A 144,179-nucleotide genomic window follows, 5' to 3' on the forward strand; every position below is an offset into this window, starting at 1 on the left:
ATTCTACCTAACAAAGCATGAATTCACCAAGGATGACTTAGAATAGCAGATAGAGAGACTTTACATAACAAAAAAAATGAAGCTTCAAAAGTCATTTACAGCCTCAAGGTCAAACATCACTCATGCTTGATCCTCTTGCATTTGAACATTTTAAGACGCAGCTAGGTCTCTATAAATCCAGCGGGACCTTTTTAACCACTCCACTTTCCACTTTTTCATGCCGCATGTCAACATGCATAAGCCCTCATGGTAGATTCCACCATGGGCTGTTACGCAATCGTTAGTCAGCCTAGTCTGATTATTATCCCGTCATTTTGTTTTTTCACACGGACGCCACTGACTCTCTCGCTTGCTATGGCGACACTGGCGGGTTAAAAAAAACCTGAGGATGTTTTGCCACCAGCGGTGGCTTCACTAACACGGCCGGTGGACAATGGAGGTTGAGAACGAGAGGAAAGAGAAAGGCCAGATGGGACTGAGGCAAAGGCTTCGATGAGCCATCTACTGTTGAAACCGGGGGGGGGGGGGGGGGGCGACGACAACACATCAGCGCGATGATTCGCATCAAGTCTACATCTTTAAAAAGTAATTTCACCAAGAGGGTGCTGAGGAATCGCTCATGATTTCCCCTTGCTTGTTAGTCTCTGTGTGAGCGCCCATCCCCCTTTAGTCCCTGCAGCGAGAGCAGGCAGGCTGGTGAAGTTGGGGGCAGGGCGACTCGCTTTCTTTCAGCCTCCAGAGCCTGCTGACAGCTGCTCGGGGAGGCCCGGGGCCCGCTGCTTACCGCCGGGCAGAACCACAGCCACATCCTGGAGGATTCAGCCAGGGAATCTGGCGGGTCCAGCCACAAACTGGAGCGACCTGAAATAAAAGCGGCCTTGACAAAGACTTGGGGCCTGGTGTTTACTCAATCTGTCCACTTGTGTTAATATTTGAGGAATACCTCGTGGTGGCTGCGCGGGCTGGGAGAGGGACAGGACACACAAACGCGCCGTTTAAAGGTTTAAAGTCCATCAAGACCGGCGGCTGCTTCCTGTCAGGGGGCCCCAAGCTGTAATTACTCGGGGTTACACGGCCTGACCTGCAGACTGTCATGTCAAAAGTGTTAACCGCACCCAAATCCTTGAGAAATGTATCTAGTCTCTTCCTGGAATTGCGTGGGGTGAGTTTGGGAGAGGCTGCATGTTTGGCAATGATAAGAGAAGAGAAAAACAGATAATGAGTAATGTGGCTATTGTTAACGAACACCTTATTGGTGAAATACCCTGAATCAGAGTTATGATGGCGAACACAGAGCTTCTTTTTCACTTTCAAGCTAACATATTTAAATTAATGAAAGACAATGGCACATGTTTAAAGTGTTTACTATCCTTATTACATTCTAAATGGCAGAGATCAAGAGGGGCAGCTATAGCTGCTACCGGATGTAAATGAGACACTGAAGTGTTCAAACCCCAGATGATTAACTGAAATCAATGAAACGACCCCTATTTAAAAAAAGAAGAAAGAAAGAAGCCTGGCCAGCTAACTTAGGCTGTCAATACAGATGACCGGAGTGAGAAATGTCTCTGAGGCATCGAGGACAAAGGAGGAAACAACCCTCTCATGCACGGCTCTGGACTCGCGCCAAGGCCTCGCTTTTGAAGCTAACGGCATGTTAGCCGAGCGTCTCCGGGGTGGAACGCGTCAAACAAACAAGAACACGTCAGGCTGGATGGTGCTCATTTTCCTCATGACTGTAAAGCTTAGAGGAGCACATTTCCACACACTAAGAGCAAAGGCATTCTCTGTGGTATTCAAGTGGAAGCCACATCCATGTGTGTGTGTGTGTGTTTGTAATACAGGTTTCTATGAGTTTAAGTAAAGAGTATATTGTGCAAAATTATTATTTATGTATGTCTCTTTCCTATGGAAGCCAATTTACACCAAATAAAGAGTTGAGTGAAAGGTTAAAGGTTCTCTATACGGCATTCAGAGCATTAGTGTAGCAGCAAACAACTATTTGCTGTATAAAGATATAGTGGAGGGATGTCTATCTGAGCAGACAATAAAGTCACTCTCCCTAATAAATAAAAATGCTCATGCAAGGTCCACATTTTGACTGACTGATTCAAAATGACCAAAATGTTGGCTGACTAAGAGAATTGACTCATTATCTCATGATTTTGACTCAGCATGTAGAGATGTTGTCTGACCACGAGTACTTAGTATATTGTTACGATGACTAACTTGGACACATTTTTTCTCCCTTTCCTGGCAGAATTTGACTTCCACACATCCAGTTACCCGGTAACTTGCTGACCTCCAGTTCAACCAGTCTGCTTCGCTACACCTCCTCTAGCAAACCCAAGTTCCACCTAAGTTCTGGAGGATGATTGCATTAACATTCGCATCGTGTTACTCCAAACACGGGACCACCCAAAGCGCCTAATCCGGGGTACACAGCAGACATGTCGTCTGAACAACGTCAAAGCAGGTTTTGCTTTCTTAGCCTTGGCTCTCTTCCTGCGAGCATCCCCTCACACAGACAGGCCAGGCATCCTCCACAGTTAATTACGGCCACAGCTTGCATGGAGGCATATCATTAGCAGTAATTGCACACGGCATCCCATTGCCATGTGCCTCCCTTCTTTTTTTTTTCTCCCTGTCCCAGATTTACGCTGCACTGATCCATGAAGGAGCAGTGCACCCCTCCGCATGCTCAGAATGGTAACGTGGTTGATGGAGGGGAAGGAGCGACGCAACTCCTTCTGTGCGCGAGCATGTGCTCAAATCTACCCACGCAAGTCTGGGACTGGGGTTTCAGAGAGGGCTGGGTTAAAAAAAAATAAAAAATAAAAAAAGTGTATGGATGGCGCAGTCGGCTGCAGGAAATACAGGGATTACTGAGAGGCAGAGCATGTTTGTTGTGTAAGCACGTGAAAAAGGTGTATGTGTTTTCGTATCAACAGTGGGGACCGGGTGTGGAACTGGTCGGTACACGTTGAACCATAAACTGTACGTTTTCAAATCCAAATGCAATTAGCCTGTTTCATCTCTGCAGCCTGTGCAGATGGCAGAGAGATCAGCTGGTAAAGTGGACTGCTGCAGTACGCCACCACACACACTACCTGTATGGAGAAAGGGCTACTGCGCTTATGCAACATCTAGCGGGTTGAGTACTTACAGAGGGATGAATGACAACTCCCGTGCAGCATTTAGTAAAAATAAATAAAAATAGGAGCAAATTTAGAAACACAAGCTTGTGTTAGCAGTGAATATCAACATATCAACATGTTAATGAACAAAATGTCTTAGAATCGCAGGTAATGTCGGGATATGAACGCAAACATGCCCGTTGTGATTAAATCTGAGCAGACATTTTCTCCCTTCGTGACTGAGGGGAAGCCACAGTGGGAGGCTCCACCTCAGTAAAAGCTGCCCCCCAGCATGATAAAGCTGCCTCTGCTGCGGTCACTGCCGGCCTGCCTGCTAGGTTCAGAAAAATACGGTGTGCCTATCCCCACCCCCTCCCCAACCACCGGGCCTCACCTGCCTGCTCAGTGTATTGGATCGACGCACAGCAACAGCCAAAGAGCCAAACACGGACTCGAATGGCGAGGACTTGCCTGCAGTAGAAAAAAAGACAACACAGCTGTAATAAACACAGAGACAGACGGGTTTATCTAAACTGTAAATCAGGGTTCTGTTTGCACTGGGAAGACGCTGACCTTTTATACATGAACACCAGAGAATTGTGTTGCATATGATAATCCGAATGCTGTCTCAAGCCGCCTTTGATCACCAACAATCCTATCAATGGTTTGCAGTTCGACAATATTGAAATCATATTTACTCAAAGCATAGATTCACTGTTTTTTTGTTTTTTTAAAGCACACTGTAGGCTTTGAAATGGTGTTTCATATTATTCTTAACTGTCCACAGTACAGCCTCACTGATAACTTCACATTAGCTCATTCTGAGCTTGAGCAGCTCCTCGCTAAAAACGGGGGCAGCATATGTATGAAATTTGGTAGGCAGGTGTAACATGTGGAGATATGCAACAAAAAAACAAACAAACAAAAAAGCCTCTTGGAGGTAAATCGTAAACCCAACAGAAAGTCAGCCATTTTGAATTGAATTTGCTGTTTTAGAGCTTTTATTTTTGCCATTTCCAAGCGCTGAACTTTAACAAAGTCCTAGAGATTTCACCAGATGGACTTCAAATGTGGTCGGTACAATCCTAAGACCTTTGCGATGCTGAATTGCAAAGCTTTTTCAGTTTTTGGTGGAACTATTTATGCCGTGGTAGCAAAAGAAAACGCTTTTTCTCCATGAAACAGGAAGTTGCTGTCCAGGGCCAGCTGCCCCGCCTGAGGCATGTCTGGCAACGTGCTAGTATTGAACTCTTCATACCAGTAGCTATTTTAGTAGCACTGGCCTTTAACACCCAAACTGGTCTATTTCTAGTGTTTGTGTTATTTCACACACAATTTTTCTTCCTGTTGAATCAACGCATTTGCTTTGGGGGAGCTTTGGTCCAAAGGGGAAACAGAGTGCAGTTATGAAACGTCTGACAATAAACACAGTCAGGTCAGTGGTGTGAAATGAGAGCAGGCGAGGGGGGACACCTACAGTTGAGCCTCTAAGGCATAATGATCTGACCCGGAGATGGCCAGGGGAGGGTCACCTCACCTTGACCGGCCTGTCCACTGAGCCGCACACACTAGTTATGCAACAGGCACACTTACCCGCTCCCATTTATCACACAGAGGCTGCAAATCAACACGGCATGGCCGCATCCAACACAATGGATGTTTTTGTGAGGCTTTGTGTGCCAATAACCGTGCTAGATTTAGCTCCAATTCTTGTATTTTTAAAAATGTTATTTTTTTTTTGCGTTTTTACTTTTATTGGATAGACAGATATTATAGAAAAAGGGGGGGGGGGGGGGGGGGGAGTATGATATGCAGATCTTAATGTGCGATTCAAGCCTCTATGCATTCCTAGGGTTTAAATTGCTTTTCCATGGTTCCCTACATCAAATAAAAACAGTAAGGACCAGAAGAAGCGGCACCTTTTTGAGCGGTACGTACTCCCAAAGTCCCAGTTTGTTAACCTGAACCTGAGCATATGCAACAGGACGATAGTGATTGAGGCTCGAAAAGATTAAAGCAATAGTTCAACATTTAAGGAGCCATTTGCTTTGTCGCAGACTTCGATAAGATCGATACCACTCTCACACCTGTCCGATAAGACAGTTAATGAGGCTCCTAGGATATTACTAGATAAAAGTAATACATTCCTCAATCGCCTTTTAACTACATGTTTTTTTTTATCTTTACCGTATTAAAAAGGACCCTTCTATCAATTTTGTACATCACTTCCTGGAAAGTTGGGCGATTTGTGAGAGACGGATATATTAAAGAATAGTCAAAAGTAAATCAACAGAGGCCGAGACATCCTGACTTTTAGAGTCTAGTATGGCGCAAAAACCCCCACTGGATCCTACATTTCCCATAATGCAACTGGAATATTTCTGGGATCTTTCATTGGACCACTCCTTGGTTTATGGTCACTTCTTTAAAACTCTACACCAACAGCTTTCAGTGAAAAATTTTAAAAGGCACAAGTTCATATCTAAATAACCCTAATGGCATCGCTATGACATCATTGGGGGAATTTCTTTCTTATATTGGAACGCCCCTCCAAAATCACAGAAGACATTATATAACCGTTTTAACATGAGTAAACTGGTGAAATGCTACTTCACCTCGACAAAAAGGTCTTCAGCAATTCAATCATTAAAATATGGGCACTAACGACCCGAGCTACCATAACTGCTCACCAACTCTACTTATCTGCCATGACAAAAAGGGACCCATCCACAACAGCACAGGTATTGCTTTATATTTTATTTTATGTACAGTACATGTAAAAAAGAAGAAAAAAAAAGTAGGCAATAACATTGACCAACGTGGGCAACAGTAGACAGCCATGTTGCTCATACACCTGGAAAATCCTGACGGCCGTTTCCCCGCTCAGGCATACATACAAACATACATACATCAAGGCTCTCCTACACCTCGATGTGTAAAGGCTGCCTGGAAACTAGCCGGACTCGACAGCAAACAGTCGAAAACCGTAGATTATCGAAACGGGAGGAGTGCGTTACCTGCCCCTGCCCCCCCGACAAACACACTTCTCTCATTGACAATCAATGGGCTAGTTTCCAGCCTCGATTGGAACAAAGTGCTCCCAGACAGGCGGAAGGGAGACGGGCTGGTCGGCCGAGCGTGACTGTGTGCGATCGTCGGTACGTTTTGTTTTTTAATAGAGACTGGGGCTGTGCTCCACGCCCCCCCCAAATCCAACAGTGCTGCTTTCAACACAAAAGGTCACTAAAGGTCAGTCTGCTTTTGCCAGATGACTCAATAACTGCAGCCTTTAACGAGTAGCAAGCTTTTCTTCAGCAACACTCAGCAAGTTGAATTCACAGTATTCTTACAGCATGTTATTATTTTATTTTTCTCCCAACATCACTCATAAAGCTTTAACTGATAATGCATAGGGGGCACATTTGTTCACCCATGTTTCTCCAGTGGAAATGTTCAACGTGGATTTTTGTAGTGAGTGCGAGTGTGTGTGTGTGTGTGTGTGTCAGATAAACTGAGAGAGAAACGCACCCCTAGTCGAATGCGAGAATACAGTGTACACAACCATCCGTGTCTGGTGTCCCCAAATTCAATAAAATAAAATGTAAAAAAAAAAAAAAAAAAAAAAATGTTTTTGTTTTTTTGTTTTTTGTATCTCCAAGGCCATGGATAGTCGACCACAAAGACTTCTGAGCTCCCCTGCTGCCTATCAAGGCCGTAATCTCGCAATATTGTCTAAGACAGTGAGCTTACAGCAGGCCACAAAAGGTACAGATAAAGTGCTTTTTTTTTTCTTCTTAAACGTGAAGCTTTAAATAATTAAAGTGATGTAAAAAAGAAAAATGGTTCTCAGGAAAAAATAAAGAGATGGCGAGGTTACGTTTGCGGACGTGAAGTTAAAAAATGAAAATGGAAGAGAGATGCAACATGACTGTGGAGAGGAATAGAGTTCAGTATAAATACATCTACAGATCCAACTAATGTCACCGAAGGATACGAGGATGGAACGCTGATCGCTAAGGGGAGCTGGAACAGTCACTACTGTCTCTGGATGGAGCCGTTCACATTCTCAGAAGTAAGAGGATTCGGGGTAAGACTTTTTAAACCGCGGTCAAACGGCTCATGTCCAAGTGTGAGAAAGGGGGGGGGGGGGATTCCTTTGAAGATGCCACCTGCTTCCTCTGGCCGGACGAGGGCCTGGACTTCGCACCAGCGGCGAGGACCGTGGTGGTGACAGCAGCAGACTGGGAGGATTAGCGAGTGTTGGTAGTAGAAGGGTGGATCATAATAAAACGTTACAGATAATAAATACATTTTGGGTCCTTGTAGTGTCATTATTCGGCTCTATTGAAATATGATTAGATCTAGAAAAAAAAAGCAAAAAAAAAAAAAAAAAAGCAGGAATAGTTACGTTCATAGTAGACCTGGCTGTTTTTTTCCTTTTTTTTTCTATTTTGCTCCCTTATCCAGTCTTAACAACACTCCACCTTGGCGGCCATTTTTCAACCAGCCTTGTGAAGAAAAAAAATATATAGTAGCCGTGGCAACCGCACGTACTCCCTCCTGGGTCTTGATGATACAGTCTGAGAATTCAGAAAAAAAACAGAAACCTTGGAGACCTCTCTTCGGTCCTCAGCCTCTACACAAGAGAAAGATAGGAGGAACAAGTAAATGAGACAATGAGCAAACAAGGCAGGTCATACATCATGCAGAGAAACTCTTAACACTGTGAACAAGGCCCAGCACCGGGAGAGATAGTTAGTTTTTAACGTGTCATGTGAAGTCATCCGGGTCAGAACCATCAGAAGATTGCGGAGCGCTCTGAAGAGAACATCAGCTGCTTTCCAGCTTGCTGAAACCTTCGTGTGGCTGACGGAGCAAAGAAAAACACACTTCCTTTATGAGCTCTGGGGGAAAAAAAGTGCCAAATAAAGGCTCGTCTAAACTCCTCACTGTGTATATTCTCAACTCCTCTTGGCTACTGAGCTCAAAACAGAGTAAACAGAAGGGTTGGGAGCAGCCCGTCTGTCTCTCATATCACTCAAAAGGCAATATTTAACCTTAAGAGTGTGTGTTGAGGACCTGCTGCTTGGCTACACAGGGAAAAAATGCACTAGGAAACCAGGGGGACAAGCTCGGCAAAGCCACAGTGTGCCGTTGAGACATTACGGAAAGCCTATTTTTATGCACTTGCAGTGCCTAATACCTTTGAATTACTTTCATTGTGCTAAAGAGGTGCTGTCTATTTACAAGCTACTCCAGCTGACAGTAAGCAGCACAGCCTGTGCCTGCGTTAAAGGTGGAAAGAGTAATAAGACACGCCTGGCCGCATTACCATCACAGCACAAGCCTCGTCTCTCTTCTCTGTAGACTTCAAATTAAGTTGTTAAATTTGACTCATGTAGCGGCTGAGCAATTGGCTAGCTAGCTTCCTAATTCCACCATGCTTTCAGGACTTCATTCTCAGCTCAGGTAGACTTTACTCCACTATATCTTTACGCAATAATAGGCTTTACAATAGGCTTTTCGTTAGCTATAATCGCAGATGCTAATCACGAGCGCTGATGGGCCGCAGCGGGTCTAACTGTTCCTCTGCCACACTCCTCACCACTACTTCGACGGGAGCGCCGGATACTAGCTAGCTAGTGAGCTCTGGCAACGAACAAGCTAACTAGCCGGCCGTCCTCTCTGGAGCGCCCATCTGCTCTCCTCCCGTCAAAGCAGTCTGCCAGCAGCCTAGGGCTCGGCTAATATGGTCCTGTTGGTTAACGTTAACTTTCTCAAGTAACACCTGCGGTCCCGGAGAGTGAGAAACTGTACATAATGAGAGAAACTATTATTTTCTTCAGTCGTTATACAAAAAAAGACAAGCCAACAAAACGTGCTAGCCAGCGTTAACCAACGCATTCACAGAATTATTCTGCCTCCACCTGGGGTGTTCCGCCCACAAATATACGTTACCATGTTTACTAACAGAAAAGGGGTCGAAAGCAAAATGCAAATGCATAATTATAACACAATATGTAGAATTCAAACACTTTGCTCTTAGATGTCAAGATTTTGGACCTGATTCCATCAACAACGCTACTAAATACTCGTACACATTGGCCTTTAGCTGAAAAAAGTGGTTTGGGGGTTTGGTTCCTCTTTGTTGGTTTTGCTGCTTTTAACACAGTAACTCCTTCATGACATAAATGTAGCTGGTGTCCTCTGGCCTAGCACTAAATATTTGTTTAAATAAACAGGTTGGTGCAGAATCATGTTCACTGTGCTCACATCCCCCCCAAAGTTTAGAATGAACGTCATCAAATTAGCTATTTAAAATAATAAAAGGATAGGGCTGGGCAATCTGAAATGTATTCACAATTCAAAGCCGCGATAATGACACCTTCACAAATACACTTGTGCACCTTCGTCCTTGCAGTGAACAGCTTGCTAATTCTATGCACTGAAAATTAGGACTCTTTGCGTCTACTAAAGTGAGGTGCATTTTGAATAGATGAGCTTAACACCTTCATGGTGTCTCATTCAATCTGCAGGATATTCTAGGGCATGGAATGCCATTAGCATACCAGGGCTCTACGGTGCGAACATTTCCAGAATATGCAACTCTGATTTCTGACACATGAGCTGGCAAAATACAGATGTGTGAACCTCAGACGTGAAACCTTTTTTTAGCTGGCGTGTTCATTTTTTTTCACCGATTACAATAATGGCAGCTGGTCATATCAGTTGCTGCTTATTAATGTTAGTCAGTAACTTGATAATAGAACAAAACTTAACTTGTCTATAGTCTGGTTAGAGGGCTCTCTGCAGGCTGGTGATCTTACTCAGCCAAAGATCATCCGTGAGGGAGGAAACTCCACCCATGAGTGTTTTTGTAGTTCTAACAACAGTGATGTATTTTCTCCAGGTGTCCAACCAGTTTCAGGAGTCTTCTACTTTCATTCACATCACATTAATAATTGAAGCCGATCAACATCTTAGTTTGGACTCAGTAGCTTCATATTTGGATCAAGTGGCTCGTGAAAATTTGTTATTTCAATGTGTCAGATAAATATTAAATAAAAATGTCCGATTCTCTGCTGCAATACATTTATTTGCTTTATGTATTCTGATTTTTTTAGGGGATAAATGAATTAAACTCTTTCTGGCTTCTCAGCCTTGAGATTTCAACTAATTAAGTCCTGAGACTTTAAGTTACTTTCAAAATTTGACTGCTAAATCGAAGAAAAGAGATTTGAAGAAGATTCTGACTCAAAATTTGAAATGGAGTTCAGATTGGATAACTGCAAAGCTTAAAAAGAATTAGCAGCTTGTCCTTTATGTGGTTTAAAGTACAGCTGAAGTTTCATAACTATTTTTTTTATCTCTTAGTTAAGTCAGTTTGCCATGTTGCTTAATGATTAAAAAAAGAGAGATATGTGATGTTAAGTATAGAAAGCCAATGCTTGTGTAATAGACATAACACATTGTACTTCTTGTTGCAATTCTTCCTACAATTGGTTAGTGTTTTTTGAGTTAGCCTGAACATTTTTGTTGCTGTTGATGTACTTTCAGGTGCGGTGATGGGGTCGGCTACAGCCTGTCAGAGGGAGCTAATGAATCAAACATATCGACATCACTTAAATTAGGCCAGTCAGAGATCAATAACGTTGGTTTTGGTCACTTTCCTATTCATTACCCAGCCCTATTTTAACATTACAGTCTTATTTTAAGTCTTGGAAAGCACAGGGACACATTTATCCAAAACAGATGTGATGTGATACAACCACATGTAACGTCTAACTGCTGTGAACTGACCTACGTGTCACCGTGGGATAGCAGCGACGTAATCTCTGGGCCTATGTGGCCCACAGCCTTGGCCGCCTCCAGTATGGCTCTCCGGTACATCCCTTTCTTCTTGCGGTTGAAGCGGGACCTGAAGAGCTCCCTGAAGGGCGACAGTTTGGCAACGGAGAGCTGGGAGGTGGTGGGTGAGCCGAACCACGCCACCTTGGCCTGGGGCCACTGGGCCTCGCAGCTGGCTGTCTCCTGCTTGCGGGTGCCGCTGATGCTGAGGACGCGTGCTGGCCACCAGGGGAAGCCGTGGATCTTCCCCCACACAATGTCGCCCACCGCTACGGCGTGACCCTCCTCTGTCACACACTTCGTCATGCTGCGGGTGTGGAGCCGCACTGTGAGCGGCGGCACCGTTTTGCAGTCTTCCCGTGCCGGTACAGAAGATGAGGTCACGGACAGGTCTTCGCCTGGGGCCAGGTCGCACAGCTCCGGCGAGGTGCCGTCGGAGCTGAAGGACTTGGACTCGTCTAGGCTGTCGCTGCTGCAGACTGACAGGCTCGACGAATCCGCTTTGCGCTTACGGAAATTGATGAGGAGGGTGAGGTCGCTGTGGCCGCGCTCCGCCTCCTCTCCCGAACTCCCCGACCACAACTCCAGAGAGTTTTTACCTTCCCCTGAGTCTTCAGAGTGGGGGAGGCACGGACCGGGCACCCTGGGGCTCTGTCTCCTGGTGCCTCCTACAAGTTCTGCCTCGTACTCGACCACACTCTCCTCACCCTCCCTCTGAGGGGGTCTCAAGTGGATCTTTGGAGAGGGCAAGTCCTGACCCACGGTTGTAAAAGGCCTGGTTAGTTTGAGTTTGGGAATGGACACGGTGAGGCCTGACCTTGTGGCATCTAAAATGTGCCTTTGCTCCTTGGTGGGATCGGAAGGCATCTTGTCGTTTTCTCCCACTCCGTTCTGCACCAGTTGTTTGGGGCAGAATGGCTTGACTGAACCGTGGACTCTCGCGGGGATCTTCATGACCTCCCCCTTCCCCTGTGGAGTGCTGTAAGAGATTTTTATGACAGGACTGTGGGGGATGACGTCACCTCCGGGGAACTTCTCCCCTTCAGCGTCCCCCCTTTTGTCCTTCCTGAGTCGCTTACTGTCAAGGCTGTTGCCATTTTCACGTCTCTTTGCGTCCTTGGCTGCGACTACATCCTCTTTTCTCGACAGCTTGGAGGGGGCATCCTTGTCCTCGCCATCTTCATCGCTCTGTAGTGCATTCTCTTTTCTAGAGGTCTTAGAAGTGTTGCTCATGCCATCTTTGCTGTCCTCGTCACTGTTCAGCGTGTTCTTGCACTTTTCACATAGTACCTGCCGCGGCCGCAGGCGGATAGTACTCATGGTCATGCGGCCGGGCTCTCGCGTCCGCCTCTTCTTCCTCTTGATTGGTCGTGGAGGGGGCTGAGGTACCCATTGGCTGTAGCTGTGGCGCACCCATAAGGGTGGAGGGAACGGGGCTCCTTCAAAATAAGGAGGGTAAGGAGTCTCTCCAGCTGGCACTGGTGTGGGTAGAGGGCAGGGAAGAGGCGCAGCAGGTGGGCCGTTTTCTGGGATAGTGTTTTCATCCTTTGGTCTGTGCGAAGCCTGGCTGGGAGATTTGGAAACCGGCTCCTCACTCAGAACTTCTGGGACTTCCTGACAAACCGGTGCGGATATCGGGCAGTCCCCGGGTTTTGCTGTGAATTCTGGTAGACAGAATAGCCCAGTCCTAAGATGAAGAAGGAAAAAAAAAAAAAAAAAAGCAACAATAAATGAATAACTGCGTGTCTCATTGAGCTTCATCAGATTGCTTCAGTGAAGTTGGTGCAAGCCAACGCAAACATTCTCGTTACACATGACAAACATTTCTCAAATTTTTTAGTTAAGCAATCTCCTCCACAAGAGAGATACTGTGATGCCGTGCTTACATTTTACTGTCAGATAATCTAAGGCCAGTCGGACAGCACAAATCAAATACCTTGCTGTTTCAATTAAGCCAAAAAGAAGGAAAAAGAGAGCACCCAGATCTGTTCAAAGCCTTCCCTACAGTCAAAACCTATTTTACCATTTTGATTTGCTTCAGCTGGACACACTGGCACCACTCTCCCTGTCACCTGTATGCTGAAAATTCTTGAGGTGTGGGGGTTGGGGTCCGCAAGCAGCCAGGCGATTATCTGTCCTGCAGCCTAAGGCAGCAAAAATGTAGCAATAGTATCACTGACTCTCTGAGTGATTTTATGCTCCCCCCCCCCCCCAATTCTCTGGGCCCAGCAAACATGTCCAAAGAAGGCCCAACTGCCGAGTCTTTGAGAGGTAGCTGGCAGGCAACAGTAACATGGCTGTGCTGTTTTAGTCAGGAGACAGCAGACAAAGAGACTACAGGATGCCCAGGAACACCCCCCCCCCCCCCCCCCCCCAAACATCTGACTGAACAAAAACAATCCCATGAATCACTCGGGATTCAGAGATGTAGGGGAAGGAGCCAGGAGATTTCAGTTTGTTTTTGCATCCGTGTCTATTCGGGGCCAGATTATTAATTAGCGCACATTTGGGGAGCCTGTGTCCCTCCCCAGGAGGAGGAACTGGCAGGCACCTCCGAATTATAGTCTCTCGGCGCAGCTTGTTCCTCTCACCTTTTCCTATGCGCCCCCCCCCCCCCCAAAGCACCCAAACATTGGCCTTCGAAGTGATTGACACGGCACGAGCAGGGCTGCCTGTGACAGGGAACAGGCCGTTCTAGTGAAGCACAGTACAAGGACGCAGCATATGACCAGCCATGATTCACCACGCTGTTGCCATCTCACGTTGTGTACAGTCTAACTAGATGCAGAGATCTGCCTGAATGATAGGCCTTAGACCATGACATTAAAAAGAAATATCATGTGGGAGACAATGACAGGAAATGTGTTGCCATGAGCTGAAAGGGAAGAAGAAGTCACATTTTTGTCAGTGACAAGGCCTGAAATATAAGCCTATTTTAAGTTATTCTAAGGCCTGCCTTTTCCCATTTGGGTGAGTTATTTTCAGGACTGCTTGAGCTCTCACATGAAAAACCATCTAAGCATACTACGGGGCAAAGCTGGTCCGATTCTGATTCTGCTTGTCTATAAATAGTCCAAAGCCAGTGGCTTTTAAGGTGCACAGCACCAGGAGCAACACCAGGCTTATATACATGTGACACACACACACACACACACACACACACACACACACACACACACACACACACACACACACACACACACACACCCCAACAGAGTCATTAGCCATGACACTGATTCATGTCAATTTTTTACTTTTAAGGTTTTCTCATTTAAACAGCATTGTGTTTTCTTGTTAACTGGCAAGATTTGGGCCTTTTCTTTATTGTCAAGCACAGGGTCTAATATGGTCGCTGAATCTCATCAGAACCAGGTTTCAAGGAAAGGCATTACAGTTGAGATCGATCCGATCCCATGTGTCTTTATTGCCATTTTCCATTGTTTCTGCAGATCAGAAGTGACTGGCTGTGTGAAGAGCCATTTGTCACATCAGCAACTGTGTTTCAGATTGAAACATCACTCGAGAAAACTAGTACACAATGCAATGGCATCTGAGTGTATAAACGCATCAAAACATGATTTACAGGAGTAGTGTTCAGCCACGGCTTTTACTCAATACCTTTTAGCTGCTCTGTACTTGATGAGGCTAACAATAAGCTATATGTGAACCCAGTGACATTAGTTATTGTTCAAAAGAAGTCATTTACAAACTCAGTACACAGGGGCACTATATTGGCATTTCGTATCTCACCGTAGTAAAATAACGCATTTGACCATCTCAATGTGAGCTAAAATCAAGTCAGTTTGCCGTTAGCCGATTAGCTAGCTGATAGCTGGCCTGTCAGCTACAATAACCTTCGAGTCTTTTGTATGGAGGCCCAGTTAGCTAGCAGCTAGCTAAGAGCTAAACAGCTAGCCCAGACTCGTTAGCATCAAAGGTACATTAGCCGTTACCTGAGTTTAGCAAATTAATTTCAAAGATAAATGTAGACGGAGAATAGAGGAAATAACACTCACTTTTTGTTGCAATCAAGTAGTATCCCCGTATAGCTCCTTTCTCGGTAGGTCAGCGTCACCACCAGTGTATCGTTAACTATTTGATCGATAGTGACAGGCACCCGAGAGCCGGCCCGCAGCTCCTCGGCCACAGCCTCCATGTTTCCCGGCGTCAAGTGTCCGGCTCGGCGGTGCTCGATCCCGGCCAAGGGAGCCACGGTCGCGTCGGCTAAAGATCCGTCTCCCCTTCGATATTGGAGCAGGAGGCTACACCAGGGCATAAAATGACGCCATCACCCCCACCAAGTCAATTACAACAGCACTGCCACCGCTGACATCACGCTCCCTGTGCTGGAGGAGCAGAAATCTCTCAAGACAAGGCCTACCCTCTCCCCGTCTCACTTTGACTTGTTTGATGCCATTCACAAATGCTGGGATGCCTCCGTTTTCCATAGCGAGAGGCTAATGGCGTTTTGCTCCAAACTTGTACCGCCAATATACTGGGAATGTTATAACATATGGATGCATTTTGTAATATGTTGTAAGCGTCGTGAAATTGAACAAATTAGAGATAAATATGACCTTTTTAAATATTTGTCATAACACACAGTACAGCAAATACTTTCACGACAGCATTACAGGTGCTATTTGCTAAAATGCCCTGTAGGTCCTTCATTTGGAAGCCATACTTGAAATGTACCCTGCTGCAAATACCCACTATTAATGTCAGCCGTATTATTTATGTCTAAAAAGCCTAAAAGGGTGGGTAGGTTCAAATGTGACAATAAATGATTGCTCAGGTTTATCTTTTTATTCAGGTATACCATGTTTTAATTTGTTACCCTTATATTTTAAGCCTTGTTTAATTAGCATTGTGTGGTGGTATTTCAGATAGTTGACAGTGGGAATATGAGGCTTATGCTGTTAAGTCTTATAGCCTGTAACTGAATAGCTTCATTTCACACCATGAAGAAGTGACTGTATCATACTTACTGTGTACATAGTTGAGGTACTGCATGATAAAGAGCTAATGTAAATAAGAAACATGAGTAGTTTGTGTAATGGGGAGGGTGTCTTGCATAAGAAAATTTCAAAACACTCACTTGCACAGTAACAGCATGTGATTTTTTTTTTTTTTTTTAATGATATAAACATTGCAATGGTCATTCACATAGATAGTAGTCTTTAAATTGAATTTTGAGTTTAAATCTAATACCTCATAGCTCAAAGAGACACTACAATCCCGGCTACTTGTCACTGAAACTGCGCCAGGTGTCTCCAGTGGAGATAGTGAAACACCTTCCAAGATTCCCCTTCCTCTCCAGGAGCCGAGCCTGCAGCTTCCTCATCTGTCGTTCCAAGTAGGTAGGGAAACAAACAAATCAGATCAATAACCTCTATATATTCAATATAGATGAGTTGTGTGAATAATGAAGCGAAGGGTCTGACCTCCTCTATGTCTCTCTCTGCCGCTGCCATCTGCTCGGTGGCGGTGCCCCTGGGATTCCTGCGTCTCTCCTGCATCTCGTCGACGCGGGCGCGGATTCGCCTCTCCAGCTCGCGGCCTGATCTGGAAAGGGCCAGGGTCAAAGGTCATAATATCATACAGGAAATACTGAATATTTAGTTGCCTAAGTACGGCTGGTGGTATCATAGCCTTTATGTCTGGTAGCTGATTAGATATGCAAGACTCTGAAGCAACCGTTTTCTTCTTATTTCAGATTCATCCTATCAGTGAAAACAGACAAGTCTGAGGCGGACTAGCTGATCTGGTTTGTCTGTGTTTTTGGGGCATAACGTTGCTCATGGAGAACAAAAGAACCTGCTGATGTTACTTGGTGGGGTGTACAGTCTCTCTTTGTCCACTAGGTGCCTCTAGATTTCCACCTTCATCTGCATCGCTCACTATGGGAGACAATGCCAAATGCCATGTGGTGGATACTTACAGACCTGTTGCCCCAGGATGCTCTGTATCACTTTTCTATAAACCAAATGTCCAACATATCATGGAAAAATGGGCTCAGTAGTCTGACATTGGTAGAAACAAAATGGTGCCTCATCTATTTCCCTTTTTAAATATAACAAAGAAACAAAGCGAAACATTCCTGGCCAAAGCAGCAGATCTGCGTCTGCTTCTTGTACTGGCTCAGGTTTCAGGTCTGTGTGAGCTCCTTCTGTCTGGAGTTAGACAGTGTTTTTGGTCGCCCATTTACCTGATCTCCTCACACGAGGCGGACGCCTGACCCACACCAGGTTTTGGATCCGTTTCTGCTTCCTGTAACAGAGGAAGAGGTGGTGTTCATCATCATGTATGTTGTTCTACAGAACAGCCTTGTTGGGTCAAATTTTTTAAATACCATATACCAAAGTTTTTTATACCATATTTTATCTAGGGAATATTTACACTGGTGTAACTGGTTACTGGCAAACATTTTACGCAACGCTTCCGAGCTGCATGTGTGGAAATGCAGCTGATGATCAAATTACTCAAAACCATCCATCTGCATCATCTGCAGTTTATGCACGTGTCAAGCTTAGAGGGCTATATGTTGCTGCACCGACGCGGCGCTCTCCATCGCAAGCACTGCTATATGCTGCTGCTTTCAACAGCGCCACCCTCAAGGATCACTGACACCGACTCCGGCAGCGCTGCTACCTGAAAACCTCATTTACCAGCATCTAAATGTCATGTACCATTATCATCATTACAGTGCTCCAATCAGTGTGACAGAGGTGGCGCTCTACTGCCCCCTTGTGGTTGGCAGGTTGACAGGCGGACATGTAGGTGGTTGTATTCCACAAATACCTCTTGGTTTCTCTGTTGTGCATGCTTCTTCTTCTCCTGGGTGATCTTGGCTTCAGTACGCCACTTCTGAAGAGCCTCTTGGCTCCTATGGGAGAAAAATAAAGGTTCCTGGGCTATTGTTTCGAAGTGGTTGAGCATTGATTATTCTTTCTTTACATTGTGAACATAGGGTGGTTCTCAAAGTCAAGGATGCCTCCTTGGTAGGACGCGTACTTCCAAATCCTACAGAGGCCAGGCTACACTCCTTCCTAGCACTCAGAGAGCCGGAGGAAACGGACATGTTTTTTTCTTTTAACTTTACGTTGTCTATTCTACGTTACAATTTTTACCAGGAATATGGATTTTGCACTCCTCAAAACAATAAAATGATTGAACATATGTAACACATTTGACAAATAAATTAAATTAGCAATGATTTTTACAATGTACAAAACATGCAGTTAAGCCACCAGGCTTACTTGACATAAATATAAATTTAAAGTCGCAGTTTGAAAAACTCGATTCATTAAAAATCGACAGAAGAAAAAACAAAACTCATATAAAACAGTCTCGGTTAGCTCTTTCCACTGTTCCAACAATCACCAAACTCTGAAATGGTTAGAAATAAAGCCTTTTATAGAAGAAGTAAGAATTGAAAATATGCTGGCTCTACCCGCGCTGTTTCTTTTAAATTACTTCCTGCAGATCTAACGTGAGTGAAGATTCAACAACTGGATTGGCAATTTCTCGCCTCAAATCTGTTTGGGAACAGATTTTGGTGGACTGCTGAGGGGAAATAACTTAACGTTGACAAGCATAATTTATTTCTCCACCCCCCCCCCCCCCCCCCCCCCCCCCTCGTTTCCAAATCGGGGGACAGGAAATGCATCCTGCGCAATAGGACAGTGGGTGTTTTAGGAGCGCGGAGCACACACACATGTATGCATCCTTGAGGAGAATTGGAAGGATCCTCGACATTCCTCCGGTGTCATCCTTGAGGAGAATTCAGCCGCCGAAGGATCCTTCCTTGACTTTGAGAAAACACTGTTACTCTGGATTCCCTACTGGGCAAAATGTCAATTAGACACAACAAAGCCCCGCTTTATGAAACTTTGTCTACTCTTTGGTTTTACCTGGCCTCAATATTCTGTGATCAAATGTAATTAAATGGTCAGAATGTAGTGCTGTGGGACAGTAGAGAGGGTATGTTATCATTCTGAACTCAAGATTCTTATAATAGAACTGAACTCACTTTCTTCTCTGCTCGAGAATAGCCTGTTTCTCAGTCAGCTCCTTCATTGCAGCCTGTCTCCTTTCCTCTGGCCTCTTCCACTGCCGAGTGTCAAACAGGGGTAGCTGGGGAATCATGCCGGCCTTGGTGGTTGCCTTTTTTCTGATGGATAAATTGAACCAAAAATGCTTTATTTTGCATTGCTCTCCTGAGTTCCGAGGCCCCGGCGGAGACAGCCTGGGATTTTTTTTTATTTTTGATAATTTGTTCTCTGCAGAGAATGCCATTAAAAAGTGTTCTGCTCTCCTTTTCCGAGGCACCGTGCCACACGCAGCTCCGAACCTCGGCACAAAAGTTTATCTACTGAAACCAAACAAATACATCCCCTCTGTCCTGCTATCAGGTAGAACAATAACACTTTCAAATTTCGTTGCGCAGTATATCTGAACAGGTGCAACACATTTTATTACAGATATTTGCTGCCTGGAAACACTGTAAACAACGGCAGGAGCAATTAATCAAGTAGTTGTTTTGTTCTCTGTGAGACCAATACAAAATATTTTACTGTGTATTCTTCTTTCTTTTTTATAAAGAAATGGTTTGACATTTTGGGAAATATGCTTATCTGCTTTCTGACAGAGAGACGAGATACCACTCTCAGATGTGTCTCTATTAAATATGAAGCTAAAGCCAGCAGTCGGTTAGCTTAGCTTAGCATAAAGACCAGAAACAGCTAGCCTAGCGATGTCCAAAGGTATCACCTCTTGAGCTAACTTATTAACATTTTATATCTCATTTGTTCAATCTGCTCGAAAACCAAAGTGTAGAATTTGTTGCTTTTTAACAGCAGGTTATATGTGACTATTTGTTGGCTACACTCCCAGCTGGTCCCAGACAAGAAACCGACACGTAACCACCCCAAAAAAAACCCAGTGCCTTTTTTACACTTCTGTTTTTATATGAAATTAAAACATGTATAACTGATAAATCAGTGAGCTTTAGAGATGCTGGTTCCTCTTGTTTCAGGTATTTATGTTTGGCTGAACTAAGCTAAATTAAGCTAAGCTAAGCTAAGCATCTTCTGGCTTTAATGCACAGATACAAGAGTGGCATCAACCTCCTCTTCTAACTCTCGGATTAAAAGCCAACATATTCCTGAAAATGTCCAATTATAACGGCGTAAAAAGCAATCTCACGTCAAACAAACCAAATAACTCTACTTACTTTTTGATGGTGGGAAGAAGGCGTGACCTGGGGTCTCCTTCTGTCCGCGGTACCGAGCCCAGCTCAGCCTCGTCCAGCAGGATCATCTTGTGTCTGAGCTCCCTGAACCTCTGCAGCTCATCCTCATCCTCCTGCTCCTCCACGCTGGACCCCGTCAGCTCCGACAGCTGGAGCTTCTCCACCAGCGGCAGCTCTGAGCGATGAAACGACAATGGCGGCTACAAGTCTGATGCTGGGGCAGCCAACACTGGCAACGACCAGTGCAGGCTGCAGCTGGTAGTAGCAAGAATTACTGATAGAATACAGAGTTATTTTCCAACTGCAGCATAGATATATATGCCAGAATTTCACTAAGTTAGCTAATAATAGCAGGTAAAACCTTCCCTTCTTACTGCAGAGCAGAAAATGCAGCAAGCAAGATTTTACTAAATTTATAGAAATAAGGGTCTGAATGTAACGTGTAGGATAATTGGACGCTAAATATTCCATGTTATAGCAGCTGAAAGAAGGTTGATGATAATGCACAATCGGTTTATAGTAAAAAATCTAAACTTATACTCTGAAAGCAGATTGTCCCCCTGGAGCCCTGTCTTCACTGATAACCTTGTGGGCAGAGACACAGATGGTTGGATTGAGAGGTCTGGCTCTGCTCCTGTGGAGGGCCGTCTCGGTCTTCTCACAGCGATCACCTACAGACACACTGCTCGGTGACACGGAGCTCCAGTCTAGAGCCCACAGGTTATCGATCATTTTCATCTGGCTAAAAATATTACAGGAGCTGGAACAAGAATGGGGAAGAGTCAGCCGACTGGCACGAGCCGTCTCCAAGGGAACAGAAGTCAGGCCAGTGAAGTGGTACCAGGGCATGGAGCTATTTTTGTGGGCAGCCGCCCTATCTTAGACAACAAAAAAAGAGCAAATGGCTAGAATGCGCATGTTCAAAGTTAAGGTGCCTTTGAGTCACCTGGGGGGCTCCTCCTCGCCATGGCGCTCCTCAGGTACTGGAGGATGCTCCGGTACCCCAGGTCCACAATGTGTGGCGGAGGGAAACGGATGGGGCAGTTCCTCAGGTTCAGGCCTGTGAGGGTGATCACATTGCCTGGGGGGGGGGGGGGGGGGAGTAGACAAATAAAGAACAGCAGTTTTAGTGACAAAGAGCAAAGAGAAGCAAAACATGTAAATACCCAATCGTGTATTGTTTCTATTAATGACTAGTAGTCATTCATTGCATGTGATCTGACATCGCTGGACGGTAAAGGTTACCGAACGCAACTCACCCAACTCCGGTGGAAGTTCTGAGACAGGGTTTCCTTCCAGAAGCAGTGTTTTCAGAGACCTACATGAACGACATCACAGGTTGTTAGATGATTGTTTAGTCCTCAGCTGAACATGAGGAACTTGTACTAAATAGTCAGAGGGTATCTCATTTCGCTACACTGTGGATTTGATTACTGAATCTGCTGCTAAACAGAACTGTTACTCCATAAGTAACCTACCTGTGCAAGCCAATGTCGGCAGGGAGGGATGTAATGTGGTTATTCCTGAGGTCCAGCCAGAGAAGGTTTGGCAAGCGGATGAATATTGAACCTGGGATACCGGATATCCAGTTGCCTTCCAGATATAAATACTGAAGATGATGCAACAAGCAGTTACAATCAATACATTACACAGGTGTGGACTTGTTGGCCTACTGTATTACTGTATGCATGACTGTACACCGCTGCAGCAGATGTAGCTATGCGGGTAGAGGTCCAAGCTGACCTTGAGTGGGCTGTGATTCAAAACACTCTCTGGAACATGGTTCAGCTGAGTTCTGCTTAGATGTAAGGACTCTGCTGAGTAACATTTAGGGAGCTCCTGTTGCTGCTCAGCGTCCTCCGGCAGGATGCGGGGGGGCTGTGGTTGGACAACGCTGCTCCCAAAGACGAAGCTTTGCTGCAGGTCAGGAACCTCCTCCTCCTCCTCCTCTTTCTCTGGGGAGGACACCGCAGAGGTGATGCCGAGATGTCTAGCGTCCATTGTTCAGGTGTATTTTTGCATTTTGCGGCCTGTGTCTGAAGATGAGAATCCATGTAAATACCACATGGTTTCGGTCTGTCTGCCCCCCTCACGTGAGAGTTCAACTTGCTTTCAAGCAGGTGCTAGCTACTCATTCGTTGCTGCTCCGCCTAGCGTTAACATAAGCAAATAGTTAAAGCAACGCTACTGTACGACCGCCGTATTAGCTTACCTGGAATCTGAATAAACATACTCGTAGCCTGTGGACGCGACTCGGTGTCTTCTTAACTTAAACACACAACAAATATTAAATACTGTAGGGAAATGTAACGTTAACTTGGAGATACCGGCTCACGAGTGTGACATCATTACCATGGCAACGACGTCAACACAAACTACGACACCCATCCACGTGCTCCGTGGTCAAAGCAGTCGGCCACAGCGTTGGAGGCGGGGCCCAGTTCATCCCTATGAACGTTTCTCATTGAAAAAAAGTTCGACTTAAAAAAGCAGATGATACGGATGGTACCCAGAGCTCTTCCGCATTCATGGGCCCATCGAGCATGCGCACTAGTATTTCCTTTAACCTCGCCGGTTTCAGGTCCTGTGCCCTGACCAATGCGCTATACTTGACTGAATTCGAGGTCAATGCCTACACTTGAATCATCTGGTCAATACTGACACAATAGAGAATGTTACATTATTTATATATAAATTATGAGGCTTTAACTGCTGATAGGGGTAAAACAAACAATATATGTTGTATGTATAAATACTTTACAATCAAATGAACGCATCTACCTTTTTCCTAGCCTAGATGAGTATATTTGACTCTAAATACAATGTAACCTTTAAGTTGTAATGTCTGCAGGACAATTTAAAACGTCTATCTTAGTTTGAGCAGTTTACAATTAAATGTGTCTATGCATAGGCCCATGGAACCATTTGTACTGTGCGAGATCCACGACGAACTAAACGGCGTTGCACGTGGTCAGTCAGGGCAGCTGGTTTTAATCAGCATTGATGAAGGCCCAATCCCAATGTCCCCCCCTCAAGTCCTGAACCCTCATGGACTTCACTGATCAGCTGATAAATGACAGTGAGGCAGTAAGGGCCTTGAAATGGTATATATAGGAAAGGGACAGACTTTTGCAGCAACATATTGTGTCACCTTGATGACACCAAAACTTGCTTTTTGCCTTATTATACAATAAGTAATTGTGGAAAATCAAAGCCCTACAGCGTCAGAGTCAGAGTCCGCAAGTCCGTAGACGTTGGACTGGGCCATAGACTCGCTGTTGGAGGGTTTTGTAACCCACTTCAACGCCACGCTAATTGGATGCTGACACTCCATGGGAAGTGGGTAAGGAGAGGGTGTAACGGCCCGACTTGAATTGATGATGTTGACCAGGCTAGTGAGCAGCGGGGCAGAGACCTAAGCCTCCACTTCTGCCTCTCCATTTTCCACTGTCTTCTGCTTTCTTTTGTCTCCTCCTCCTGCTCCTCCTCCTCCTCCTCCTCCTCCTCCTCAACTGGACGCTTCACATGCTCAGTCACCTCAGCAGGGGGCGCCTCCTCTGCATCCCTCATTGCCACGCTTGTGTCCTCTTCCACGCACAGATTGAACTGCACAAACCCAAACAAGGCTCCTTTAAATATCAAAAGGATTTCCCCCCAATCAATGGCTACTTCACGATCCCCTTCCCGTGACAAGTAATCGCTCCTTAGAGTACTTTTAACGCCTTTGAAAGAAAACGATAAAGATTATATTTAATTCATACACAAACTGGAATCGCCAACTGCCTCAGTCCCCTTGTATTTAGCTGTTCTCCCTCTGAAATGGCACAAGAGTTATGACTCAGCAGCACGTCGGGGAACATGTAAAGTTAAGCCGATGTAGGCCCTAAAAATACATTTGAACATAATGGATGCCTTAGCCTAACGTATTAACAATAAGGATAAACTAAGGATGACCCCGTAAATCACAAGATAAAACCCTAAGCTGAGCACAAGAAAACAGAAGATAACGACACAGTACAAGCGTGGAACTCCAAGTGACGATGCACTCTGAGCTATAAAGGTCAGCCTCTGGAGGAAAAATAATACACGATGGGTGAAGTAAATCTTGTGGTTTCCCGATATTGAGGACAACAAAAAACATTTGCTTTGCTTTGTCAGCGACTAAAGAGGCACTACATTTAAATTGAATAATGACAACAATTTACATAGTTTTTTGGGGAAAACAGCCAATTTTTTGTTTAAATTTTTTTTAATTTAGTTTATATTCACAGAATTCAGGTATACAGACAACATACCAGTTTTCAGTTCTATGTCTGCAGATATTGGAGGTCTACCTTCAGGTGCAGTCACACTTTACCAGTGGGTTTGAAGCCCCCAAAAATGGCACATGGATCAGCCTTAGTTTTGGAAGACTGTTAAAAACTCTGTGTCAAAAACGAGGTGCATTGTGTCGGTGCCAAGGATGGGTGGTTCAAGGCTATAGCACCTTTCATGATAAGCGCGGGGACAATAACATCTTCCACTGGAGTTTCATCAGCGGCTAATTTGAAAGTGATGTTGACCCAGCCGATACTTTGTCCAGTTTTTGCAGTGATGTTTATAGTTTTGCTTGCTATTTCCCTATATGCTCAGATAGCGTCTGTGTAAATACACACACCCACAAATTAATAAAAACGACTATATATTTAATGTGTATTTTAATTTTATTATGGTGACAATTAAGCATTAAATGATTTTATTTTATTTATTCAAGCATTTAATAATGTAATTAGCTATGTATTTTAAAACCCTCCATAGCATGTGTCTCATATATGACATTTTAAAGGGGGATTGGACTTTGGAAATGTTTTCTTCATTTTACAGTTTGACTTATTTACACAATTCAAATTCATTTTTGTTCTCTCTAAAATACAATTTGCTATTATATATATTATAATATTATTATTATTATTAGTTATTATTTTGATTATCATTCATTTAATGTATTATTTAACATTTAATCATTTTCTTTTACTTATTTATGTATTTTCATTGTTGTTTTTGTTGACAGGCTGACTGACTTAATGAATTCACCAGAACGTAGCTCTTATTTTGAAGTCAGTTCTTACACGTTCTTGAGGTAAATGCCTGCTCCATAAATGAACAACGCATTCAAACAACGTGCGGTCTGGCTTGACGGATGGTTTTTTGTTTTTTTTTTAGAAGTGGAGGCTGGCTCGACCGCAGTCCACGTGCAGACAAGGTGAACTGCAAATAAACCTACTGTGCATATTAAAGACTAAGTGTTAAAATCCCTTTTCCCCGTCAGTGATCCGGAACCACCCATCCATTTCCTAATGAGATTGTGGAATATTTCACCGAGGCTGGAGGAAAGCACCAGTTGTCTGCTGGTAACAGGCGATGGAAGACCCCCCCCCCCCCCCCCCACCGTTAGCTCGGAGCCATCCTGGCTTCACCTCCAGAGAGGCTGGTCCTCATGCGTTCATATGCATGACAGTCTGTGATACGGGGGCTACGTCGACTCCAGTCACTGGCCAGCAACTGTCACACTACTCTCACGAGTGTCAAGTTACACAGACAACTAGCATGCAGCTTCGGGTTGTACATTTCACAATAAAGGTCTCATTGGCAATTCGTTTACAGTGAAAGGAGATGAACACAGAATAAACTACACAGGAGGATTTTTGGAGGATGTACATCTTTTTTTCGGAGGCTTTTACTTACATGTTCTACATGCCAGAGTCCATAGAGGACATCTTACTCATTCTCTCACATGTATTGTCTATAAAAAGACTACATTCAATCACTGCATTTAGTGTACCTGCGTGCTTTTGTGTTAAATGAATTGATGCAAATCATAAAATGTATTTATCAATTAAATTAGTCTAAATAGCCACATTGCACTAATGACTTAACTCTGAGCTTTTATTCTTAAGGCAACACTGCACAACTTCCTATTTAGTTTGAGCTAACTGTGGCTAGCTTGAGGCAGCTCTTACTCTCAGCCCCGACAAAACACAAGTCTCTCGGTTTGGCTGGCAGGCTACGGAAGACAGCTGAATACGACCAGTACCGAGTGATGATACTAACTGACCGACTGTAACAAACCGAACAGTGTTTCTTTGAAAATATTTTACGCTGCGTCGGTACTTGCAACACTTGCTCTCGCTCTGGTTTAGCGCATAGGTTTGGTGAGACTTTAAGTGGTGGCGTGCACATTTGCGGCAGGGTAGATATCGTTAATTAAAGCGAAATAACGGACTCGGGTTTTTTTTTTTTGTTGGGTGAAATGTACGGTTAGTACTACGGTCCTTTTGAGGAGGGTGTCCAACAGAGCTGCAGCCTTCTCCTCAAGAGGCGAGGAATGCAAGCTGAGCATCAATGTTTCACTGGGGCAAGTGGAAGAAGAGGATGGGAGCCAATAGTTCTTCAAAGAGACCCGTTTTCGATGAAAAGGAAGATGGTAAGTGACGGAAAATCCCTACCGAATACAACACCACTATTTAATTAAGAGTTACAGTTGTGTTTAACAACATTTCATGTATTTCGTGTGCTTATTTTGCGCTATCTTTAAAGTTAGCGCTAGCTTGTAATATTGGCATGTGTCGCGACACCGACGCTAAGTTGTCAAAGTTTCCTGCTGTGAATTTAAATGTCGATAGAAGAAGACTGTTGCTGTTTCGACTACTGGAGTTAATCCTAAACGACGAAGAAGAAGAAGTGTGTCGCGTGCATTTAAACAAAGGCTGCTTCTGTGTGAAGGAAATGTCGTCGAGTCAAACTTCGGCACCAACAGACGACTATACTGTCTGTCCAGTGTTGTTTATCCAGAGGCTAAAATATGCTAAGTGACGCCCACGCAGCGTCCACTGACGAGCATGCAAAACAAGTTTCCACTTCAAATTGGCTCACGTGCGGATAAAACGAGAGAAAAGTGCAACGTTACCGCTCGGTCACAGCGGAAGATATCTGCTGCCCACAACTGTGGGGGAAATGTCTGACTGAACTCTTTGAAATGTGGACTATTTGAAGACAGATAGTTAATTGCATAATTAAGACAAGATTAGTGTCACGCATGGAAGTAATGCTAATTCATGATATCTTGTCAGTGTCCGGAGTTATAAGCTTCTTTTGAAGTGCACTCACTGAATCTCCATGATGGACTACAAAAAAAATGTATCTATGTGCTGGCCAAGTTACAGGCAAGAAACAAACTTTGAGTTTCAAAAAAAAGGAAGATATAGGTCATTTCACTGCAGGGATGTGGTCATATTGCCCCTCTCTCTCTCTGTGTGTGTGTGTGTGTGTGTGTGTGTGTGTGTGTGTGTGTGTGTGTGTGTGTGTGTGTGTGTGTGTGTGTGGTACACACTCCTACATGCAAGGATAACCTCATTAAGATTGTAGCTGTTAGTCAATGGCCTTCAAGAAGTGTCCAGCTCTAGTTCACAGGACTATCAAAGGGAGTGTGTGTTGAATAGAACAGGGGTGGCCCTCTCACCCTTTAACAGCGGCTGATTAAAGCCCACGTCATTTAATGAATTGAGGCTTATTATGAGAGTTTCTGTTGCCATGGCTGTTCATGTTTGATTAATGTGGGAGAAACCTTGAGGTGCTGGGGGGGGGGGGTCGAACCTCTCCAGGCTGAGATGGTGCGCTTCTCCGCTTTGTTCGTGCTGAATGTGGAGAGAGGAAGAGAGGAGATACGTACCATCTTTATTATCAGACAGAAGTCAATTTCCACACCCTCCTATCATCGATACGGGGCAGGTGCCACTTACGTATGACCTGCAAAAAAAACCCCAACCACCTAATTACAGCTGCCCTGCTTCAATTTCCGCCGGCTGTGTCAAGAGTCTGGTGCATCATCATCTTTGCTGTCATACCTGTTTCCCCCCCCATCATGCTGCATAGGTGCATAGCTCGAGGTCCGCCGTGCTCTTTGCTGCAAAGGTGTGATTGACGTGACAAGAGGAGGCGTGGAGTGAAGTGTCCGTCTTTCAAAGGCCCCGGTGCGCTACGTCGTCTAGATGTCTCCCACTCGCCCTCCCCCCACCCCCCGCCAGGTCTCTCGGAAACAGTATCTCTCTCGGCTTCTTGGAAAACCGGCGTGTGGCCTACATTAGGCGGTAATATTAGAGCAGCGTTTGGCTCAAAGGGCCGCAAACATAATCAAGCGGTCAGGTTGATGTGCAAGCGTAGCTGCCATAAGGGCTTTTTTGGCAGATAGTTTGATTAGCAAGGGGAAGGCTGTGGAATTGATTGAGGTGCACATCCTGCTAGTCTCTGCCTTTTCTTTTGTTTTTGTTCCTGAAAACTCTGACAACAGTAGTCTGTTGTCACCAATAGTCTGGTCTATTAGATGCTTCAGCATTTCTGTTATCATTTGAGAGAAGTCTCTTTTGCTTCTGTTTTGGCTGCTAAATTACTGAACAAAGCTTGTGTGATTTCAAATGTGCTGGACTATTTCTGGGCCCGGCAGGCAACCAGCAGAGACTGTACGAAGCCACCGCGTTCAGCCATGAAAATAATTCAGCACAAAACCCCAATAAAACCATAACATGCTGCTCAAAGGTTGGTGTTGTTCCCTGAGTTCGGACGGCCAGCAGCTCCTCCCTGTTTTGAATGTTTGCTCTGTTTAGCTATAAACTATATGGCTGTAGCCTTATATTTACCATTCATATTGAATTATTCCTTTAAAATGAAGCAGTGCATACTTGGGCCCCTTCGTTGCTGGTTATTGTTGAACACAAAGACTTAAAAGTGAAGATTCTACATTTCCAGTTTGTTAAATTTGTAGGATTTTTTTTAAAAATTAGGAAAAAATAAACTTTATCTTGTGCTGTTCTTTTCTTTTCTTGTCATATGACCCCCTCAGATTTATCTTGTGACCCTTAAGGGGGGTGGGGGGGTCCACTGTTAATGCCATGTCCTTAGGGAACAATGATGAGCCGTGAGCAGCTGTGTGTCCGGAAGACAACTGCGACACACAAGATTAGTCAACAAATTGCTTGTTCAAGACATTTTTCGATTTGCCCCCAGCCTCTTCAATGTAATATTTGGATTCTTGACTGCTGGTCAGAGTACAAGCACAAGTGAGCCTGAGACGTCACACGTGGGCCTAAATAACATGTTGGGGGATATTGTCAATATTTTTTTAGAATCTTTGCAGACAATCACTTGTGGAAATGATCAGTAAATAAAGCAATCATTAATGAACATGAATGAGATTAACTCAACAAAGTTTGTAACTCGTTCTGAGCTGAATGCCTGAGTGTAGGGACCGTTCAGTTTAACTATTAACCAGCCTCCGCACAAAGGAGCGCTTCATCTTCTCCCCGAGTCCTCATCTGAACTTGGAACGGCGCTAATTCGTCGCTCTCTGAAAGAGGCCACTTGTTGTGTACAGCGTTCTTGGAGGGAGTGCAGAATTGACAAATCCCTGCTTTAATTGAGCATGGGCACAGATTTTTTGGTGTACTTGTTATTTTTTGCTCCAAAGGACTTTACGAAGTGTGGGCGATTGTGCGCGACGGGAGATGCTGTTAATTGTGTTGTCTTTTTGTCGCGCCGCTCCATTGTCGTGTGCATTTGATCATCCTTGTTAAGCCAAAGGCAAATTTCCACTTCTGTGGACGATAAATTTCTATTCTATGTGTGTGTGTGTGTTTGTGTGTGTTTGTGTGTGTGTGTTTTTTTGCCTGAATGTCTGAGTGTGAGCGTGACTGCTCTTCCCGTCAAGGATAAGTGTATGAGGCAATGAAAGCAGATTTGGTTGAGGATAAAGATAGACGCAGAGAGAGAGAGAGAGAGAGATGGCTGATTGCTCGCACTGAATACTGAGGCGCTCACTTTCTTTCATCTCCGTTACAGACGCTCAATTTCTCTCACTCTCTTTGTTCATCGCAACTTCATGGCCGCCTGCAGCTACTGGCCTCTCGCCACAGCAGAGGTGCCGCCATAATGGGTCCAAGCAGTGGCGCGCAATAGGTGGGGAACACCGCCTCGGTCGCATGGCCGTCATCTGATCTCAAGAGTGTTGAGTAGCTCCCCCCTGTAGAAACATAACGCTTGTAATTGTATGTTTGATTGAATGTAAAGTATTAAACTGTCGGCAATCTCTCAAAATAAACGAAAGGCCTTTTATTTGTGTTCTAAATAGCATAATCACAAACAAAAAAACTAGAAAAAAGGCTACATTTTCTGAGGAAACGTTGCAGTTGAACTGTTGAAAAATAGCTGAAATATTCAACAAATTGAATTTAAAACACAATTGCTGAAAGAATTTGAAATGGCAGTTAAAAGAAAAAAAAGTTGGAAGTGTCAAACTGAAAGGAGTCGAAGAGCGCACCCGGCTTCTCGTTTCGTCGGAAGTTCAAGCACTGAAAGAAGTTGAAGCGTCAGTCGATATGTCGTTGATGAATCGATCTGAAAATGACAGTCAAAGTGGAAAAGGTAGCTGGTCCTCTGGCTGCGCAAATCTATTCCAACCTTGTGTTGAGACTGTCGCGAATTCGCATTGCTGCCGTTTTGATGGAAAATATTCTCAGGTGAGTATTTTGGACTTTTGGAGTCGTTTATTCTTCGCGCCACCGGTGTGTACAGACCTGAAAAGATATTGTCCATATACATTTTAATTGACCAATTTAGCTCACATTTATGAAGATACTACAATACATTCAAACTTGATGTTTCTCCAAATGATTCCAGCGTACTCATTACATTTGAAAGTGGTGTTTATATTTCTATTCAACAGCTGCACAGGTGGCCGTTGATTATAGTAATGACAAACTGCTGGTGAGTCAGGTCTGACAGTGTTTTTACATCTGACTGACTGCACCTTCTGCTACCGACAGCTTTGTGTGGGCTCTGTTTCACAACAGACATTTTGACTAGTGAAAATAGGAACCCACAGGTGTTACTAAAAACACTGATGATGGCTCCGTTCCATTCGACTGTCCCAGTAAGGCCACGGCGACCAGGACCCCGACGCTGAAGCAGCCAAATGTAATTCAGCTGTTTAGGGCTGCAACAATGAATCGATTATTAAGAGCGTTGGCAATGAATTTCATTATCGATTCGTTGTGTCGCGCGATTATTACGCCACTCAATAAGTCGCGAAGATATTTGAGTATTAAAAAAAAAAAGTTGAGTTGAGCGTGGAGCAGAGCGGAGGTAGAGGAAAGATGATCAACAGATTAATCGATTATTAAAATAATCGTTAGTTGCAGCCCTACAGCTGTTATTAATTTTCTGATTGGCCCCTGTGCCTTTTTCTACCACGACATGTCCAAAGCTGTCAATCACATCTTACTGGTTGCTTTTTTCTCATTTTAGAACAAAATCCTTTTCTTCCACTTCGGATACAACACCTCTCAGTTGCGTTTTGTCCGCCCCTCCGGTCTTATGTAACCTTGTTTGCTTCCGGTTGATGCACAGGTGATGACAGTTGTAGCGGCTCGAGTGCCAGGGCGCCTTCAAAGAGATGAGCTTGGTTCGATGCTGAGGTGACAACAGAGGGAAGAAAGGTCGCTCTTCCTTGTTGAGCTGTGTGTGTGCAGGGGGGAAAGGAATCAGGACAAGGGGAATGCAATTGAAGTGGGCTTAATTGGGTTGAGGAGTGTTTGCTGATTGTTTTGTCTTTCCTCCCTGCTGCATTTTGCGTGCTCCCGACCTTTCGGAGCGAGGTTTTATTGTCGACCATCAATCTGCCCATCGTGGGAAATTAAAGTGCGGAATTAATAAGAGCGTCTAATAAAGCAAACACAAGTGATGCCTCTTAGGCCAGCTCAATACCTGGCCCTCGGGTCGTACAGGTCTTTTATGGAGAAGTACATAACTGCTTATAGCCCCGATTCAGTTAACTCCCACTGCTTTGATTACTGAGCTAGATTCATGACGGAGGGAGGAGAAGCAGCTCCCTTTGCTTCACCAATTCCTGGGGGAAACAGAATGGAACTGTAACTGTAAGTACTCTCTCACTGCGCACGTGCTTAGGCAACCTCGTAGCAAATGAGCAGGATGAAGACTCAAAGTCAACACAAGTTACATGACAGACTGACAGATGTAAAACTCTCTGTAATCCTTTCATTATGGTGTGTGTGTGTAGTATCCGACTGTGTTTGTGGGGAGGCCTCTGCGCTGTATAGTGAAACAAGCCCTGGGGTCCTTGCGTTGAATCTAGCAGCCAGTCCAGACCCGATTATATCCCATGGAAACCAATTAAACCAGTTTTCAGCACATCTTAGCATCCCGGCCTTGTTTTGATTTCTAAAATTGTTGAAATTTTAAAGAACAGTAGTCTGACTGGGTGGCTGTGTGACTTGACTTTTGGTTAAGCGAGGTCAGAGGTAAGTGACTGTGTTCCTCACGGTGCTGCGAGAGGACAAGACCTTTCCTGACGTCAGATTACTGCACCACTCTGCCACTGCTGTACTTTTCAATGCAGAGCTCTAAGCTCGCTTGTGGGGTTTGTCACACTCGCATTACGATTACATGCACACAAGAAACAAGGCTATCGGGAGGAATCGGGTTACGGAGGGAAATCGGAGCGCTAACATGCGTGTTACTGTAAAACCTGTGTTTACATGCAATTGGTCAGTAATCTGATTTCTCCCCTACCCCCGACTGTATTTGGATTCATATTTTGGATACTGTTATGCATCACTACAAATAATATTTACTTTGTTCCAGCTGCATAAAACAATACTTCCTCTGTCATGCACAAGTGTTTTTGTTAAAAAAAAAAACGAACCTGTTAAATGCACCCGTGGCTTAATCCCTCACCCCAATTACATGACATTTAAGATCTGTTTTTCTTCATTGGGAAACCGATTTGTCTCATTTACATGACATTTAAGATACCCAATTACTTCAGACAGCCAACAGAAACCAGGTCACTTCCGCACATGCAAACACACTGACCGACTGATGGTGCACAAACACATGCATCCACACTCGGCCATTCTTGAAATGCTCTCCAATGAATGGCCGCTGAAATGTGACACTATTAAATGTGACAGAGGCTCCTCCTCTCCAGCTGCCGTTGCACTCTCGAGGGAGTGTGTATGCAAACAAACCTCCGGTCAGCGGCCCATAGAAACACTCCCACTGCTACTTCCAGGTGTCAAAAGAGATGCGTCTCAGCCGATTTAAAAACAACAAACAAACAGGAAAAAAAGGTGTTGTGTAACAATGAAAGGGGGATTTGAAATGTGGGTTCGGCCTGAGGCGTCATGTGACCGCACACCTGACTGGTGAACTCATTATACAGCTCCGGGGCATGTCCTAAATACCTGTGAGGACAAACAGAAGTCAGGTGTATCCGGGCAAGGACGCAGTGTGTCCTGCACGTGCTTCAAAATGGAGCTGCCAAAGGGGAAAGAAACAGGCCACAGTGTCCATTTCCTCCCACCTTCAACACACTCTTTTTCTCTTTCCCATACACTGATGATATAAGTCCTCTATCCTCTGGTTAATGCATGCCTACAACATATGTTTGCATTTTAAAACGCGTCACTGAAAATGACCTTAAATCGGGTCGCTGTCTTGAATAATTTGTTCTGTGTTCATGTCAGCACAACTGTGAATATGCATTATTCAGCCTCCAGTGTACTTTTCACCCTTGAAAGGCTAAAAAGTAAAGAGTGCAAAACTCAATACCTGAGCTGTATAGAGCTGCATAGTGTTTACGGTATACCATCGCCAGCTTTCTTTTCTCTAAAAGACTCTTTGTGACTGCTACTCCACCTATCCCTCCCACCAGGCTCTAAATAGATCCCTAATGTATCCCTCTGTGAACAGTTGAAAGGTTACTATGGCATTCTAACCCTGTAGCGTGGTCTATTTCTACCCCACGATGTGTCACAGCCCAGTGGTTTGGGAAACTACACCGGAGATGCATTAGAACGGTGGGAGCAGTTGGGGTTGAGTGTTGAGATGCGGTTCTTTAAATTGGATGAAAAGGTTTGAAGCAGGAAATTTGGACCCACTGAACAGCTGTGCACATGCTGTAGGTGGTTCTGCATGATGTCACATGCGTGTGTTTAATGTTAAGCAATATGGTCGATGGTGTAGCCAGACATATTTCCTGCCGCATTGTACATGATAAGAATCCAATGTTTCTCGTAATGCTCCCGAATAAAGCTAGTGCTAGCATGTTGGACTCAGTCAAGAACACTCATAAGACGGGTAACATTGTGCATGGTAAAATGGAGAATATCAGGGTTCCCACTCTTCCTGGAACACCTGGAAAACGGTTCACCAATTTTCCAGTTGTTGAAAACACACGGAAAATGAGAGGAACAGTAAAATGTCCTGGAAAACCTTGTGTTGTCCTGGAAGAATATTTCAACATTCTGTCCTTAAGCTGAGAATGAACTAGTCTATCAGACTATTATCTCCCCAATTTTTCACGATTATGTTAACGTTCAAACGATAGTTTATGGACGAGAGTATTTTGGTTATGTTGTGGAAACGTGAGCACACGCCCGAGTCACACCATCTTGTTTTAAACAGTTGTATAGTTGTTAAATTGGTTAGCATGTTTGGTTCACTCTAAAGTTGAAGTAGTTGCTAGCTTGTTTTTGTGATTGGATTCTGGCGAGGACCAAATGTGTGTGTTGGGCCTTGTCTCGAGAGTGAGTGGGAAGCTGGGGTACAAAAATAACGAGTAACATATTGTTACTCGAATGAAATGGAAAGATTGTCACAGCCAATACTTGATTGGAGCTGGGGACCAGAGTGGGCCGTCCCTCCCCTCAGCTTTAATGATCATGCGGTGGCTGACCTGGTTTCAGGCTGCTGCTGTGGGACGATGACCTTTTTGAGGAGTTGGTCTCGGCTGTCCAATTAATCCATGGCTTTTTCTCCCCACTGGAGTAACTTACACTAACACTTCAGATATGACGACATACGATAGCTGGTCCACTGTAAAACCCAGCACAATGCCTTCCCTGTGTTTTTATTAATGAGCCAAAACATGATGAATACACAATGTGCCGATGCTTGCCCAAGAGTTGTGAATCACAGTGAATTAATTATGCCAATGCAGGGACTCGAGGATGATGTGGCGGCTCTGCAACGACACACACACACACACACACACACACACACACACACACACACACACACACACACACACACACACACACACACACACACACAAAGGGACACATTGCTATGGTAACCTCAGAAGTTTTCACACGGTCCAGATGATGTTTCTTTGTGACAGTGCTGTGCATGCGAGTGTCCCCATGCTGCAGTGCAGAATCATCCTCTGAAGTGCTCTCTTTCTTGCTCCCTCTTCATCTTGACGGCCTCTTAGATGTGCGATACAGCCTCCCGTAGTGGCTGCTCTGTGCGTAGAGGTCCGTCTTCACGTCTCCTCTCTCATTCTCAGCGACACGGCTCGCCGTTACTGGAGATTTACGTGACGCCCGCGCAGCCTTTTCAAGCCTCATTGAACTTTACAACTACATGACGCTGTGTTTAGGACTGGTTTTGGTGTGTGTGTGTGTGTGTGTGTGTGTGTGTGTGGTGCTAAAATATAGTATAAATGCACAGGGTGTACATGTGCAGATGGGTCAACCAGTGGATGTTACTCTTCTATGAGATACAAAAGGTTAAAGTTGTAACATTTTAGATTTCGGTCCTGGTTCATTCGGCGACACCCGTGTTTTTCTGCAATTAAAAGCAAGCCACATTTACTATTACCTGTTCCCACACTCCAGGAGGAAACTCTGCTTTAGCACTAATGGTGGTGGTGATGTACATCTAAGCTGGTTTGCCAACCACCAATAAACAAAAAGTGAGAAGTAGAAGCAGAGTGAAGCGGCACCGCGATCGGCACCGCGATCGGCAGGGCGACGGACGCGGCATGTTTTTACGCTGGACACTATGTCGGCATAAATATCCCACAATGCTGTGCGGTAGTAATGACGTTCATAACAGACAGTGGCTGACAGATCTCTAAAGTCTTCAATGTAAGTGTAAGAATGAGATTACATTTTGCGAGAAGTAATATGTTTTTTAAAATGGGTTTAGACTTCATGATTCTCACACATCATGGTTTTGTCACATGGGGCTGGCACAGGTTGCCATAGTTACACGTCTCCAAGGCTTTCAGGAAATGATAAAAAGATACAGACAACTGTTTATTCCCACAAAAAGTATTTAATATGTAGTACATAGTGCACTGCCTGGCAACGCAATTTCGCTGAAACCCACTAAAATTAATACAGGTATATTCATACAGAACTTTAAAGCATTTAAACATGTTCTATAACAAACACAAGCATCAACCTGGAAATTAGCATGATCTGTCTCCTTTAAAGAGACATGACCGGTGCACACTTCCACACAGGTCCGTGTCGATGGGGCTATGTGAGTGATGGATGCAGAAATAAACCGGTATATCTGCTCAGGCAGGAAATCGGTATCGGTCGGCAATGAAACGCCTAATAAAACTTTGATCGTTGACATGTGCGTCCCTGATCCATACCCTCCGATCGATCTTCTGGCACCGGCGGTTCAAGTTCATTCTAATTTGGTGAGTAACCTTAGCAACAAGGTACGGCGTATAAATCACATGCCCTGCTGGTTGTTTTCGAATAAAGGTTCATCACATTAGTGAGGCACACAAACACAGCCAGGGGAGAGAAGAAAAAAAACAAAAAACTGGCCAGATCAAGCCTTAATGGCTGCTTACATTTTCCAGCGGTGTGACTCCTTTGTGTCATCATAAAAGCAGATGAAGATAAACAAAAACAAAAAAAACACTCTCATTAATGCACAAGCAAGGAGACTCATAGACAGTGCAACTACATGACAGTCCGCCCGCAGGGATCGTGGACTCCCCCCCGCTGCCCACATCTCCCCGTCCTTCTCCAATTATCAGCTGAGATCCATAGCCGCAATCGTCACGCCTGTAAAGACTTTGAGCTCTGTGGTGTTCATGAATATTCATGCAGTGCTCTGTTTAGAGAGGCCGCAATTAGACTGTATTAGTGCCCTGGCGTAACAAGGAGAAAATGATGATGATGGCTGCTCTCCGATGATAGTGATTTAAGTAAACAGACTCGTCAAAACGTGCCCCCCCCCTCCTTCAGCGTGCCGCAGAGCAACATCTAGCATTTGCTGCTTGCCACCGGTTCTGGAGTAGACCTTCAGCAAACGTATAAATGTTTTGGGTAAACAGGGAAACGCCGTGTTTCAATGAGGCGGTGCTTCTGGTTTTTCCCACAAACAAGCAACGCATCTGTGGAAATGGAAAAAAAATTAAAATAGCATTGCAGTGTGGATTGTTTCCTCATCCATATTGTTTTTTTTTTTATTTTTATTTTTTTTTATTACAGTCGTCTGCAAACACGCCGTTATTTGTGTCTCCAAGAGCACGATCTGAAAACGACTTGCAATCAAGCCCCCCCCCCCCCCCCCATACACACACACACACACACACACACACACTAAATAAAGATCAAAGAAGATCAGTGCAAGGTCAAGATCAAGATGGCCTGTAACCACAGAGCTCAGTCTCTCAAATCGCTTGACAAATGAAGAAGCAAAGCGTCTTGGATTTACAGTGAGCCGAATCGTACAGTCGGTCTCATCTGCCTCTCGATGCATTCGATTGGCTGCTCTGTATCAAAGACTCCAGTGTGTCCCAGCAGCAGCTTGTCTACTACAGGCCATGAAGTGTGGCTTACTACTGCGATAAAATATTCAGGAATCACGTGGGAGAAGATGCTGCTGTAAAGCAAACAGTGTTTTCTTCCTCTCAGAGCAGTTCTTACCATGATCCTCGCGGCGTCACACTCACGCTGAAGTGTCACATGCTCTCAGGCCCGGATCCTTGCGCAGGCGTCTGTATAGAAACACTGTAAACCATGACATTGGGCTAAGAGTGGACCATCGCCGAGCGGCACGGCTGTTATGTGCACTGTAACAAACGGAAACCTGTCAGCGAAATCTGAGAAATGGATTGTACACAGAGGCAGACAGCGGCAGATCGGATTAGAAGCAGAGGCGTATTCTCCAAAGACCCGGAGCAGGAAGGGATCGATGTTAGGAGGTTTTTTGATCCCGGTCCAAGCGGGCTTCATCCACACGGGGTGCACTCACTCAGTGTGATTTGATGGCCGGGGGTCACGCTCTAAATGTACTCCGCATTAACATTTCAGAGTCCACTTCTTTGTGTTCTGTGTCAAACTGCTTTACATTTAGAGAGGTATTATACCTCACTCAAATATTCATAAATGACCAATATTCAGATTTGTTTCTTTGTAATTGAAAGGATGATTCGTTTGTTGCCAGTCATTTGCAAACTTTGTATCCGTCTGCCACATTGTCGCAGGTAGAAACTATATTTGTTAAAAAAACAAAGTGGTCAATAATCAGAACACCTCGATGTCGATCCTGTTTGTGTTTCTGGTGTTGGTTTTTCCTCTTATTGATATCCTTTATTGTTTGTTTTGTTTATTTGAACTCTGTCTCTTGCACTCTTTCCCAGTTTATACTGCACAATTAAAAAAAAAAAAAAAAAAAAAGAAAGAAAAAAAACCTTGGCCGTTGCATGTTCTCTCCATGTTTGTGTGGGTCTCTTCCAGATGGTCTGGTTTCCTCTGGAAGGTAGAGCATCTGGTGTAAACCCATGCTAAATCAAATAGGAGGATCAGAGTAGAGTACAGAGTACAGTAGAGAGTACATTAGAGAGCATGTACTTTTACTTGAAGAATGCATCAGGGCTGCACTGAATATAGCTCGAAGCGTCGTTCATAACGTTGACATCCGAATTCTAAATCAATGCTGCACAGGTTGTTTTTTTTGGCATGTCTATTCATTCTGTAAATATACTAACAAATAGAAAATATCACAGGTCCAGGCGGGTCGGTAACGAGCAGTGTTCAGAGTAAGTTATTTATATCTCACAGAAACATTGTTCCATGTATCGTGGTGGTGTATATGTTGGACAATAAGTAAAGACGTGTTCACTGTAGTGTCCAAAGTGTCTCCATTACATAGTCTGTCCATCAGAAAGCAGCTGGAAACTTTTCCAACTGTTAAATGTTCTGCAGCTGCGTCTTGGTTACCATCATTTAATCACCAAATGTAAAATGATAAGTGTATGTCTGTTTATGTTATGTGTTTATGCATAAAAAATACTGAATACTAAACTGCAAGCTGCATAAATGGATTCTTAGTGGGATCTCTTAAACATTCTCAGAACTGATTGAATTCAGTGTTAAAATATGTTTATGTTAATATGTCCTTAATGGAGCGGTCCAAGTACCCATAGAGAGTATTTTGAATAAGTAGAATGTGCGTTGTCATTGTTGAACAGTACTCAGAGATTCCTTTCACTTTTCAAACCGAGCATAGACAGGAAGGAGTGAGTGGAACAGTCACTCTGGTTTTTAAATGGATGTATTTTTTTTATGTTACGGTGACAGAACGTCAATTTCTGTCTTCCCCTGAATTCCGCCCCATCAGCACAACCCTCGGCGGCCGTGAATGGATCGAGCATGGCGAAGCCGTGGCTCCGTCGTATTAGGTGGTATCTCAGAGATCAATGTGCTCAAGCTCTACTGACATCAAAGGTATTAACCCCCCCCCCCCCCATTAGGATAGTGCTTTGCCTCCTCCTCATTCCTCGCTAGCATCCCAGCTCAGCTTGATGCGTCCATTGTCAGGTAACAGTGGAACAGTATCATTGGTTCACGTTTGTTGTTCATGTGGGGATCCTCTTCCTGGGGCCTCTTTGAGGAACCCACGGGTGAAATTAGAGAACCGCGTAGTGGAGAACGAGATGTCATAGGTGGTGTTTTTGATTTTTTTCCGAGGAACATGTCAACTCCTCATCTGCTGCTCTCGCAGTGGGCTTGAATAAAAAACCCAATAGAAGTGCAGTTATTTTCTCCTCTAGATCACTTCTGGCATGTTCTCGAAGGGAAACCGTTTGGTGCTTTTGGGGGGGTGAAATGGAAGAATGATGTATCTCACCACTCAGAATCACAGAATAAGAAATGAGGGTAATACATCAGATGTTCACTCATCCATGAAAACAACACTGATTAGCTCAAGATGGAGCTGCAGTAAAAACTCGACAACAAAACGGCAATGTCATAAAAGAATGAGTCCATTTAACTTTTCACAAGCGAGCGACGTTGCACGAATAAAACAAAACTCTCAACCTTGAAAGCGCCGAGCGTCTGTTGGTGGTGAACCACTATCTGAACTGCAGGTACTTGTACAAGTTGAACTCATGATTCATCAGCATCTGCGCTCCCCTCCCCTCACACAACCCCATTTGTGCCGCGAGCGGCGGCTCTGATGGTGATTAATAAAGAACGTCTCATGAAAATTACATTAACTTAGGATTTATAATTAATGCCTAAATACGACTATATAGAAACTTTGCGCTGCACTCTAAATTCATGTTCGTTTTCATACATTTATTGCCTTTAGTGTGTGTGTGTGTGTGTGTGTGTGTGTGTGTGTGTGTGCGTGGCCCCCCAGCAGTTAATTGCAGTCTTTTTGTTAACTATTAATGACTCTTGTCTTGTAATGCCGCAATTTCTTTTCATCTCTGAAGGATTGATACCATCCCGGTCTGCGGACGGTGAGCTGCAGATTTGTATTTGTTTAGTCTTCCGTTCTAAGAGGTATCATGTTGAGGGGAATTGCTTTGAAGGGCCGTCTCTCCAGAGCCCTCTGCTCTTCAGTATTTCCCAGGGTATAATTAGCAAGGTTAATGATCTCCATGCATAATGTATCTTAGTGGTCTTGAAGGTGTCCTCCGCGTGGTTCACCTTGCCGAGCCTTTGTTCTCTTCTATCGTCCACATTATAAATGATTGTATTGTTATTGCCTTATTCTAGATCTCATATCCCATACTGTACTCTGGTATATTATATTTTATCATGTTGTACTGCTTTACTACATAATGTATGGTATTATGTTGCTATATTAATACAGATAAACACAAAGGGTCGTTACTTAACATTAATTGGGTGTACTTGCTGATTTTGCTGCTATTTATCACCACTTTACCTCGTAACTTAGTCTTCAGTTGCTCTTTTATAGTTTCTGTTTTGGCTTATCTTATCTTGACTTATATTATCTTATCTTGGCTTTTATTTTATATTATCTTATCTTGACTTATCTTATCTTGACTTATATTATCTTCTATCTGATTTTGACTTGTCTTAACTTTACTTATCTTATCTTCTTTCTTATCTTGACTTATCCTATCTTGACTTATATTATATTATGTTATCTTATATTATCTTGACATATCTTAACTTGACTTATTTTATCTTGACTTATCTCGTCCTGACTTGTCTCATCATACTACTCTACTTATCTTTTCTTATCTTCACAATCGTCATAGAAATAATAGGCTGTTCTTTTGATCAGTTTGTATAAAGTACCGCCATTTTGTTTACGTAGCTGGCCCCGGCCGTGCATGCGTGTCGCCATGTTGAGAGCCGTGTGGAGTCAATCTCTCGATGCATACATTCTATAGATAAAATTTCACACCTTTAATCAATCGTTTTGATCATAAATAAATTATGTATTCAATTAATTTATTTGGAAAAATTCTTAACATTTATTGACTGAACGGATATTCGTAGAAAATATTTACAGATGTTTTTAATAATGTATTTTGAATATGCGCTGGCCTTTTCTCCATAACAATGCTTATGGGTAGTGTAGTATTTAGAGAAAACTTCAAAATTTCTCAGAAAGGAAGCTAAAATAAGTATATAATAAAATACTGGTGGCTATAACATGCAGCTATAGGATTATTAAGTTGTCTCCTGTGTCTCTAAGTAAAGTGATGTTGAGGACATCATTACAAGTACTACGTAGAAGTAATTGACTTATTTTACTGAGGTCTGAATTGTGCCTTTGGCTCTATTAGAGGTTCTAAGTGCATGAGCACACCCACTCTCAGACCCTCTCAGACTCACACTTTCAATGCCCCCTTGACACGGGCTTTGTGCCAATACCAGCCCCCTCCACGGGAGCCAATCACCCAGTGAGGGTCCCCAGTGGAGCCTACTCAGCGTTTTGTCCCGGTGTGTCAGCAGCTCCCAGCCCCCACAGAGGTAAAGATGTCGTTCTCCCACGGTCTCCACGGCAGATCAAATTCACTCCACACTCCACGCTGCACTTGTCTGAAGGGTTTGGCCGTAGTCTTTTTGTGCAACATCCACTGAAACCAAACTGAAATGTAGTAAAACACACAGGACGTGTTAATAGAGTCCATGTGTAAAGAGAGAAAAAACACAACCTTCAACGCCGCCGCTTAATAATAAAGCATTTGTGCCGCTCTCTGTGAACCCATATATCGACTGAGCTGCAACACTTCACCCCCGCTGTTTGACTCCTCCGGCCAGTCGGGTCCAGCGACGCCCCATTTTGGGATTTGAGTCGGTGTAAAAAGCCTTGATGCGGCGGTTTAGAGGAAACGCTGCGTCCACTCTAATTATCCCCTTAGAAATCTCTTTTTGATGGTATCCTAAAGAGTAGCTTCTTTCACCGGGGGGGGGGGGGGGGGGGTGCATTTGATTTATTCCCATCACCCGATGACTCATACTTTGAAGGAAGTATTGTGATACTGGGGACAATCGATGTAAGAAGAAAGAAAAAAAGTTGATTTGGTGGTTAATTGTGCTCTGTGTCAAGTAGAATCAGTGACGTGCAGTGAGGTTCATGGCTGGTGAGGCACTGACACTACATAAGTCAGATTTACAAATATATGAACCCAATAGAGTAGCTTAAATCACCATTCAATTGGTCAGCCTACACATTGACTACTGGTTGTTTTTCATACTTGATATCAGCATTCTTTACACACACATAGGTAAGGTACATATTTGATTCTACCGGGAGCGTGTGCGCCGCGATCTGCCCCACTGGCCGGTGTGTTGTACGATGTTTAAGTTTAGTCTACATGACATCACAGTACGTTGATGGTGGTGTAGTGGTAGTGCTTCTGACTACCGACCCCCCCCCCCACAATGATATGAGTTTGAATCCCGTAAATATGATTTATTTATATTTATATATATATATGTGTCTTCTTTTAGCTGTGCTACAGAGTTCTTCTACGTGACATGTGTTTGCACAAAACAGGCTCCAAAGACGTTTATGTGTTTTTTTACCAACTTTATTATTTCAAAGGAAGAGCAACGTGCTCTCTTCCTGTTTCAACACAAACAACATGCAACGTTTCAAACTCGAGTGGACTCGTTTTCTCAAAAGACTCTCCAACGTGGAATCCGGTATGTTTTGACCAAAGACTGTAAATGAGAAGGTTTGACACAAAACTTATCAATGCGGCATTCACGAGGACAGCTACGTGTTATCTGCCTATTTGCAACAGCTGCCGTAACTCTGACAACAACAGAGCATTCGGCTGAAGGTCACCAGTTAACAGGGTCCCTAGTTAAACTGTTACACCGGCCTGCCCCAGCGGCCGGCCGGCCTGCCTGTCCCTGCCTCCCCTGACCGCACGTCCGTGAGTAAAATCATATTCCAACTCTGCCATAGTCCATTACACAGGTAGGCCGAGGCCGAGGGATTTTTTTATTTTTTTTTGTCAATACTTGTTGATACTCTTTTTTTAAGCTGTCCTGCTGAATAATATACTGTACGATATTCCTGCTGCCTTTGTGGTATATACGAGGCTTCATCTATAACAGATTTCTGTCGGGTTTGATATTTTACTGCACACAGAATTGGCTAAATAAGACGCTTAATAAAGAGACACCATAGGGTACACTTTTCTTTATTTTTAAGATGATGGATTGAGCGTTTCTCCTCAGATTCGCAGGAGTTGCTGATGATATTTGTTTTGTCTGGAGGCTGATGGATCTCTGGGGGTAAAGTGAATATTTACGGATCAGGTTCTGTGAACTGCAATCAGTTGCTGATTTTGCTGGAAAGCAACACATCTTGTTCCAGCTGAATTTGCACAAACTGCCGCTGGTCTGTCCTCCTCATCTGAAATGAGGAACCGCTGGCTCAATGAACCCTCTGCGCCGTATGTACAATCGTCCTCAAATTTGTCTTCATCTCTTTTTAATACCTCTAGGGAAGCCTCGTTCACGGCACAGCGTCTCCTTGCGTTGGCACCGGGGTGCAGCCAGAGCCGCACCATGTGAGAGGATTAGCCGTGTACAAGAGACAGAGCGGGGAGAATCCACGCTGGATTAGTTTCCAGACAAAAAACACGCAAACTACACTTTGTGTCTTTTTGTGGGGGTTTACCTCCCCGCCCAGCCTGGGGGGGCGTATAGGTCAGCTGGTCTGCCTGGGGGAGCCCGGTGTGTGCCGTCGTCTCTCATGATCGTTCCTTGTCTACATGGACGGGGGGGCTGAGCAGATTGGGATGTGGGCTTCAGAAGCTGAATGACTTTTAAGGAGGAGCTGCATGAGTTAGCGACAGGCCCGCTGCGCTCACATCTGCCTGTGGCACTGCTGCGCGCGCACACACACACACACACACAGCAGAGGCAAGTCTCAATCAGTAATGCAGAGGACCAGGGGGAGGTCGGTCGCTGGTAGCTCATCAGCCCACATTCGTACGTGCAGCACATAGTAACACGGTGACTGATTTCTCTGGTTTAAATCAGTACCAATGCACAAAAAAATCATTTACACAACAAGTCTAAACCTTATATTAGAAAACACCTAACCACCACTGCAACTGTAATCATAACTTAAGCAATTAACTGTGTCTCTACAAGCTGTAGCAAGTGAGAGCTTAAAGCTAGCAACTGTCATCACTGGCTTCACATGTCTTGTAAAATGCCAAACAGAGTGATTTGCTAGTACTGGTTAGTACCACTGGGCTGTGATTGGCTAGTACTGGTTAGTACCACCGGGCTGTGATTGGCTACTACTGGCTAGTCCCACTGGGCTGTGATTGGCTAGTACTGGCTAATACCATAGAGATTTCAGAAAGCTAGCTAGCTTGCTAATTGCTAACTGCTTATAACCCTAACAAATTTTATGCTGAGCCTTTAGAGTTTCCACCCCTCCACAATTAGTTAAATTAACAGAAAATGTAAATATATAATTTGTTGCATTACATTATCGTGTTTTTTTCTTTTTCCTCTTTACAAGATCCGTCCCACCCAACCAACCTCCCTCTTAACATTGAGTTTAAACTCTGTTCCACATATCGGACGATTCCATCAGTAAGCAGAGCACACGCACTGAAAACACAATGAACCAAAACAACTGACAGTGCCATTACACATATTGATATAACAAAACAAAGATGATTGATTGCGGTGCCTTGAGCTGGTTGTTTTTCAGAAATAAGTCTTGTCTGTCTTTGCCTCCGCTCAGTAGTCTTGTCTGTCTTTGCCTCCGCTCAGTATTCATACAGGATAAACTGGAGATCCGAATTAAAGATTTTCGTTTAGAGATCATCTTTTTTAAAATTTCTTCTTGGACAGTTACATAAATTAACGCTTGCAGCTGTTTATCTTGATAATACATGTTCCTGGCTTTATTTTTTTGTGACATACAGTAGCTATAACTCATTTTTTAAAATCATTTTCAGCTCTGAATGTTTTATGTGTCATGTGTTTCAAGTTCTGATGTTATGATAAGACATTTTCATTAATGTCATTAGTTCAACAGAGCCCTCATAAAGTTATGAGAGGAAAGAACCGTGCAGCAGGCATGATCAGATATTCTTAAACCACTAATATGTTTTCCACTGCTTTGATTCTGTACTCCAGCCAATTGGATTTGATATGAATCGGCGACTATTGGGTCGAAGTGCAGATTTTCAGCTTGACGAGTGTTCAACTCCGTATCGATTGAGCAGTGCAGCGTTCGAGAGATGGCTCTGCCAATTGGTTGGTGCACCACTTTGGTCCAGGCTAAAAAACTATTAGATGGATTGCCGTGCAATATTTTGGACGGACATTCAAGGTCCTGAGAGGATGAATCCTACTCTGTGATGATCCCCTGACTTTACCTCGAGCGCCACAGTGAGGTTAACATTTTTAGATTTTGAGCGAAATGCATCCTCCTCTATTAGATGGTTTGCCATGACATTTGGTACAGATATTCATGTTCTCCTGAGGATGAATTGTAGTAACGTATGTGATACTTGTCCTTTTCATCTAGCGCCATCATCGTGTCCTAATGACAGGTATACTTTGTGTTTTGTGCTAATTAGCAAATGTTGGTATTATTAGTTAACATTTTACCATTACAATAGCATGTTATTGTCATTGTGATCATTGTTAGCATGCTAATCTTTTTGTGCATTTGTGTCAGTCCAGCCCAAGTGAGCGTGGCTGTAGACTCGCTAGAAATACATTCTCCTGTATCTCAACAATGTAGGATTTACACTCATTTAAAGCCAACAGCACCACAAACAAGAGTTTAGTCATGTGAGTGGTACGGCATTGGTTGTGCTGCTGCTAACTGGCTAGCTCCTTTAACAGCACGAGCAATATCGCCTGCTGGGAGGTCCTCGGCTTCCTCTCGCCCTTGTTCTCCTCTGGATTGGCTGGAATCAGTTGGCCCCTTTACTCCCTCCTCCTCCTCCTCCTCCTCTTCCTCTTCTTCACTTTGTGCCGGCATGATTTTTAAAGTCATCACTGCTGCAGCTAGCAGCCTTAGTCTTGTTATTTTGGACCATGCAGAAGGAAAGTAATACCTAGAGACAAGATAACCAAAGACCAAGTCAGTCTCCTGACCTCCGTCGAACTTAGCATGTGTTGCCAAAGACCAGGCTGAAAACAAAAAAAATCCAAGCAAGTAGTGAAGATGCTTGTAGCACTGGCCTGACAGAGCACCACCAGGGAATTGTCTGGGTGTGTGTGTGTGTGTGTGTGTGTGTGTGTGTGTGTGTGTGTGTGTGTGTGTGTGTGTGTGTGTGTGTGTGTGTGTGTGTGTGTGTGTGTGTGTGTGTGTGTGTGTCGTAGACTTCAGCCAGTTATCGACTGCAAAAGGATTTGCAACTAACAATTAACTGCGATGACTTTAAGTTAACTATCTCAATTACTTTCTATATCCCATAAAAGCGCGGGGGGGGGGGGGCGACGACGACAACTGTGTAGACTGCAATTTTTGCATTGTTCACGTTATGTCGATGTGAACACCATCAAATTCATGCTTCAAGTCAGCACTCTAAAGCTCATGGTTAGTCCAAATCCAATGCAGGGCTGCAGGGCCGAAACAGTATCAACTGTGTCACTGTGCTAATACTTCACGATTGCTACATATCCTGTTCCTTGTTTCATAGCTGAACCCCACGCTGACTGATTCCTTCTCTCACTCCCTTCCTGTCTTTTTCCTCACAGTGAACTTTGATCACTTCCAGATATTACGGGCCATTGGGAAAGGGAGCTTCGGAAAGGTAATGTAACCTCTATTTTTTTTTTTTTTTACTCAGTGTGTGTGTGTGTGTGTGCGCCTTTAGTCGACCTGCACAGTCATTATCTCCGCTGAAGAATCGGCGAAGGCCGGGAGAGATTACACTTCAGCTCTCATGACATTACGGCGCTTAAGAGATAAATAATGATTCTATTTTAATAATAGTTATAAATGCGGCTTATGTAATTCCTTCTGTGAAGTCACTCAGAGGAGAGCCAATTTACTTTTCATCTCATGCCAGCCGACCCGTTCGGAGTTTTGACCCCACTCCTCCATTTAATTACAGAGCGGCACAATGCTGTGGCCGCGTTTGTCAACGTGCTCTGCGGTAGGGCTGAATGCAGCAGGGAGGAAAACTTGGCGCGTGTGTGTGTGTGTTCTGCATATTGTGGAACCAAATTACAGCAGCCCTTTTCAAGCTTGTCTCAGTTGCCAATATCGTCATTGGTGGCCATTGTTAAAAAAAACCAACAGACATTTTGGAATAAGTTTCAGGGCAATTTTTTAGATGAAGGATTCCTTTTGTGTTCCCATTGAATGCCTGTATGAGACTTCAGAAATGAATTCAGGGCTGTGTGTGTGTGTGTGTGTGTGTGTGTGTGTGTGTGTGTGTGTGTGTGTGTGTGTGTGGGGGGGGGGGGGGGGGGGGGGGGGGCAGTCGGGCTCCAGAGATCGGAATAGTTTATCTTCATTTTGAATCCCAAACATCACGGCTAATATTTGTTCATTACTCTGGTGTCTGCGCACGCCTTTTTGCAAATTCTTTCTGCTTTGCTCTCCTCAAAAGACAAATCTTTTTTCTTCTTCTCCAAAAACACGTTCCTCCGTTATATGGGAAGTCATTGCCCGATGCTGAATACATTACCATGTGAATTTATGTAAATTGTTTTACTTATTGCTTCGTTCCCTCAAGCGGCTGCCACTTCCCTCTTGATACTGAAGGGGAATCTGCAGCAAGCCGGGAAATACGCCCCATGTAGGCCTTGCCTCAGAGACTGAAGTTTTCTTTTTTACACATTAGATTATTGACATTATGTTTGGAATAAACGCCACATGGAAATAAATGTTTATTTATGTTTTTAGTTTTGAAATGTGAACGTAAAGAGCTTGAGATATGGTGCTCTCCTGGCTAAGAAAAGATGCAGGGAGAGGCGCGGTTCTTGTCCGAGAGCTGACTTCCACTTATCTGCATCACAGTCATGTTCGCACACACACTTTGATGCAGACAAACTGCACTCGCGCAGTCGGCCAGATGCTCAGAGAGACGTCCATATAAAGTTTGTCCTCGTCGGAGGTCATCCTGTCTGTGTTTTTCTGGCCTACTGTGGCCACAAAACACTCTGCGCTCCCTGCTGTTCCTGAACACTTAACAGCGTGACTCTTTACCTCTCCACTGAACACACAGAGGCCTTGTTGGTGTGCGTTAGCGGGGCTTTAGTAAAGAAGATGGGTAAAACTCGACCTCCAGTCGGCACAGAAGCAACACAGAACTATCATTTAGAATAACAACACTTCATTTTTGACGCTTTGCATAAATGTCTACTTTTTGCACCCAAAACAAACCACATCGTCTTGATGTTACATTATTATTTACTCAATGAAATGTTGCTATAATGATCTATATTAGTCTAAAATGCTGTTTGAACCATAATAAAATACAAAAGCACGACATAAAAACAGTGGTGTGTGAGAGAAATGTAAAGAGTGGTGCACAGAACGTAGAGAGGTGTTTACCTCACACTGTAGCGCTGTGAAACATGATCTGTGTAATACAGCCTGGGTAGGCGCTCTACCCTAACTAAATGGGCTCTTTGGTGTGTGTGTGTGTGTGTGTGTGTGTGTGTGTGTGTGTGTGTGTGTGTGTGTGTGTGTGTGTTAGAGAATGTGCGTTGCTCTTGCACAGTGGGGACTCGTGAGGTAGGCTGGAGCTGAGAAAGAAGAGGCTATGAGAGGAAACCTCCTCCGAAAGCCATCTGCAAACCTGGCAGGCAGACTCTGGTTTTACTTAAATTCTCGGCATTTCTCGATTCGTTTTTGTCTCTCCTTTTTGCTATACGTACAGTATTAGGGTATGAATCTTTCTCTACCACTTTTCTTGCCCTCACTCCTTCAACTACAAACACGTCGCCCTCAAACCGCCCTTTTTAGATGGGCATAAAAGTCAAAATAATCTAAACCTTTCAGGGCCAGGCACGGAGTCCCACCCCGCCTCAATGTCACACTTGGCCCAGGCAGCCAATTAAGTCATGGAAGAAGCGGGATTTACTACTTCACCACTGCCTTCCTGTTTTAATTCCGATAGATGTGGTAGGGCTAGCTAGCTAGTTGGCTATAGCTGTTGGGATGTAAGAGAGCTATTGAGTATGTAAAGGAGTGAGTGTATGCATTGTCCATTGTCCGTTAATAACGTATGAGGTTTTTTTTTGCACGCGGTCCCGTCGCACCGCTACGTTTTGCCTGAGCTGCTTTGCCGACGTGTTGATAAAGCGGATGCGTCTTGGTGTGATCAGCCCCGGAGTCATCGAGTCACATTTCCAGGTTGCACTCCGGGCTTCTGTTGCATCTGCACCACTTGACACGCCTCAAAATCAGACTGATAAAGGTTACCAACCACAGACTGTATGTAAAGATGGACGGCATGACAGCTCCCCAAAACATATGGAGGCTAGCTGCAGTATAGGTCATAAAGCCCCCACGTTAGCGGATGGGGCATGGGCCAGAATAGAAAAAGATGTATATGGATGTAAGTTGAAGCATTTTTCTGATTAGTTTGGTTTTAATTAGTCATTTGATGCTTACGTGATTGATAGCTGTGATTGACAGCTGGCCTGATTGAAGTAGTCAAGGAACCGGAGGCTAACCTTCAAGACAATGTGTAACTTTAACTTTTTTTTGTTATCACACAGTCTGTAGGCGCATTTCAACAAGTTGTACTGATCATTCCATCCCATCATTCCAAAATACAAGTGCATCTTGTTTTTGGCTGTCATGAAAACAAACCTGTCTGGAAACTGATGGGTCTGAGGCGGCTCATGTCAAGGTCCGCACATGTCTTGAAAACCACTCATGTCTTATAAATCAAAAATCTGCCCATAAAAAGGGAAAGCTGCACTAATCATTACTTGTCCTGTTTTGCCAAGAATCTCACTCCATTTCCCCCGTTCCTTCTATATCAGCACAGATACCTCTCTCTCTCACCCTCTACCTCTCCCTTTTAATATATCGGGCCTAGTTTCTCTCTCGATCCCCCACCGCTCCTCTCGCAATCCAATTTGAGGGTGCTTTATGGCCTCGACACCTGTTTCGGCAAAAGCAATATAATATTATTGAGAATTAAAGATGGCATTAATATTGTTTAAAGCTTTACGCTTTAAGAATATAGATCATTTGTAACGTGCCATGCCGGAGGGCCGGATGGTCGTATTCGGCGTCGGAGATAATTGCCCGCTCCCCCGTTGCCCTTTCTCACTATAGATATAGATATAGATATATATCGCATCTCCGCTAACTTTTCACCAGGAGCATCGCACTTCTGTCCCCCCTCTGTCGCGCCCATCTTGTCGCTTCCACCACGGGGCTCATTAAGGCAAGGAGTTGACACTCGAGGGAGGACATGACAGCAGTTTTATGACAGCTCCTCGTCGTCAACAGTCCGATGGACAGGTAAACATCCAAGCAGAGAGAAAGGAGAGGAGGCGGGATGGAGAGAGACAGGTTAGGTCAAAGGTAGTGCTGGAGCTCAGCTGGTGGGTTTCGACACCTTCGTAGCCTGTAGCACGCACGCACTTCAGTGGGATGAACCCTCATTAGGAGTGTGATGGAAGTCGAAAGACAGATGCTGGAAAATAAGTGGGAGTGGAAGAGAGAAGGAGATGATACAACGAGAGGGAAGGGACGGCGAGGGAGGTTGTGACACCCTCATCATATCTGGGGAAAGATACTGCCGTCTGTGTTAAAGGTCAGGATATGATGAAAGCTTTGTTGCCTTTTTTTTCTTCTCTCTCTGTTAGCCCTGCAGGGCAGCACACTCCTGAGAATCCTCCTGCCAATAAAGACATCCCTCCTCTTTACTTCCGAGCTGCAGGTGTGAAGAGCTCATATGAGAGTTGGTTTTGCAGAGTGCAGCCCAGCCACAGTGTAGCCCTCTGTGACCTGTTAGCCCAGAAACGTGTGCTCTTCCATTACAGTACTCCTCTATAGGCTTCACAACGCAAAGAAGAAGAAGACGCAAGGGCCATATGGATGAAATAGTTCGAGGGCCCGAAAGCTGCTTGAAATGTAAAAATGCTTGTTGCTTTTTTTTCGTTGCTTAATAGGGTTAAATTCTTGCTTGTATTCATTATCATTCCAATCGTTCTTCCCCAGAGAATACCACAGAATGGAAGTACTGTGTCATTATTTAACTTTCCTGCCTTTGTTAGCCAGAAACAGGACAAAGAGTTTTGCTCCTCCTCCACATTTTTGATATCTACTCGGCTCCACAGAGAATGAATTGCAAAAGTGTGACAGGATCCAGTGTTATTTCTTAGGATATGGTTACATTGTCTAATGAAAATCTGATATAGAGCTATGATGAAAAATGACTCTCGCTTAAGATAAGAATTCCATCAACCTGCAAAGTCAATGTTCTTTCATCATCAATAGAACCGCCCTATCCTGGACATCTGGATAGGTGAGAAGATATGTGAATTATAACCGTTGAAGATACAGTACTATAAATTTCGCCAACATTTATCAGCATAACTGTCCAATAGAAAGTGCCGGTGTCCGTTAGCAGCCTTTCCTAAAAAGCGATTGTACAACCATAGCTTAGGAACTCTCTCGTGCATTTTCATGGTAAAAAATAGGTGTTGGGCGAAAGGTAAATCATAACGTTATGATAAATGTAATCTTGTAAAATTGTATTTTTGACGAGATACTTGAATAAACCCCGTTGTTTTGAAGGAGATGTTTTCACAGCGATATAAAATGGATATCGGTAAGAACATTTTTTTCAACTTTTATCAAGAATAATATCCATCAACTACGTATGTAAGATCCTTCTACAAGGTTCGCATTTTGATACGAGTCAGCATGAAACATTAAAAAGTCAACCAGCTCATGAACCTAATGCTTAATTACCTAGCAAGCTACGACAATTTTGACGTTCATTTTAAAAGGCAAAAATTGACGGTCACCAACTAGAAATGAGAAGCTGTTCGTGTCTAGCTTTTGTGAAAATCCTCCACAGTTACTGTACACCTCGGAGCAGAACGCTTGTAACTAATGGATGCAGGGCTTAGTGATTCAGTCAATAAACTGTGAGAGCTAAAGTGCTCATACATTTCGGCGGAGCAAATATATATGTGTGAGGGTTGTGGTCGGTCCCTCAGGCACACTGACGGTGAAGTGAGTGACGTTCCCTTTAACAGAGAGCTCAGGGAATGAAACCTCCAAGCAGCAAACGGAGCGAGCTGTCAGACACCTGAACCGAAACATCGTGTTAGTTAACAAGACAGAGATCAGGGTAACAGGCAGGGTGTCAATCATTTTAATGGTCAGTTATATCCCTTACTGATTTCTGCTCTGCTTTAATTTTGAAGGAGGGCTTGCTATATCAGACGGTATCTGTTATCAAACGGTATGCTCATCATGGGGATATGAAAATAAAATGTATCTCTATCATGGTGATGAATATGTATGAGATGTATAACCTTTAATGAAACATGCAGTCACGCCTCTAACACATCCAGTAAAGCTAAAGAGAATACACTTGAGAAAAGTCTTCAGGCTCTTTTTGTACATCATGAGTCTCCTTAACATTCGTGGAATGCATGTAATCAGCATGTAGTCCTTATACTTTCACACCTTCATACAAGAGCGACTTCAAAGTCTTTTTTGTGTATGTGGTTTTTTTTAATTTTTTTTTAAACTGCTACACAATAATTCTAATTCTGATTTATTCTCTGCAAACAATAGTTCGAACTGAAAGTCTTTTATGGGATATTTGTAAGGGATGCACCGATTGGATACACAGGATCGGCCCTGGTGCCAATAATTCACTCTTTTTTTTGTTATTTTATTTGATGATTGATTTGATTGTTTGAAGACAGGAAAGGCAGAGAGAGAGAAAGCTCTGGTAAGGAACTCAGCCCTTAGTTCATGGGCGCCCACTCTACCAGGTGAGCTACCTTAATAATCATGTTGGCTCTCAGCCACGACACAATGTCACTGAATACTTTTCTTTTGTCAATGTCAAGATAAATTCAGTCGGTTACATTCAGTCAATCACAGTAGAGTAGAAACGGAGTTTGGACTGGTATCTGGAGAGGTGCCAGTTGGCCTCCCGAGCGCTGCGAAGGTGCCTTTGAGCAAGGCACCCGACCCCCAACCTGTTCCCCGGGCACTGCTCCTAATACTGGGATGGGTTCAAAGCAGAGGCTGAATATCATTGTATACATGTGTGACAATAAAAAAGTTGATTCTTTTAAAATATATATATATATATATATATATATATATATATATATATATTTTTTTTTTTTTTTTTTTTTTTATTTAAATTTTAGTCTGAAAGAATTGAAACTATTTTTCAAGCAAAATATTTTTTTAGCAACTGTAGAGAAATAGATAACAGGACATAACAGGACATTTGAAGAAGTCCCCTTGTGCTCTGGGAAATGACGATTGGGATTTAAAAATATTTTATAGTATTTTATAAACCAAATAAAGAAATTGATTGGAAACCTAATAGATGATGGAAACACTTGACCTGGCCTCATGTTACCTTACATACATTCTTGTATTTGAAATGTTTAAACATGGAGCCATTTGGTTGAAATCCCTGTATAATGTTCCGTGGTTTTCTATGGAGGCTGCTCTGAATGCTGAAGCACTCTCAGGCTGTTAAGAGGAGCGTCTTTGCAAGGTCCTGATGTGCAATGTCATGTTATGCAACATTTGCATTCATCCGTACAAGGTGATTCTCACACTTTGTCTGATGCACTACAAAGCATCACTTCACTCGGGTCTCAGAGAAGTATGATTCCATGACTGTGCTTGTTAATGCTCATGCCTGCTGTAATGGTGCATCCTGGAGTTGTGCAAAAAAAAAAAAAGGGACAGCCAAGCTCAGTAAACACTTTTCATTTTCCTGTGGGGCTGACAGCAGCCGCTGGCGGAGCAGAAGACATCCAGCGGAATAGAAGCAAATGAAAGAGCAAATTATTCCTTCTTCTCCCCAGATGACATGTTCATCAGACCCTGAAAACATGTTCGCCTCGCCGTCCTCTCTCAAAGCACTCTCGCCCAAATGCAGCATCGGCAAGAGTTTTCGGGTTATCCTGTACAACTGTTTTTGCAATCGCTGCGCGCTGCCGCCAAGCGAGCCACACACACAAACTGAAAGTTAATCTGAGGGATTGATAGATGTCAGCACTTAATGTACAGTATATTTTGTGCTGAACTCTAAAGGAGAGGCACTCTCCCCCTCTCCTTCCTCCCCTCAAGCAGTGGACTTCTATCTGTTCCTGTTTCCCCATGTGTCTCAGTCAGAGGCTTCTGGCCGACTTGGCAGTTACCTGACCTAGAAAACAGAAAAATCCGCAGCTTCCTGACTTGAGTCCACTAAATGTAACACCCCGCCCTTTTTTTTTCTCCTCTCTGCGAGCCGTGTTGTCCCAGGAGCTTTATACCTTCTGACAACAATTGATAGGACAGCTAACTATAGCAGTGCAGTGGAGAGGATCAGGGGTAAGGTAAACAGTTTGCTGCCATCCCTGGGATCTAACAGCGATGCTCCGCTTTGAAGCGCGACATGAGAGAGTCTTTTTTTCTCATCTTTTTAGTGGCCGAATGACATGTCCAGCTAATAAGCACTTAGCGTGTGCATTTGTTCAGGGAGGGAGTAACATTAGGATTAAGCAGAAGGAGGTCGGGGTGGATGGAGAAGAGCCGGAGGCTGAGGCAGAGTTCCGGGGCCGCAGACCTAGATCACTATTTCCAAACATATGAAAGATTTAGAGCGGCAGAAAGAGAGTTTGGGCTTTTATTTTTGTATTTGTCGAGATCCACCCTTCCCAGAGGCCGGGCACACAAGGACAGAGATAAGCAACCAACACATCACCTGATACCGCAGGAAGGTGGTAAGAGAGTCTGTCCCAAGACCTTGTGTCACCCTTTTGATCTGACAATCATTGTCTGACTGTGACCGATGACTGTAAATACTGAACACAGGTGGTCATGTTAGGGAAAATGTAGGTGTTTGGATAGTCAGCCTTTATCAAAGCAGACGTTACGAAAAGCAAGTGTTTCTAATAACATTAATGATGGATCTGTTCCGTCTCAGGAAACCCTGACCGCGTGACAGCGAGCCAGCACGTGCGATACCAGGACCCCGAAACTGAAGCAGCTCAATGGAATTCAGGCATCATTCACTTTATCATTTGCACCTGTGCTTTTCCTACTGTGAAGTGAAAATGGCTTCCATGAATTCTTAAGGCCTTTACAAGCATTGAATAAATGATACATGCGATAATTGCGTTACCTGCGATAAATGTAAAATATTTTGCAACAAATCAATTAATGCAGTTGCAACACTTTCTTCAGACTCTGTGTTGTTTTAGTGTATGTTTTTCGTTTTTTTATGTCAGTTCCATACAACGTGATTGGTTGATGGCGTGCAAAAGCAAAAAAAAACGTGGCCACGTAATATTTGTGACCCCTATGACGGCAACAGTTGGAGAAAATATATTGCAAATTAATCGCACGTTGCGTAAAAGCCTTTTTGAAGGATAGATAAGGAAAGGGTGTGACTTGTGGTGGTTATTTCAGAAGATTTTTAAACACAGTAAAACTTTGAGATAGGAAATCATGAATAATTCCAGTATGATAACCAGAACCGGTGCGAGTCGGCAACTAGAAAAGCCAGATAACAGTCTTTAATTTAGCCTTTACAAATAGGAAAACAATACAACAACCAAACCCTTATAAACTCTAGTGTTGTAGAATGATATTGTGTTTATATGTCACCCAGCTCTGTTATTAGATACCACAGATCATCTGCTGGTGCTATATATGAGGTTTACCTGCTGTTCTTTGTCGTTTCAACAAGCACTGCACTCTGACCCGTTACAGATACATGTGAGATTGTAGTGGTAGGTAGGATTTAATATCTCCTCCATGATGGATGAAACACATTATTAAAGACTCGTAATGAACTTCCTCGCTTCCTATTTTGAGCGTAGTTGGAGGCTCTTGCCTACAGGCCTGTCAGTCTGCTGCAATATTTTCCACACCTCGTCTTCTTTCATAACTCTGGCAGCGTAATAATACTCCAGTGGAATCCCTCGGTTAATAAAAGAGTACTGAAGGAGCTGTTCATTGTTTTATACCACAGAAGTTATTTTGTATTCGGACTATTGATGCCTTCAGTCTTACTTAAGTTGTAATGAAATTGAAGGAGACAGCACCTCCTGGATTTTAATGAAGTTGAGTTTTTTTTTAATCAGTATGCTTTAGTCGTGCCGGTCCCTTCCAGAAGAAAATTCTCTTACCCAAACTAAATAGGATTCTTTTTTTAGTAGAGTGGATTTTTTTTTTGTTATTGTGAACTCTCCAATGCCCTGTGGAATCATTATCCAGTGACCTTACCAAATTAACATCATCCACCCATCCAGCAACGGGGTGAAGAGGCTGGAGTTGGAGCCGGACAGAGCATCTCAGTGGAATATATAATTAGTCTTCAAACACTAGCAGATGGGTCACATTGAGCCTCGGTGGAATGTTTTCCAGAACATTTAGGAAGATTCACGCTTTATAACAGCTGCTGTTTGAGATGTTAATATTTTGTATCATCGTTTTTTTTATGCATTTGAAAATGAATATAGCATCTCGTGCTCATTCTAAACTTGACACATACGGACTCTTGTTCAGGACCCCTTGACATCACTTAGGTTTAGGAAACAAAACCACCTGGTTAGGTTTAGGAAGAGATCATGGTTTGGGTTAATAAGATAACCACGTTTGTTACAAAACTTCAGTTACGTAACCTGAGTGACTTTTGGTTTCACACAGGACATGAACAGCAGTCTCCTCGGTGAATGTCCTGTGTTTGTTTGACCCATCCGTCCACCCCGTTTTGTTGTACTTTATACTGCGTCACCTAGGAGTGTCTAATATTGCCGAGGATGGGTTTACATTGGAGTTACTTGAAGTCCTGTGCATCTTATACAAATGCTAAAGGATGCTTTGTGCACTGGTATCGGACACGGGGCTGTGACTAAACGTCTGTATTTGACACCCTGAGAATGAGACCGGCCTGAATATAGCTCCTGTATTGCTCCTTTTTATGTCAACAGTATCTATTACAGCATCTTTACCCAAATAAGCTTTACCCATGAACTGTATATAAGAAGTGGACGTATAGTCACTGCAATGTCACCCATTCGTTCATGGACTACAGTTTTGAAGATCCGTATTTTTGGCCATCGCCATCTTGGTTTTTGGCCGTCGCTGTCTTGGCCTTTTGCAACCAGAAACGACGCAACGTTGAATGAGAAGTTTTTAGGCCACTAAAAAGGTTGCAATTAACTCTTATGATCTGCAAACACACTGTGAAAGGGTTAAAATTGTTATACAAAAGCATGAACAATCACTAGGCAGCCACGCCCTAAAGTTGCTTTATCACCTATTTGACAGAAAATGGGACCATAATTTACTAAATGAAATTTAGTAAATTATGAATGCTGTATTGAAGATATGAAACTTCCACCTCGCAGTAGGCTGTTTACAGTGCCTAACATAATAATGTGTTGAATATGAATTGCTGACTTATTAATGAATTACTGTTGCTTTCAAACCTGAGTGTACAAGTAGCTGCTCTTATCACAAGCCACGTTGGACCTGCCGTTGTTATTCTCTAATTGCCGCTCCTATTGCCTCATTAGAGCCCCTCAAAAGATTTTTAGAACATATGGGTGAATAACTGCGGTGGCTTTATTTAGAGTGCGAGAATGTGTTGTTCAAACGTTGTTTCTCTGGTTGCCAGGCGCTCCCGGCTGACCCTACAAAGATTAACTCCAGGAAACAGCTCGCCGAGCTCCTCGTTATTAGTGCCGCCTCCCCTTTCTTAGCACTGATTAAATAATGATTGTGCCGCAAAAAAAACCCAAAACAAAGTTAGTTTCACGTGCCAGAGCTTCAAGACTAAAAGTGAGCATCGAGGATGAGGCGGACAGGTGCTATCCTCTGTAGCATTACTTGACGTGCGTCGTCCGTGACTTTGAATTCCGCCGCATCAAAAGACTCCGCACTTCTGACACCGTCCACAGAGCAATCAATAGAGTTTACGTTTACTTTACTCTCTGTGTGTGTGTGTGTGTGTGTGTGTGTGTGTGTGTGTGTGTGTGTGTGTGTGTGTGTGTGTGTGTGTGTGTGTGTGTGTGTGTGTGAGAGACCACCTCTAAAGGGCTCTCTTCAGGAGAGATAAACAGGTGCTCTGTGCAGCTGGTGGTCAGAGATTACAGCCGACGGTGTGACAGCGGCTCAGGGTCCGGCGCTGTCGTCCTTCCCCGCTACTCAGAGATGTGGGATCTGGAGCAGAGTATAAACCGTACACAGCCCACAATAATTTTATTCCCCCCTTCAATTGTATTTGCTCATTAACTGCAACACCATTCAAGTTCCCTGTTGTACGGGACCGGAGCAGTCTGGCGGATGCCGGCACTGAATTCATTGTCACCCGGACCGCAACAGCGAGTTCTACTCTACTATGTAGATATAGCTGGTATACTTTCGGTGCTCCTCCTCAAACAAGGCCCCATTTGAATTAAAATGATAAACAAGTGAATACAAGTGAGGGCAGCACAGTAAAGGATGAGTACGGCGATATTCTTTATTTTTCTCAACAAATCCCATGAAAAGGCCAAAACCAGCAATGACTGTATTCCATTAACAAATATTGTCTGTGTGTCTTAAGCCTGAAAAGTCCTTTGTGCCATTGTTGTCCAAAAGCTATCAAACACATCAGTGAGCCAGCCTGTTGCACCGGGTGACATGTTCCCTCGTTACAGAGAACACAGGCTGAGAACACAGTGTGTTTTGACGTACACCGTCTTGCTTACTGTCGTGCTTTTAGTGCATGTTAGCGATTAGCTCATGGCCGCCGCTCTGCACCGCTCTCATATAACGGTTACAGCCGATAACTCCGGTTCCCCCTCAGATTAACACTGTAAACTGTCAGCACGTTTGCACTGTTTGCACTGTTAGCTACGAGCTGCCGGCTCAGTCAACGCCATGTTGAGAGCCACACTTTTAATAAATACTAAAGATCATAAGCTTAATTGGTCATCCATTTATAATGTTATGAAGTAAACTTTATTTACTAGGATTTTAGGCCAAGTTGTCCTGTGGACAGCACCGGTGGTTCCTTTAAATCGGATGAGTGGTGCTGCCTCGAGGCTAGACAATTCAGAGCCTGGTCTGGTGAATATGCCAGTTCTCCAGCCAGCTCTGTCCCCAGGTGCACATTCAGTCAGCCAGTGGAGAAATTTGGCACTGTCCCCGGACTCGCCCCTGGCTTCCAACCCTGCCTCTTTGGAAAAACAAAATTACCTTTACCTGTGACAAAAAAAGAATTAAAATGCAATCTAAATAGCAGGTGTTCCTGTATTAGAAGTTAACAATGAAAACCTCGTCTGCAGTTTAACAGTAGATTGGTTCATTTTGTAGATAATGTTACAGAATTAATTAGGAACACTTTAGTGTCCAATACTGCTTGGAGAGAATTGGTCTCAGAAGCCATCACTCAGCCAGTGCCTCGGCCCTTCGCCGGCACGGCACAGCGATAGCCACAGTCTTCCATCTCACAGGGGTTTCAGTCCAGGTGAAAATGTCTCCATTCATATGCAAATAGCTTGCAAAACATTCTTCCTCAAAATTGTTACTTTCTTCTGCTCCATGCTAAACGGGTCTAATGCATTGAATTGTTAATATACCCAATGAATATATGAATAAATCCTTTTCAAAAGTCGTCATTTCACTTCGCTGACTGGCTCCTGAGGATTCCAGATAAGATGGGGCTGCTGGGAGATGACTGACAGCCTGGTATCTGATTGGTTGCGAACCTCTGGGTTTTACATTCTGCACAGCTGCCACAATCATAAGTCTTTAACAACGAAAATCTAAATCTAGCTGGATGTAATGCAATATTCTGTACTTTGCAACAGAGAATATGGTTAACACAGTGTGATCAGGAAAAAAAAGTATCCATTCAAAATTAACGGGAATTCATTCTTAAAGTCTATCAATATATAGTAAACAAAGTTACTGAGGTGAACTTGAACTCAGGGACGTGCACAGAGTTTTGAGGGGTAGTGGTAGTCTTTCACAACAATAGCAATGAATTATTTCTCTCTCTGCCTCTATCAACTCTCTTTATAGTTCCTGCAATAAATGTGCAACACCAGTTCATGTGTAAAGCTATATTCATCTTGGGTAACCGCAGTCCACCATTAGTCCTTTTACAGAGCTAAGATATCTAATGTTACACAATCAATTAAGTAACATGCTGATGTGTACAAACAGATATCTGCATGTGAATGCTGAATCTGTGGGCAAAGGGACAGGAGTTTTGGTATCTGGTTTCCATTTGTAGTCCGAGTTGTATTGACCAATCACGTTTTAAGCAGGCTTTGGTTGCATGCAGGTAAATGATCGCTCCTGTTGCATGCAAAAAAGGCGGAACGCATTGGCCGATGAAAGATTTAGATTCCCTCCGCAACTTAATCTTCAAAAATAATTGAACGCCTAGTTGAAGTGATGACTTGTTGAATGGGATCTTGGCTGGCTTTCTCGAAACAGTAATTATAAGAATAGGATAATAATAGTAATAACAATAACAGTTGTAATCATTTTTTAATTGAATCAGAGGTGCACATAAAAGGGCCAAAGGGGGCAGCAGCCTCAAGAGCCACCATACAGGACACATCCTGTATTTAAATGAAGCCACGTCAAAAAATTGAAAGGCTATGAACGAATGTAGCTGAAGGATGAGGCTTAATGAAAATTGCTCCAACTGAGAACATGCATGTACTTAACATTATCATTCACATTTTCTAAATGAGACCATCAAATTTTAGATTTATTTCCCACCATTCATCTCGGTACGCCGTGGCTAGAGGCTGGCTTTAAATAGATAATCCACCACAGTGAACATGTCGCTTCCCATATTCCATTCGGTCGCGAAGTAATGGAGTTGCGAGTAGGGACCATTTTTAAAAAGAAACACTCTCCTCAGTAGTGCCCTCAACTCAGATCATATCTCGTAGGGAATGTGTTCTGCACCAGTAATAGAAAATAAATGTGACTTCCACTGAGCGCTGCAGCATTTTCAAGTTATCCAGATGATGTTGTGGTTTTCATCCATCACTCACAGGCCTCCATATAGAACATTTCCTCTCAGGTTATTTCACACACAACATGGCTGCTTCTCACTTGCACAAGGTATTTTGATGTTACTTGTAGCGGAGGTCTCTTGCGATTGGCTCTCTTGGTTGTATGTAAGAGACTTTTGGCATGCTCTATTAAAGAATGATGCTGCTTTTGCTCCCGACCGAGCCATAAATAAGATTTCCAAAATAGGTCCTGAGCCAGTCGGTGCCTCCCTCTCTGTTCCTTGTTCCCAGATGATGCAGACGCAGAGAATTGCTTGAACGTAAATGGGTTAAGGTGCATATGGGAAAGAGGCTTATTTGCCTTAACAGCAGAAGGCTGAAAATGTGTGAGATAACCTTTTTGGATTCTTGTTTGCAGGATTTAAAAGAGTTTATTCGGTCTACCTCCTAGCACAGTGCAGATGGTACAGACTGGCCTGGCTGAGAGCAACGAGAAACTGGGTCTGTGCTGAACTCAATGAGGGAGATGGAAAAAAGAGGGAGGGCCGGGAGCTGCGTGTTATCATGCTGGGGGCTAAAAAGGAAGTATGGGGTATGGTTGACACTTGAAATCCAGTAGCAGAATTATAGAATTTTAACTGGCAATGTGCAACATTTTCTGCTGATATTCCACCTTTTTAAATTGAAGGATGTTTATATATGTTTTCTATATAGGGATATGGGAAGTCATCTGTATAGGCATTTAAACCATTGGACATTAAAAGTCTGCAGTGACTGATGACAATCATATTGATAACATTACCTATACAGATTTATTGATACTTACAAAAGTATAAGGAATGGATTAAACAGTAATAACCTGCTCTAAGTAACTTGAGCAGTAGCCGATACAGTAGCATGTCCGGCTAACTGTTAGCGTACGACATCTGCTGCTTTTGTCTAACTGGTCGAAAATTACGATAATCTGTGAAATATGGACGTACGTCAACAGCATGAGACAAATATCTTTTTGATCCCATTTTCATTGTGCCATGAATTACACGTTTAATGTTTGTCAATTTAAAAGGTAATTTTGCATGTCGAGGGAGTCCCAGGTTGTTGTAGCACCATTTAGTTTAGTGTGAAACCACTTGATGAACAACAACTCTCGTCTTGCACAACGTAGCAAGGGAACTTAGCTAGGTTCCATGCACAAATGTAACGTTATCTTACCCGATGTGTTCTATCCAGAAACTTATTTTTTTGTCAGCCAGGAAGTAAAAAACAAGCAAGACCAGTTTGTACTTCCAGGAGTACTTCCCGTAAACACATTGTAGCTACAGAGAGAGACATCACCCACGTGACTTTTGGGTGTGTTGCCTTTCTATTTACATATTTTTGCAATCTTTAACAGTTTTGCGACCAACTGCAAAATTTCTTGACATGCGAAATAATCATTTAAATTGACAAAAGCAATTCACGGCAAGATTAAAACAGGATCAAAAAAATGATTCGTTTTTCCCCGTTGACTATGGTACAGATTCTTTTCCGAGATAAGGTCCCATGTTCGCCTCTCAATCAGACCGTTTATGAAGGAACAGGCAGGTTTGATGGATTTCAGCTCTGATGAGCAAATGAATGTGACAGAAGAAGGGGGACTCTGCTCCTGGAGGAGATCCAGATGGAGGAAACACTCATTTTGAGCCGTGTGCTTGAGGGGAAACCAAAGGGCACAATCAAATAGGAGTTTTACTCAGTAATATATTTTCTGATATCACCCCATACAAAATGTTAATTTTAACACCTACTTTTACATTCTTCAAATCTTCTTTGTCCCCGTTCAATTAAATGAAGAAAATCCACCAGTGCAATTGGAAATCTGTTACCAAAGCATCTTTTTGGTTTTCAATCGTCTTTTGGATTTGTTTGTAATGCAGAGGTAATTTGTATATAGCAGACAACATCACAGTAACTAATAGTAAGATGAAACGTATCAAACCATGCATCTACACACCTTCACAAACGTGGAAGGGAGGGAGGGAGGGAGATTTTCTCTTCCCATTTGCATTTTTTCCTCTATTTCTTTCAAGACTTAAAGACCAAACAAATGAGAAATTGACGAGCTGAGATGTTGTTTTTTTGCAGTGCATCAGGGCCACAGTGCTGTGTAAAAACAGCCATCTGTCTGGCTCAGACTGTAATGAGGAGACCTGTGCCTTGGTGGACAATTCAATCTAGCTCATGCCTTCTGTTTATATGACTGGAATAGCGGGGGGCTGTTCAACTTTTAGTGCTTCACAGGATGGTCAAGTGCTACACTCGGGGCACTGGGGAACACTTTTGTTTTTAGGGCCAAAACAGCTGCTTAGGATTTATTCCTTAAGTACTTTAACAGTGAATAATGATGTGAACTTCCTGTCTTTTGCGAGGGTTTCACAATTACATTTACACGCCGAAGAAGCCCCCCTTCCCAGAGCTTTTAAACCAACCCTGGCGTATTTTAAGTGAGTTACAACGATGAGTGATGTCGTTTCCTGCTGCCTCAGTGATACTTTGATACTCAAGTCTTTTTTTCTGTCTCCATTAGAAATCTTAACTTGAGTTAACCAGATTTCTCTTAATCCCTTTCCTCGATTGAGGGAAAACCAGGGTTCTCATTGACATGCTATTGAAGAAATCGGGATAAAGAAATAAACACCCAACAATATCTTTTGTGTGTCTTGTTAATCATTTTGTATTTGAAGCCACTGTAAATGTGTTTTCCCTCCGGCCCACTTAGGCGTTTTTTACTGACAGTACAGAGCGTTGGTGGTATCCCTGCTCCACAGTCATGCAAATTAGATCCAACCACCCTTGGGAGAGTGCTGAGAAGCCACATTAAAGGATAGATTCAGATTTTTTTCAAGTCCCATTTTGATACAAATATCAAATGCTGAGAGAGTTATTGGTTGCTGCGTTCATTCCCTCCTCTACAAACTGGCCATAAAGCAATCACCTTTTAGAGCCAATAACCCTCTCCATGTATATTTAGCAGTTTTGTATCAATCCAAACCTGCCCTATCCTTCATTTCATCTTTTCATCCATCTAACTGTAGAGCAAGGAACCTCTGTCTGTATGCATGTAGGTGTGTGTGTGTGTGTTTACTTTGCATATCTCCAGAACCGTTCATTCGATCTACTTCACCCTCGGGGGATGTATTGCTGGGACTCCATGGAAGCGCAGTCTTGAAGTCGGTATAATTTGGACACACGACATGTTCAATCGGCAAGCTGCAAAAACAGGAGCGTTACTTTTTTCATAGGATGGGGGAAGGCATGACCCGCTCTACTCTGCCTCCGATTGGCTTACCCTGATATTCTTACCTAGACTAACCCTAACCCCAATCTAACTCCTCAGGCCTAAACCTAACTAATCCAACCTTCATTGGTTGGCAACGAGTACAACGGAAATTTTTATTAAAAGTATCTGGTCTTGGTCTTAAGGTAACACAAAAAACGAAATGAGCGAAGATTTATTTCCTTATTCAGCTGAAGGGCACGTTTTTATTTTCAGCCGACACATGATCCGCTTAATGGCCGCGGTTGCCACAGTAATGTTACTGTAATGACTCTGACCCCTCCAGAGTCCCGTCCCGCTACTGACCTTTCACTGCCACTTCCTGACAAAGCCACAGAACTTGTGATGAATAAATAACGAGGCGATTTTGCTTGGAAGTTGCTTTCTGCCACAAACTTCTGAATGAAGTTCACCGGAGTTGCTCAGCGTGTCAGCGGTTTCCCTGCATGGGTACAGGGCATGTAGCTCAACCATCGCATTAATCGACAGCTGAAAGATGTCGTGGGCCATTTTGAAAACATTAATTTGTATAGCAGCGTTGCTGCATTTGTTGAGCCGAAACTTGGCACCGGCACCTTTTAGCAGTGATGTAATTCTCTTTCCCTGCCAATACAATGCTGCAATTAGCACTCTGTTGTTGTTTTTGTAAATTCAGATGAAGATTTGGCACGCAAACTGTATAAATAAATGTTTACCTTGTACTAATATGCTTATTTGTCTCTCTTTCTCCTCTTTTTCTCCCCTCTGTCCTTCTCTGCAGGTATGCATTGTGCAAAAGAGGGACACTGAGAAGATGTACGCCATGAAGTACATGAACAAACAGCAGTGCATCGAGAGAGATGAGGTCCGAAACGTCTTTAGAGAGCTTGAGATCCTACAGGAAATTGAACATGTTTTTTTAGTAAATCTCTGGTGACTATTCTCTGTTTTTACACTTTCTATGTGGTCTGCGCTGCCTGTGTCGGTCGCCTGCTGTGTCTGTCTGTGCATTTTGTATATTTATTGCATATACAAATGCGTGTTCGCTCTAAAATCCACCGCAGCCCTAAAATCGATGCACTCTTTGTGGATATTCTGCTCCTAGTGTTGCATGCACCTTGCGGAAAAACTAAAATTATCCGATTCATTAAGGCTTGAGGCAAATTTTCCTCCAGAAACCAACAGCTGTTAACTTTAAGAAACAATTTACACAGCGGAGATATATTTCTGGATATTAATTTTGACTCTGGGCCCGTGAAGCACACACATTTGATAATTACTGTGGTTTGAAATGACCTTACTCTTCCCTGGAGTCTGATATGTGGGTGAATGGAGGCTGCTTTCATTATTCAACGTTCATCTCCAAGCGGGACACATTTCTAAATGTAATTGGGGACCTGGCACGGCATTCACGGCATATTACACAAAGCACTTTACTCCTACTGTAATTGGTAGAATGATATTGCACGTGCTGTCTTCTCTGAGCAATTGCTGGAGGAATATTTTTTGTTTTTCGCATGTTCCGTGATGGATTGGTTCTGCGCAGAGGACGACAAATGAATCGGGACAAAGTTGAGCTCTTTTCCCCCCCATCAAGTCGTTGTAAGGTTTAAGTTTTATCTGCAAGATATTGTTGCCTGCTGGAGAAGTCTTTCTACTAGAACAGACTGAGGGCATTTTAATGAGCGTACACTAGTAGGCCTGTGTATTTTTTTTTTTTTTTATAGTATAATTCCCTGCAGGAGTCTATGGCTGCCAAAGCCTTCTGTGTTCTAGTTTCCCATGTGTTGCTCTGCTCTTTCTCTCTCACCCTCTCTCATACTCTGCACCATCCAGCACTATTTACAATTCCCATTAGTGACAAAGATGCGGAACTGTACGTGGGAACGAGAAGTTTCACAACTCACAAATAGAAAAGACGAGTTGTGACGCTCACATACTCGGCAAACCGTCTCTGTTGTGCTTGATAATCCACATTCTCATTTACAGCCATAAGTACAACAATGAGGATGGATAATGTCATAAACATGAAAGGTTCAGTTCACACTGATTACACAAAAAAAACATCTGATTGATCTGTAGCTCTCGTGATATTCATACATGCAAAGAGTTTTTGTGTTATTAACGATTGGAGATTTCTGCCTCCGCTCCAATACAACAGAGGGGGATTGGATTTTGCTGGTGCTCACAGCATTGGAATTGGTCTTAGTTGCTCTCGATAATCCACCGTACAAACTGTCGATGGTTTGTAGTGACAAATCCTTTGAGTCGTGAGGACTCTTGAATATGTATTTTTCTGCCACTGCACATTAATCAATATTTCTGTTTCCACCTCAATATAAATGTTCCAGAGTTGGCGAATAAGCTCCTTTTCCACTTATAGGCAGGTTGTTACAAATTTCAGGCCTAATATTAACAATACAGTGACAAGGACATTGTTTCTGGATAGAGACATTGCTGTTGATTTTTTTAAATAAATTATATCAATGCTTTGATCGCCACAAACAAAATTCCATTCACTTCCATTGTATCGGATGGTGACAGAAATCTCAACAATCTCAAACAAATGAAACCAAAGCTATCTGCAAGGCTTAATACCACTAGAGCAGGGGTCAGCAACCTTTACTATCCAAAGAGACATTTTTCCCTATTTTCCACTAAATAAATTTTGTCTGGAGCCGCAAAAGCTATTTGAAGCTATTTGCAGCTTATGAAGTTTTAAATATAGTTATATTATATATACACAAATTATAGTTAGTTGTATTTATGAAAATAGACAAAAAAGACAATTACTGACATTTTATTGCTATTTTACCTGTTATAACAATATCAAACTTATGAAGAGGAGAGTTTGCTGCAGCAGTTGAGAAATCGCTCTTTTTCGCTCATCTCCAGCGTGATACTTTTCAGCAAATGCGGTGTGTTTATTCTGGAAGTGTCTTTCTACATTACATTTTTTGCACATATCAAGCATACAGGTAAGCCGGCATCATTTGCAGTGAAAGCAAATGAATACGTCCACGCAGAATTAAACAATCTATTTTCCTTGATGACCTTTCTTTTCTTTGATTTATCCATTGATAGTTTACTGAGGATGGGGGTCTACAAATCATGACTGGCCACCTGCAGGGAAAGGCGCTTGACAGCGACGTAATGGGATGTGACGCACATTTTAGTTGACAAAATATTAAAACATTTTTTATTTTCAGTGACACAGTAGACGTAGACACCCACGTTCACTACTTGATTGGTACGTGCGTACGTGTGGGCCGTAAGTGTACGTGAATAGTCACGTGATATTCGTTTTCAGGCGTTGTAGTCTGGCCGGAGATCGTCCCGAAAACGATGCTGAAACGCCGCGTGGACGTAGATCGTTTTTGTTTGTTAAAACTTTTTTTTTTATTAGTGTGGATGTAGACTCAGGGAGCCGCAACAGAGGGGCTGAAGAGCCGCATGCGGCTCCGGAGCCGCGGGTTGCCGACCCCGCCTCTAGAGGTACATGAAGAGAATTTTTCTGCAGGTGTCCATTTAAACCTGCCCAAGTATGAAAACAAATGTGTGTTAAACCACAACCTTAAAACTACAAGAGCTTTGTCGTCTTATTACACAATGCTCTTGGCTTCCCGATTCGGCAAGCCTTCGTTCGTGAATCACGGTGCTTGGATCCTCTTATACTCGGATGTCTAGTATTTGTCATTGGGATGAAATAGCCTTTCGACGGCTTTTCTTAACTGCAGTGTTCCCCCTCCCCCATGGTGCTCAGAGCTCGCCTGCTTGTATTTGGCTGGCCCTTTTGAAAAGCATTGGGAAGCTGTCAAATCCGAACGAAACGTCACCACCGTCAGATTGTGTGACAAGAGAGGGACGGCGTCGTAAAAACAGCTGTTACTTTTATGAATCTGCCGTCGCCGGGCCCACAGACCCAGAAACTTGAGCAGCTGTGTTGACGTTGATGTTAGCGATTGTATCGCCAGACTGGTCCCACACAAAGCCACCAGAGAGACTGACAATGTGTGTCTGGAATACCATTTTTGGTCTCCCCTCATTGTGCAAACCAGGGGAACCGAAAATACAGTTTGGATTGGTTCCATCCTAATCGAGTGAAGGGATTCATACAGGACTGCTCGGAGGATCATCTTCTGGCACTAAAGCCTTCCCGCGTTGAGCTTTCTCGCTGCACAAAAATGTATAATTGAAGGAAAGTTGTGCTAGAAGAGAAGGGAACACAGTGAGACATAAAGAAAAATCAATTTATAGCTAGAGTGTACGGTAAGTCTACACCGACACTACATGAGCGTCTGTATAAGACAGCATTGTTACACGTTGCACCTATATACATCGCATAAGCTGTCTGCTTCATTTAGCTGCTGCTTGAGACGACGTCTCAGCCGGGCAGGCAATGAGATAGGACTGATGAGAGCACCGCTTCATCTTCCCATCGGCTCCCCTTACTGTATAACAATGAGGCACCTAATTGGTTCAGCGCGTGGGTATGTTGTTTAACCAATTCCCTGCAGATCGGAGAGTTGCCAGTATCCATAGGCTTGTCAAACAGATCATTACGATTTGTGGCGCTCTGCAATTTGGCACCTCAGCGTATTATTAATGGGTGTGCAATCGACCAGCTGGGGTTTTTGGGAACTGTCTACTCTCAAAAGCAAACAACAACAACAAAAAAAGAAATGCAGTCACGAGAAACGCCAGCTTTGATAAAGCTTCATAGGAGTATTTTTTTATTGATAGAGTGCCAGGAGGGAGCCAAAGAGACACTCAGCCAGAGTCAAAGAGAATGAGGGAAAACACACCAAACAGCTGTCAGAGGAAGTAATGATTCCTGCTATCACACACAGAGTGAGAGAGGGGAGGGGAGTGCACAAGACAGCGCTAAGGAAGTATTTGGCATTGATTTGTTTTGTCAAAAAAAAAAAGAGAGATGTGGAGACTAAGAGGATTTGTAAGGTTTTCCTCCAGCTCTTACCTACACACAAAGACACTTGCTGTCTCGAAGCAAGGTTTTTTGCTTTCATTGAGACGGCCTGAATTCCGCCGTGCTTTTGAACAGCTCCGTCCGTAGCTTCAGAGAAAATTCGTTAGGAGGCAACCTTGTGAAAGCCCACACTGAAATCCCATCAGCCGGGTAAAGGCAGCCTTAAGCTGGGCAGATGTCAAGTTTGCAGCCCACAATAATTGCTGCGACCATTCCCTCGCTGCATAGATATGATGTGTAGGAGTCGAGGGTACACTGAGTGGATTACCTCGGAAGGAGGAAGAATCTGCTGCACACACCGAATCCACATAAGTTCTTGTAAGAATTTGTGACACGTGTGCATGTGTTTGAAACCCTCGAAATGCAAGGGGTTATGTCCCCCCACCCAGAAGCGGGGAATAACCAGCATTCAAATGGCGTAGCAAAGACGGTGATCCCCTGGTCTATGGAGTATAGTACATCATTATAAAAGCAAGGTTTCGCCTTAGGCGTTACATCACAACAGATCACTCTCAAACAGCATCGCCCGTTCTCCCAGAGGGCCCTGCAAAGCAGCAGTGAATCATGACCAAATGGACGCTGCCACAGTGATGTCGGAAACAAACGAGGCGCAGAGCGACGCGGGTAGCTGGGGTTGTTGCAGCGGCTGTTGTCAAACAGTCGGAGCTTTAAACACATTCTCTCGGGATCGCCTTCAAGAATTTTAAAGGTTTCAAAGCCAAAACAGTGGTGAGTAAGGAGTGGTATATGGCTTTCTTCTTACTGTCCATCCCTTCATCAGATAGTCGGACAGCGGGCAAGAGGAGTGATGAGGATGGATGTGCCATGTCCTGTTCAGCCTCCATTAGGAATATTGATTTCTGGCCTGCATGGAACAAGGCCTTCGGAGACTGTGGAGCAAATTAGCCTCTATGCGGCCTGTCAGCAGTTATAACAAGCCCTGTGAGGGGGCTTAGCCTTAAATCATCCTCATAAAAAATGGGATCATTTCCAAAAAGCACAGGAGTCCGTTTCTCTAATATAGCAGATCCCCAGATTATGTTACCCTGGATTTGCAGCCTTGAAAGACTTTAACCAAAACTGCTACTTTTTAAAGAAGAACTTTTTTTGTAGGACGTGGCTTTGAAAGTGCACCTTGTGAAAGCAGGCCAGTGGAGGTGCTTTACGGCCGCTGAGAGGAGAGTCAGCATTCACTCACACCATTGTTGCCGGAATCCTCAGAGGAGCACGCGAGTGTCTTGTGATTGAGCCGTGCAGCCAGCCCATCTCTATCATCAACTTTATGTAGGCCATTGAAACTTTGCAGACCAACCGGAGCCAACAGAATCACAAGCTCTTGTTTCCCTGTCCCTTTTTCTGTCAAAACTATTCTCCTCTTACGCTTTCCCTCTCTCCTCCCTGCCTCCCTGCGCTCATTTGTCATTATGGCCTGATTATTTCAGCCTGTTCCTTGTACTCCTTCCAGCCGGCAACCTTCCTCTCTTAGTTGCTGTGACTGTCGCATCCTAGTCCTGTCCTGGCTTTTCCACATGGCCTCCTCCCGGTTTTGGACAGTAACAGCTCCCCCCAGGCGTCAGATAACTGCCAGGCATTCACTCGCGCTCAAGGGTTTGACTGGCAATTGTGCTAATATTTCAGAATGAGTAGCAGTAGAGAGCACTTAAAATGAGATTAGTGGTAAAACATTATTTTAACCCATAACCCATTTGTGTGTGCAGCTCTATTCCATAGATATAGAAGATATATACTGGTCAATATTTATATATTTACAAAAGATGAAATGACTGTGTAATGTGAAACGTTTTGCTCATAGTGATCGTCTTTCCTGTTTCAACAAAAAAGTGCTGATGAACCCACTGTACGCTACCTTTCCCAGCATCAAACAGCAGACAGAGAAACGACTAGCCGGTAAACATAATGAAGCATTTAGCAGCTTAAGAATAAAATATTTCCCTCAGGAGCTGGTGGAAGCAAACAGAACTGAAAGGAGTGTGAATATTGGACTTAGCTCTACTCAAGGCTGCAGCTTGCATGGTGTGTTAGAGCAAAACTAAAGAGCAAGCAGATAGACTGATGCATGCTATTTTGTACTAGCCAACTTTAGCTAGTTCAAGATGTCCTCCATGACCTCCGGTACGCACTGGAGGGGGTCAGTGACTCCAGGTCTGAGGCCATGGTTATGTCAGAAAACGGTGGATTGTGCCCTATGGGTTGGGAGTGAATCAATGCCCCAAGCGAAGAAGGTCAAGTATCACTGGGTCTTGTTCACGAGTGAGGTTAAAATGGAGCGTGAGATGGACAGGCGGTTCAGTGCTGGACTGTTGTGATGAAGAGGGAGCTGAGTCAGAAGGTAAAGCTCTCGATTTACCAGTTCATCTACGTTATGACCCTCACCTGTGGTCATGAGCTTTGGGTAGTGACCAAAAGAATAAGACTGCAGATACAAGCATCGGAAATTAGCTTCCCTTGTAGGGTGGCTTGGCCCAGCATTAGAAACAGGACGAGGAGTTCAGACATCTGGAGGGAGCTGGGAAGAGAGCCTTTGCTCATCGCCTTGAGAGGTGGTTCAGGCCTCTGCCTCTTGGACACCTCCACGTCCTTGAAAAGGTATTCCGGGGTAGGTCCATCTGGGAGTAGACTCAATAGTAGACCCTGTGTTACGCTGGACACATTGTATATCTTATCTGTCCTAGAAAAACCACTGGATCCCCCTGGAACATGCTGGAGTAAGTGGAAAGGGAGCAAGTAACCTGGACTACTTTGCGTAAGGCTGGAGGATGCTAGAAACTGACTAGTTCATATAACGTGTCGCCTGACCTTCCACACGTTATCCCCTCAAAGTTATCCATGGTGTAGCACTTGATTGTACGCATGAAAAGTGATTGAAGTAGTCTCTTGAAGCAGTAAAAAAGGGCGCTTGAGAGAAACGTTACGTGAAGTGGGCGTCAGATTTTTGCTTTGGGAAAGTTGCAGAAATTGTCTGAAGTGTACTGACCCTTTTCCGCTGACCCCAAGACATGACTAAGTGCCATAAAACAGATGGAAGAGTGTCATTATTGTGCACTTCAACTGATTCTGTACTTGTCACTTTGCTTTCCTTTAATTGTTTAACCAGTATTCCTTTCCAATCCCAGACAGCAGAAGAGTCCTTTACTTGGGTTTTAGGACTGTCAAACTGGTGGACTTAAATTGTGTGTTTATTTGGAGCGAAGTGTTCCCAAAAAATGGGAATAAAATAGTTTGTTCCGTCCCTGTCCCATCCTTGGAAAAGGTGACAAGGCCTGTCGGCGCCGTGGCTTTCATTTGCTCCGGTTGTCGGCCCATATCTGACATCTCCTTGTTACCTCAGCGAAGGTGGGGAAGGAATTGACGATCAGACCGAGCCACCGCCATCTTTCTCTCATGAGCCCATATATTCCGGCAGCGGATTGGGAAGACCGTTTTGTGGAACACTGAGATAGCGACGGTTCGCCTCAGAGGAAGCTCATCCGTCGACTGGATACTGTGAATCAGACTGTGACAATGAGGTGATAAAAAGGTGACGGTGAGGAATCCCTGCCAACGGCAACAACATCCCGGGGCCGGCCATCTGCCGAGGCTGCTCTGTGTTTTAATAGTGAGGCTGATCTTTGAAGGGGCAGGTTGGTTTACAGTGCCGTGATGTAGGTGGCTCTTCTGTCATTTCCTATTGAGTGCATGCTTGCCATAGTGGTGGCAGGGTGTGTAATGAGAAAGAGGAAATGTGGGAGTCTTATTCAGAAAACTTTTTGATGGTAATACAAAGCTAGATGTGTTGTCTTTGTGTTTGCAGAGTCGGTAGAGTGTGCTTTCCAGCCATTATCTATCCCATCACACGAAAGTTGGAGCCCCTTTCATCAGTTAATCTATGCAGTGTTTTAGGAGAAGAACAAAGACCCAACAGTTCTGCAAATGTTTTTTTTTTCTTTCTTCTGTGGCAAAACCGCCAATCCGTGGAAGAGATGAAATGATTTTCTCTCTGCAGCAAACACAGGCCCCATTTCTTATTTATAGAGAGGCAGGCACCTGAATAGGTCTAATCACAATGTCCCAGAGTGTTCGGGGCCAAGCCTGAAGACACACAGAGGGAACCCGCAGCTATTAAAAAAAAAAGTAATATTGGCACAGTATCGGAGCTTTAATGGGAAAATGAAGAATTGGCTCAGCAGCGACAACATTAAAACAGAGTTTGATAGAAGAAACCAATAAGGCTGGGTTTGTTTTCCCTCCTGTGCAAATTGACACGGGGGGCCTTAAGATATTATTCTGCCCTTTTTCTTAGATGAGAAATTAGATTCCGTTACAAAACAAAACGGTTTGTTCACCCGTGTGGCTTAATGTTTTTGTTCAGGGGGCAGAAATTGTGGAGTGGAGTGTTACAAATCCTCACCCAGATCACTGAGAAGCTGTGTTTTAATTTGACGCACATGATTACTAAGCCTGATTGGCAAAAATGTGTAGCGAACCACGAGCGGCCTCGAATGAAGTCACTTCATGCAAAGTTGGGCTGTTCAAGATTTAACTCGACAACCGCTTTCTTCCGGTTTCACATTTCAGGATAATAATCCGTCTAACCCGTGCATGTTCAGAGGAAGTGCACGCCCATGCAGAAACCATGTCAAGCATACATTGACATATATAACTATGCATTATGCAGAAAGGTTGCCGATACGAAGGTATTTAGGTACAGATACAGACGGATGCATGAATATGTCGTGTTTTACTGCGGTTGCTCGTAGGCATGGCTTTTGTCATCGTTTCTACAAACATGCATGTGTGTCTGCAGATGTTTTAACGCATAACCTTTGCACACGTAACGTACTTTGTGTACTGCTTGCTAGAGCACACAAGCCCCTATACAGTCTGTGTTTGTGTGCTCAGTCTTCGCCTTGCCACGTGTTTTCTTTCCACACTGGACAGTGAGTGAGCGCTGTGTGTCGTCGTCTCCCCCCCCCCGGTCCCAGGTACTCCTTCCAGGACGAGGAGGACATGTTCATGGTGGTGGACCTCCTGCTGGGAGGAGATCTGCGCTACCACCTGCAGCAGAGCGTCCAGTTCAGCGAGGACGCTGTCAAACTCTACCTCTGTGAGATGACACTGGCGCTCGACTACCTGCAGAACCAGCACATCATCCATAGGTACACGTTCATCTTTTTTTGATTTTGTCTCCCACAGCTTCCATGCCTTTTTGCTGATAATATAATAATGATAATAATATAATAATTATAATATTATTGATATCACATATGAGGATATCGTGAATAATAACCACACTTTTGTACAGTTATGGTTACCGACTCTCTCCACCTCCCTACACTCATATTTTGAGTGTAATTCATTAGCCAAAAAAGAGACAAAATGAACAATAAACAAAGTTAAAGATCAATTAAACTGAGCATTATTCTTGTGTTTTCAAATTGTCTTTAGATATCTCGATAATATTCTTTTGCTCACTGTAATCGTGCAGTGAAAATCTGACATCACGACAGCCCTAGTAGCATGGCCTCTTTTAGGTACCTGGTGTTTCACTTTGAATAGAATGACTCACACATCGAATACAATGAAACACCCAATGTGGGACCAGACGTCTTGTTTTCTGGGTTTTGGTTAAATCTTCAAAACAGTAGATCAGAGAGAGACGGACACATTCAACTCAAATAACCTAATTAAAGTACCACTCGCAGCACTTTCCAGATATACACCCAACGCACCAGTGTCAGGCCATTACATCATTATGCTTTGTTTCATCAAATGTACTAAACCTCAGTTTCAGTTCAAAGCATGGACTTCTTTGAAAGAACTCTGAATATCAACTCAAGGTCTTGTCCCTAACTTTTAGTATTCAAGAGGTTTCCTCCATTGTGTTCTGCTTCTCCAGCTCGCAGCATTATTATTGGTGATTTATGAATGTAATGGTTTGCTCTTCGGGGCTGGAACTCCAAAATGAATTCAAGGGAAACGTCAAGGGTCTTTTCTTTACATCGTAACTCGCACAAGTGCGTTATCTCCTCTCTTCCAGAGAACACGGCTCTAAGCTTTTTCCTTTGTGTAAGCATTCAGAACCACAAGGTCACAGTGCCTTTCTAACTAGCTGTATGTGCAGTTCTTCAGGTTGTAAACATGACTCAAGTATATATACAGTATATATTTATACCCACCTTCATTATGTCCTCTTGACCAATCTCGCCTGCTTCGACCTCACCGGTTAGGACCACGTGCGCTCAGATGACACTCCATTATTCTTCCAGAGAAGTGCACGGTGCCCTACAGCTTCAGAAAGGGTAGTAGAAAGGGTTAGTCATACTTTTATTTTTGGACCAGGTGCCCTCTATATTTTATATAGTTTATTTAGCACCATTTTAACCTACTCGCCACGATTTACAGTGTACGGATGACTGTGTTTGTTATCTTCTATCTAGAGGTTAAAAATGAGACTGAAAAATATAACAAACAGGCAAAAGGACCCAATGCAAGCCCTCTGTCTGAAGGCTTTTTCATTGAGTCCCAGTGTGGGCTGCAGGTATTACCTTATCTTGGCACTTGGGCATCCCTGTTTTTATTTCCGTTACTTTCTATGTATAAAGATAGCCCTAATGTTTGTTCCCGTAATTGTTACCATCCATCATCTTCAACCAGGGTGGGACGAGCTGTCCGCAGCTCTTTGTCCAAATATGCTGAGCGCAGCAGTATGTGTCTGTGCAGTCCAGTAAGTGAAAGAGCCGGATCCCTGTGGACTGCAGATTTAGAGCCACAGATGGCTGAAGAACGGTTTGAACCTTGTTCAAAACCTCATTTGGACTGCACTTCTTCCTTCAAACAACTGTGTGCTGTTGCCATGTGTGTGTGTGTGTGTGTGTGTGTGTGTGTGTGTGTGTGTGTGTGTGTGTGTGTGTGTGTGTGTGTGTGTGTGGGTTTTACCCGACTTGTGGGGACATAAATCCTATGACACAGTCACATTGTGAGGACTCGCCTTCCTTTTGAAGACAAAATGGAGAACAAAATCCACGTCCCCATAATTTTATGGGTGGAGACTTGGTTTAAGATTAGGGTAAGGTCAGGATTAAGTTATGGTTAATGTTAAGGTTCGGGTTATGTTAAACTTAGGTTAAGGTTAGGGTTAGGATGAGGCTGGTAGCATTTATGGTTAGGGTTAGTGTAAGTCTCCAGGAAATGAATGGAAGTCAATGTAATGTCCCCAAAAGGCATTAAAACACGAATGTGTGTGTGTGTCTGTCTGTCTGTCTGTCTGTCTGTGTGACAGTGAAGCATACCTGTTATCTGATGTACTTACACCTTTAGCTTAGTAACAATAAAAACATAATTTATGATGCACTATGCCTGCAAATGTGTTTAGCAAAGTGTTTCACAGAATAAAGACAAATGGTAAAAAAAAAGAAATTGAAAATTACAAAAAGAAGCAAAGCATAATTGTTAAAAGGAATACTTGAGGATATTTTCACTTTTTGGCTTAGGGTTTAAAAAAAAAAAAGGGGGGGGGGGGGGGGGGGCAATATGTCTATGGATTACCTATAAAGCTGGAGCCAGTAGGCAATTAGCTTAGCTTAGCATAATGTCAGGAACCGGGGGGGGGGGGGGGGGGGGGGGGGACGGCTAGACCGGCTGTCTTTTCCTCAAAGCTAAAAAATACACCCACCAGCACCTCTAGCACTCATTAATTAGTATGTTATCTCTTCTTTGTCTAATCTGTCCTAAATCAGGGACAAAAGTGTAGAAACAAAAAATTTGAACTTCTTGCTGAACTATTTCTCGGCTATGTTTGACGACAAGACTCCATCAAGACTCATTGATAGTTCGTGGTATGAATGTTTTTAAGCCAATAAGTGTACGTTCCAAAAGGATTCCTCTAATTAAAAGCAAAGTAATACACATCAAGCATCATAATAATCACAAAAATACATTTTTACATTGGCACTTCGTCCTACATATTCCCTACTAGGTGTATTGGCAGGAAGCTGTTTGTTTGTGTGCACCTGCATGTGAGTCACCTATCATCTCATAACTCTCCTGTGTTCCATATGCATGATGTAACATCACAAGCGCGTGTGATGCTAATTTTAAAGGGTCCGTCACTCTCCCACGTTTCACGACACGACAGGTGTCCCTTTCTTTTTCCTAGTCTAGTTGGAAAAGACGTCGGACTTCAGAACTGCTCTTAGTATTAGGTAACAGGTTCTGCTTATATTATTTTTTTTACCCCAATGTTTTTCCACTCTCTCCTTGACATCGACTGTTCTGCCTTTGACACAATTGCGTCTGCTTCCAGAGCCGTAATCCAATCCCTGGGTATCCGTGGCCGTCCCCAGCTCTACAATTTTGTTCCACCCTGTAAGTTTTTGACAGGAGAATACTATACAATTATTTAGTTGCACCAACTGAAGGAAGAGAGGGTCTCCGGTCTCCTAGCAACAGTCAGCTGCCACCGTGCCCAAGGAGGTAAAACTGGTCCGATGAGAAGAAGGGAAGTAAAAGTGGGGAGAGTCCCTCTCCTCTCTGCGCAGACCACCGAGCTGCTTCGCGTGTCTTCATCGTGCACTCAACATATTTAAGCTGCTCACACATGGCGGGGTGGGGGGGGGATTTGTTCCTGTACAAAATGAGAATTCACTTTCATGCCGTTTCATGTTGGATCGGTGTTTCCGTACTCGCTGCGAAGTGAGTGAAACGTTAAGTGATTTTTTTTGTAGATCAAACAAAATGGCACGGTGCTGTGGCTGGCACTCGAATCGGGCTTCCTCCTGTGAACATGTAAGCATTTCCCTCCAGCCTTGTAGTGCTGGATCAGACCCCCCTCACAACCACAACCACCACCACTCCCCTCCAAGAATTCTGGCAGATGATATTAGCATCAGTTTAGCGTTGCATAGCCAGCCACTGCGAGCAAATGCGTCCTACGGGAAGTGTAGACGCTCTCTGCGGACTGTGTGTGTGTATTCTCCACACCAGCGTGACGCGTTGGCATAATTAAATAAGCTGTGTGCGCTCTGTTAATTGCCTGTTGAGGGCTTGGAGGGACTGGGAAATGTCCAGATGTGTGTGTGTGTGTGTGTGTGTGTGTGTGTGTGTGTGTGTGTGTGTGTGTGCGCGCGCGCGCGCGCTGCGCGCCCGGATGTGTCCTTCCGTTGCATGGGTTGCCTGGTGTAATAAGCATGTGCAGACAAACCTGCGAGAGCCTCCAGGGGGTTGGTGATGGTCTGTGTTTGAACCGCAGGAAATTAAAGTGTTCTTCCCCCTGTTGCACCAACATGTAAGGTAATTCGCACGAGCCTACAAACATTTCCTGCAGGCTATCAGGTCCACACATACTGCAGTGACGTGCGGTGAGGTTCGTGGCTGGTGAGGCACTGACACTACATAAATCAGATTTACAAATATATGAACCCAATAGAGTAGCTTAAATCACCATTCAATTGGCAGCTTGCACATTGACTACTGGTTGTTTTTCATATTTCATATCAGCATTCTTTACACACACATAGGTAAGGTACATATTTGATTCCACCGGGAGCGTGTGCACCGCGATCTGCCCCACCGACCTGCTTCACCGGGAGCGTTTCAGAAGCGGAGCGCTCGCGGGCGCCACCCGCGAAAATCGTGAGATTCCGCGGTAGTCTGTGTAACAACCACGGATGTATAAAGAGAACAACAAACACATAAAATGTTACTTTACCTGTCCGACGTTGAATTGCTGTTGATTTTGTCATATTTTCTTGTTTTTTGAGACATTTTTAAGCTTGGATATAGAATCTTACATTTTTTTGGTCAAAGCAAAATATAAGAAGAAGAGAAGTGTAGAAGAAGAGCAACGACAGAACAAGCATAAACCCGACCCGTTGGGGTCTCGCACGCCCTCTTCTTTGAGGCAGAGGTACTGTTTTCCTCCCGTGTGCTTTCTCACTGCGGTTTCTGTCAGATCAGCAACATTAAATAGGTTCTACATATACGTGAAATACAGTACCTATTTGTCGCGTCACCACATACTATAAAGTCGGAACGTGCTACATACTTTACGTTATACTTGGTATGAATAGTATGTTACTATGTGATTTCGAACATACCTATTGTTTTCACTGCTTGAGGTTTGACTGGCGCCGTTTCAATGACGCCATCTCGTTGCGCTGTCTTGTATCTACAATAGTTTAATGGCACCTGACCGGGGAATTAGCGCCACTAGCTGTATCTTAATGCAGCCGACTAGTAATGTTCTCATTACAGTAGTGAAGGAAAATGCACATGAATTCTGTTAAAAATTGAGCCACCATTGGATGAAAACCTGACCTGTTTGCTCGTTTATGACACACCATTGGGTTGTTTTTCTGTATTACCATGTTTTATGTGGTAAATCTTCTTTGATATGTGTGTCTGTCATTTCTCCTTTAGAGATGTGAAGCCAGACAATATCCTGTTGGATGAGCAAGGTAAGGATGTCAACTGTTTGCTTTGTGTGTTTGTGTGACTGTGTGTGTGCAGCAAACATGGGTTAAATAATTCTCCACATTTATTTTTAGCCTACCTGGATAGGAAGGGAAAATAAACGTTCAAATATCTTTCGAGAAAGGAGGAAACGAGGAACTAAGAGGTTTTGTGCTCGGGCAATTATTATTTGCAATCTATATGAACACTATGACTCAAACACAGACTTATGATATCCGTTTCTATGCAGATGATACAACTATCACTATATTATTTTAGTTTATCAATGTACCCTACTAAAGTCACTCACTATATTACATCTCTTCTGCAATTAAAAACTACTGTACATCAGAGCAGATCCAAGAACTCTTGATACCCCACCAGTAAATACCAAGCAAATAAAAAGACCTTTTTGAACCATATGAATGGGAATAAATTACAAAGGACTTCTAAACTTCAACATTTCATCCCATTGGATGGATTTGAACTTGTCATTTTGAAACTCTTTAGGAATGTTTTTGTTCATGATGCTGTTTGAATGTGCTTGCGTGTGACTGGCTGTGTGTCTTATCGACATTATTATTTCTTATGCTGTAATCAGGTTTTCTTGCAAAAGAGATCTTGATCTAAATTATCTTAGATAAAGGTTAGATATATAAATATGTCCGTAATGCGTTTGTCTAAAACATCCATTCAGTTGAAGTTCTGATATCTACCTCTAAGTGTTTAGTCCTGTTTCTAAGTGTCTTTGTGATCAGGGAAAAGTGGATAGCCAAAACCTTTTAAGTGCAAAGTATACAGACAGGAATGAGACACTGGATGCTACTAATGAGGCACAACGATAACACGGTGAGAGGAGTCAGGGATGTGTGTCTGACCAACACAAAACCACTGAAAGTCAGATGTTGTTCTAATACATTTAGTCCTGATGAATTTTGTGGTTGCTTCTTCTCAGGTCACGCTCACCTGACGGATTTCAACATAGCAACAATAATAAAGGATGGAGAGAGAGCCACAGCCTTAGCTGGAACCAAGCCCTACATGGGTAACTTCACTTTGCAGCTGCATCACAACCACCGTGTCAACCATGTCATCATGTCGGAATGCTTTTTGCAAATGAATGTCCCTCTTGGACAAAAGGAAGGTTAAAAGAATAAGGCTGCTGTGTATTCTTAGCATAGGAGAATTGATGTACCTTTTACAACAGACAGTTTAGTTTAGACACACACTGTTTCTGACATTGTTGGGTAGAAAACAACCTCGGTAAAATGCAAATAGTTAACTGTGAGCATGCGGCAAGCTTATGGTAGATGCACTGTGTTCAAATAAGATACTGCTGTGAGGAGGTGCCAGACTCTGCTGATTTTCTAAACATATTTCTGCTCACTCATCATCACCAAAGAGGCACTCATGTAAATTGAATGAAAAAAAAAATGACAGACTTCGTGTCTATTTGTGTAGAAGCTGAGGCAAAAAATGTCCCGTCTTGTCTTGTGATTACACTGCACAGGTGAGGGAAAATGAACAATTTCTGTTGACATTTTGCAAAGGAACACTTTCTTTCTTTTTTTTTTTTTCTTTTTTTTACCACATGTACAGACAGCGGTTTGAAAACCTTTTTACTGATCCAGAAGTGGTTCTCCGTTTGTGCTTTCAGCCCCAGAGATCTTCCAGTCTTTCGTAAGCGGGGGGACAGGCTACGCCATTGATGTTGACTGGTGGTCACTAGGAGTGACGATCTTCGAAGTGCTGCGTGGATGGGTGAGGCATCATGGGAAGTTTTCATCTTGTGGGGTTGCACATTCATGCCGTCCCCTTTCTCGTCCTCACCTGTGTATTTCTCCTCTTTGTGTCATCCTGTTTCCACACCAGAGGCCCTATGACATCCACGCCAGTAACTCTGTGGAGTCCCTGATTCAGCTCTTTAGTACAGTCAGTGTCCAGTACAGCCCGGCCTGGCCCAAGGACCTGGTTTCCCTCTTGAGGAAGGTAAGCCAGACACAGCAGTGTACCATTCACGTTCAGCTCTGTCATTGAGATAGTTGTATCACGTCATCATTTTAAAACCTGGAAATGTCTTCCCACTGAGAGATAAGTATCATGAAATAGGGGCTTGATTAAGATGTTGATTTTACGTCGCCAATACAAGTGGTGAATGTCTTCTTAGATTAAGGAGAACTTCTTAGATTGATTGAACACAACCAGCGATGCCCCAAACATATAACATGTCAGTCTCTTTTTTTTCTCACTCGTGATATAATCTGGTTTTAGGATTTTACTTTTTTCCAGTTACTTTTTTGCTCCCAGCACCTTCTTGATTTGTGGAAGATATCTTTTTCATTTAACAAATGTGCCTGTTGTTAGGCGGCTAAAGCGGACTTATTTTACTCCAAATATCATAAAATATCTTAGAGCTAAAACGATCAGTCAATTGACAGAAAAAAACAACAACATTCAAGCAAAAATCCCAAAATTTCCCTACCTTCAACTTGTCGTTTGGGAGCATGTGTTACTTCGCTTAGTCTTCTGTAAATTGTATGTCTTTGAATTTTAATCTGTTCGTTTGACACAACAAGCAATTTGAAGTCATTAATATTCAATTCATTAAGAAAGTAATTTTCAGATCAATCGATGATGACAACAATCATGTCAATGAGTCATTACATTACAGTCATTTAGCAGACGCTTTTATCCAAAGCGACTTACAATTCAGTATCTATCTATACACTGTAGGCACAGCTACGGGAGCAATTTTGGGGTTAAGAGTCTTGCTCAAGGACACATTGACATGAGGCTAGCAGAGCAGGAGCTGGGGATCGAACCGCCGTCCCTCAGATTGAAAGGCGGCCCTGCTCTCCACTTAGTCACGGTCGCCAGTCATATATGTGGCTGGGTGGAACCGGAACCTGAATACATAGGAAAAATACATTCATGAAGGGATGTGGAATGCAAATTGCAGTATGTGTGTGTGTGTGTATATATATATATATATATATATATATATATATATATATATATATATATATATATATATATATATATATATATATATATATATATATATATATATATATATATATAATCTATCCTAATTTAATGAAATTCAGGTTACATTTTTGTTTAAGTAAATTGAACCCTGACCCCTCTGCCTGGACACAGATGGTCTTCCCTGGAAAGAGGAGGGAGGGAGAGCAGGGGAATATAGAGGTGGTTTTAGGATACATGTTGAGGTAAAAAGCACTGAAGCCACAGGAACAGAGGATGCAGGTACTGTAGGGGGACCGGTGCTGGAGGGAGGGAGGATGAGTCGAGACCCTCGGGGCAAAGGATGAGAAAAACGACATATGGGAATCTGAAGGATGGAAGCACAGAAACGGAGCAAGTGGCTGACAGAAGAGAGTGTGTGTGTGTGTGTGTGTGTGTGTGTGTGTGTGTGTGTGTGTGTGTGTGTGTGTGTGTGTGTGTCAACCAGTGTATTGCTGCTGATAATGTGCATCTTAACAAGTAATTTAACCTCATATTGACACTCAAACTGTTCTTGTTTTAAAAGTGAAAATCTGGCAGTTGGATGAGATGATTCCCTTTTGTGTCAAATGGAAATAAATCTGCTCAGCGAGGTTCTTGACTCAATCGGCCTAATTTTCTCTGAAATAATAATCTACCTTACTCATTCGAACAAGTGGAACGATGCTGGAAACAAATCATCTCCTCCCCTCAGACAGTATTTTCTGAAGTCATTTGAAGACACAATTTTAGTTATGTTATGAGTTAGTATGAAAGAACGTTGCTCGTTAAAAGGGCTTTTCTTTGTTTTGTTGGCGTGAGCATGCGTACTCTGTGTCCGAGTGACTGAGTGTGCTGGACGGAGCGTTGGTCTCTTCCGCTCTACTGCTGATCGATTACCGTGTCTGGACTCCGCCGAGACAGACGTAACTAGCCCCGCAGGAGGAAACCGAATCAACCTGTGATCAAAGGAAGAGAATAAAGCACAGGATGAGAGTTAACATGACAACAGCAGCCACAACCCATTATTGTTTCCAGTGTTTGCCCTGAGGAAGAAGATGAAACAGATGGTACTATTCCATTAAAAACACAACCAGTTTTTGTTTCCTCTCTGGACTAAGTAACTCCACTCATGTGTGGCGTTCATCTGTCTTGATCGCGATTTTGATTGAAACCTGATGAGTGGCTGATTTGATTAATGGTGCCCCCTGTTGGTCACTTCATCAGTAAGGGTTTTAATTGATACAGTATTCGTCTTGGAGTTTTGTGGAAGCATTATAATACAGATATTTTAAAAATAAGTAATTGTAGAATAAATAATCACTTGAATAAATTGTAGAAGCTAAATAAATTAACAAATCCTGTAAATTATTGTGAAGTGCTTTTCATCATTCTGATTTCTAGACTTCGTTATTTCATTTCACACATTTTATTTCAATTTGCTTTTTCAAGAATCTGTTTTTATTGCATAATAGAATTTAATTCGAATTATTTCATGTCACCTTTTATTTAAAAATGTCCCTTTTCATGACCAGCAAGGTCAAAAACTGCTGTGAAATTTAGCGAGTTAGCCTGTGTTAGCTAGAGCAACAACAAAAACAAAGTAGTTATGAATTTACCAACTTGCTGCTGCAGTAAATAAACACAGTACACAGACACAATAAATAAACATTGTAAGGCTTAACAAAGCGGCACTACCTAGCTGGCTAACTAGCAAGCTAACTAGCTAGTTTGTTTTATGTCTCAGCATCAAAGAGAAGAGCCAGTGTTAGCAGCAGCCGCTAACTGGTTATCTTTGCAGAATTTTTTCAAAACTTTGGGAAGTGTCTGTGGTGACGCTAGCCAACAGGAGCTGGCTAACACGGCTAACACTGGCGCTTCGCTTTGATGCTGATTCTAATTCAAGCCTGCAAACTGTGCCTAGCTAGTTAGCTGGCCAGGTAATTGGCATTCATAGTTAAGCTAGGATGGGTTACTTAAGGTGTGTACTACTGTGTTGAATTAGAACAGCATCCATTATGTCTTTTTTAAATTGATTTAATATTGAACACTTTGTCCTCCATATTCTTGTGTCTGCTTATAAACAGGGAAAAGAGAATAATTAGAATTCCCTATAAAAATATTTCCAGTCTGAATTCATGCAGTGTTTATAGTTGAACATCTAATATATCAAACATGGACGTTTTTGTGGCAGGGAGGCCAGGAAGGATTACAATTTTAAAGGAATGTTTTTGGCTCCTTGTTATGTTCACTTCACCTAGCCCAGACACGCACTGTGGCACATCTTTTTAGTGAACTGCACAATGAAAAGGGAAAGAATTTTCGCCTGCAATTTGTCAAGTTTATTTCACCTCCCAGGGAGAAGAGTCTGGCTGTGTGCGAGGAGAGAAGTTGTGAAGGTGATGTTGCTACTCGGAAGGTGACATGATGTAGGTGACATTGGTGTGTGTGTGTGTGTGTGTGTGTGTGTGTGTGTGTGTGTGTGTGTGTGTGTGTGTGTGTGTCCCTACCTTCCAGCTACTGACGGTGAACCCAGAGCATCGTTTCTCCAGCCTGTCGGACATGCAGACATCTCCCTACCTCGCTGACATCAACTGGGATGCCGTGTACGAGAAGAAGTTGGAGGCCGGATTTGTTCCTAATGTGAGGCGATCAGATATGAATACACACTCACATACGTACATACAACACTTAAAAGCACACACTGCTCCTTCAACGTTTGCTGATTGTAATGAGCGTGCGTAGCAACTGAATAATGCAAAGGAAACTGACGCTTTGTTGTATTCCACTATAGTGTGTGAACAGTATATTTCTGTCCGCATGGGAGTGCATTCATGTGTGCTATTCAGCTCAGTGTGCACATATGCATTTGCGCACTCGGCTGATTTATGTGAGTGTTTGCATTTTCTAATTATCTCCTGCGCACCTCCCTCCCTGCAGAAAGGCCGCCTCCACTGCGACCCCACCTTTGAGTTGGAAGAGATGATCCTGGAGTCGCGTCCCCTGCACAAGAAGAAGAAGCGGCTGGCCAAGAACCGGTCTCGTGACAACAGCAAGGATTCTCAGTCTGTGAGTGACGTCGTCCTCTGCGCAGAGATTTATGAATCCCAAATACATCATGGTTTGGAATAGAAAGACAAATGTCTATCCATCATGGGTCCTGGACTACAGGCGCATTCTGTGTGCACATGCACGTGTGTCTCTAAAAATAATATTTAGAATGAAAGGTCACATTTGTCCGATTAGATTAATCTGTACCATCTTCATATTTTGACTTTAGATACTGGCAATAAAAGGGTGAAATGCTGCAGCATTAACAGCATTTTATTCATGTATGAGCTGTGAGGATGAAGGTGGGATGCAAGATGTCACTGCATCTGTTAAAATGCCTTTATTCGCTCTGACGACATAACGTGCTATTTATAGCTTTGGTCACATTCTAAAATGGTTATTTCCCATTATACACTGCTATGATTTGCTGTTTCACTGTTCATTTGATTTTTGTAGGCTTGTGCAGATCAGGTAAGTGTGATTTTCAGTGCGCGAGTGCTAAAAGCAAATTATTATATGGAGAGGACACCAGCACACGCGCCGTGTCTGAGTAAATTATAACCTGCCGCATAGGAGGGATACTCATAGATACAGTAGAGGCAGGACCAGTCTTACAGATAACAATGCAGCTCAGGTTTACCTTGGTCTACGGTCTGTCAGTTCCTGTCAAAACGGCATATTTTTAGATTGGAAGTGAGCCAAAGCACAGCATCTTTTCTTTCCTTAGGCTGCTGTGAGCTCTCTCAGCTCAGCAGACAAAATCAATTGCTAATTGTGCGACTGAATATAAAGAGAGACTTAATGTACAAGCATGCTAGCTGCAGGCGTCCTGTAAGTACGCTGATTAGTTGGATCTTTTCAGATCATATGTATTCCAAAACAGGCAAGTATTGTCTCCTTCACTGTCATATGGTGTATTTTGCTCCCATTTTGGGGCAAATAAGATTATTACAGTAGGTAATTTTACAAATCAAAATTATTTTACCAAATCAAAACGATTTTGAAATTTAAAGCTGCTATGTTCAAAATTCAGAGCACATCTATGATTGAGGGACTGCCTCCACACGGCTCTCAACATGGCGGGGGCTGAGCCGGCAGCACAAACAGTGCAATCAACAGCAACAGAGCTAACAGTGCTAGCAGAGTTTACCTGAGGGGGAACCAGAGGACGGGCGCCACGCTCTGCTCAGAATGACATTACACCACCACTATATCTTTACATAGCTAATATTAGTTTACCGCTATATTAATGTGCTCATTTTGAATGTGGCATCTTTTAAAGGCTGCAATTAAGATGAGAGTTAAAAATCAGTTCTGACTGTTATCTGACTGTTTTACTTTAATCTGATTCTCACCTGTTTGGGCCATCATATTGGCATTAGTCATATTTATATTAATGCGCTGAATTTTGGATTAAGCACCTTTAATAAATAGTTAGACATTTTGAGAGATGGGCTTATCTGCAAGAGCTGGATGAAAAGTTCGATACCACTCTCATGTCTGTCTTTTTAAGACTTTTTTTTTTTAAAGACATTTAGAAATCGACACTCACTCTTGTACACGGGGTTATGTGCCAGACTATTTCTCGGCTGGGAGCAGCAAGTTTCAGGCTGGTTGCCTGGCAACGGCTCAGTGAACTGAATAAATGGTACATTGTCATTTTTACACTTCAGGTAAAAAGATAGCAAGATACCCAGTAGGGATTGGTGAGCTTTAGAGCTGCAGATAGGTGGATTGTTGTTACATTTGGATGGAGCCAGGCTAGTTGTTTCCCACAGTTTTCATTCTTCATGCTAAGCTAAGCTAGTTAGTCGTAGCCAGCCGGCTACTGGTTCCAACTAAATATTTACCGTAAAGACGTGAGAGTTGATTCTCTCTAACTCGCAGCGAGAAAGGGACATTTCCAAAATGTTGACATATCTTTAAGTGCAACTATACACTGCTTTTAGCTTCTGACATTTTATAGCCTCAAGGATTAACCGATGATGAAAACAACGGTTAGCTTCAGGCCCAACAGTGATTACTCTGTTCCGTCCCGAACAATGGGGAAAATATATTTACAGTAGGGTGCCCCAGTGTAAATGTTTCTAAACAAAAGAATTGAAGACGTCTTTACATTAAAAATGACAAATGATAATTATTAAATGATAAAGCCTGGGCCCGCCTGTGTATACTGGGACCTGAATTATTTACAGCACCGGAGTCTTGTTGTCTCCTCTGCCTTGTTATGGTTGGTTGAGACGTTATTTACCACAGACAGGAGATATCCTCTCTGTATTTATGAGCAGCAGCCCGTTCCCATCTGACAGTCATCATGACATCAGTGTTATTAACGTCAGTCCTGTGTGTGTGTGTGTGTGTGTGTGTGTGTGTGCGCGCGTGCGTGCGTGCGTGCGTGCGCGCCACGTGTTATCGCTTATCAGCGTGTGCAAGGAGTGTGTACCTCTAACAATAGCAGGGTTATGAGACTTGCTGTTTGTGTGTGCGCCTGCTTGTGTGTGCCCATACTCTGTTATTACCAAGATTATTAAATTATGAAACCTTCACTGCTGTTGTCATGGCCTCAAGTGCTTTCGGAAATATGAGCTTCTATTTTTGTCTCGGGCCAAACATCCAATTTGAGGAGGGCTCTCAAACAATTCATGAAAAAAAAGAGCAACGAAGGATGAAAAAGGAATTGAGGAAAAAAAAGATGTTTTCATCTCAGAGGTCATGCAGTCCACTGAGTCACGTTGATGAGAAGTTTCATCTGCGGTTCTTAGTGATAACATGGTTGATGATGATGTGGAAGATGATGATGATGCTTTGTTTTGTTGACCGCCTGCAGGAGAATGACTACCTACAGGAGTGCCTTGAAGTGGTGCAGCAAGAGTTCATGATCTTCAACCGGGAGAAGTAAGAGCAGCCGATTGTCTAAAACACACATTTTCTGTGTTGGTTCAGCCACAGTGATGAACCAACACAGAGGGAAACTTATTCAAAATATGATGAGCATTACACCAACAAATCTGTGTGTCTTTATGGATGCATGGGAACATAAAACAAGGCCATCATAGTATTAATTTTTGTTCCAGTAGTATTGGAATATCCTCTTCTTTGCTACTCTTTTCCTTAATTGTAAGGCAACATTGTTTCTTCTTAAAGGGCCAGTGTATAGGATTTAGGGGAATTTATTGGCAAAAATGGAATTTAACATCCTTAAGTACAGTATGTTTTAATGTATAGTCACCTAAAACTAAGAATGGTTTCGATATCTTTGAATGAGCCCTTTATATCACATGTTGCTACGGTTGCCTAGAACGGACAATCCAAACACCGGCTCTAGAGAGGGTCATTCATGTTTTTACATTGAAGTAGCAGCTTGAAATTGGTGGCGCAAATGCACCTCTGTATACTGACGTATTTGAGTCGACAGTATTGTTAGTTTTAAATAACTAACACAATACTGTACAAACTCAAAACTCGATTAAACATAGTAAGAAAGTGGATGTCGTCGTCGAGCAGGTAATATTTCCCATTTGCATTGCTTTCTTTTGAAAGTACTTTGTTATTATGACTGCCAGAAATAATGGTCAGATTTATGAAAAGAAAACTTCCTTTTCAGCATGTTGACAAATAATGTTTTTGTTGTTGAAGAGTTTGAAGCAAACATCTACCTCACTGCCACCTGCGTTTAAACCGCAGCTGGCAACTAAAGCGTGGCTGAATGCTGAGCGTACCCTGAGGCATCAGTGCTGTGCAGAATACACCGCCAGGAGATGAGGAGAGTTAAGAGCTTATCGGTATCAGCTGCAGTATGTGAAGAGGCACAGCAAATTATAGATTATGTCCGGTATAAAAACAAAACCATAAAGCATGCAGTGTGTCTAGATAAAGTTACTGGTATATTTTTACAGGAGAGGATTGCATAATTCTTCCAAACCTGTATGACAGCTGAGCTCCTTCAATGAAAGGACTTTGATATGTAAATCAAAGATGGCAGAAGGCTTTCGAGAGCCCACCCTGCTGTGGCTCAATACACGCATCTAATCTTTTATCGGACAATATATACAGTACGTCAGAAATGCAGCCTATAATCTCATATATCATTGAATATGTGTCCTCTCTGCAATGTAAAGGGAGGAATATTGGCTCGTGCTGCTCTAAATGATTGCCTCATTTATTATTCACCGGGTCCTGGCACTGCAGCGTCTTATTATATCCTTTTGCTCTAATTAATGGCAAACTACTTCTATTTATAATGGAGGGCATAATTTGTGGAATTAGTACTATATAATAGACTCAAATCCGCTGTCTCTTTCTGCCCGTCCAGATTACAATTAGTCTAAGAGTGGTATATATGGCGTATGTATGCATATCCATATCCATGCAGGTTGTGTTATTAAACATGTGTTTCTGTGTCTGTTTCTCCGTCTGCCTCAGGTTCAAAAGGCGTCAGGAGGAGGGTCAGTCAGAGCCCGGGGGCGATGATGCCAGCGGGGACGGCGACGGAGAGGCGGAGGCCAGGGCCACCGACGACGACGCGCCCGAGCCAGAACCCGATCCCGAGCCGGAACCCGAGTCCTCTTCCAAACTGAGCATGTGCGGCTCGGTCTGCTCCTCCCCTGGCAGCTGCTAGCATCGCACCACCTCGCGGCTCACGATGGCGGCGGCGGGTCTCTCTGGCCGGCCTGCAGTGTTGTTGCGCCACGCCAATAGATGCACTCTCTCCTCTGTCCTCTGTCGTAGCCGGGAGCCGCCGAGGGAACGCACACAAGGGGGCGCCTGACGCACAGCAGGACCCAAAATGGCTCCCACCATTTCCTTACTTTTTTTTCTTTTTCCTGTAGCATCCTTAAAGCAGATTTCCACAGAGATTTCCCCGCCCTAGAGTAAGCTCTAACTTCTATGCAATGTTACGGTATAGCATGACAAATAAGGTATTACTTACTAGGAGGTGTCGTTCACAAGCATGATGACATCCCGAGCAACAGGGGTCAGGGAGGTTGGCGGTTTTAGTGGAGACGCCTCCCCTCTCGGCCTCCCCATTCAAAATCTGACAGGGACGAGTGAATTATTCAGCACACGCAGCAGGCACTCACTTTATGTTGTCGCCTGTGTCTTCAGTTCACTCAACAACCATTCCAACCAACCAACTGCATTCGTTAATCACATAGTAGCCAAAATGTTAGTTTGGTTTTCCACTTAAAGTGTTAGACAACTATTCTTTTTCCAAACTTTTTTTTTTTTTAGGATGATAAGCTACTGTCATTTATGGGAAATCAGTACAGCAATCGGATTGAAAGGCTTCGCTTGTCATTTGGTTACCAAGATGAAGTGTTTAAGCCCCGCCCCCGTGCTCTGTGTGGACTCATAGAGCCTTCAGAAACTCTGGGGGAATTCTGTAAATGCCAATCACCAACAGTCACGTCTTCTAAGAATCTATTAGAAAGCTCTGTTTACTTCTCTAGACGTCATCATCTCTTTAAGTGCTTTGGTTAGCGCGATGATCATCTGCCTGTCGAGCTTGTTCCGGGGCTGTACTTTAAATGTTGTAGCTGTGCCCTGTCGGTACTTCAAAATTTGTATAGATGAGCTAGTCTATTGCTGCCACAATGATAGTGGTACGTTTAAGGTGGCACCGTTAGATCTCGGTCTCAACGCCTGGGAACTCGTAGCAAAGGTTCACCTTAATACCCTAAGGCCTAATACAATGAAAACCATGTAAATAGCATACAGTGTAGGTAACTTAAACTCACCACAGTTTTATGTGGGACTGCGAACTCGACATACAAACTAAAGGAAGAGCTGCGTGAAGCTTCACACTGCTTGGCTCTGCTCTTCTTTCCAAGTGTGCAGGCACAACTTGTAGGCAAAATATGCCAAAGCTTTTCTACCATTTGCATAACCATTTCTAAGGAACTTTGAATGTTTGAGTGTCTGTCTCTTTTTCCACGTATAACGTAAAGTCAATGTTCCTTCTGCCAGTGAAAATGCTATCATTTATACAATCATATTGTGATTATGTATAAAGTATCCATTTCAGGTAAGGTGGGGGGGGGGGGGCCTTAACATAATAGTTAAACATTTTGGAAAATTCACCCAGCGTTGCCAGATGTACGATAATCATTGCATTTGTACGATCATTTTGCAGACTGTATGATGTACGAATAATAATACCCACAGTGCTATAATGTACAATAATTTAACCATATCGTGACGCTTACTATTAGCAGTTTGTTTTAGTCTGTGCTGCCTCATTTCAATTAATTTCCAGATGAATTCTACGTCTATGTTTACGCATCTCTTCTGATGTGACCTCTCTCCAGCCATCTATTCAATTAGCTCAGCTTATTTTCAGGCAAAATATGAAAGTACATTTCCCATCTGGCAACGCTGAATATGCATATCCATTCGTTGTTTTTACAAGACCGATATGAGGAGGATACCACTGTCATGTCTGTGTGTTAAGAGCTGGAGCAGAGAGGTGATTGGCGAAGCTTCACACAAAGACCGGAAACAGGGGAAAGCAGCTAGACCTCCCTAGATCGAATTAACATGTTGTCTCTTGTGTTTAGTCCATACATAAACAGTAATGTTGGATTACAACATTCAACAGTTTGGAAAACCACATTTACGATTGCCTTCAGTAGCCTACAAGTTACTTTCTGATTTCTGTTCTAGTGTCTTACATATGAGGGGTGCCCAGTAAAAGACTAACCAAATGCATTTTATTTAATTAAGATGTCGACAAACTCCATTTTATTAATCATTTCACAGCATATTGTTTTCATTTTTAATTGAAAAGTTGTATTATTTACATGTGTGTTCTTAGCTGGCTTGCTAATGTCAGCTTCTGGTAAATCCACATTCAGGAATAGCCAGTCTTGCGGGCAGTCAGCGGGGCTAACATTGAGCTAGCTGGCTAACACTAAGCTGTCGCATGGAGTTGTTAGAAGGCACCTTTAACGGACCACGGCTGAGTGAGTATCGAGTAATGTAGCTAATTACTTATGCTGTCTAGTAGTTAGTAAAGTGTTGTAAGTACATTTTCAATACGTAATTATTATATTTCAGGTGACCTAGCCAGCACTGGTAATAATAGTTCCTACCATCTATGTAGCAGCAAATTAGCTTGCTAGCATCAGTGCTAGCTTGGCTCCTTCCGTCAGCCATGTGACCCTCGTCTGTAGGTCGCAGCAGTCGCTCTGCTTCCAGTATTTTTTTGCTAAGCTAGGCTAGTCGCCTCCTAGCCACAGCTTCGAACTGAAAACACACACAGGAGAGTGGCCTCCATCTTCTTCTCTCACTCTTTTAAAAAGAACACAAATAAACGTATTTTCCAAAATGTTGAGGTATTTCTCTAAAAACACTATACACTACGATTAGATTAAGACGCTTCTTTAAAGGGATATAAAGTGGCCTCTTCCAAGTCCGCCAAAATATATGATGAATTGAATAATCTCGAGCCCTGCGCTTTTTCTTTTTTTTGTTGCATGTACCTTTTACAGTATAAGCCTGTTTTTGCCAAAGCCTGGAGCTCGAGCCTTACTGGCTGATTTGTGCATGCACAAGCTTTTGGTAACAGCGCACCTGATTATAGACACAGTCCAAATGAGAGTATAACTTGGCCCGCGTGACCGTTTCTGGACATTGAGTTTTGTGAACTTTTAAGCTGTACAAAATCGTATAATCCCAGTGTTATATGGACGGCATGATATTTTTTAGATGATATGCAGTAGCTTTTTGCATCCTGTAGGTTGTCTTAACGCTTCTTACACAGGCTCGTACCCTTGCTGGATGAGTGGAATGAGGTCAGCGTTCGTGTGTGTGTGTGTGTGTGTGTGTGTGTGTGTGTGTGTGTGTGTGTGTGTGTGTGTGTGTGTGTGTGTGATGCTCCGTTGTGCGTTAAGTGTTGCGTTACTGACTGCAGCAAAGGAAGAAGATTTGGAACTGGGGCAGGTTTTCACTTCACCCCAACACAGACTTTGCTGCATTATTAAAAACACTGAATGTCTCCATTCGTGGGAAGAAAAAAAGCTCAGTCATTTGAAAGACTCATTAAACCAATCTACACGCCGTCAGAGTCAACATAGGCCTGAAGTGGATGTGTAATTATATGTTAATCATCTCCAAGTGGATAATAACAGATTTTGTTCATTTTAAGCGTAGCTTTTCTCAGTTCCAATACTAATCAACAGTTTTTAAACATTCGTTCCTTGGTATCGGTAATCATTTCCTCGTTGGACCACGCTTGCAAACCCTCCCGACATGTTTCTTTATGTGTTCTAATGTTCGGCCTTGTGCTAGTATTTGACCAGCAACAGCATGTCTCCTTTCAGCCGTGTCCCGATGGATGCTCTTGAGTTGTACCATACTGTAGATGTCTTAACTTTGTGGATACACTTTGAAACTCAGTGCCCTGTTGAGAAAACAAATCGATTAAGAAGATGTGATTTGTGCCACTCTTTTTCTCCTCTCGGTCCCGCTTTGCATAATGTTATTGTGCTGCAGGATTTTGAAGGGGGAATCAGTGAGAAGCCTTGTTACTGTACCAACTGAAACTGCTCTGTGTGTTTAAAAAAAAAGAAGAAATGCTGCTTTAACTGCTTTGATAAAGAAATAAATCTCCTTCCAGTAGGTTGGTGTCGCCGTGTCTTTGTCATTCCCACTCAAATATAGCATCAGAGACACAGTTTGTCTGCAGACAGTAGAGGGCGACAGAGCGCAGGGGTGTAAATTTGAGTAAAGAGACTTTGAATAGCACTGTAAACATGAGCTGTGCCACTATTGACTACAGGGGGAGCTGAATTTAAGGCTGGAAGAAATAAGATGATGCTGTTACGAGATTAGCAAGAGTAAAAAACGCAGACAAGCTCGGCCTTGTGCCTCCTCTTTTAAGATAAAAAAACTTAATTTTAAAAAAGATACAGTAAATGCATAAACACTTTTTTGGGTCATGGAAACAGTTTGAATCCTTTAAAGTCCAAGTTCAAGAGGCCCCTTGAATCCCTCCTCCATTGATGTCTGGTTAGTTCAAGACCTTTTGCCCTGGGTCTCCCAAGATGTCCACCGCTGTGTTTCCTGCGTCGTCCAAAAGGGGGCGCCACTTTGGGGCTTCGATGGCATCCAGAAGAGCATCCATCTCGGCCTCCAACTTCTCAACCGTGTCCTCCACTTTCTGCAGCAGACGGAAGACATAGTTGTGTGTGGTTGACACTAGAATAATGCATTAATAAGTTGTGGTATGAATAATAGTCATCACCCAAGTGTACAATCACTTATTCACGGTCAAAGTAAGCGTGGGTTGTTGTCAGATGAATGTGATGTAGACTAACATCAGCGTTTTGGGATAATTTAAGAAATCATGTTTCTTTTTTGGGGGGGGGGGGGCGTGGTTTGCACAGTAAGTGACTGTGGTTTTGGCAGTCTTTGTCGACTAGTTCCTTGAAAGATTTTTTTTGGCAGAGCAAGATGGAGAGAAAGCTGATATTTAATAAATGAAGCTGACAATGCCGGGGGGTAAAAACATCCTGAGCCCTGATGGTTTCAAACTGCTGAGTGCTGAATGTGAGGTTTTTTTGTTTTTTTTATTATCGGAAACAGCACCTTCTCCACCACATCCAGACGGTTGTGAAGGTTCGTGTGCTCTTGACAGGCACTCGAACGCACCGCCCGAGGCCGCATGTCAGTCTTGGCTCCTGCAAACAGAAAACATGCACATTGGAGTGATTTATAGTGTATAATCTACGCAAGCAGGCCACTTTAAACCACAAACAAGAATAAAGGCTATTGATCATATGCTTTAGCAATGATTTCAAAATTAGCATTTCACTTTACCCTCACAAGTCCAACCTGTTCTGGTATGTAGCAGACATTTAATCCAAAAACACAGATTCCAAACCTGGTTGCCCACTAAAGAAGCAATAGACAAACTCTAATATTGGATGTTGAAGGAATAGGTTGACATTTTGAGAAATTGTACACATTCTTAACGAGAGTTTGATGAAAAGATGCTGAAACTGCAGCAAGTTAGCTTAGCCTAGCATAGCTCGAAACAGCTAGCCTTGCTCTGCCCAAAGGTAACAAAAAACAGCTTTCCAACACGTTTGAAGCTCACTAATTAAAATGTATCTCATTTGTTCAGTAAGTACTGAACTGATTTATAAAAGCCCTGGCCAGATGATACGAAAAATATTGTTTCAACCTGTCAGCAGTTGGCGCACCTGCTAGCTAGCTAGCTAGCTAGCTAGCTTACAGCTAACGCTGGTGCATGTATGCTCCAGTTTTTGTGGGCGAATAAACAGGTTTGCACAAACAGTTCAGTGGTCGGATATGCGTGAGTGACTCAAGATAAAGGCAAGCTGTTCCCAGTTTCCTGTCTTTATGCTAAGCTAACCTGTTGCTGACAGTGGCTTCATATTTAGCATCCAAACATGAGATCTTCTCATGTAACTCTCTGCAAAGCAACAGTTTTTTCCTCCCAAAATGTCCCTCTATTGTAAGCATCTATTTCGGTGTTGTAAAAGTAATGAGTTAGTTAAGTCTTTAAAATCTAACATGAGAAAATTTTTCATTTTGCTTGTTTGCAACTGAAACGTTCATGTTTTAATTGCCATAAAGGTTATTTATGTCGTTGTTTAATATGCTTGTTTATATGTTGTCGTTTGTTGTTTTTATGAGTAGTATGGGTTTTTCGTTTTGTTTTCTATAAAGGGGGGGGGGGGGGGGGGGATTATTGTTGCATGCGTTGTTGTACTGGGACGTGTTTGACCGTGGCACGGTGACAGCAGGACACGTGAAGCGGCAGAAGTCGCTAAAGGTGTTAAGTAAAGTAAACTGAAGTCAAAGTATTATGGTTCAAGTTAAAGTGATCATCTTTGATAGGACGTTTCAAGTGGACTCATTTCCCTCTCAGTTGTGTGCAGCCAGTGAGGTACGTTACGCGTGTAATTCTGTCATCGTGCATATTTGCGTTTTCAAACTGTTTATGTAAATGTTAATGTTTGATTGTTTTGTCTGTTTAAATGCAATTTATATAGTTCGACGGTGGATTGAGGACGGTGGTGTACAACGAGGAATAAATCCATCAGTGGAAACGAACTAAAGGTGTTGTGTAGGGAGGGAGTGATTGTCGAACTCAAACCTGCGTGAACGTTCCCGGACCTGCTCGTGCCCGACAAGGGCTCGTCAAGACGGAATCACAGGTAAGACTGTTTAAGGTTAAAGGACACACAAGTTCATCCGTTTTTTCATGAAAACGTCCATAAGTCAGACACTTAAGTTTGAGTTTTGAAAGGTGACACAAGGATTGAAAAAATAAAAGGGACTAGAAGGTGCTGTGTGTACCGAATTAACATAACAACAGGGTTTTGCAAGATATTAATATGTTTCAAGCTTTTTGTAATGATGCAATTAACGCTGCGCGAATAATTTGCGGCGCGTTTGGTGTGAACACAGCACGCTGGCAGCCACGTTGGGAGGGGAGGGGGGAGCTGCGCTCATGTGATTGGTTGAAAATGAGGCTGACATCTGATTGGCTACAGATAGGTCCAGGTTGAAAAAAACGCATTTGTGAATCTGCCACTGCAGGGCAGTCTCAAAAAACCCACAAACAAATGTGGAGATATCCACAAACAAATGCAGTGCGATGCACAAACAAACACATACAAATGCAGAAATATATTTGTGAATCGTTCTGCATGCATTTGTGAGTGAAATTTATTTGTAAATCCTTCTGTGTGCATTTGTAAATCAAATATATTTGTGAATTTTTCTGTGAGCATTTGTGAATCTTTCTGTTTGCATTTGTGAGTCTTTCTGTGTGTATTTGCAATTATTGAGACTGATCTGACGCCATACTTTTGTAACGCCTACTATACTTTAAAGGGTTAATTTAAGAGAGAGTGACTTAATTTAGTATATCATATTCTCTTGAGTGGTTTTGTAAAATGTTTGTTGTGAACTGCATTGCTTATTTGGGACAACTTGATTGTGTACAGGTCACTTTCAAATAATTAAAAATGTCACAAACAAGTAAAGAGAGTCAATATGTAGGTGCACTTCTAGAACAAGTGGCAGAGCCAGAGCAGGCAGATGAGTCTAGTGCTGTACAACAGATGGTACCGCCTGAAGAGCCTCGACGAAGTGAAAAAGCCTGCACGTTAACAGAAAAAGGAAAAGAATTTCAAAAGACGATGCAACGGGGAATCAAAACAGCTCGCTTGACAGTGATGAAGACCTGCTCAAGACAAAAAAGACGTCAATGAAAGAAAAAACAAAAGGGCTACTACCACGCTTTGACGGTATCTATGAACGCTGGAAAGCTTTAACTAAGGTGGCTAAAAAAATCCTTAACAAAACAGGATCCCAGTAACATCCTACAAGAACACATCAGTACTCTTCAAAGAGAATTATCTGAACTGAATAAAGTTTATGATGAATATCGAAGGATTGACAGCCCAGCTCATGAAATGCACCGCAAGCTGGACAAATGCATATCAGTCACCAATATTGTGGTACATAATGCTCAAATTCAAGGAACCGAGGAGGAACTGATTTGGCTGGATGCAAGCTCTGTATTCGCATCTACAATTTCCAGTGTTTCATCTCCAGACTCCAAGTGTGCTAAGGCTAGTTCCATTCGCTCTAATGTATCCTCAGTTAAAAGCCAAGAAGCTGCTGCTGAGTATGCAGCCACCAGAGCTGTATTAAAGATTATGGCTGAGCAAGAGTGCCACCAAGAGAAGCTGCAAAGACTTGAAGTTGAGAACAAGCTGATAGTTGCAGACCAAGAAGTAGCTGCATTAACTCGCTGTCTTCAAGGAGAAAGGTAAGAGACGGAACGTAAGATAGAAAAGGAGAGACAAGAAGCTGCTCTCTTAATTAAGGAAATGGCAAGAAGACAATGCTGCAAGAAAAAGGTCTGAAGAAGACTTGAAAAGAGAGCTTGAGCGTTTGGAAGAGCTAAAAAGACTGAATGCAGCCAGAGCAAGGCTTCAAGTCTATGATGAAAAGGACTTATATCGGGACCATAGGCTTACACCACATACGTCTAAGCTGCCTATACTTGAGCAAGCAAGTAATCAGTTGCACCCTGTGTATCTGCATTCACAACCACTAGAAGATGTGGCTCCAAGAAGTGTACTTCAAAACGACATGGGAGAGCTTGTGAAAGTACTGGCTGAGGCTATATCAGCAAATAGGCTGCCCTTTCCAGAGCCTACAGTCTTTAGTGGATCCACTCAAGTTTAATCATTGGAAGTCGTCCTTTCAGACACTAAATGAGAGGAAAAACATTCCAACCTCGGACAAAAATCTTCCTTCAGAAGTATGTGGGAGGAGCAGCTAAAGAGGCCTTAGATGGTCACTTTCTGATTGATTCTGAAGATTCATATCACGCAGCATGGGACCTGCTCAATGAACGATATGGCAAGCCTTTTGTAATTGCCAAAGCCTTCTGAGACAAATTACATGCTTGGCCAAAAATAGCCTCTAGGGAGTTAAGAAAATGTGTGGACTATTTACGTAGTTGTGAATCCGCTATTGCTCACAATGAGAGTCTAAAGGTTCTTAATGACTGTATTGAGAATCAAAAACTAACTGCAAAACTACCCGATTGGTTAAGAACCGGATGGAACTGAAGGGCCACACAATACCAACTGAAACACAGAAGGTTCCCCAGCTTTAATTATTTTGTGACATTCCTATCAATGGAAGCTAGTATTGCGTGCAACCCTATAACATCTTACCATGCATTACGACAAAGTGAACCTGATAAAGCAAAGTTCAAGAACCAAACCATAGTTACCTCCAAGAACCAAACTGTAGGTGCCAAGATCTTTGTGACAAACACCAGTGAAAGAAACATAGTCACAAGTGTGTTTTGTAAGAAATTTGGACACGGTTTACACAAGTTAAGCAAACTTATTGTCAAGTTCGTTCTGAGTGAGAGACTGTGCTTTGGATGTTTGAGTCCTAGCCATCAATCCAAGAGCTGCATTAGCCGGATGGTCTGTGACACCTGTTCAAAACATCATCCCACATGCCTACACAAAGATCGCTCAAAGCAGGAACAAGAACCAAGAAGAGAAAATTATAAGGAACTAAGTTATGGCAGAGAAAGAACCACAGTCAACACAACTACAAGAAGTTATCAAGGAAACCACATTGAACAGAGTGGTGCAATATGGCAATAGTACACAGACTTCAGCGATAGTACCTGTATGTGTCAACGCAAAGTGATTCAAGCAAGGAAGTTCTTGTCTATGCTCTGCTAGACTCCCAAAGTGGCTCTTCGTTCATTCTGGAAGAAGTGGCAAATGTTCTAGAAACAAACGCAGAACAAGTGAAGCTAAAACTATCTACAATGTTGTCAAAGGGAACAATTGTATCCTGTAAAAGACTCAAACGCCTACAAATAAGAGGGCTATTTTCCTTTAAGAAAATCACAGTGCCAACAACTTACACTTTTGAATTTATCCCTGCTAATCGGACACATATTCAAACTCCAGTGACCGCTAAGGCATGGCCTCATTTGGAGCATCTTGCAGAACACATTGCGTCGCTAAAGGAATGTGAAATTAGTCTGCTGGTCGGGTACAATTGCCCACAAGAGCTAATGCCTAGAGCAGTCGTATGTGGAGAAGAAAACCAACCCTTTGCTCAGGAAACGGATCTAGGTTGGAGCATAGTGAGTTATGGTGAACCACCAGAGCACTACAGCAATGCAATTGGAGTAAGTCACCGAATCATTGTAAGGCAAGTAACGCCTGAACCCAAACCAACAGTCAAGCTCAAAGGTGAAGTTCACTATGTTTGCAGGACTTGGATCAAAGAAATGATCAGTCCAGATTATGTAATTAAGATGCTAGAATCTGATTTCAGTGAAAGAGTTGAAGAGGCGGCAACTGTCTCTCAGGAAGATCTCCACTTCATGACTAAGCTGAGAGATTGAATCAAACACAAGATGGTCATTATGAAATGCCCTTACCTCTCAGAACAAGACAGACCAAATCTACCCAATAATAAGTCATGTGCTGTTCAGCGTCTAAAGGGCTTGAAACGGAAGCTCAAGAGAGACCAGAAATACTGTTCAGACTCCGTGAACTTCATGAAAGACATAGTTGCTCGTGGTGATGCAGAGAGGGTTCCAGAAGAAGAACTCAACAATCATCCAGTCTGGTATATTCCACACCACGGGCTATACCACCCTCAAAAGCCTGGAAAGATACGTGTCGTCTTTGATTGTTCAGCAAGGTTCAGAGACACGTCACTGAATGACCACCTTCTTACTGGGCCAGAGCTCACAAATACCTTGGTGGGAGTTCTTTGTAGGTTTCGCAAGGGCCCGATTGCTATTATGTGTGATGTGGAATGAATGTTCCATCAGTTCCATGTAAGGCCTGAAGACCAAGACTACCTGAGGTTGTTATGGTGGGAGAATGGTGACCTAGCATCTCCTTCATCAATTTTTCAGATGAAAGTCCATCTGTTTAGGGCAGCCTCCTCACCTGGCTGTGCCAATTTTGGGCTTAAACATCTAGCCGCAGAAGGTCAGGATTAATTTAACCAAAACACTGTTAAATTCATCCAAAGGAATTTTTATGTTGACGATGGGCTGGTGAGTGTAACGTCTGATGCTGAGGCAATCCATCTTGTCAAGGAAGCAAGAGGGCTTTGTAGCACAGGCAAGCTAAGACTACATAAGTTAATTTCCAACAGCAACAATGTATTGAAATCAATACCAAAGGAAGAGTGCACTGAAAGTGTCAAAGACCTTGATATGGCTTTGGGAGAGCCACTCATGGAAAGAGCTCTTGGTGTTCAATGGTGCATGTCCTCTGATGAGTTTCAGTTCAGAGTTACAGTCAAGGAACACCCACGGACAAGAAGAGGAGTGCTATCTACAATAGCTTCCATCTTCGGCCCATTGGGTTTCGTAGCCCCTTTCATTCTCCTGGGAAAGCGGATATTGCAACAACTGTGTCGGTTGGGATCAGCCACTCCCAGAAGAGCTCAGGACACAGTGGGAATCATGTCTACAAGATCTTCAAAACTTGTCAAACGTACAGATCAGAAGGTGCTATATTCCAGCAAACTTCATGTATGTCAAACAGTATGAGCTTCACCACTTCTCAGACGCCAGCATCACAGGCTATGGGGAGTGTACCTATCTCAGATCCATCAACACTAATGGAGATGTCCATTGTTCGTTGGTCATGGGGAAGGCATGTGTTGCGCCCACAAAGGTGACCACAGTACCAAGACTTGAGTTATCTGCAGCAGTTGTAGCAGCAAGGACAAGTGTCATGCTCAGAAATGAGCTCGAAATAGATGGTCTTCAAGAATACTTTTGGACAGACTCAAAGGTCGTTCTTGAATATATAAACAATGACGCAAGACGTTTCCACGTGTTTGTGGCGAACAGAATCCAAAGAATTAAGTCTGCTACAGATCCCCAGCAATGGCAATTTGTACGTTCCGAAGATAATCCTGCAGATTGTGTTTCAAGAGGCCTAAAAGCAGATCGGCTTGTTGCTTCAACTTGGTTTAATGGGCCAGATTTTCTGTGGGAAAGAGAGCTGCCCATAGAAGATGTCAAGTTGAGTGAGGTCATTGACAACGATCCAGAACTTCGAAAGGCCCAGGTGCTCAACACCAAAGCAAAGGAGGACAGGACATTGCTAGACCACCTGACGAAAGTTCTCTGACTGGAAAAGAGCTGTTGCTCGTCTCAAGCGACATGCTAAGCAAATCAAGGGTCTCAAACCTAAAACAAGTGAAGCCACAAGTGTTGAGGAAAGACTGGAAGCAGAGCTTTTCATCATCAAATTGGTCCAAACGGAAGCATTCAGCAGTGAAATCAAAAGTATAAAGCAATGCAAGGAAGTAAAACCTGAAGACAAAATGAACAAGCTATACAAGCTAAATCTCCCTTTAGATGAGTACGGTGTGTTCAGGGTTGGGGGACGTTTGACAAGATCTAGTCTTCACCCACATATCAAGCATCCTGCCATCGTATCAAAGGCAAGTCATGCGTCTTCTTTACTCATCAAGCACTAACATGAAAAGGTGCATCATCAAGGAAGAGGAATGACTGTAAATTAATTGCGATCCAATGGAATTTGGGTTACAGGATGCAGCAGCGCAGTTGCCTCACACATTTACAAGTGCACAACATGCAAAAAGTATAGAAGGAACACACAGGATCCGAAGATGGCAGAACGAATGGAAATGACCCCTTCGTTCACATATTGTGGCATAGATTTCTCACATACCGTTCTATGTGAAAGAAGCTAGAAAGGAACTGAAAAAGTATGGCCTTCTTTTCACTTGTATGTGTTCCAGAGCCATACATATTGAAATGCTTGATGATCTCACTACAGATGCTTTCATAAATGCATTGCGTGCATTCATCGCAATACGTGGAAATGTAAGACAGTTGAGAAGTGATCAAGGTACTAACTTTGTTGGTGCAAAGGGAGAGTTCATGAATGCAATGAAGGACCTGGATCATGAACAGTTAAAGGAACATGGATGTGTTTGTAATGAACTTCCCAGCATCAAGTCACATGGGAGGTGTATGGGAGAGATAAATTAGGACCATCAGAAGCGTTCTAACAGCAATCCTTGATCAATCTGCTAAAAGACTTGACAGTGCATCACTTAAGACCTTTCTGTATGAAGTGATGGCTATTGTAAATAGCAGACCTCTTACAACAGAGCACTTAAATGATCCAATAACTCTTGAACCTCTCACGCCCAACCATATTCTCATGGTGAAGTCTAACATCATATCGCTCCCTCCTGGTCAATTTGTGAGCCAGGATCTCTACCTACGCAAGAGATGGCGAACAGGTGCAATTCTTGACAAATGAATTCTGGACAAGGTGAAAGAAAGAGTACCTCCTAAATCTTCAGCAAAGACAAATATGGCAAAGGGATAAAAGAAATAAAATTAACTGCCATAAAGGTTATTTATGTCGTTGTTTAGAATGCTTGTTTGTACAGTTTGTTTTTATGAGTATGGGTTTTCGTTTTGTTTTCTATAAAGGGGGAGGGAACTATTGTTGTGTGTGTTGTTGTACTGGGACGTGTATGGCCGTGGCACGGTGACAGCAGGACACGTGAAGCGGCAGACGTCGCTAAAGGTGTTAAGTAAAGTAAACTGAAGTCAAAGTATTACGGTTCAAGTTAAAGTGATCATCTTTGATCGGACGTTTCAAGTGGACTCATTTCTCTCTCGGTTGTGTGCAGCCAGTGAGGTACGTTACGCATGTAAATCTGTCATCGTGAATATTTGCGTTTTCAAACTGTTTATGTAAATGTTAATGTCAGATTGTTTTGTATGTTTAAATGTAATTTATATAGTTTGACGGTGGATTGAGGACGGTGGCGTACAACGAGGAATACATCCATCAGTGGAAACACACTAAAGGTGTCGTGTATTTACTGGAGGGAGTGATACATGTTATGTGTTGCATTTTATTCAATCAAGTAACTTTTACTTATTATAGCAGGAGAGTGGCAGATCACTAAATGAATAAACATTTGTGCAACAGTCAGGGCACAGAGGACCACCATAACGCTCTTGGTGTGAATTCACTTCAGCAGGATAAGGGGGGGGGGGGGTATGCATGCATTGTTCCTGCTGCTTTCCCCTCACACTTATGTTTCCAATTACCTGTTTCTCTTTTGAAGCCCACATATTTTGAGGGGAAGTCCACATTCTCTGGCAAGACTCTGCTTCCATTTTCTAGCACCTTCTCGGAGGCAGCATTGATATCATTAATACTTTAGAAATGAGTGAACCCTCCAAATCATTTACTGAACGCTGGCACCGCTTATTATTTAAATTAAAGATTTGGAGCGCACACAGGCCGCTAATGCCTGAGAGCGTGTAGTGCTGTTGGATATTAACGCCGTTAAGTCAGTGTTATAGGTCGCCTCTGCAGAGCGGGTTTTTGTCAATATCATTCCTCTCGGAGCGTGGCTGCTTTGCCAATGCCCAAACAAGGATGTTAAAAAAATATGGTTAAGAGCTCGTTCCATATAAATACACTTTCTCTTATAACCAACAGTGAGCTAGTGACTTCCAATGAGCCAAAAATACCTTGAGCTCTTTCCAACTGTAAAAACTTTACTCTCCACCCCCAAACTGGTTTGGGGGTCTTTGGATTTCACAGCTTTAATTGGACACTTGTTTGAGCACTAAGAGAAAGAATATTACATTTTTAAGCTTTCTGGTTTAATCCAATTCCCGACAGTACCTCTTCCTCTCCATTTCGTACCTTCATGTTACTCATTTTGCCCTCACTGTCCTCATTGGAAAACAAGCTGAACATGTGCTCACTTGGAAATACAATTTTGTTTTAAACAAAAACACCCAAGGTCTGCTGTCAAATAAACACAGACTGCGGCTTTGTTCAGGTTTCCATCTTCAAAGCTCTTCAGCAGCAACTACAGCTGTTAATTTCACCAAATTCACATCTGGCACGGACTTAAGAAGATGAATCTGTTTTTCATGAGCAGACATTTATTCTTTTTTTTTTTGTTTTTTTGACTGATAAAGACACAGTAATTGTATATTTTGCCGATCACCCACTACAAACGGTATCCATCCTAACAAGTCATTTAATGCACCACCGAGTCTGAAAATTGTTTCTTTCTTAAGCAATAAAAGCGGCCAGAAATCATTTCCACATCTTATTTTTGCACATTGTGCTCCCATGTCCAGCCGTGCCTTTGCATCAGGCTGCGTTGATTTTTACAGAGATATCCCATGGAAATATTTTACAAGCTCCATTACACCAACTGAAGGGGTGCAAAGTTCGGCACATTCGGGGAGGCCAACAAAGACGGATGGATGGATGGTACAGTAAGTACTGCCCTGGTTGTGTGCTCCGTGATGGAGGTTTTGTTGAAAGGATTTGGCAGACCTTGCCTGCTTTGGTTTGACAGTGACAGATGAGTTATAAGCAGTCTGTTTAAGTCATGAAGATTTCCCACACCGTTTTTTATTACTGCATTTCAAAACAGCCACAATCTTCAGCTATAGCAGAATGTGCTGCTGGTTTAACGATCAGCACACGCACAAAAACAAATCCCCTCCAAACCACAGCTGTGCCTCCATCAAGTTGTTTGTGTGATCAGTGTGTACACAGCAACAGAGAGCTACATGCTGATGTTGGTGATGAATGCCGTTATGAAAAGGAAGAAGTGCCTGTGTCGTGTGCAATAAACAGGCCGCATTGATGTGGCCGATGCAAAATAGCTGACTGGTGGAGATAGTTAGTTCATATTGTCACCAGTCTGCGAGAAGGCGGTCGTTCCCATTTGTGTTGGCTTTTGTTTTTTGTCCAGCTGGTATGAAGACTTTTTTTTATTTTTTTAATTTCTTTATTTTTTTTTCAGAACTGTTCCAGGAGGTTGAGCAATCACATGAGAAAGCCCCCACACTCCAAGGAAACAGGAAACACAAACAGATATGATGATCTAACATTGTGTGTGTGTGTGTGTGTGTGTGTGTGTGTGTGTGTGTGTGTGTGCGTCTCTACAGGAGAGAGGGTGTTCAGCCAAGTGCAAAATTGAGAAGTCAGAGCGTTAGTTCCCAACAACGGTGTTTGTACAATCTGAGAGACGCCCAAACATTAAAAGCAGTTTACAAGCATGAGCAACGAAGGACGAAATCCCGTCCTAAGATGTGTGTACTGCGTGGCGGCCTGCTTGAATGTGTGAAGTGGAAAAACTGCATATGGTGTAACAAATGTGCCGTGACACTTTGAATGCTTTCACCCATTTCGTCTGCCTTCACCTTGCGCTCTTTAACTGACAGTTCCGCTGACTTAAATGCACACGTGTCAAGGGACATTTCAACTGCTTTCAGAGCATACACTTACACATCAACTGATTTTATTCAACTACTTTCAGCTCCAACCGACATTTCAACTGTTTTTAGTGCTTACATGCCAACTGACATGAAGTGTCAGTTGGCATTGCAATGTGCACACTTCAACTTCATTGTGTGCGATTGCTTACAATTCAACTGATAATGCGGCTGCTTTCAGCTCTTCCACCTTAACAGACATTTCAGCTGCTGTGATAGCTTGCATGCCAACTGATGCCTCGAAATGAACACACTTCAACGCTTCAACTATCTCCAGCGCTTACAGTTCTACTGATATTTCAATGTTCACTTTTATAGTTTATATAGATATTTCTGCTTTATTTTCAAACTCTTCAACTGACACTTCAACTGTTTTCGTAGCTATCAATTCAACACTTCCAGAGCAACTTAGATATTTTTCAACCTCCACCCTGTTTTTTGTGTCCAAGTGACTTAAAGGGATACAAATCTTTGAAGATTGGTCCTGTATTAAGGGAGAACAACTGCAACTGTAACTGTAAAATTTCGCAGGGAACAAACACACTTTTTGAAAAGATTTTAACCTGTTTACAATGTTTATAATGCGCACACATAGATTTCCATCAAAACATTAGCCTTTTCATGGCAAGTTTATTGTTTCACTCAAATAGAACCTTTTTTGACATCAAGAGAGTGCTATATCCTGCCCTTATAGTGACCCTCGAAGCATAAAAAAGCCTTTAAACTGGAACTATTCCACCCATGTTTACCTAAAATGTAGCTTTTAAGAAACATGAGGTCAGATGCTTTGTGAGTGTGAGCCCTCTGCTTGCTGCGTACCCCAAGCGCTCATTGTGTTGCGTGCTTCCTGCAGTTGACCATTCTTGCAGTATGAAGTCAGTGTAATTCACACTTGAAGCCGTCACTCACAGATTTGGCTCTGGAGGGATTGGCCCACATTTTTGTGCATTTCCATTGCACTTTAGTAACGCTGGGAAAACAAAGCCAACCACGCTGGCTAGAAGCAGGCAGATGAACGTAATGGGTGAAGGAAAGGGAGAGATTGTTAAAAACTATGCTGACACAATATTGGATTAAGTGCAGCCAGAGCTGCGCTGAAATTGGTAACAGATGTGCTGGCAGTCCCTGAACACACACACAGACTCACATGTATGCGTGTGAACGCCCATGTTAGTTCAGCCTTGTGTGTGTGTTCACCCAGCCATCCACTACACATACTTACATTTGTGAAATACATATACAAATGTAATGCAACAAAGACATAATAGATGGAGCGGTCACCATCGGCATCAGATGATGTACATCCACTGCACTCCATAAATCACCCGTTCTGTTAACTCAACACACTGAACCAGCTGTGTGTCCTCGTGGCCCTTCCTGTCTGACCTGCGACCCCCTCCACCCTCCCGACTACACCCGGCTACATCCCCTACCTGCTGCAGCGTAGCCAATCAGAAGGAGGATTAGTCCAACTGAAGAGGTGGAGGGGCGGGTCATGGTGAAACCTGGCGAGCGGCTGATGATGAAGAGTGAAGAGTTTGTTGAAAGAAAAGGCACAAACAGCCCCCCCAAAATGTCCTCCAATTCAGAACCAGAGTGAAAAACAAAAAGACTTCTTTCTCCTCCACAACTCGCCCTCTCTGCCCTGCGCTCACTCTCTCGCTCTCTTATGGTTCCTTCGTGGACTTGGTTGCGGCCAGTTTCCAAATGAAAACATTTGATGCAGAACAAAAAGCTCAGTATCTGAGAAGGGGCGGGAGGGGAGTACTGGGGAGGGGACTCAGATCTCAGTTCAGCCACAGACAGACTTTTAAAGAAGGTTACTGTGGTTTGATAATGGTCACACTTAAGTTAATAAAAGATAATTATTTTTACATACTTTATAAAGGAAACATGACATAAGGGGACTAGCATATTCCCAGAAACTGTTCAATGTTATATGCATAACATATTCCAGTATTGCATTGTATTATAAATCTTTTGACCTGCAGCTAAATGTATAGAAATGCAGCGATGCATCAAAGATGACTCATTTCCAGCTACACACAAGGTAAGATTGAAGTACACAAGCTTTTATTTGTTTTTCTTTAATAACTTTAAACTGTATTTTTCCCCCCCTATGAAATCCAGAGAATAACAAAAGCTGCCCAGCTCTTTCTGGGGAAATCAGCCCCGCGTTTCTGTTCAGCAGGAAGTCAGAGAAGTCGAAAATCAATTCTGCAGCACAGAATGCCCTTTATAATCGCATTGATTGGTTCCTGTTATTCTCACTGAATTGACTTTCTTTCTCTCTCTCTCTCTCTCTCTCTCTGTCTCTCTCTCTCTCTCTCTCTCTCTCTCGTTCTCTCTGTCTTTGTGACTCAACACACACAAACACACAGCCAAGACTGTTACGTCGTAAATGTGGTTATCTTCATTAAGCCAGGCTTTCTTCTGCTCTCTTTGTCCGGCCTCTTAAGCAGATCTGCAGGTTAAGCAGCAGAAAACAAAACTGGAGGAAAAGTGAGAGAAGGGATCAAAGCAGAGAGGAGAGTCGTTCTGTCAGTAGATAGAAACCAGAGGAGGTACAGGCCAAGGACGTAAGGAAAGATAAATATGACTATGTGCCAAGAATAACACTATATATTTTCTTACATAACCAACCTTCTTGGTCACTGATTTATACTTGGTGGAAATTCATATGTCCTTTTAGGCGAGGCGAAAGGATTAGAAATCACATTTGAAGGCACACTAAGTAAAATAATAATAACTTCATACTGTCTGAATGAATTCGATTCGCTAAACATCACAAATGGGAGACACGTTTTTCTAACATTTAACAGAAAAATTAAGCTATTCCTCAGCTGATCAACTTAAAATGCCGGTTGCTATTTCCCTCTCACATTTATTTTATGAATTGTTTAAAAAACGTTTTGCAGTTACATGTAACATGAACATGCATGAACGTGCATTAATATACATTGCTCCTGTCTCGGCACTGACCTTACAAGGTCACTCTAAAAAAAGAAGATAACATTAAAAAAATAAAAGGTAATTCAAATGGTTTAAAAGCATGCAGAGCATTAATAATAAATTAAAAAAAGAATAATAATGCTACAACGATGTGCTGCTTTGTGAGGTCCTAATAAAACACGCAAAACAAACATACAATAAACAAAGCCATAAATCTGAGATATACATTTAATGTGGAGTATTAATGTTATATAACTATTGGTATTTCTATTTGCTATTTTCTTCTCTTTTATATAATTTAAAAAAAATATTTTATTAAGACAGTCAAAAAGTGTATTATATTTTTAGATCCCAAAAGTCTCATGACCCCAGTGTTGACAAGTTATCATGTGACATAGCGTATTAACATATTTGTAAACTGAGAGAGCTCAAAATGTATCAATGAAATGATCATATAAATCTAATGTGGTTTTGTTTTTCACAAGAGCGTGTCACCAAAGATATCAAAGTCATATGAATGCGTAGTAGAAATGAGAGGTTTCTAAACCAGCATGATATCAAATGTAAATGTATGTCAAAGTTCATCTTGTGACCCTTCAGTCAGGTGTTTGTCGACACCAACACAGAGCCAGAGGATCATGGCATCCAGTGGGCCGCCGTCACGCTGATCTGTGGCGTGACAGACTGCTGGAGGCGGGGTCACCTTGTCTTCGTCTATTCCTGTCAGGTCCTCGTCTGTCTATTCGTTTCGGTCAATGACTGCCAGTCGCTTTGATGACCAAATGTCCTCACAAGCATGAAGAGATGAAGGAGACCATCAGTCTATCAAGACAAACAGGTATCTTCACCTTGTTGTTGCCAAGAAGTGAGCTCAGCTGCCGGCGCCTGTGTGGCCTCTGGCATACACCGTCTTCCTGACACTTTTTAAGGAGCTAAATCTAATTTGGCTGAGATGTGTTGTGTGTGTGTGTGTGTGTGTGTGTGAAGTCTGTGACTCCATCAAAAGAAACAGAGCTCCACCCTTTGCTTTTAGCACAGGTCATTCGTTGACCCTTGGTTTCCCTTGACTGCGTCTTAATCCTATTGTGAATTTGCTGTGCTTACAGAAACAGCCTGACTAAAGACTACTTTAAGGTTTGTTAAGTGGTCATACTCAATTTAATAATTATAATATTATATGATGAGAAGACTGGGAAATCTTTTCTGCCTTTTCTTATAGTTTCCAAATTATGAAGATAAATCTTTCAGATATTCAAAGTTGATATTACGTTTCTTTCCACTCTTTTTTGTCTAAACAGAGAAAGTTATACTTGAAATAATGCAGATTTCTTCTCTTGAGTTTTTCCGATTATTTGTTTTGTGTCGGGGGGGGGGGTCGTAGGATTGGTGTTACACTTTGGAGAAAATGCCGTCCTGTCACTGTCAGTTGTGGGTCAGCATTGTCAACAGTAACCGGCATATGATCACAGTGCAGAGCGGTGGCGATTAGCCAGCTAGTGGGATAGACATAGTTTCCGTCCACAAGATGGGTATTGAATAAAAATAAAAAGTCAGTATCACTGGTAAACTAGGTTGGATGACGTGTAGAAAGTGTTTGGATCTGTTCTAAAAGGCAATAGCATTGGCTATTTCTAATTTCATTTTATGACACAAATTAATAATTAAGGTAAGTTTCTATAGGCAGTAGCTAAGATCTTCTGGGGCAGATGTGTGTGGAATGTTATCAGATGAGACAACACCATCACTACTGGAGATTTTAGACTGTCACAAGTTAAACTTGTAAAACTTAATTTCCTTTGCTGTGCCTGACACTTACTCAACACTTTCTGTACCATTCTGAGGTAAGCTCCACCCATCTTACACTCCATTCACTACGCTCAGATTTACCTGCAAATACAGTTTGAGCCATGTCTGCTGAAGGGATTATCTCTGATTATACACATTCCTGTAGTGATTTGAGTTGGGGCACACTCATTATCTGGAAAGAACCTGTCCAGTGAACGCTGGCATCACTGTCGCTGTTCAGTTCAGATTTGAGGTAGACGTTGGACATCTGATCAGAGCTGAATAGGATCTGGACCGCCTGCTGAGTGTTGGCAGCAGCCAATTTACCTCTTCTCGTTTCCCTAAAGTCTCTGTTATCTGGCTGCCTGGTAGCCTGCATCTCTCCACAGTTACTGCACATGTACTGCTTATCCAGGAAATCCTTGATCTTCTGCAGCAACTTCATGCTTTAGTTTCTTTCAGATGCATCCGATTGCTCATTCCATTGAGAATATTTTAAGATGATGTGCAATGCATCTGGATTCTAGATAATATGCATAGAGATACTTATGGTTCCTTTTCACAAATTTTACAGGTACAATTATTTGATCCTTATTCTCTTATTCCATTGTCGTCTCCTCTGTGTGATTGAGCCTCCAGATCACTGCTCCCTAGATAAACCTTAAGTCTGCATCTATCTCCTTAGACTGTCTGATTAGCACTACGTCATAGAATTGGGTAGTAATCCCGGTCTGGGACCAGGAATAGAGTCCTGGGAGGAGCCAAGCCACTGTAGAGACTCTGTAGAGCCACCATGTGTCCATGGGTAATCCCTTCTGAAATAGCCCCAGGGCAAGGAAAGAAGGAGGGACCTGGGGCAGGGGACGTTACACCGTGGGAGCAGCTCTAGCCAGTGTCCTCTTATGCCTGGGACACACAGCAGCTGGAGGAGGAGAGCGATTCGGATCCAGAGACTTGTTGGACTGTAGCAGGACAGTGCTTTGTACAGGATGAACTTTGCGGCCCAAATATTCTACTCAAGCTACTTGAGCGAGCGACTTGAGCGTTTGTACTCACCCAGGCCTGCACTGAAAGCCAGCGATGAGAAGGACCCCTTCTGGCAGAGGTGGGAAATTACAACACGTAGCCCCCTGGATCCTCCAGACCCTTCCCCTAACCAGCACAGTCCCATAGAGACAGATCTACCCTCTGCCTGGAGTTCGGAGACAGCCTCAGTGCCTCTTTCTTCAGTTACTTCCATTCCTCCTCCTCACCCACTTAGTTTGCAGCCAACCCTGACAGACGCACCCTCAGATCTCCAATCTCTTCCTCACCTTAATCATGAGAGGAAATCAACACATCCGCTCACTTGTCTTCCAAATCCGTGTTTGGCTGCTGCAATCCCCAAATCAAGGATTTACAAACTCCCCTCAGACAATCTTTCTCTTCAGATGGTTCCCCGCAAACCTTCTCCTGCTCCATCCAGGTCCCCAGCAGAAATGGCCTCCTCGTCTTCCATTTCCCCATCTTCTCTTTCCTCCTCCTCCTCCTTAGCTCCTGCTCCTTTTAGAGGAAAGCAACTCCCAACCTTCCAAGCCCTTGTAGACTTGCTCCTTCGCTTGGTCCTCTACCTTGTTCTCCTCTTCGTCCCCAGGTACTTCTCATAAATTTAGAGAAAGACAAAGAGTGGCATAGGATAAAAGAGGTAGGCTGTTCACGAACCCTTTTAGTGCAATTGTGCAATATATAAATAATGTCACATCTAGGAGTTGCAGGGGGTTGTCTTAGCCAACAAGGAACACCGAGATTGTAAGGATTGTTGGAAGGATTTTGGACGGACATGTCTTCAATCATGACTGACATACTAAAGAAAAACAAAGTACGTCTTTCAAATACTTTGGTGTGAGGGATCCAAATCTTCTGGTGCTGCTTGTGATACGTCAGTAGGCTAAAACAAACCACACAAAGAATGCAAGAGTCAGACAGAAAGATGCAGAACTGCACTTCCGACACCAACAATCAGGGTCATATAGTTCTGGGAGACATTTTCTCCTCTCAAGTGAACATTGTTCCAGTAGCAAAAGGAAGCGATACAGCAGTCTGTTAGGGCATTTAGTCATTAAAGGTACATAAAGAAGCTGAGAGAAAGCCTGGTGAACTGAAATGCCTCCTTCACTTTTTGCTTTGTCCCCACTTTTTTGGTACCAATTTGAATTAAAAGAGCCTATTTTTTGACCATCTCAGCTCTTCATCTTTTTGGAGGAGGCTTTTTAAAGCTTGATACTGGCTGCCATGTCTCTCTTTCGTCCCTTTGATGTTGTTTTTTGAACTCCGCTTTTGAACCAAAGCACCCTAATCACAGGTGCAGCCTCAGACTTTTCTATATAATGGACTGAAAGGGACTGACAAGTGGGGCAGGGGCAGTAATGGACCCCAGAGACGAGGTGAAAGGTTACCATATTGTTCATGGCAGATCATTGTTATATAAATAGACTACGATGTTCTCTGCAGAGTGAGGCCAGGTGGAGCAGTTGGGAGAACTGCTCCACCTGGTGGCCTCCTGGTATTTGAACACACTAAAAGCTAAAGCACTTTCATCACTGGATTATTTTTAATTTTACTCTTCTTCAGTTATTCAGCTGTATCTGGACTACCACTGGCACTCTGAGATTCTATGAATGAAAAGTGCGTTACAAATAAAATGCATTATTATTATTATTATTATTATTATTATTATTACCATGATGCAGCAAACTGCCCTTTTTGCATATACCGTCGGTCTGAAAATGACTGGCACGGCGTCACTGCACAACCTTATTCAAACTTAACCATTTGTGATCTGCTTTAGTGGCTAAGTGACGGGGTAATCCCCGAAGGGTGTAATCCTATCATTTTGTTCATGCTGTGTAAAGGGTCTAGTCAGAGAAACTTCCACAATCGAGTCTGAGGATGAATCCAGTTTTGTGTAATGTCATTCGAGAAATTCACGTAGTCAGTACAAGTACTGACTTTACTACTAAGTTACTATTTGATTGTATTCAATGGCCATTTAACTGAGCTGTTATAAATCAAACTGTCCTGCCTTTTGCCCTAAATTGACACTTTAATCGTTTGTGCATCTCCTAAAAAGAAGAGCTGAATGACCCAATGAATCATAGACTGACTACTCTAGATGTAATCTGTCACAGTGGGCGGAAGCTGGGGTGACATGAAAGGTGAATCCATTCATCTTAGACTGAGGGATCGGGTGTATGTGTGTGTGTGTCTATTCATGTAGAGTCTGTTCGCTTTCAATTTAATCAGGCCACAAAATGTCACTCTCAACCCAAATGTTAACAGGACTGGGAGCTCTAACAGTGATAACTGAATCATGGTTTCAGTGTCGAATGTGAATTAGGTGAATCAAGGTGTGTGGGTAGGCAAGTTAACAGCTCTAACACTGTAAACTGATGACACTAGATGCTATCGTCAAAAAGTGTATTCTCAAGAAAGCGTTTCACTGATATTTTTGGCTGGAGGCCACACAGAGACATTGCTACTTTCTTCTCTGATTCATATCCAAACAATTGTAATTTAGTTTTGAATGAAATTATATACTGTATAGTGAATATGTTCTCTGTATAAGAACACTTTGATTGGAAAGGTATGTCCATACTTCTGAATCAAGTCTATGTATTTGCTTTATACAAAGCAAATATTTAACATAGCCCATAGCTACCAAACAAAGTATGCTATAGTAGTCTAAATTATTAATTTTCTTCCTACATTTCAGAAGCCAATTGGTTTCCTACATGCAAATACAGTCGAAAGCATAAGTTGATGTAAAATGTCTTCCAAGGTGGTGCATTCAGGTCTTTTGGGGAAGTTCCAACTCCCTGACCTGAGCACAAGCTGCTGAACACCAACCTCTAAAATTCTAATTTGCGAATTGATTGTCATCTGGGTTTGATTTCTGACAACATAAGTTGTGCAAAACGGATCTACAATCTCAGCTTCTCGGGCACAAAGTGACCCGTGTCTTAGCTAGCAACACAAAGACAAGTCTGAGACTTTTGCAAAAGTACAGGTCATTTTTCCTAACGTCTGTCTGTTGTCTTCTCTCCCAGAGATGAGTTGCGTCTGGGCCCCAGTCAGCCAGGCGGCCCTTCCAAATGCGGCCACGTCAGCAACGGCACCGTGTGCCGCAGACCCCCCCTCATTGAACCAGAGCGACTGAAGGACTTTGGTGAAGAGGAGCTTCTCAACGGGGATGTGAGGGTCCTTGGCTCCAAAGTGGTGGGGGGTTCCGAGATCATACTCATGGAGCCCCCCAAAACCAGACGCGTCAGCGAATTCCGGATCGTCCCCAGGCCTCTTGTCGAGTATCTCCGCTTCGAGGACATCAGCGCTGCGGCCTTCAGGATCCAGACGGTGATCCAGAAGACACCCTGCACGGTACGATAGCATGGCGTGACCTTACCTGGTCTCTCAGAAACCCATTTCATAGAAACAATCTAAGGGCTATATGGAATACACAAATTGGACTATCGACTGTTCACCACTCAACAATTAAATAAATAGATGCATAAGATAAAATACAGACATCTAATGGGGAATTTCCTAACAGATTAACGAAATGTTTTTTTGACCTACTGTACAGTTCAGTTTACATATAAGTAATATAATAAATAATGAAATGCTGCTTCTCCTTTCGCGTGTGTGCGCAGTACTCCAGACTGTCCAAACAGTACGGGATGGACATCTACCTGAAGAAGGAGCACCTGCACTACACAGGCTCTGTGAAGGAGAGAGGAGTCCTGTACCTGCTCACCTCCCTCACACAGGTGAGAGAGAGAGAGAGAGAGAGAGAGAGAGAGAGAGAGAGAGAGAGAGACACCAGCTAGTGCGATCTACTACCTGTGTGTTCGTGCAGACTCATGTGTGAACTGACCATTGCTGACCTGTAGTGACAAAAATAGTCCGAGTGCAGCTTTAACGGACCATGGCTTGGGAACGTGTTCCTTTGAGTGTGTGTATGCTGTGAGCACAAGTGAGAGAACTAAAATGAATTTCGATCATATGAATGGACTACCAGCAAAACTTTGCTTCTCGGTTCCTTATGAATTCTTAGGTTTAAGCTAGTGAGTTTGTGGCAAGGACAAGTGGTGACGGATTGAGCACACGGATGGAAAAATGACTTTATCCTCGTCAGTAAAGCCGCGCAGAGATCTTCTTTGTGACAGGAAGCATCAGGGATTATGGGAATCATGGTCTACATTTTGAGAAACACTGGCTTAAGAGAGAGGCTATATCATATGTATGCTTGCAAAGGCCAGAAATCCACCTAAAAAAAACCATTTTGTTTGCCATTTTGGGAAATCTCATATCGGTTTGCTAAATATAAGGTTAGCTTAGCATAAAGACTGGAAACTGGGACTGGCTCTATCTCAGGTTGACAAAATGTACCTACAAGTATGTCATACATCCACCAATTATTGTAAAAAAAAAATGTAAAACACGTCCAAAAGTGTAAAAAACAACAATGCACCAAGAAAGAGTCCCGTACATAAATCTGTGATTTAGGAATATATGTCAAGCCTGTGTTTTCATCCTGTCCAGGCACAGCAGAGAAAGGGCGTGATTGTGGCCAGTGACTGTAACTTCTCCATGGCCGTGGCCCACCACGCCGTGGAGCTGAAGATCCCGGTGTTTGTCATTATGCCGTCATGCTGCTCCTCACCTCGCCTCAGGATCTACAGAGACTACGGTGCTATGGTCATCTCCTACGGCGGCACCAGCCACGACTCGCAGAACCACGCCCGCCATCTGGCCACGGAGAACGGATACCTCTACCTGGAAGAGTCAGTCCCGCCCATGGCTCACTTTTACGTTTCAGACGGAGGTCACAATATGTCACCCTGCAACGTTGTTGAGGTTTACTTGTAGTTTGCAGTTCTGATTTAATAGGCAGACATTTTTACTTGTGAGAGCAGGAAAAGCACCACCACTTTTTTACATCAAAGCCTGTTTACAGGCTACAGAAAGAGTACTACTGCATATGTGAAAAATGTTGTAAGCATTTTGTGGCTCCAGAGGGAGCTGTGTGGAGTCTGGTAAAAGGACTCTGAGGGCTAAAGGCTACATTAGCCGCTACTAGCATAGCCATTTCCTGTATCTGGGTTTCGCCACTGACCACGCCACTGACCACGCCCTTTTAGGAGACGTGGGGCCGGTCCTGAGTCTAGTACCACCAATGGGAGAAGTGAATGTCTCTCTAGAGCCAGTGTTTGGTTTGTCTGTTCTTGGCTGCTGTAGAAACATGGCGGCCGCGTCCATATGGACATATGGCTCCATATGTAGATACAAACATTCTAGTGTAACTAAAACGAGAAGGATTCATATTTTCAGGTGATTATACACTAAAGAAAACATTCTTGTTAATATTATAGTCCAATATAACCCTAATATATATACAGTATATCACTAATATTATCTTCCAATAGGTCCCCCTAAATATGTCACAGTACCTTTCAGTAGTGAATGGTATGTCCTCAGGTATTTCATGCAAATACAGCTACAGCACACAATGAACTTTAGGGGGTCGTTTACTATGGTAACAACACTATGGTTACTTTTGCATACTGTAATGGAAGTCAGTGATGAATTGAAATCACATTCCTTTTTCTTTCTATCTCTGTTTTCTACTGTCCAGAGATGAAAGCGCAGCGTACCTGGCAGGTCTGGGCACCGTGGGCATGGAGATCTATGAGCAAGTGTCCAAACTGGATGCAGTGGTCGTTCCTGCTGCCGGACAGTACGGTCTACTGGCCGGTACAGCTGCAGCCATCAAGCACCTCAACTCGCAAATTCTTGTCATAGTAAGTAGACGCTCAGAAGTTAGACTTTAGAGTTTATAAACATCTGTACATCACCGTCTTCTGAATTACAATGCCTGCAATGTATAAGACAAGCTGCCCCTACCTCACACCAGTGGTATTGTTAGTGCTGTTTCTCAAAATCAGGTCACATTTCCCTTAAACCTTTACTTCTTGTTGCAAAGATGAGTCTCCTCTTACATCTCCCTGGTGTTGATCCAAGTGTGATTTTTTTTATTTTATTTTTTTCCTACTGCTTGGATTTTACTTAACAAGATAAATGTATTTGAAGTGTCTCCCTTGTTCCACTATATGCTCACTGCTGAAACTCTGACAGCTTTAGCTCTGTTTACACTGGAGGAACAGAACAGTCCTGTCCTTCGATTGTCAGTCATGAATAGATAACCCTGTGTATGAGGAAGTTTATCCCAGTAGTGAACATTATTAAATGCAATTTAGAGGCTGATTAAGGTTGTCAATCTTCCCGTAGACGGTTGTGTTTTCATCATAGTAATCATACAAATTTTATTAATGTGGCATGAGAATTGTTTTTTTAAATGCAGTTTGTCTGAGTATGCATCCCAGGTGAATTCAAGCGAAAATATCTTGCTTTAAAAGTCCTGATTTCCACTTCTGGACGAGGAAGAGTAACCATAATGAATTATGGGATTATAACATAATATTTTCAATCACACTAAAGGCCTCTGGGGATGGTAATTACAGATGGTTGCACTGTTGATCCACCACTTTGGTCCATACTGAAATATCTCAACAACTGCTTGATGGATTGTTATGAAATTTGTCAGAGACATTCATGTCCCCATCAGGTTGAAATGTAATAACTTTGGTGGGCCTTTAACTTTTAATGTAGCACCACCATCAGGTCAAAATGTATTATTTTACCAATACTTTGGGTGATGACAAAACACCTGCAAAACTTAAAGCTCGCTGTACTTGGTTTGCTGCAAATACTAGCATGCTAACACGTTACGCTAAAAAGGCGACCACGGTAAACATACCTACTAACATAAAGACTGTTAGAATGTATACGTTAGCATGTAGCTCAAAGCACCATTGTGTTGCACAGCCTCACAGTGGACTCTTGTTTATACATGTGGTAATATATTGAAACTACATGGGCTTTCTCCTGCAGGGAATTGAACCAGAAGGTTTCCCTCTGCTGCTACAATCTCTCAAAACCGACGGTCCAATCAAAGACATGCACAGCAACCCCAATAAGAAACTCTATGGAGGTAAACACAGTTCAAACGTGTGCTAGTTGGTTCTGGTTCCAGACGTGTAGTGCAGAACTGTTGTGTGAATGTTGAATAAACTTCATCACTATCTTCACATTTCACTGTTGTTCTTCTGTCTCTTCACAGATCTTATGGAGCGTTCGCTGGGTGTCAACACCTTCGAGCTGGCAAAGAAACTGGTGGATAAAGTCATCTCTGTCAGGTACCGCATCTCCACAGCACTTGCACACTTTCATATTCGTGTGAAAAATATGCCCAATGTGTTAAAATTCCGATGATGGTTAACTGCTATGAAGCAAATCTTCTTGTATCAAAAACCTAATATTAAAAAGTAATGCACTGTGTAAATCCTCTCTGCGTTTTACCAGTTGTGAAGTAAAAGGCTGCCGTACCTTTTTTTCTTTCCTTGCTTCTGCCTCACAGCGAGGAGGACTCTTTGGTGGCGATGCTGCGGTTTCAGGAGTTTGAACGCTCCACGGTGGACACAGAGGGAGCCATGGGGTTGGCTGCCATCTTGGCCGGACAACTACCAGAGCTGAGAGGCAAAAAGTGGGTCAGACTTGTTAATATTGTTGAACCTGACTGAGCCCTGTCTGTTCTCTGACAGAAGTCAGGAACAGACAGCGGCATTCGTTCACTGCTTTCAACATCTTGTAACTAAAGCACTTCATGTTTGTGGAAGGGTTTCCTTTGTGTAGGAGGCCTAGTTTTTTTTCTTTTTTTCCCCAAAGAAGTAAAAACCCTTTGTATTATTTTGAATATAATCCCATGTGTGATGGTTGAGGCATTTTCCTCCATGCCTGAGAAGCTGACATTTTTGCATTACGGCGATGTCAGCAGAGCTAATCTGTTGGCTGCAGATGAAACAAAACTTCCCGTGTGTGTGTGTTTGTGTGTGTGTGTGTGTGTGTGTGTGTGTGTGTGTGTGTGTGTGTACGCGCACTGTAGGGTCGCTGTAGTGGTCAGCAGCGCTAACATGGAACTGGATCTGGTGAGGCAGTGTGTGGACCGAGCCCTGGTGCTGGACGACCGGGTCAACAAGTTCTCTGTGCAGCTGGGAGAATGGCCAGGAGACATGGCTAAGCTGCTGGACTTCCTGTCCAGAGAGGACGTCAGGTACAGAGCCAACACCCATCCATTTAAAGATCTTTCGCTCCGTCGTCTCATGCCGAGGTCCAACCTGCTTGACCTTTATTGTACCCTCTATGTCACTTTGAATTCTTCGCCGTCTCTTTCTTTTTCCTCCCAGGTTGTTGGACGTCTGCCATCGGAGACAAAGTGAGAAGTCAGACCTCTTCAAAGCGAAGGTAGGCGACTAATCTCTCTTCTTCACCTTGTCTATTTGTCCTCCTCTTCAATCAGCTCATTTGCTTCTCCGTAACTGCCGTGGAACTTATGGCTTTGAGTTAGCAGGACAAAATGTAGTGACTCAGAGGCCCAAAAATTCAAATCAAGTGAAATATAGAGATATATACGCTGTTTTCTGTAGATCTGGGAAGAACCTACGCTGACACTGCAAGAAATACTGGTCCCACTTTCTAATAAGGCACCCTTCATAAAGTTGTAACTAATGGATTTATCAATAATTTAAAAATAATGTATTAATGCTTCAAAGATCAGTTATAATCCATACAAAAATAACTCAATTTGGGTTGCCAGGTTGTTAATAAATCTCTGACTGGTTGGACCAGTATCTGGAAAATGGCTCCAGACCACAATCCATTTCTCAGCAACTTATTTACAACTGCATAAGTAATGGTTCAAAACTCTATATGATATTTATAACTGCAGACTAGATGGCCTATTTCAAAGCGAGTATTTATTAATGGATTATCAATATTTATAACTGTATTAATACAAAATATAAACACTATCAACAAATTACGTATTTACCATAATAAAGACATTAGTTAGCTCTTAAAACCTTTTCAAAGAGGGCCATATTATTGTATTCATTGTAAATAATTTAGCCTGGTATAAGGTTTTAAAGTGGGACTCTTTAACAATTGATAGAGGAATATTCTCCCTGTTACAAATAAAAAGTTTAATTCATAAACACTAAAACACACCCTGCGCTATATTCAGTGTTGTCAGAGGTCTTACCGTGTCATTCTTACTTGCTTACTTACAAAAGTTACATAGCGTCACTTTATCTCTTATTTTCCCTCGAAACAAATGGGAAAAAAGCTGCTGCTGGACGACTCCATGATTCATGAATCTCCTCCAACCAATTGTTTTTCTCTTGATAACGAGAATTGCCTCGTTCCATCTTGCTTTAAACAAACAAAACCCAATGAAACTGTTAAATTGCCTCAGGAAAAAGCTGTCTCATTGTCTCCTGGTTCGTCGTTGCATTGTCTGCGCTCCACACTGACAAATTGGCTCCGTGCTGTTTAATTCACCAGCCGTGTCAAAAGGTGAAAGGTGTTGCATAATTAACTACTCACTGCCCGATATACTAGTGTGTGTGTGTGTGTGTGTGTGTGTGTGTGATGTCACAGGGCTAAGTGTGTGTGTGTGTGTGTGTGTGTGTGTGTGTGTGTGTGTGTGTGTGTGTGTGTGTGTGTGTGTTTTAACAGGTGGAGTGTGTGGTGGAAACCAGGGATAAGACACAGAGCGCTCAGCTGCGCAAGACGCTGAGTGAGCGCTACCCGTCTATATGCTGGCTGGACCGGTGATCACCACAGCAACATGAACACATTTACACTAGAAACCCCCCTACAAAAAAAGAAGAAGAGGAGACAAGACATCCTGTAACATACACTACTACCATATATGAACTCTGTTAGAGGCAATGGCTGTAAAGCAAACCTAAGTGTATACAGAAAAGCCTTGAGATTACCTAGCGAATACTATTCATACTACTTCTACTACTACTTATGCTGCTGTTGCTCTTGAATCACGGCACCCTGTAATTACGGTAAAGTGGTGAGGCCGCATTCAGAAGATGAATATAGTTCTTATGTTTTAATCACAGAGCATGATTTATCCGCTGTAGATGCAGGCTTACACCCCCCGTAAACCAACAGCATAAAAGATGCATTTTTCAATCCATATTGTTTTTCAACTGTTGTATATATTTCTGTATTTATACCGTCCGAGATGGTAGAGTCAAATCCAAAGTAGGTGTTCTCCAAATAAAAATGCTCAAATTCTATGTCTTGTTCTGATGGTTTTCTAATGTTTAAGGAGGGAAGAAAAACTTCTTTCTCCAGATGGTTGGTGTAATTTCTCGTGAGTGAAAGTGAGACAGGGTGTGAAATGAAGTCGTTTCTACGCTGCCTGTCCTTGATTAATGGCTGGAGACGGCTCTAGTGGAGACTGGTCTTTTTAAGACGGGCTAATGCTCTTAAGTTCATGAGCAGAGGACATCATGAACCCGTGCTACTGGTTCAGCCTCGTTCGGACTACGTCACACTGTTTACCTGTGTGGCAAAAAAATAGAAGTGATGAATATAAAGACTCACCTGATGTCATTTTTCACCTACCTATTGCATGGCTTTAGTTCAAATTCTGCCCCTAACATAAAAACAATATGTATTCATTATAAAACTAGACTTTTCAATACAAAGTTTATTTAAAAACCTTTATGGGTTGTCGGCCTATTATCGCTCATATTAAAACTGATAAAAAGAGTACTGGGTTGGTTGTAATCTAGAGCACAGAGCAGCTAAAAAAATGCAGTCATAATGAAAGAGATCATTTCTATAACCCATCCTTAAATCATTCAGTGTGGCTTTGTAGCACAAAGGCAGTAAAACTGCCTGTGCCAAAGCACACTGTATATAATCCATCGGGCTTAATAATAATCTTTACGCCAGAAAGTTTGGCACGCTTCTCCTCACACAGCGTTGCCAACATCTGCACAAAAAATACACCAAAACGTGCGGCCTGATCGGGAATGGTTTTGCAATGACTTTTCTCAGGGATTCATGAAAAAAAAAAAAATAATGCTAAATTAAAATAAATATTAATATTTCTCTACTGATCTGTGCTATAAATGTAATTTCTGTATGATTCCAATCATTTCAAGCATTTTTATAATCAAAATCGCTGAATTAGGGCATGTCCTGTTCAAGAGCTGTGCCTCACCTCAGATTGCGCAATCCCTCACAAACTGGGTTGAGCATGTGCCTTTTGCTTTTTCATTGTTTGTCACCACTGTAATGTTTGTAGACACTTTTATTATGTCCTTTCTTTCCATAGAATATGTACTGTATTTCACGTCTGTGTAGAACCTATTTAGTCTTGCTGATCTGACAGAAACCGCAGTGAAAAACACAGAGGGGAGGCAAACAGTACCTCTGCTTCAAAGAAGAGGGCGTGCGAGAGCCCACGGGTCGGGTTTATGCTTGTTCTGTAATTGCTCTTCTTCTACAATTCTCTTCTTCTTATATTTTGCTTTGACCACAAAAATGTAAGATTCTATATCCAAGCTTAAAAAAGTCTCAAAAAACAAAGAAATATGACCAAATCAACAGCAATTCAACGTCGGACAGGTAAAGTAACCTTTTATGTGTTTGTTGTTCTTTTTATGCATCCGTGGTTGTCACACAGACTATCGCGGAATCTCACGATTTTTGCGGGTGGCGCCCGCGAGCGCTCCGCTTGTGAGTCGGTAGTCAGAAGCACTACCACTGCACCACCATCAACGTACTGTGACGTCATGTCGACTAAACTTAAACAACGTACAACACAGTCAGCGGTCGCTGAGGACACCAGATCAACTTGTGACCACACTGCGCGTTTACCATAGCGCACTCTGCCGTGTACTTCAGAGCAGAGCCACATATATGAAGGCAAATCACTGTCAAAATTCGAGAGCGCAAATTACCCGCGCGTATTTTACTATGTCGAGCGCTTTTACATCACTCGGCGAGCGAAATTCCCTCTCGCGCGAGCGAAATTCCCTCTTGCATGAGCGAAAGTCCCTCTCCCTCGCTTGCGTGAGAGGGACTTTCACTTGCTCGCAAAACTTTACTCTGCTCGCATGCAAAACTTTACTCTGCTCGCTCGCTCGGTCGCAGTTTTTCTTTTTCACAGTAAGTGGGCGGACCCAGTCTCCGTTGTATCTCTACATCTAATTGGTTACAATCCTCGTCTTTGGATAGACCAGATATCACGGTGACACTGTCTGCAAGCGAGCAGAGTAAAGTTCTGCGAGCGAGCAGAGTAAAGTTTCGCGAGCGAGCGAAAGTCCCTCTCCCTCGCTCGCACAAGAGTGAATTTCGCTCGCGGAGTGATGTAAAAGCACTCGTCAAAGTAAAATACGCGTTTGATTTGTGCGCGTGCGTGGATCTCATTTGTGCTCTCGGATTTTGACAGTGATTTGCCTTCATACACATAGCATCACAATATGCAATATGGTGGGCACACTCAAGAAGAAACCGAGCCAAGGTTTAGAGAGAGGCCATCGGCTTTCCACACAATATACAGTTTTAAGGACGACCATTCAACCTGGTCAATAAGCTGGACACAAATAGTCCCATCATGTATTACATAGTGTGTGATGCTATGTGAGTCAAATTAAATGTGATTATGTATTTTACTTATTAAATTCAAATTAACTCAACTGTTTGACATATCTGTATTCTTGGCTGGTTAAATTCTTTACACATTTCTCTACAGAGTTCTTCTACGTGACACGTAGGCCGGGGCAGGCCGGCTGGTGCGCAGGCCGGTGGGGCAGATTGCGGTGCACACGCTCCCGGTGGAATCAAATATGTACCTTACCTATGTGTGTGTAAAGAATGCTGTATTTGTTGGAATGCTGATTCAGCATTCCAAGTATTATTCTTCGAATCTTTATTCCTCTATTTCTTCCGTCGCGCTTGAAACTCTTCTTCTTCTTCAGTTTTTAAGCTACAGAAACCGTTCAACTATGTAAATGTTCAGCTATTTCAGCTCATGTGTGCTATGTCTCTTCATATTTCTAATCTTTCAACTTTTTTAATTATTAAGCTTTTTGCACCCTATTTTTTGAATGGGATGTCTATGGAGAATATTTTTAAATCTTCTTAAGCTTGTTCAACTTTCAAATCCTTCTGCTTCCTCATACTTTCAGCTACAGACACCATTTAAACTTTCAAATGTTGAGAAAACCCTGATCAATGATTGTATGTTATAATCATTTTGATATCTTTTAGACTTTTTGAAATGTAGCAATTTGGTTTTATGTGTTTTTCAGTTCTTTTCTGCTTTTATAATGGGTGTGTATTGCGCAGCTTAGAGTGCGTAATGTCACCGCTAGAGTGAAGAGGAGCTTGAGATTCCTATGAAAAAAATATTTGTCTTTTGCGACTGACTCCTCAATTTTCACTCTTCATGCATCATTTTTGGATGGAAACGTAGCTAATCTTGTCCTTGTTGTAGACATACGACTGTGGAAGCCCACAGATTTACACATCTGGCACAAAAGCCTTTATTTGAGAGGAAAACCAACTTTCTCCTCCATAGATCCCAATGTTAAAACGTACTTCAATTTTTTATTCACTTTTATTGACACTACAGACACAATTTTTGCATGATCTGTTGTTCAAGTCATCCTTCCTCTCCAGTATTAATATTGGAGCAATAGGGGCTATGGTTACGGGGTTTTGGGGGTTTGTTTGACAGGTGTTTTCCAGTCTTTTCTTATGAAAAGGCTGGCAGGCTCACAGGTGTTTGTGCTTGAGCTAGTTACTGATGTTTATAAACACACAGACTAACAGACTCTCCAACCGCTGCGTCATCACCATGGGAACCAGTGACACACAGGCACTCTCTCTCTCTCTCTCTCTCTCTCTCTCTCTCTCTCTCTCTCTCTCTCTCTCTCTTGCTGTTTCTCTCTCTGTCTGTCTGTCTCTCTCTCCCACACACTCAGTCATCTGTCTGTCTGTCTGCCTGTCTCTCTCTCCCAATCACTCAGTCCATCTAACTGTCTGTCTGCCTGTCTCTCTCTCTCCCTTTCTGTGAATGACTCCTGTCATTTAATAACCTCTGTTTGTGTGTTTCATACATTTCGATTCTGTCTCCTTTCCTCTTCTCTCCCCCACCCAGCCCCACTCTTTCAGAATAAAAGCCTCATGGATTAACTGTATTTAAACATTAAACTCAAAATTAGGCTTTTTTGTTGAAATAATTAATGCTCTTACTATACTGTGACAACTACTACTACTGCTGCTAATATTTCTAGTATTACTACTACTACTACTACTGCTAATACTACTACCACTTCAACTACAGTTTTTGCTGTTGCTACTACTACTACTACTATTACTGCTTCTATCAATATTATTCCTACCACTACAATTACTTATACTACAACTGCTACTATTACTACTGCTATTCATGCTACTACCAGTACTAATACTACTACAGCTATTATTACAACTGCTATAGTACTACTACTACTGCTATTACTGCTACTTCAAATACTGCCATTACTACTACTACTACTACTACTACTGTTATATTAAATACTATGACCACTACTACAGCTATTACTACGACAACTGATACTACTACTTCTACTACTTCTTCTAATTACTAATACTTCTACTACTAATAATACTACTACTACAACTACAACTTCTACTACTACTACTACTACTACTACTACTACTACAAATATCACTACTGCTGAAATTTTTTAAGCCACAGAAACCGTTAGAATATCAAAATGTTCAGCTCTTTCAGGAGAGGGTGATATGACTTCATATTTGTAATCTTTAAACTATTTATATTATTAAGCTTTTTGCAATTTGTTTTGAATGGGATATCTATGGAGAAAATCTTCAAATCCTGTTAAACTTCTTCAACTTTCAAAGCCTTCTTCTTTCTCATACTTTCAGCTACAGACACCATAGTTAGACGTTTCAACTTGAAGGGTTTTCAGCAGTGCAGTTTAAATGCTTTCGGGCTTCAACATTTTTCAGACAGGTAGTCTCCCATTTCTGTATTTTCAGCAATGTTTTTGCAATTCATTTCAGCTTTCAGCATTCCAACGCATTTTCAGCAGGAAATGCATTTTCTAGTTCCGACTTCTATTTCTTCCGTCCCCCTTTTTTTAAAACTCTTCTTCTCCTTCATATTTTAAGCTACAGAAACCGTTCAAATATCAAAATGTTCAGCTTTTTCAGGAGAGGGGTGCTATTTCTCATAATATTTCTAATCTTTCAACTTTTTGAATTATTCAGCTTTTTGCAAATTTTTTTTTAATGGGATGTCTATGGAGAAACTTTTCAAATCCTCTTAAACTTTTTCAACTTTCAAATCCTTCTACTTCCTCATACTTTCAGCTACAGACATCATTTGAACTTTCAAATGTTGAGAAAACCCTGATCAATGATTGTATGTTATAATCATTTTGATATCTTTTACACTTTTTGAACTGTAGCAATTTTGCTTTCATGTGTTTTTCAGTCCTTTTCTGCTTTTATAATGGGTGTGTATTGGGCAGCTTAGAGTGTGTGATGTCACCGCTAGAGTAAAGAGGAGCCTGAGATTCCTGTGAAAAAAATATTTGTCTTTTGTGACTGACTCCTCAATTTTCACTCTTCATTCATAATTTTTGGATGGAAACGTAGCTAATCTTGTCCTTGTCGTAGACATATGATTGTGGAATCCCACAGATTTACATATTTGGCTCAAAGAGCCGCAGAGCGACATGAACTCCATCCGACTGCTCCATTAGACTCTATGTTAAATCTGACCACAAACTTCTCAAAGAAGGCAGACGGTACCAGTTTTGTAACTTGCGCTGGAGCTCACATTTTTAACACCACAAACATAAGAAACACACCAGAGCGTTTGGCAGAGTCTTATCTCTCTCACGGTTCACTTATTTTATTGATTGGAGTTACGGTTTTGGTATAAAGTGCATTTGTTTGACAGGTGTTTCCCAGTGTTTTCTCATGAAAAGGCTGCCAAGCTCACAGGTGTTCTTAATTCAGCTAATTACTGATGTTTATAAACACACAGACTCACAGACTCTCCAACCACTGCGTCGTCACCATGGCAACCAGTGACACGCACGCACACGCTCTCTCTGTCTGTCTGTCTGTCTGTCTCTACACACTCAGTCCATCTATCTGTCTGCCTGTCTGTCTCTCTCTCCCAATCACTCAATCCATCTAACTAGCTCACATTGTTAACACCACAAACATAAAAACCACATTAGAGCGTTCAGTCTTGTCTCTCTTATGGTACCCATATTTTATTGATTGGACTCATGGTTTTGGTAAGTGCATATGTTTGAATGGTGGTTTTGTTGAAAATCCCTGTTTACTCTAATCTCTCATAACGTATGGGGCCAGATCAGTCTCAATAATTGCAAATGCAAACAGAAAGATTCACAAACGTGCACAAAACAGTTCACAAATATATTCGATTTACAAATGCACACAGAAGGATTTACAAATAAATTTGACTCACAAATGCACGCAGAACAAATATATTTCTGCATTTGTATGTATTTGTGTGTGGATGTTTTCTATTTGTTTGTGGATTTGTGTGTATTTGTTTGTAGAGCTCTTCACATTTGTTTGTGAGTTTTTTGAGACTCCCCTGCCTGGCCGGATTCACAAATACGTTTTTTCAACATGGACCTATCTGTAGCCGATCAGATGTCAGCCTCATATTCAACCAATCCCATGAGCGCAGCTCCCCCCTCCCCTCCCCACGAGGCTGCCAGCTGTGTTCACACCAAACGCAGGGCGAATTATTCGCGCAACGAGATTACATACAAAGTCTTTGCACGGACACGATGAGACTGCAGTGGCGCGAATTTGGCGTGGCGCGTTTGGGGCGGCGCTTTTGGGGCGGCGCGTTTTGGCGGCACGTTTGGGGTGGCGCGCTTGGCGTGATGTTCCTCCTGTTATCACTGACGTCCTGTTGTTGTTGAATCAGGAAGTACAAACTGTAGCCATCTGTGTTCACCCAGAGATCTACGCAGGGAGTGCGGTCAGGGTGTGATGATGAAATGTAAAAAAACAAATAATGATAAAATAAAATAAATATTAATATTTCTCTACTGATCTGCGCTATAAATGTAATTTCTGTATTATTCCAAGCATTTTTATAATCAAAACGCTGAATTAGCGCATGTCCTGTTCAAACAAAGAGGAGACAGTGAGGTGAGGCAGTGATGAGCTGTTCCTCACCTCAGACTGTGAATCCTCACAAACTGGGTTGAGCGCGTGCCTTTTGCTGTCTCATTGTTTGTCACCACTGTAATATTTGTAGACACTTTTATTATATGTCCTTTCTTTACTTAGAATAGGTACTGTATTTCACATCTGTGTAGAACATATCTAGTGTTGCTGATCTGACATTAAACCGCAGTGAAAAAGCACAGAGGAGAAGCAAACACTACTCTGCCTCAATGAAGGGGGCAGAGCCCACGGGTTGGGTTTATCGCGTCAGTTAACACAGAGCAGATCGACCCAAGCAGGAAGTCAGACACCGATAAGGGATAGAGCATCCGGTAAGTTTTCAAAACAAAAGCGTCAGCTCCCATCATTTCCAAAGGCTTCTCAAACAAAGATGTATATCTCCAATACAGAAATGAGCCATTTGGAGTCCATGACGAACACAAGATTCAATCCAAGAGTATGAATCTAAAATGCAGAAAAGACTTTATGCAAATTATTTTGTGCCAACGCACTTGTGTGTTATTCAGACTTTATGCAAGTTGTCTTTCTGTCTGTCTGTTATTGGTTTAACTTTTTCAAGAGTATGAATCTAAAATGCAGAAAAGAGAGAAGCGTAATCTCAATCGAACCTCAACGATACCGGTAACATCGGCGTGTGTATATATATATATATATATATATATATATATATATATATATATATATATATATTGTGACGTCTTCGGGCAGTAGAAGCCACACTGTCAAAATTTCTTGCGAAATTTTCTAGTTTAAGCTACTCTATTGGGTTCATATATTTGTAAATCTGACTTATGTAGTGTCAGTGCCTCACCAGCCACGAACCTCACCGCACGTCACTGGACAACACGTTCTCACTCCCAACTCAAATACCGACGCTTGGTCAGCGGCCCTAAGCTTCAAACTCGGACGGCGTGTCAGCTTCTTCTCGTTACATGCACGCTGTCTTTTCAAAATAAACTTCCATCTTCACAGGAAGTTAGGATTAGGCCTGAGATCCTGGAGGAACTGTGGTGAACACGTCGGGGGTGCAGGTCTGGTGCTAAGCAGAGGGCGAAGAGGAGGAAATACAAACCTTAGGTACCGGCGATAATAATGGGGAACGTGAGGTCTTTGGCAAATAAGACGGACGAGCTCGGTGCGCTGGTAAAGACCGTGAGGGACTTCCGTAAGTGTAGCGTCATGTGTTTCACGGAGACATGGCTGCACGCGGAGTTCCCCGACCACAGTGCCTCGGTGCCCGGCTTCAGGACTGTTCGGGCTGACAGAGACGTTGTACAGAGCGGTAAAAAGAGAGGTGGCGGGATTGCAGTGTATGTGAATGAGAGGTGGTGCAATCCCGACCACCTGTGTGTGAAGGAACGCTTCTGTAGCCCAGACATTGAACTGTTAGCCGTGGGGATGCGTCCTTACTATTTGCCGAGGGAGTTCTCAACCGCCATTGTTGTGGCTGTGTAAGTCCCCCCATCAGCTGACGCTGAGAGAGCAGTGGACACCATCCACTTCCCTGTATCTGGACTGCTGAGTCAACATTCTGGTGCATTTTTGGCAATTATTAGAGACTTTAACCACACCACTCTGGATAAAGCCCTGCCAACCTTCCACCGGTATGTTGACTGCCCCACACAAAACAATAAAACTCTGGACCTACTGTATGCAAATGATGCATACAGTACCACTGCCCTCCCCCCACTTGGCATGTCTGATCACAACCTATAGAGTATGTTCCGCTGGTGCAGAGGATGCCTGTGACCACCAGGACTGCGAGGAGGTGGTCTCAGGAGGCTAATGATGCCCTGCAGGACTGCTTTGAGTCAACGGATTGGGATGTGTTGTGTGGACCACATGGGAAGGACATCAACAGCATGACGGACTGTATCACAGAATACATTAATTTCTGTGAACACACCAACATTCCATCCCGGACAGTACACTGCTTCCCCAACAACAAGCCATGGATCACCAGTGACCTGAAAGCTCTTCTTAATAAGAAGAAAGCAGCTTTCAGGTCTGTGGAAGCTCCCTTCCCCAGACCTCTGGGGAGTGCAAGGACTCCTACAGGAGGAAGCTGGAGGCCAAACTCCAGCAGAACAATGTGAGGGAGGTGTGGATGGAAATGAAGCAAACTACTGGCTTCAAGGTTGGAGGGAGACAACCATGGGGCTTCCTGGAGAGGGCCAACGAGCTAAACTGTTTCTTCAATAGGTTTAGCTCACAGCCCTCATCTGTCGCCTCCACACACCACACCTCCCGAACACCTCGGCTGCCTCCCTCCCTCTCCCCTCTGTCCCCCCTGGTGAGCTGCATGGACACAGAGCCCTCAACATCAAAGGGCTCTTCCACCACCGACACTATGACTACCCTCCCCCCCTCTCTGTGACGACTGGACAGGTTAGAAGACAGATGGAGAGACTACACCAAGGCAAAGCTGAAGGACCCGATGGCATCAGCCCCAGGGTCCTGAAGACCTGCGCCGTCCAGCTGTCTGATGTCCTACAACCTGAGCCTGAAGCAGGAGTAAGTCCCGGTGCTGTGGAAGACGTCGTGCCTGGTTCCTGTACCAAAGAAGACGACTCCATCTGGCCTCAATGACTACCGACAGTTGCCCTGACATCTGTTGTGTTCTATGAAGAACTTCCGGAGGAACAAAGGACGTCTTGGATCAAAAGTTATAATAAAGCATATTTAATAAAGTAAAAAGCGTTGTGAATAGAGAGTACAAAATCTCAGCTGAGGATTCGCCGGCTTCTGCAATCCACAGACTGCTGAGCAGTTAGACTGTCTCTTGCTCCACCCTCGAATCCCGAGCAGAGTACAAACACAGGTCTATATATACAAACAGAAAAGGTGTGATTTCATCCCATTGGAGCTCTTCTTGGTGATCGGATTATCGTTGGTGCGGAAGGCAGTGTCAACGCCCCTGGGCACGTGACGTCTTCGGTGCGTTCAATGTAACTGGATACTTTGAGTTTTCCCTTAAACCATATCGTGTGTCATTTTGAATGACTCTCCGCCAATGAACGTGGCGGTACCATCAAGTATTACACTGCATGCATTTCTTTATTAATTACGTAGTTTTAAATTCCTGGTGGTACAATGGAGTATTATACTAAATGCATTTCTTTATTAATTACGTAGTTTCAAAATCATAGTGGTACACTGGTATTACACTAAATGCATTTTATTAATAGTAAGATTAATGAGCCGGGTTATAAGTTTGTTTATAATATCCTTCACATCCCATGTGATGAAGGTGCTGGAGAGGCTGGTCTTGGCCCACCTCCGACCGCAGGTGAGATCCTCACTGGACCCTCTGAAATTTGCATACCAGCCTGTTAGAGAAATTCACTCGAAGCCGATGTAAAAGTAATTATCACAGGACATTTTTTTCTTGCAAGAAGGAGACAGTTGAAACACATACAAGTCATGTATCAAGGCTGCTCAGAGGTCTGTCTCTGAGTCTCTGATATTTATACTTCGGATAACACACAAGTGCGTTTGCACAGAATCATTTGCATAAAGCTACGTGGCATGTTTTGAACTCGTCCCTTCCGCACAAGCAAACGTCATCTTGACGTTTAGTAAGATATACAATCGCCCCTTACAGAAGGTCACAGTGACTGCTAAACGAGGAAAATCTGAGGATAACAAGTGTGAAGAGAGTTCACACAGGAGCCCCAGACTTCATGGAGCCTTGTATGTTAAACAATAAGAACTGATCATTCTAAAAGTTATTTTTCTCCAACACATGTGGGAGTGGACGACGCCACTCCCACATGAGTGGCGTCCAGACTACTGCAGCAAGCTCAGTCGCACCTGGATGGAACTGGTGGCTCTGTGAGAATGACTTTCTTTGACTTCTCCAGTGCATTTCTACCACTACCGCTGAGAGTTCTGGGAGAGGATGTGGACATGGTGGAGGAGTGCAAGTACCTGGGTGTCTCCATCGACAACAGACTGAACTTGAAGACCAACATCAACGCTGTATGCAAGAAGGGGATGAGTCGATTCTTTTTCTTGAGGAAACTTCGATCCTTCAACGTGTGCAGCAAGATGTTGGAGATGTTCTAATAGTCTGTTGTGGCCAGTGCACTGTACTTCGCCGTAGTCTGCTGGGGGAGCAGCATTGGAACCGGAGACACCAACAGACATAACAAACTGGTTATGAAGGCCGGCTCCATCATTGGCTGCAAACAAGACTAGGTGGTGGAGAGGAGGACATTGAAGAAACTATTATCCATAGTGAATAACCGGGATCACCCTCTCCACCACCTACTGCAGAGACAGCGGAGCAATTTTTCCAACAGACTGATACAGCTCCGCTGTCACAAGGACAGATACAGGAGAACATTCCTGCCCTCTGCTCTAACACTCCATAAAACCACTCTTATAAACCACCTCTGGCCAAATCTTCCTTCAAATGACTATAACACTGTTACACTGCTGTTGCCGCTGTTGGCGATATTTTGCACTACTGTTTAGTTTAGTTTTCTTACTTAGTTAATTTAATACCATTTTATTTAATTGTATATACTGTGCATTTGTTTATTACTTTATTTTCTTTAAATGTAATAGGTTCTGCTCTGTTACTTTATTGTATTGTATATATTGTGCATTTTCTGTACTTAATATTTTTATTTTACTGTGTAACTTTGTTTGCTGCTGCTACAAACTAATTTCCCCTGGGGAAAAATAAAGTATACATCTATCTATCTATCCTCTTCTGTTAGGATTTTGCTTCAACTCTTCAGTTCAAGGTTTCCTGCAGAGACCTATACTGCTGCCGTCTACAGCGGCCCATTTCCGTGTTTCCTGCAGAGACCGAAACAGCTGCCGTCTACAGCTTTTGGTTCAAGGTTTCCTGGAGAGACTGATACTGCTGCCGTCTACAGTGGTCCATTTCCATGTTTCCTGCAGAGACCGCTGCTGTCTACAACGGTCCTTTTCCGTGTAGAGACTGATTCCGCAGTAAAGGTGTGCAATTATCAGATTCTAATGAAAACATCATGAAACTGTTCAATCAGCTGTCCTGAGCAAGTTTTTTGAAGAAAATCTTTAAAACTATGATTACTTTATCAAATTCCACTTTTGGCTTATTCTCACCCTGAATCTTCTTTTAAGAGCATAAAAGGCTGAGAATGTACCCTAAACCAGTATAGGTGAAAACAGCAGATTCTAATGAAAACATTATGAACCTGTTAAATCAGCTGTCCTGAGACACTTTTTTTTTTTTTAAGAAAATTGTTAAAACTGTGTTTACTTTCACAAAATCCACTTTTGGCCTCTTCCCAGCATGAAACTTAAGAGCATAAGAAGTGAAAATGCATCTTTAGGCAGTAAAGTGCTGAAAACAGCAAATATCTATGAAAATGACATGAAAATGTTAAATTGGATATTGTTTACTTTCACATATCCACTTTTGGCCTCTTCCCAGACTGAAACTTCTAAATCAACTGTCATGAGGCACTTCTTTGAAGAAAATCTTTGAAACTATGTTTACTTTCACAAAATCAACTTTTGGCCTCTTCCCAGCCCGAAACTTGTTTTAAGAGCATAAAAAGTGAAAATTCCTCTTTAGGAAAGATTTTCTTAAAAACAAAGTGCTGTAAGCATCAAGTTCTAATGAAAACATCATGAAACTGTTAAATCAGCTGTCCTGAGACACTTTTTTGAAGAAATCTTTGAAACTATGTTTACTTTCACAAAATCCAAGGCTGATTTAACAGTTTCAAGATGTTTTTATTAGAGCTTGATGCTTACAGCACTTTGTTTTGAAAAAAATCTGTCCTAAAGATGCATTTTCACTTTTTTTGCTCTTAAAACAAGTTTCAGGCTGGGAAGAGGCCAAAAGTGGATTTTGTGAAAGTAAACACAGTTTCAAAGGTTTTCTTCAAAAAAGTACCTCATGACAGTTTATTTAGAAGTTTCATGATGTGTTCATTAGAACTTGATGCTTCCAGCACTTTGTTTTGAAGAAAATCTGTCCTAAAGATGCATTTTCACTTTTTTTGCTCTTAAAACAAGTTTCAGGCTGGGAAGAGGCCAAACGTGGATTTTGTGAAAGTAAACACAGTTTCAAAGGTTTTCTTCAAAAAAGGTGCCTCATGACTGTTGATTTAGAAGTTTCATGATGTTTTCATTAGAACTTGATGCTTACAGCACTTTGTATTGAAGAAAATCTGTCCTAAAGATGCATTTTTCACTTTTTATGCTCTTAAAACAAGTTTCAGGCTGGGAAGAGGCCAAAAGTGGATTTTGTGAAAGTAAACACAGTTTCAAAGGTTTTCTTCAAAAAAGTGCCTCATGACAGTTGATTTAGAAGTTTCAGGCTGGGAAGAGGCCAAAAGTGGATTTTGTGAAAGTAAACATAGTTTCAAAGATTTCTTCAAAAAAGTGTCTCAGGAAGGCTGGTTTAACAGTTTCGTGATGTTTTCATTAGAACTTGATGCTTACAGCACTTTGTTTTGAAGAAAATCTGTCCTAAAGATGCATTTTCACTTTTTTTTGCTCTTAAAACAAGTTTCAGGCTGGGAAGAGGCCAAAAGTGGATTTTGTGAAAGTAAACAGTTTCAAAGGTTTTCTTCAAAAAAGTGCCTCATGACTGTTGATTTAGAAGTTTCATGATGTTTTCATGAGAACTTGATGCTTACAGCACTTTGTGTTAAAGAAAATCTGTCCTCAAGATGAATTTTCACTTTTTTTGCTCTTAAAACAAGTTTCAGGCTGGGAAGTGGCCAAAAGTGGATTTTGTGAAAGTAAACACAGTTTCAAAGGTTTTCTTCAAAAAAGTGCCTCATGACTGTTGATTTAGAAGTTTCAGGCTGGGAAGAGGCCAAAAGTGGATTTTGTGAAAGTAAACAGAGTTTCAAAGATTTCTTCAAAAAAGTGTCTCGGGAAGGCTAGTTTAACAGTTTCATGATGTTTTCATGAGAACTTGATGCTTACAGCACTTTGTTTTGTTGAAAATATGTCCTAAAGATGCATTTTCACTTTTTTTGCTCTTAAAACAAGTTTCAGGCTGGGAAGAGGCCAAAAGTGGATTTTGTGAAAGTAAACACAGTTTCAAACGTTTTCTTCAAAAAAGTGCCTCATGATTGTTGATTTAGAAGTTTCATGATGTTTTCATGAGAACTTGATGCTTACAGCACTTTGTGTTAAAGAAAATCTGTCCTCAAGATGCATTTTCACTTTTTTTGCTTTTAAAACAAGTTTCAGGCTGGGAAGTGGCCAAAAGTGAATTTTGTGAAAGTACACACAGTTTCAAAGGTTTTCTTCAAAAAAGTGCCTCATAACTGTTGATTTAGAAGTTTCAAGCTGGGAGGTGGCCAAAAGTGGATTTTGTGAAAATAAACACAGTTTCAAAGGTTTTCTTCAAAAAAGTGCCTGTTGAAAGTTGATTTAGAAGTTTCAGGCTGGGAAGAGGCCAAAAGTGGATTTTGTGAAAGTAAACACAGTTTCAAACGTTTTCTTCAAAAAAGTGCCTCATGACTGTTGATTTAGAAGTTTCATGATGTTTTCATTAGAACTTGATGCTTACAGCACTTTGTTTTGAAGAAAATCTGTCCGTCCTAAAGATGCATTTTCACTTTTTTTGCTCTTAAAACAAGTTTCAGGCTGGGAAGAGGCCAAAAGTGGATTTTGTGAAAGTAAACATAGTTTCAAAGATTTCTTCAAAAAAGTGCCTCATGACTGTTGATTTAGAAGTTTCATGATGTTTTCATTAGAACTTGATGCTTACAGCACTTTGTATTGAAGAAAATCTGTCCTAAAGATGCATTTTTCACTTTTTATGCTCTTAAAACAAGTTTCAGGCTGGGAAGAGGCCAAAAGTGGATTTTGTGAAAGTAAACACAGTTTCAAAGGTTTTCTTCAAAAAAGTGCCTCATGACAGTTGATTTAGAAGTTTCAGGCTGGGAAGAGGCCAAAAGTGGATTTTGTGAAAGTAAACATAGTTTCAAAGATTTCTTCAAAAAAGTGTCTCAGGAAGGCTGGTTTAACAGTTTCATGATGTTTTCATTAGAACTTGATGCTTACAGCACTTTGTTTTGAAGAAAATCTGTCCTAAAGATGCATTTTCACTTTTTTTTGCTCTTAAAACAAGTTTCAGGCTGGGAAGAGGCCAAAAGTGGATTTTGTGAAAGTAAACAGTTTCAAAGGTTTTCTTCAAAAAAGTGCCTCATGACTGTTGATTTAGAAGTTTCATGATGTTTTCATGAGAACTTGATGCTTACAGCACTTTGTGTTAAAGAAAATCTGTCCTCAAGATGAATTTTCACTTTTTTTGCTCTTAAAACAAGTTTCAGGCTGGGAAGTGGCCAAAAGTGGATTTTGTGAAAGTAAACACAGTTTCAAAGGTTTTCTTCAAAAAAGTGCCTCATGATTGTTGATTTCGAAGTTTCAGGCTGGGAAGAGGCCAAAAGTGGATTTTGTGAAAGTAAACATAGTTTCAAAGATTTCTTCAAAAAAGTGTCTCAGGAAGGCTGGTTTAACAGTTTCATGATGTTTTCATTAGAACTTGATGCTTACAGCACTTTGTTTTGAAGAAAATCTGTCCTAAAGATGCATTTTCACTTTTTTTGCTCTTAAAACAAGTTTCAGGCTGGGTAGAGGCCAAAAGTGGATTTTGTGAAAGTAAACATAGTTTCAAAGATTTCTTCAAAAAAGTGTCTCAGGAAGGCTGGTTTAACAGTTTCATGATGTTTTCATTAGAACTTGATGCTTACAGCACTTTGTTTTGAAGAAACTCTGTCCTAAAGATGCATTTTCACTTTTTTTGCTCTTAAAACAAGTTTCAGGCTGGGAAGAGGCCAAAAGTGGATTTTGTGAAAGTAAACAGTTTCAAAGGTTTTCTTCAAAACAGTGCCTCATGACTGTTGATTTAGAAGTTTCAGGCTGGGAAGAGGCAAAAAGTGGATTTTGTGAAAGTAAACACAGTTTCAAAGGTTTTCTTCTAAAAAGTGCGTCATGATTGTTGATTTAGAAGTTTCAGGCTGGGAAGAGGCCAAAAGTGGATTTTGTGAAAGTAAACACAGTTTTAAAGGTTTTCTTCAAAAGTGCCTCATGACTGTTGATTTAGAACTTTCATGATGTTTTCATGAGAACTTGATGCTTACAGCACTTTGTGTTAAAGAAAATCTGTCCTTAAGATGAATTTTCACTTTTTTTGCTCTTAAAACAAGTTTCAGGCTGGGAAGTGGCCAAAAGTGGATTTTGTGAAAGTAAACACAGTTTCAAAGGTTTTCTTCTAAAAAGTGCGTCATGATTGTTGATTTAGAAGTTTCAGGCTGGGAAGAGGCCAAAAGTGGATTTTGTGAAAGTAAACACAGTTTTAAAGGTTTTCTTCAAAAGTGCCTCATGACTGTTGATTTAGAACTTTCATGATGTTTTCATGAGAACTTGATGCTTACAGCACTTTGTGTTAAAGAAAATCTGTCCTTAAGATGAATTTTCACTTTTTTTGCTCTTAAAACAAGTTTCAGGCTGGGAAGTGGCCAAAAGTGGATTTTGTGAAAGTAAACACAGTTTCAAAGGTTTTCTTCAAAAAAGTGCCTCATGACTGTTGATTTAGAAGTTTCAGGCTGGGAAGAGGCCAAAAGTGGATTTTGTGAAAGTAAACACAGTTTCAAAGGTTTTCTTCAAAAAAGTGCCTCATAACTGTTGATTTAGAAGTTTCATGATGTTTTCATTAGAACTTGATGCTTACAGCACTTTGTTTTGTTGAAAATATGTCCTAAAGATGCATTTTCACTTTTTTTGCTCTTAAAACAAGTTTCAGGCTGGGAAGAGGCCAAAAGTGGATTTTTTGAAAGTAAACATAGTTTCAAAGATTTCTTCAAAAAAGTGTCTCAGGAAGGCTGGTTTAACAGTTTCATGATGTTTTCATGAGAACTTGATGCTTACAGCACTTTGTTTTGAAGAAAATCTGTCCTAAAGATGCATTTTCACTTTTTTTGCTCTTAAAACAAGTTTCAGGCTGGGAAGAGGCCAAAAGTGGATTTTGTGAAAGTAAACACAGTTTCAAAGGTTTTCTTCAAAAAAGTGCCTCATGACTGTTGATTTAGAAGTTTCAGGCTGGGAAGAGGCCAAAAGTGGATTTTGTGAAAGTAAACACAGTTTCAAAGGTTTTCTTCAAAAAGGTGCCTCATGACAGTTGATTTCAAATTTTCAGGCTGGGAAGAGGCCAAAAGTGGATTTTGTGAAAATAAACACAGTTTCAAAGGTTTTCCTCAAAAAAGTGCCTGTTGAAAGTTGATTTAGAAGTTTCAGGCTGGGAAGAGTCCAAAAGTGGATTTTGTGAAAGTAAACAGAGTTTCAAAGATTTCTTCAAAAAAGTATCTCGGGAAGGCTAGTTTAACAGTTTCATGATGTTTTCATGAGAACTTGATGCTTACGGCACTTTGTTTTGTTGAAAATATGTCCTAAAGATGCATTTTCACTTTTTTTGCTCTTAAAACAAGTTTCAGGCTGGGAAGAGGCCAAAAGTGGATTTTGTGAAAGTAAACACAGTTTCAAACGTTTTCTTCAAAAAAGTGCCTCATGACTGTTGATTTAGAAGTTTCATGATATTTTAATGAGAACTTGATACTTACAGCACTTTGTGTTAAAGAAAATCTGTCCTCAAGATGCATTTTCACTTTTTTTGCTCTTAAAACAAGTTTCAGGCTGGGAAGAGGCCAAAAGTGGATTTTTTGAAAGTAAACACAGTTTCAAAGGTTTTCTTCAAAAAGTGCATCATGATTGTTGATTTAGAAGTTTCAGGCTGGGAAGAGGCCAAAAGTGGATTTTGTGAAAGTAAACACAGTTTCAAAGGTTTTCTTCAAAAAAGTGCCTCATGACTGTTGATTTAGAAGTTTCATTATGTTTTCATTAGAACTTGATGCTTCCAGCACTTTGTTCTGAAGAAAATCTGTCCTAAAGATGCATTTTCACTTTTTTTGCTCTTAAAACAAGTTTCAGGCTGGGAAGTGGCCAAATGTGAATTTTGTGAAAGTACACACAGTTTCAAAGGTTTTCTTCAAAAAAGTGCCTCATGATTGTTGATTTAGAAGTTTCAGGCTGGGAAGAGGCCAAAAGTGGATTTTGTGAAAGTAAACACAGTTTCAAAGGTTTTCTTCAAAAAAGTGCCTCATGACTGTTCATTTAGAAGTTTCATTATGTTTTCATTAGAACTTGATGCTTACAGCACTTTGTTTGAAAAAAATCTGTCGTAAAGATGCATTTTCACTTTTTTTGCTCTTAAAACAAGTTTCAGGCTGGAAGAGGCCAAATGTGAATTTTGTGAAAGTACACACAGTTTCAAAGGTTTTCTTCAAAAAAGTGCCTCATGACAGTTGATTTCAAATTTTCAGGCTGGGAAGAGGCCAAAAGTGGATTTTGTGAAAATAAACACAGTTTCAAACGTTTTTTTCAAAAAAGTGCCTCATAACTGTTGATTTAGAAGTTTCAAGCTGGGAGGTGGCCAAAAGTGGATTTTGTGAAAATAAACACAGTTTCAAAGGTTTTCTTCAAAAAAGTGCCTGTTGAAAGTTGATTTAGAAGTTTCAGGCTGGGAAGAGGCCAAAAGTGGATTTTGTGAAAGTAAACACAGTTTCAAACGTTTTCTTCAAAAAGTGCCTCATGACTGTTGATTTAGAAGTTTCATGATGTTTTCATTAGAACTTGATGCTTACAGCACTTTGTTTTGTTGAAAATCTGTCCTGAAAATGCATTTTCACTTTTTTTGCTCTTAAAACAAGTTTCAGGCTGGGAAGAGGCCAAAAGTGGATTTTGTGAAAGTCAACATAGTTTCAAAGATTTCTTCAAAAAAGTGTCTCAGGAAGTCTGGTTTAACAGTTTCATGATGTTTTCATTAGAACTTGATGCTTACAGCACTTTGTTTTGAAGAAAATCTGTCCTAAAGATGCATTTTCACTTTTTTTGCTCTTAAAACAAGTTTCAGGCTGGGAAGAGGCCAAAAGTGGATTTTTTGAAAGTAAACACAGTTTAAAAGGTTTTCTTCAACAACGTGCGTCATGATTGTTGATTTAGAAGTTTCAGGCTGGGAAGAGGCCAAAAGTGGATTTTGTGAAAGGAAACACAGTTTCAAAGGTTTTCCTCAAAAGTCCCTCATGAAAGTTGATTTAGAAGTTTCAGGCTGGGAAGAGGCCAAAAGTTGATTTTGTGAAAGTAAACACAGTTTCAAAGATTTCTTCAAAAAAGTGTCACAGGACGGCTGGTTTAACAGTTTCATGATGTTTTCATTAGAACTTGATGCTTACAGCACTTTGTTTTGTTGAAAATATGTCCTAAAGATGCATTTTCACTTTTTTTGCTCTTAAAACAAGTTTCAGGCTGTGAAGAGGCCAAAAGTGGATTTTGTGAAAGTAAACATAGTTTCAAAGATTTCTTCAAAAAAGTGTCACAGGAAGGCTGGTTTAACAGTTTCATGATGTTTTCATTAGAACTTGATGCTTACAGCACTTTGTTTTGAAGAAAATCTGTCCTAAAGATGCATTTTCACTTTTTTTGCTCTTAAAACAAGTTTTAGGCTGGGAAGAGGCCAAAAGTGGACTTTATGAAAGTAAACATAGTTTCAAAGATTTCTTCAAGAAAGTTCCTCATGACAGTTGATTTAGAAGTTTCATGATGTTTTCATTAGAACTTGATGCTTCCAGCACTTTGTTCTGAAGAAAATTTGTCCTAAAGATGCATTTTCACTTTTTTTGCTCTTAAAACAAGTTTCAGGCTGGGAAGTGGCCAAATGTGAATTTTGTGAAAGTACACACAGTTTCAAAGGTTTTCTTCAAAAAGTGCCTCATAACAGTTGATTTAGAAGTTTCAAGCTGGGAGGAGGCCAAAAGTGGATTTTGTGAAAGTAAACACAGTTTCAAAGGTTTTCTTCAAAAAGGTGCCTCATGACAGTTGATTTCAAATTTTCAGGCTGGGAAGAGGCCAAAAGTGGATTTTGTGAAAATAAACACAGTTTCAAAGGTTTTCCTCAAAAAAGTGCCTGTTGAAAGTTGATTTAGAAGTTTCAGGCTGGGAAGAGTCCAAAAGTGGATTTTGTGAAAGTAAACAGAGTTTCAAAGATTTCTTCAAAAAAGTGTCTCGGGAAGGCTAGTTTAACAGTTTCATGATGTTTTCATGAGAACTTGATGCTTACAGCACTTTGTTTTGTTGAAAATATGTCCTAAAGATGCATTTTCACTTTTTTTGCTCTTAAAACAAGTTTCAGGCTGGGAAGAGGCCAAAAGTGGATTTTGTGAAAGTAAACACAGTTTCAAACGTTTTCTTCAAAAAGTGCCTCATGACTGTTGATTTAGAAGTTTCATGATATTTTCATGAGAACTTGATACTTACAGCACTTTGTGTTAAAGAAAATCTGTCCTCAAGATGCATTTTCACTTTTTTTGCTCTTAAAACAAGTTTCAGGCTGGGAAGAGGCCAAAAGTGGATTTTTTGAAAGTAAACACAGTTTCAAAGGTTTTCTTCAAAAAGTGCATCATGATTGTTGAATTAGAAGTTTCAGGCTGGGAAGAGGCCAAAAGTGGATTT

General features: G+C 42.5%; 5 protein-coding genes across 6 annotated transcripts; 2 read left to right on the top strand and 3 right to left on the bottom strand.

Annotated features, from left to right (window-relative positions):
- Nucleotides 1–5,868: 5,868 nt before the first annotated feature.
- Nucleotides 5,869–15,765, bottom strand: pwwp2b (PWWP domain containing 2B). The gene is made up of 3 exons (XM_068726781.1): nt 15,002–15,765; nt 10,938–12,672; nt 5,869–7,773 (listed from the first exon to the last, which is right to left on the bottom strand). The coding sequence occupies exons 1-2, from the start codon at nt 15,259–15,261 to the stop codon at nt 10,938–10,940; spliced, it is 1,995 nt and encodes a 664-aa protein (XP_068582882.1). The 5' UTR covers nt 15,262–15,765; the 3' UTR covers nt 5,869–7,773.
- Nucleotides 15,766–16,055: 290 nt separating this feature from the next.
- LOC137878044 (leucine-rich repeat-containing protein 27-like) lies at nt 16,056–22,547 on the bottom strand. The gene is made up of 10 exons (XM_068718167.1): nt 21,982–22,547; nt 21,717–21,847; nt 21,498–21,556; nt 21,185–21,319; nt 20,221–20,413; nt 19,018–19,158; nt 17,787–17,871; nt 17,194–17,255; nt 16,430–16,550; nt 16,056–16,329 (listed from the first exon to the last, which is right to left on the bottom strand). Exons 1-10 carry the CDS (start codon nt 22,237–22,239, stop codon nt 16,228–16,230), a joined length of 1,287 nt encoding a protein of 428 aa, XP_068574268.1. The 5' UTR covers nt 22,240–22,547; the 3' UTR covers nt 16,056–16,227.
- A 3,708-nt stretch (nt 22,548–26,255) lies between these two features.
- LOC137884780 (serine/threonine-protein kinase 32C) lies at nt 26,256–95,422 on the top strand. 2 transcript variants are annotated; one of them, XM_068726794.1, is made up of 12 exons: nt 26,256–26,701; nt 47,574–47,629; nt 66,095–66,246; nt 75,283–75,456; nt 80,717–80,754; nt 81,705–81,794; nt 82,407–82,510; nt 82,622–82,738; nt 86,270–86,395; nt 86,693–86,821; nt 89,631–89,698; nt 91,226–95,422. In XM_068726794.1, the coding sequence occupies exons 1-12, from the start codon at nt 26,620–26,622 to the stop codon at nt 91,419–91,421; spliced, it is 1,332 nt and encodes a 443-aa protein (XP_068582895.1). In that variant the 5' UTR covers nt 26,256–26,619; the 3' UTR covers nt 91,422–95,422. The 2 variants fall into 2 exon arrangements, 1 of the variants encoding a protein (XP_068582895.1); XR_011104770.1 differs by lacking the exons at nt 86,270–86,395; nt 86,693–86,821; nt 89,631–89,698; nt 91,226–95,422 and adding an exon at nt 82,211–82,259 and having other exon boundaries at nt 82,622–82,712.
- Nucleotides 95,423–95,661: 239 nt separating this feature from the next.
- On the bottom strand, nt 95,662–109,399 carry LOC137884793 (placenta-specific protein 9-like). The gene is made up of 3 exons (XM_068726808.1): nt 109,103–109,399; nt 96,392–96,483; nt 95,662–95,963 (listed from the first exon to the last, which is right to left on the bottom strand). The coding sequence occupies exons 1-3, from the start codon at nt 109,164–109,166 to the stop codon at nt 95,814–95,816; spliced, it is 306 nt and encodes a 101-aa protein (XP_068582909.1). The 5' UTR covers nt 109,167–109,399; the 3' UTR covers nt 95,662–95,813.
- A 7,140-nt stretch (nt 109,400–116,539) lies between these two features.
- LOC137878060 (L-threonine ammonia-lyase-like) lies at nt 116,540–123,612 on the top strand. The gene is made up of 10 exons (XM_068718168.1): nt 116,540–116,819; nt 117,092–117,208; nt 117,984–118,225; nt 119,077–119,242; nt 120,393–120,492; nt 120,622–120,697; nt 120,919–121,044; nt 121,444–121,611; nt 121,745–121,802; nt 123,075–123,612. The coding sequence occupies exons 1-10, from the start codon at nt 116,685–116,687 to the stop codon at nt 123,171–123,173; spliced, it is 1,287 nt and encodes a 428-aa protein (XP_068574269.1). The 5' UTR covers nt 116,540–116,684; the 3' UTR covers nt 123,174–123,612.
- Nucleotides 123,613–144,179: the final 20,567 nt, after the last annotated feature.

This window comes from Cebidichthys violaceus, unplaced genomic scaffold (assembly GCF_023349555.1).
Source record: "Cebidichthys violaceus isolate CVI_PGR_0920_01 unplaced genomic scaffold, fCebVio1.0.p SCAF_10, whole genome shotgun sequence".
Classification (NCBI taxonomy): Eukaryota; Metazoa; Chordata; class Actinopteri; order Perciformes; family Stichaeidae; genus Cebidichthys; species Cebidichthys violaceus.

Bases quoted from the DNA above. Each gene is read 5' to 3' on its own strand.
- LOC137878060 (XM_068718168.1), top strand. From the start codon at position 116,685: ATGGAGCCCCCCAAAACCAGACGCGTCAGCGAATTCCGGATCGTCCCC. The intron at 119,243-120,392 runs GTAAGTAGACGC...TTTCTCCTGCAG, and splicing joins ACTCGCAAATTCTTGTCATA to GGAATTGAACCAGAAGGTTT. The intron at 121,803-123,074 runs GTAGGCGACTAA...GTGTTTTAACAG, and splicing joins CAGACCTCTTCAAAGCGAAG to GTGGAGTGTGTGGTGGAAAC.
- LOC137878044 (XM_068718167.1), bottom strand. From the start codon at position 22,239: ATGGACGCTAGACATCTCGGCATCACCTCTGCGGTGTCCTCCCCAGAG. The intron at 21,557-21,716 runs GTAGGTTACTTA...TCGTTCATGTAG, and splicing joins GCCGACATTGGCTTGCACAG to GTCTCTGAAAACACTGCTTC. The intron at 16,330-16,429 runs GTCAGACCCTTC...TTGGAACGACAG, and splicing joins CAGAGAGAGACATAGAGGAG to ATGAGGAAGCTGCAGGCTCG.
- LOC137884780 (XM_068726794.1), top strand. From the start codon at position 26,620: ATGTTTCACTGGGGCAAGTGGAAGAAGAGGATGGGAGCCAATAGTTCT. The intron at 66,247-75,282 runs GTGACTATTCTC...CCCCGGTCCCAG, and splicing joins GTTTTTTTAGTAAATCTCTG to GTACTCCTTCCAGGACGAGG. The intron at 86,396-86,692 runs GTGAGGCGATCA...CCCTCCCTGCAG, and splicing joins AGGCCGGATTTGTTCCTAAT to AAAGGCCGCCTCCACTGCGA.
- LOC137884793 (XM_068726808.1), bottom strand. From the start codon at position 109,166: ATGACCCGCCCCTCCACCTCTTCAGTTGGACTAATCCTCCTTCTGATT. The intron at 96,484-109,102 runs GTAGGGGATGTA...TTCTGTTTGCAG, and splicing joins GATTGGCTACGCTGCAGCAG to GAGCCAAGACTGACATGCGG. The intron at 95,964-96,391 runs GTGCTGTTTCCG...CGTCTGCTGCAG, and splicing joins GTCTGGATGTGGTGGAGAAG to AAAGTGGAGGACACGGTTGA.
- pwwp2b (XM_068726781.1), bottom strand. From the start codon at position 15,261: ATGCCCTGGTGTAGCCTCCTGCTCCAATATCGAAGGGGAGACGGATCT. The intron at 12,673-15,001 runs GTGAGTGTTATT...TCTTCATCTTAG, and splicing joins CTACTTGATTGCAACAAAAA to GACTGGGCTATTCTGTCTAC.